General features: G+C 46.4%; 1 long non-coding RNA gene across 1 annotated transcript; it reads right to left on the bottom strand.

Annotated features, from left to right (window-relative positions):
* Positions 1–58,230: 58,230 nt before the first annotated feature.
* LOC138262247 (uncharacterized) lies at positions 58,231–143,805 on the bottom strand. The gene is made up of 4 exons (XR_011199219.1): positions 143,716–143,805; positions 72,376–72,485; positions 63,581–63,677; positions 58,231–59,878 (listed from the first exon to the last, which is right to left on the bottom strand). It is a non-coding gene; the product is annotated as an uncharacterized lncRNA (long non-coding RNA).
* Positions 143,806–144,179: the final 374 nt, after the last annotated feature.

The following is a 144,179-nucleotide window of genomic DNA, read 5'->3' as shown; positions in this document are numbered from 1 at the left end:
ACACGTGTATCTCAGACACTGAGCACCTCAGCATCCTCTGACAGAGACAGACGTACACCAAACCCACCAAAAAACCACAGCAAACCTGCCACAGATATGTGCATCCTGGACACTGAGCACTGCGGCTTCCTACATGTGTATCCCAGACACCAAAGTACTGCAGCAAACCTGGCACAAGAAAGTGTATCCCACACACCGAGCTCTGTGGCATCCTCTGACAGAGACAGACGTACACCAAACCCACCAAAGTACCACAGCAAACCTGCCACAGATATGTGTATCCCGGATACTGAGCACTGCGGCATCTTACACATGTATCTCAGACACTGAGCACTGCCGCATCCTCTGACAGAGACAGACGTACACCAAATCCACCAAAGTACCACAGCAAACCTGCCACAGATATGTGTACCCCAGACACTGAGCACTGCAGCATCCCACACGTGTATCTCAGACACTGAGCACCTCAGCATCCTCTGACATAGACAGACGTACGCCAAACCCACCAAAGTACCACAGCAAACCTGCCACAGATATGTGTATCTCAGACACTGAGCACTGCGGCATCCTACACTTGTATCTCAGACACTGAGCACTGCCGCATCCTCTGACAGAGACAGATGTACACCAAACCCACCAAAGTACCACAGCAAACCTGCCACAGATATGTGTAGCCCAGACACTGAGCACTTCGGCATCCTACACGTGTATCCCAGGCACTGACCACTGCAGCATCCTACATCTGTATCCCGGACACTGAGCACTGCAGCATCCTCTGACGGAGACCGACGGACACCAAACCCACCAAAGTACCACAGCACAACTGCCACAGACACAGAGCACTGTGGCATCCTATACGTGTATCCTAGACACTGAGCACCGCAGCATCCTCTGACAGAGACAGACGGACACCAAACCCACCAAAGTACCACAGCAAACCTGCCACAGACATGTGTATCCCAGACACTGAGCACCGCAGCATCCTCTGACAGAGACCGACGTACACCAAACCCACCAAAGTACACAGCAAACCTGCCACAGACATGTGCATCCCAGACACTGAGCACTGCGGCATTCTACACGTGTATCCCAGACACTGAGCACTGAGACATCCTACATGTGTATCCCAGACACTGAGCACCGCAGCATCGTCTGACAGAGACCGACGTACACCAAACCCACCAAAGTACAACGGCACCTTACCCGTGTATCCCAGACACTGAGCACCGCACCATTCTGTGACAGAGACCGACGTTCACCAAACCCACCAAAGTACCACAGCAAACCTGCCACAGACATGTGCATCCCAGACACTGAGCACTGCGGCATCCTACACGTGTATCCCAGACACTGAGCACCGAAAGCATCCTCTGACGGAGACCGACGTACACGAAACCCAGCAAAGTACCACAGCAAACCTGCCACAGACATGTGCATCCCAGACACTGAGCACTGCAGCATCCTACACGTGTATCCCAGACATTGAGCACCGCAGCATCCTCTGACGGAGACCGACGTACACCAAACCCACCAAAGTACCACAGCAAACCTGCCACAGACATGTGCATCCCAGACACTGAGCACTGCGGCATCCTACACGTGTATCCCAGCCACTGAGCACTGAGACATCCTACATGTGTATCCCACACACTGAGCACTGCAGCATCCTCTGACAGAGACCGACGTACACCAAACCCACTAAAGTACCACAGGAAACCTGCCACAGACATGTGCATCCCAGACACTGAGCACTGTGGCACCCTACACGTGTATCCCAGACACTGAGCACTGCACCATCCTGTGACAGAGACCGACGTACACCAAACCCACCAAAGTACCACAGCAAACCTGCCACAGACATGTGTATCCCAGACACTGAACACTGCGGCATCCTACACGTGTATCCCAGACACTGAGCACTGCAGCATCCTCTCACGGAGACCGACGTACACCAAATCCACCAAAGTACCACAGCAAACCTGCCACAGACGTGTATCCCAGACACTGAGCACCGCAGCATCCTCTGACGGAGAACGACGTACACCAATCCCACCAAAGTACCACAGCAAACCTGCCACAGAAATGTGCATCCCAGACACTGAGCACCGCAGCATCCTCTGACGGAGAACGACGTACACCAAACCCACCAAAGTACCATAGCACACCTGCCAGAGAAATGTGCATCCCAGACACTGAGCACTGCCGCATCCTACAGGTGTATAGCAGACACTGAGCACAGCAGCATCCTCTGACAGAGACCGACATACACCAAACCCACTAAAGTACCACAGCAAACCTGCCACAGACATGTGTATCGCAGACACTGAGCACTGTGGCATCCTACACGTGTATCCTAGACACTGAGCACCGCAGCATCCTGTGAAAGAGACCGACGTACACCAAACCCACCAAAGTACCACAGCAAACCTGCCACAGACATGTGTATCCCAGACACTGAGCACTGCGGCATCCTACACGTGTATCCCAGACACTGAGCACCACAGCATTCTCTGACAGAGGCCAATGTACACCAAACCCACCAAAGTACCACAGCAAACCTGTCACAGGCATGTCTATCCCAGACACTGAGCATTGCGGCACCCTACACGTGTATACCAGACACTGAGCACCGCAGCATCCTCAGAGACCAACGTACACCAAACCCACCAAAGTACCACAGCAAACCTGCCACTTAAATGTGCATCCCAGACACTGAGCACTGCATTGTACACATGTCTCCCAGACACTGAGCACCACAGTATGCTCTGACAGAGACGGACGTACACCAAACCCACCAAAGTACCACAGCAAACCTGCCACAGACGTGTATCCCAGACACTGAGCACCGCAGCATCCTCTGACGGAGAACGACGTACACCAATCCCACCAAAGTACCACAGCAAACCTGCCACAGAAATGTGTATCTCAGACACTGAGCACTGCGGCTTCCTACATGTGTATCTCAGACACCAAAGTAGCACAGCAAACCTGGCACAGACGTGTATCCCAGCCACCGAGCTCTGTGGCATCCCCTGACAGAGACAGATTTCACCAAACCCACCAAAGTACCACAACAAACCTGGCACAAGAAAGTGTATCCCACACCGAGCTCTGTGGCATCCTCTGACAGAGACAGACGTACACCAAACCCACCAAAGTACAACAGCAAACCTGCCACAGATATGTGTATCTCAGACACTGAGCACTGCGGCTTCCTACATGTGTATCTCAGACACCAAAGTAGCACAGCAAACCTGGCACAGACGTGTATCCCAGCCACCGAGCTCTGTGGCATCCCCTGACAGAGACAGATTTCACCAAACCCACCAAAGTACCACAACAAACCTGGCACAAGAAAGTGTATCCCACACCGAGCTCTGTGGCATCCTCTGACAGAGACAGACGTTCACCAAACCCACCAAAGTACCACAGAAAACCTGCCACAGAAATGTGTATCCCGGACACTGAGCACTGTGACATCCTCTGACAGACAGACGTTCACCAAACCTACCAAAGTACCACCGCAAACCTGGCACGGATATGTGTATCCCGGACACTGAGCACTGCAGCATCCTACACGTGTATCTCAGACACTGAGCACCTCAGCATCCTCTGACAGAGACAGACGTACACCAAACCCACCAAAAAACCACAGCAAACCTGCCACAGATATGTGCATCCTGGACACTGAGCACTGCGGCTTCCTACATGTGTATCCCAGACACCAAAGTACTGCAGCAAACCTGGCACAAGAAAGTGTATCCCACACACCGAGCTCTGTGGCATCCTCTGACAGAGACAGACGTACACCAAACCCACCAAAGTACCACAGCAAACCTGCCACAGATATGTGTATCCCGGATACTGAGCACTGCGGCATCTTACACATGTATCTCAGACACTGAGCACTGCCGCATCCTCTGACAGAGACAGACGTACACCAAATCCACCAAAGTACCACAGCAAACCTGCCACAGATATGTGTACCCCAGACACTGAGCACTGCAGCATCCCACACGTGTATCTCAGACACTGAGCACCTCAGCATCCTCTGACATAGACAGACGTACGCCAAACCCACCAAAGTACCACAGCAAACCTGCCACAGATATGTGTATCTCAGACACTGAGCACTGCGGCATCCTACACTTGTATCTCAGACACTGAGCACTGCCGCATCCTCTGACAGAGACAGATGTACACCAAACCCACCAAAGTACCACAGCAAACCTGCCACAGATATGTGTAGCCCAGACACTGAGCACTTCGGCATCCTACACGTGTATCCCAGGCACTGACCACTGCAGCATCCTACATCTGTATCCCGGACACTGAGCACTGCAGCATCCTCTGACGGAGACCGACGGACACCAAACCCACCAAAGTACCACAGCACAACTGCCACAGACACAGAGCACTGTGGCATCCTATACGTGTATCCTAGACACTGAGCACCGCAGCATCCTCTGACAGAGACAGACGGACACCAAACCCACCAAAGTACCACAGCAAACCTGCCACAGACATGTGTATCCCAGACACTGAGCACCGCAGCATCCTCTGACAGAGACCGACGTACACCAAACCCACCAAAGTACACAGCAAACCTGCCACAGACATGTGCATCCCAGACACTGAGCACTGCGGCATTCTACACGTGTATCCCAGACACTGAGCACTGAGACATCCTACATGTGTATCCCAGACACTGAGCACCGCAGCATCGTCTGACAGAGACCGACGTACACCAAACCCACCAAAGTACAACGGCACCTTACCCGTGTATCCCAGACACTGAGCACCGCACCATTCTGTGACAGAGACCGACGTTCACCAAACCCACCAAAGTACCACAGCAAACCTGCCACAGACATGTGCATCCCAGACACTGAGCACTGCGGCATCCTACACGTGTATCCCAGACACTGAGCACCGAAAGCATCCTCTGACGGAGACCGACGTACACGAAACCCAGCAAAGTACCACAGCAAACCTGCCACAGACATGTGCATCCCAGACACTGAGCACTGCAGCATCCTACACGTGTATCCCAGACACTGAGCACCGCAGCATCCTCTGACGGAGACCGACGTACACCAAACCCACCAAAGTACCACAGCAAACCTGCCACAGACATGTGCATCCCAGACACTGAGCACTGCGGCATCCTACACGTGTATCCCAGCCACTGAGCACTGAGACATCCTACATGTGTATCCCACACACTGAGCACTGCAGCATCCTCTGACAGAGACCGACGTACACCAAACCCACTAAAGTACCACAGGAAACCTGCCACAGACATGTGCATCCCAGACACTGAGCACTGTGGCACCCTACACGTGTATCCCAGACACTGAGCACTGCACCATCCTGTGACAGAGACCGACGTACACCAAACCCACCAAAGTACCACAGCAAACCTGCCACAGACATGTGTATCCCAGACACTGAACACTGCGGCATCCTACACGTGTATCCCAGACACTGAGCACTGCAGCATCCTCTCACGGAGACCGACGTACACCAAATCCACCAAAGTACCACAGCAAACCTGCCACAGACGTGTATCCCAGACACTGAGCACCGCAGCATCCTCTGACGGAGAACGACGTACACCAATCCCACCAAAGTACCACAGCAAACCTGCCACAGAAATGTGCATCCCAGACACTGAGCACCGCAGCATCCTCTGACGGAGAACGACGTACACCAAACCCACCAAAGTACCATAGCACACCTGCCAGAGAAATGTGCATCCCAGACACTGAGCACTGCCGCATCCTACAGGTGTATAGCAGACACTGAGCACAGCAGCATCCTCTGACAGAGACCGACATACACCAAACCCACTAAAGTACCACAGCAAACCTGCCACAGACATGTGTATCGCAGACACTGAGCACTGTGGCATCCTACACGTGTATCCTAGACACTGAGCACCGCAGCATCCTGTGAAAGAGACCGACGTACACCAAACCCACCAAAGTACCACAGCAAACCTGCCACAGACATGTGTATCCCAGACACTGAGCACTGCGGCATCCTACACGTGTATCCCAGACACTGAGCACCACAGCATTCTCTGACAGAGGCCAATGTACACCAAACCCACCAAAGTACCACAGCAAACCTGTCACAGGCATGTCTATCCCAGACACTGAGCATTGCGGCACCCTACACGTGTATACCAGACACTGAGCACCGCAGCATCCTCAGAGACCAACGTACACCAAACCCACCAAAGTACCACAGCAAACCTGCCACTTAAATGTGCATCCCAGACACTGAGCACTGCATTGTACACATGTCTCCCAGACACTGAGCACCACAGTATGCTCTGACAGAGACGGACGTACACCAAACCCACCAAAGTACCACAGCAAACCTGCCACAGACGTGTATCCCAGACACTGAGCACCGCAGCATCCTCTGACGGAGAACGACGTACACCAATCCCACCAAAGTACCACAGCAAACCTGCCACAGAAATGTGCATCCCAGACACTGAGCACTGCAGCACCCTACACGTGTATCCCAGACACTGAGCACCACAGCATCCTCTGACAGAGACCAACGTACACCAAACCCACCAAAGTACCACAGCAAACCTGCCACTTAAATGTGCATCCCAGACACTGAGCACTGCATTCTACACATGTCTCCCAAACACTGAGCACCGCAGCATCCTCTGACAGGGACCGACATACATCAAACCCACCAAAGTACCACAGCAAACCTGCCACTTAAATGTGCATCCCAGACACTGAGCACTGCCGCATCCTACAGGTGTATACCAGACACTGAGCACAGCAGCATTCTCTGACAGAGACCGACATACACCAAACCCACCAAAGTATCACAGCAAACCTGCCACAGACATGTGTATCCCAGACACTGAGCACTGCAGCACCCTACACGTGTCTCCCAGACACTGAGCACCACAGCATCCTCTGACGGAGACAGACGTACACCAAACCTGACAAAGTACCACAGCAAACCTGCCACAGACGTGTATCCCAGACACTGAGCACTGCGGCATCCTACACATGTATCCCAGACACTGAGCACCGCAGCATTCTCTGACAGAGGCCAATGTACACCGAACCCACCAAAGTACCACAGCAAACCTGCCACAGACATGTGTATCCCAGACACTGAGCACTGCGGCACCCTACACATGTATCCCAAACACTGAGCACCGCAGCATCCCCTGACAGAGACCAACGTACACCAAACCCAAAGTACCACAGCAAACCTGCCACTTAAATGTGCATCCCAGACACTGAGCACTGCATTCTACACTTGTCTCCCAGACACTGAACACCGCAGTATCCTCTGATAGAGACCGACGTACACCAAACCCACCAAAGTACCACAGCAAACCTGCCACTTAAATGTGCATCCCCGACACTGAGCACTGCCGCATCCTACATGTGTATCTCAGACAGTGAGCACAGCAGCATCCTCTGACAGAGACCGACGTACACCAAACCCAAAGTACCACAGCAAACCTGCCACAGACATGTGTATTCCAGACACTGAGCACTGCAGCATCCTACATGTGTATCCCAGACACTGAGCACCGCAGCATCCTGGGACAGAGACCGACGTACACCAAACCCACCAAAGTACCACAGCAAACCTGCCACAGACGTGTATTCCAGACACTGAGTACTGAGGCATCCTACACGTGTATTCCAGACACTAAGCACTGCAGCATCCTCAGACGGAGACCAACGTACACCAAACCCACCAAAGTACCACAGCAAACCACCAACAGACATGTGTATCCCAGACACTGAGCACTGCTGCATCCTAAACGTGTATCCCAGACACTGAGCACAGCAGCATCCTCTGACAGAGACTGACGTACACCAAATCCACCAAAGTACTACAGCAAACCTGCCACAGACATGTGTATCCCAGACACTTAGCACTGCAGGATCCTACACGATATACACCAAACCCACCAAAGTACCACAGCAAACCTGCCACAGACGTGTGTATCCCAGACACTGAGCACTGAGGCACCCTACACGCGTATCTCAGACACTGAGCACTGCAGCATCCTCTGACAGAGACAGACGTACACCAAAGTAGCACAACAAACCTGCCATAGACATGTGTATTCCGGACACTGAGCACTGCGGCATCCTACACGTGTATCCCAGACACTGAGCACCACAGAATCCTCTGACAGAGACCGACATACACCAAACCCACCAAAGTACCACAGCAAACCTGCCACAGACATGTGTATGCCAGACACTGAGCACTGCGGCACCCTACACTTGTATCCCAGACACAGTACCGCAGTATCCTCTGATAGAGACCGACGTACACCAAACCCACTAAAGTACCTCAAGTACCCGGCACAGACACGTGTCTCCCAGACACTGAGCACCACAGCATCCTCTGACGGAGACAGACGTACACCAAACCTGACAAAGTACCACAGCAAACCTGCCACAGACGTGTATCCCAGACACTGAGCACTGCGGCATCCTACACATGTATCCCAGACACTGAGCACAGCAGCATTCTCTGACAGAGGCCAATGTACACCAAACCCACCAAAGTACCACAGCAAACCTGCCACAGACATGTGTATCCCAGACACTGAGCACTGCGGCACCCTACACATGTATCCCAAACACTGAGCACCGCAGCATCCTCTGACAGAGACCAACGTACACCAAACCCAAAGTACCACAGCAAACCTGCCACTTAAATGTGCATCCCAGACACTGAGCACTGCATTCTACACTTGTCTCCCAGACACTGAGCACCGCAGTATCCTCTGATAGAGACCGACGTACACCAAACCCACCAAAGTACCACAGCAAACCTGCCACTTAAATGTGCATCCCAGACACTGAGCACTGCCGCATCCTACATGTGTATCTCAGACAGTGATCACAGCAGCATCCTCTGACAGAGACCGATGTACACCAAACCCAAAGTACCACAGCAAACCTGCCACAGACATGTGTATTCCAGACACTGAGCACTGCAGCATCCTACATGTGTATCCCAGACACTGAGCACCGCAGCATCCTGGGACAGAGACCGACGTACACCAAACCCACCAAAGTACCACAGCAAACCTGCCACAGACGTGTATCCCAGACACTGAGTACTGAGGCATCCTACACGTGTATCCCAGACACTAAGCACTGCAGCATCCTCAGACGGAGACCAAAGTACACCAAACCCACCAAAGTACCACAGCAAACCACCAACAGACATGTGTATCCCAGACACTGAGCACTGCTGCATCCTAAACGTGTATCCCAGACACTGAGCACAGCAGCATCCTCTGACAGAGACTGACGTACACCAAATCCACCAAAGTACTACAGCAAACCTGCCACAGACATGTGTATCCCAGACACTTAGCACTGCAGGATCCTACACGATATACACCAAACCCACCAAAGTACCACAGCAAACCTGCCACAGACGTGTGTATCCCAGACACTGAGCACTGAGGCACCCTACACGCGTATCTCAGACACTGAGCACTGCAGCATCCTCTGACAGAGACAGACGTACACCAAAGTAGCACAACAAACCTGCCATAGACATGTGTATTCCGGACACTGAGCACTGCGGCATCCTACACGTGTATCCCAGACACTGAGCACCACAGAATCCTCTGACAGAGACCGACATACACCAAACCCACCAAAGTACCACAGCAAACCTGCCACAGACATGTGTATGCCAGACACTGAGCACTGCGGCACCCTACACTTGTATCCCAGACACAGTACCGCAGTATCCTCTGATAGAGACCGACGTACACCAAACCCACTAAAGTACCTCAAGTACCCGGCACAGACACGTGTCTCCCAGACACTGAGCACCACAGCATCCTCTGACGGAGACAGACGTACACCAAACCTGACAAAGTACCACAGCAAACCTGCCACAGACGTGTATCCCAGACACTGAGCACTGCGGCATCCTACACATGTATCCCAGACACTGAGCACCGCAGCATTCTCTGACAGAGGCCAATGTACACCAAACCCACCAAAGTACCACAGCAAACCTGCCACAGACATGTGTATCCCAGACACTGAGCACTGCGGCACCCTACACATGTATCCCAAACACTGAGCACCGCAGCATCCTCTGACAGAGACCAACGTACACCAAACCCAAAGTACCACAGCAAACCTGCCACTTAAATGTGCATCCCAGACACTGAGCACTGCATTCTACACTTGTCTCCCAGACACTGAGCACCGCAGTATCCTCTGATAGAGACCGACGTACACCAAACCCACCAAAGTACCACAGCAAACCTGCCACTTAAATGTGCATCCCAGACACTGAGCACTGCCGCATCCTACATGTGTATCTCAGACAGTGAGCACAGCAGCATCCTCTGACAGAGACTGACGTACACCAAACCCAAAGTACGACAGCAAACCTGCCACAGACATGTGTATTCCAGACACTGAGCACTGCAGCATCCTACATGTGTATCCCAGACACTGAGCACCGCAGCATCCTGGGACAGAGACCGACGTACACCAAACCCACCAAAGTACCACAGCAAACCTGCCACAGACGTGTATCCCAGACACTGAGTACTGAGGCATCCTACACGTGTATCCCAGACACTAAGCACTGCAGCATCCTCAGACGGAGACCAACGTACACCAAACCCACCAAAGTACCACAGCAAACCACCAACAGACGTGTATCCCAGACACTGAGCACTGCTGCATCCTAAACGTGTATCTCAGACACTGAGCACAGCAGCATCCTCTGACAGAGACTGACGTACACCAAATCCACCAAAGTACTACAGCAAACCTGCCACAGACATGTGTATCCCAGACACTTAGCACTGCAGGATCCTACACGATATACACCAAACCCACCAAAGTACCACAGCAAACCTGCCACAGACACGTGTATCCCAGATAGTGAGCACCACACCATCTTCTGACATAGACAGACGTACAGCAACCCCACTGAAGTACTACAGCCAACCTGGTACAGACGTGTTTCCCAGACACTAAGCACCACAGCATCCTGTGACAGAGACAGACAAACCCCAAACTCACAGGAGTACCACAGCAAACGTCATGTGTATCCCAGACACTAAGCACTGCAGCATCTTCTGACAGAGACAGACGTATACCAAACCCACCAAAGCAACACAGCAAACCCAGTACAGTCACATGTCCCAGACACTGAGCACCGCAGCATTTTCTGACAGAGACTGACATACAGCAAACCCACCAAAGTACCACAGCAAACCTGGCATAGACATGTGTATCCCACACATTGAGCACCTCAGCGTCCTCTGACACAGACAAACACCAAACCCACCAAAGTACCAAGGCAAACCTAGCATGGACAAGTATAATTCAGACACCGAGCACTGCAACATCCTCTGACACCAATGTACACCAAACCCACCAAAGTACCACAGCAAACCCGGAACAGACATGTGTATCCCAAACACTGAGCACTGCGCCATCCTTTGACAGAGACAGATGTACAGCAAACCCACCAAAGTACCACAACAAACCCAGCACAGTCACATGAATCCCAGACACTAACCACTGCAGCATCTTCTAACAGAGACATACATACACCAAACCCACCAAAGTACCACAGCAAACCCAGCACAGTCATGTGTGTCCCAGACACTGAGCACCGCAGCATTCTCTGACAGAGATCGACGTACACCAAACCCACCAAAGTACTGCAGCAAACCTGCCACAGTAATGTGCTTCCCAGACACCGAGGACTGAGACATCCTACATGTGTATCCCAGACACTGAGCACCGCAGCATCCTCTGACAGAGACCAATGTACACAAACCCACCAAAGTGCCACAGCAAACCTGCCAGAGAAATGTGCATCCCAGACACTGAGCACTGCTGCATCCTACAGGTGTATAGCAGACACTGAGCACAGCAGCATCCTCTGACAGAGACCGACATACACCAAACCCACTAAAGTACCACAGCAAACCTGCCACTTAAATGTGCATCCCAGACACTGAGCACTGCATTCTACACTTGTCTCCCAAACACTGAGCACCGCAGCATCCTCTGACAGAGACCGACATACATCAAACCCACCAAAGTACCACAGCAAACCTGCCACTTAAATGTGCATCCCAGACACTGAGCACTGCCGCATCCTACATGTGTATCTCAGACAGTGAGCACAGCAGCATCCTCTGACAGAGACCGACGTACACCAAAACCAAAGTACCACAGCAAACCTGCCACAGACATGTGTATCCCAGACACTGAGTACTGAGGCATCCTACACGTGTATCCCAGACACTGAGCACTGCAGCATCCTCAGACGGAGACGAACGTACACCAAACCCACCAAAGTACCACAGCAAACCACCAACAGACATGTGTATCCCAGACACTGAGCACTGCGGCATCCTAAACGTGTATCCCAGACACTGAGCACAGCAGCATCCTCTGACAGAGACTGACGTACACCAAATCCACCAAAGTACTACAGCAAACCTGCCACAGACATGTGTATCCCAGACACTTAGCACTGCAGGATCCTACACAATATACACCAAACCCACCAAAGTACCACAGCAAACCTGCCACAGACGTGTGTATCCCAGACACTGAGCACAGCGGCATCCTACATGTGTATCCCAGACACTGAGCACCACAGCATCCTCTGACAGAGGCTGATGTACACCAAACCCACCAAATTACTACAGCAAACCTGCCACAGACATGTGTATCCCAGACACTGAGCACTGCGGCACCCTTCACGTGTATCCCAGACACTGAGCACCGCAGCATCCTCTGACAGAGACCAACGTACACCAAACCCACCAAAGTACCACAGCAAACCTGCCACTTAAATGTGCATCCCAGACACTGAGCACTGCATTCTACACATGTCTCCCAGACACTGAGCACGGTAGCATCCTCTGACAGAGACCGACGTACACCAATCCCACCAAAGTACCACAGCAAACCTGCCACTTAAATGTGCATCCGACACTGTGCACTGCAGCATCCTCTGACAGAGACCTACGTACACCAAACCCCACCAAAGTACCACAGCAAAACTGCCACAGACATGTGTATCCTGGACACTGAGCACTGCCGCATCCTACACGTGTATCCCAGACACTGAGCACCGCCGCATCCTCTGACAGAGACCGACGTACACCAAACCCCACCAAAGTACCACAGCAAAACTGCCACAGACATGTGTATCCTGGACACTGAGCACTGCCGCATCCTACACGTGTATCCCAGACACTGAGCACCGCCGCATCCTCTGACAGAGACCGACGTACACCAAACCCACCAAAGTACCACAGCAAACCTGCCACAGACATGTGTATCCCAGAAACTGAGCACTGCGGCATCCTACACGAAGTACACCAAACCCACCAAGGTACCACAGCAAACCTGCCACAGAAATGTGTATCCCAGACACTGAGCACCGCACCAACCTCTGACAGAGACAGATGTACAGCAAACCCACCAAGGTAACTCAGCAAACCTCGTACAGACACGTGTATCCCAGACACTAAGCACCACCACATCCTATGACAGAGACAGATGTAAAGCAAACCCACCAAAGTACCACAGCAAACCTGGCACAGACACGTGTATCCCAGACACTGAGCACTGCGACATACTTTGACAGAGACATACATACACCAAACCCACCAAAGTACCACAGCAAACCCAGCACAGTCATGTGTGTCCTAGACACTGAGCACCGCAGCATTCTCTGACAGAGATCGACGTACACCAAACCCACCAAAGTACTGCAGCAAACCTGTCACAGAAATGTGCATCCCAGACACCGAGCACTGAGACATCCTACACCTGTATCCCAGACACTGAGCACCGCAGCATCCTCTGACAGAGACCGACGTACACCAAACCCACCAAAGTACCAAAGCAAACCTGCCACAGACATGTGTATCCCAGAAACTGAGCACTGCAACACCCTGCACGTGTATCCCAGACACTGAGCACCGCAGCATTCTCTGACAGAGATCAACATACAGCAAACCCATAAAAGTACCACTGCAAACCTGGCACAGACATGTGTATCCCACACACTAAGCACTGCAGCATCCTCTGACACAGACGAAAACCAAACCCACCAAAGTACCACAGCAAACCTGGCACAGACAGGATATCCCAGACACCTGAGCACCGCAACAGCCTCTGACACAGACGTGCATCAAACCCACCAAAGTACCACAGCAAACCCAGTACAGTCAGTGTATCCCAGACACTGAGCACTGCGGCATCTTCTGACACAGGCGTACATCTAACCGACCAAAGTACCACAGCAAACCCAGCACAGTTATGTGTATACCAGACACTGAGCACAGCAACATCTGACAGAGACAGGTGCACACCAAACACCCCAAAGCACCACAGCCAACCAGGTACAGTTGCATGTATAAAGGGGAGAGCCCTTGGGGAGGGGTATATACCTGGTGGAATATGGACATGAGAAGGAAGATAAAAGTAGATAAAGAATAGTCACATGTATCCAGACACTGACCGCTGAAGCATCCTCTGATAGAGACAGACGTACACCAAACCCATCAAAGTACCACAGCAAACCTGGCACAGTCACGTGTATCCCAGACACTGAGCGCTGCACTATCCTTTGACAGAGTAACTTGTATCCGATGGCCACCAGGATATCAGAGCATCTCTTGACAGAGCCACTGGTAGTCTAGTGTACCACATTATCACCAACAGATACATGCAAGACTGTCCCCAGAGTTCTTCAGCATAACAGACAGAGCTACAGGTATCTCAGAACCACTGGAGTAAGCACTACCTGGTAGAGCCATGTGTTGTCCAGTCTCCAACAACACTGCAGCATTCCCAACAGTAATGTGGATCTGTGAACTACCAATCATCACACCATCCACCAGCAGAGTCACACGTATTCCAGGCGCTGAGCACCACAGCATCCTTGACAGCGACACGTGTCCCAGACTGACTAGACTACTCGTGCATGTCAGGCAGTCACCCTTGGAGTCTAGAGTACCACAGTATTCCGCTGCAGTCACATGTATCCAAGATCGTCAGGGTACCCTAGCATCTTTGACAGACACACATATAAAGCAGGCTCCCACAGTATCAAAGCAACACTAAAGAGCAACATGTATCACAGAATCACCAGCATACCACAGTAGTCCCTAGCAAAGCCTTGTGTAGCCCAGGCACGCAGAGCACTGCAGCATCCCCCGAGAGAGCCACATGTTCCTCAGAAGCACTAGACTATCCCAGCATCCACAGTAGAGTTGTGTACCACAAACAACACATAGCACCACAACATTCCTCCCCCACTGCCAAATATATCCTAGCACCTCCACAGAACCATATAAACTACAACAGAGGCACAATTATTTGAGCCATGTCAGAGAATTACTTCGTCCCCTGACAGAACCATATGTATCTCAGAGCCATCAGACTACCAGGGCACCTCCCACATGGGTACTAGTTTCCTAGAGTACTACAGCATTTCCAGCAGAGCCACATGAATGACAAATTCCCTAGCTATCGTAACGGAAAGTTTCAATTCTATTAAGGACACGGAGGCGAGGATTAGGCATTTCAATCTTCTTTATTTGACTTCAACAGCCATTAAAAGAACACTACAACAAACATTCCTTATGAAGCATAGGGAAAGAAAACGTCATCCAGTCCACCAATCCCAGCACTTCCATCCAGATAAACTCCTGCGAGGACGCTCTATCCCCCTCTTTCTTCCTGCGACACAGGTTCTGAACCTTCATGCATTGTCCTGTTTACTTGAATTTGACCCTAGGAAATAGAAAGATCCCATAAACACTGGACAACCATTATCTTTCAACACAACTGACTTAATGACTAAATGCGAACAAAATACATTTTGCAAGAATACCTTAAATAGCTTTGGAAACCAATTACTTACATTAGATACGCAGATCCCCTGGGTGGGAAGTAAACTTTAGTTAAGGGAGGGCTAATCCTCGCCTCTGTGTCCTTAATAGAATTGAAGCTTTCCGTTACGATAGCTAGGACATGTTTCATTCTATGTCAGGACCGGAGGCGAGGATTAGGCAAGTTTAAAGCTTGTCAACAACCACTGAAGCCAGATTAGAAAATGGCTTGAAGTAGAACATTTTGAAGGTGGAGTCTGAGGACCAATCTGCTGCATTCAAAATATCTTCCAAGACAAACGCTTTGGAAGCCATAGCTCCCCGCACAGAATGAGCAACATAGCAAGATGTGTTGATTCCAGCTTGTTGCATGGCCCAACGTATCTAGGGTGCAATAGCTGGGGAAGAAACCGCCCTCTGAGGCTTTGTAAGAGCAATAAGCAACTGTCTTTCCCTATGATGGCAAATCTCCTCAGTCATTGACTCATAGGCCTTAGCGTTTTTACTACATATAATTTAGCACATCGTTAAAGGAAGGATATGATACTAACCTTGAATTGGCCTTTGTCCTCCTGGATATATGGGGAGTAACCCCTTCAGGGGTGTATATTCTACCTGTTACATCCAATGCTCTCACATCCGATACCCTTTGACATGATATCAAGCAAAGTAGAGTAGTCAATTTGGCAGATAACTGTTTCCTGGAGAGATATTTGTTGGACGGTCAGGATTTAAACAATACCAACACCTTATTCACATCCCATAAAGAAGAGTAGCGAGGCTCAGGAGGAAAGGACAGACAAATGTCCCTTGACAGTTTGCACACCAGAGGACGCTCACACATTGGGTGTTCCTCTACTGGTAAATGGCCTGCCAAAATTGCAGATCTGAATGTATTAATAGTTCTGTAAGCTAAACCTTCTGAGGCCAGAGAAGCTAAGAAATTCAAGGCGTGAATAAATCCTGCCCCCATCGGATCAATCCTCTGTTGAGGGTACCAACTGCCCTATCTTGACCATGCAGACCGGTATCTTCTCTCTCCCCAGGCCCTGGATAGTAACGAGGCAGCTTCTGCTGAAATCCCTTGGACCTGTCATCGTTAACTGTAATCCGCCACGCTATGAGATGGAGAGAGCCCAGCAGAATCATGGGATGGCAATTTCCTATGGGACCCAGAAGTAGATCCTGAGATGGGGTAGACGGATTGGAAAATCTTAAAAAAGTTCCATCAGAACTGGAAACTAGACTTGAGACCTCCATATCGGGGATACCACCACCAGGTTTGCTTGTTGTCTCCTAACTTGGGAGGATAACCATGTTATCATTGAAAGCAGAGGGAACGCAAACCCCCTCTCACACTCCAATCTTGGAGAAACGCATCCACTGCCGTTGCCCTGGGATCCAGACGCCCGCTGCAATACCTTTCCAACTGGCTGTCCAGACGGGAAGCAAAAAGATTAATTGAAAACAGACCCCAAAGGTTCTGTATCACCTGGAAGACTGATTATTGGAGTTTCCAAAGACTGTTGTCCCGCCAATGACGGGAGTGCCAATTCGCAATTTGGTTGGAATCTCCTGGGAGATGCTCTGCCGTCAGCGAAATCTGATTGCTCAGGAAATAATCCCAAAGACTGCGAGCCAAATCTGATACAATCTTTGACCTTGTGCTGCCCAAATGGTTGATGTAGCGAACCGCTGTCACATTGTTCATCTTCAGCAAGACACATCATCTGGCCTTGTCCCTGGTCCAGCTTCTTACTGCAAAGGACCCTGCCAACAACTCTAGGCCATTTATGTGCAACGCTTGTTCCTCTGAAGACCATTTTCCTCCTGTGGAGAACTCCCCGCAACGCGCCCCCCAGCCTGAACCATCTAGCATCTGACCCGATCACTATATCGGCTTCAGAGCTGAATATGGCCGATCCACCACCGGATGTCCACCTTTGCTTTGTCCGACAAAGGGATGAGTTGGGAGTACGATGGTCCTTTGTGGAGATGAATCATCTTCAAACGTTGCAGGGCTCAATAGTGAAGGGGCCCTGGAAAGATGGCCTGAATCGAGGAGGAAAGTAGACCCACTATTCTGGCCAGCTGCTGTAAAGATATCGTGGGTTTGGACAGAGAGTATCTCAGTTTCCGTTTGATCTTGGAAAGTTTGGACGCTGGAAGGCTAAACGTGGCCTTGGTTGAATCTAGCACAAAGCCGAGAAATTGAATGGTCTGGGACTGGGAGAGAAGCAATGGTTTCTTAACTGTAACTCCAGTTCTCTCGTAGGTGTATTTCCATGATAGTCATAAGCACTGAATAGTTCTGCGCGCATGCAGGGACCCCGGAGCACTGATGTGAAGTATATTCTTAAGTGCAGATACCAGCCCTTTGAAAAAGGTCTGTCAAAAAACCACTTAAGAATAACACTGTGCAGCCTATGTGAACAGCTACACAGGCCAAATTGTTGAAAAGAAAGCAGCTGCAGTGTAAATTCACGTTCAAACACCTATTTGTTGTAGAAATGTAATAAAAAATACATTCTCATACTTTATTTACACCTCTCATGAGAATAAAACAATGCAGGGCAGTGTAGCCCATAGGCTGCCACTATACAGAATGTAAATAGAGCTGTGCCTTTAAGAAAGTAAAGTCTTCCTGTATCCCATCATGCACAGCAAAAGGCAGTTGCCTCAGTTCTTTTTGAAGGCTTGCAACCTGACATGAAGGAACAAAACATTAGTTGGAGTACCAACCTCGATACTGCTATGGCAACTTTTTCTATGTCAACTCCACCGGGGAGGAGGGAGGGTTGCTTATGACTATCATGGAAATACCCCTACGAAAGAACTGGAGTTACAGGTAAGAAACCATTCCTTCTCTCGTAGGGGATTTCCATGTATAGTCATAAGCACTGAATAGACTAGCAAGCCCATCCCCATAACCGCGGTGGAGTAGACAGAATAATACTGAAAAAACATGAATCATGCAAATAAATTCCTAAGCGAGGCCTGTCCAACCTGCGCATCTGCCCTAGCGTCTGTATCAAGGCAGTAATGCTGTGTAAAGGTATGGACCGATTTCCAAGTGGCTGCCTCGCATATCTCTGCCAAAGGGATATTTCTCATTAAGGCCGCAGTAGCTGCCTTCCCTCTAGTAGAATGGGCTTTTGGCTTGCCACCAAGAGATTTGTTCGCTAACTGATAACAAAACAGTATACATGAAACAATCCACCTGGATAATGATTGCTTAGACGTGCCCAACCCTGTTCTAACTGGGCCATAGTTAATAAAGAGCTGCTGTGATTTACGCAAGCATTTTGTCCTGTCCAAGTAAAATTTCAAAACCCTCTTTACATCCAGAGAATGCAGAGTTCTCTCGGCAGGGGTAGTTGGATTTTGAAAGAAAGTTGGTAATGAAATGGTTTGGTTCACATGAAAGTCGGAAACAACTTTAGGTAAAAATTTTGGATGCGTCCTCATCACTACTTTTGCAGAATGAAAGACCGTGTAGGGTTCTTGAACACAAAGGGCCTGGATTTTGCTGACCCTACGTGCTGATGTGATTGCAACCAGAAAGGCAGTTTTCCACGTGAGATGTTGAAGTGATGCTTTATGTATTGGCTCGAACGGCGGTAGCATCAGACGCTTCAGGACAACATTCAGTTCCCATGGAGGAGATGGCCTCCTAATGGGAGGGAAAACCTTTTTTAAGCCCTCCAGGAAGTCCTTGATAATTGGGATCCTAAAAAAGGAGGTTTGAGAGGGGCTCTTTCTGTATGCCGTTAGAGCCGCCAAGTGCACTTTTATTGATGTCAATTGTAAACCCAATTTTGCCAAACTTAGCAAGTATGGCAGGATAGCTTCCTCTCCACAGGATACCGGGTCAACGTTGTTGTCCAAACACCACACACAGAATCTTTTCCACTTGCATGCATAAGCCGATCGTGTGGAAGGGCACTTTGCTTCTCTTGGGATTTCCATACAGTCCTGCGGTAGGTTCAAGTGTCCACATTGCACTAACTCAGGAGCCATGCTGCCAAACTCAACGATGAGAGGTTGGGATGAGATATCTGCCCTCTGAACTTCGTGAGAAGGTCCGGACGATGAGGCAGTCTGATGTGTGGTTTGAGTGACCGGTGAAGAAGGTCTGGAAACCACCATTGGCGTGGCCATTCTGGAGCAATTAGAATCATTTTGGATTGAGCATTGGATAGCTTCTGGAGGACTGCCGGTATCAGGGGAAGCGGTGGAAAGGCGTAAAGAAATGCTCCTGACCAGCTTATCCACAGGGCATTCCCCAGTGTCCCTGGATGGTAATATCTGGAGGCGAAGTTTTGGCATTTTTTGTTTTCTGGGGTTGCGAATAGGTCTATAGAGGGGGTACCCCATAGTGCGAAAATGGAACGAACGACGTCGTTGTGTAATACCCATTCGTGGTTCTCGTCCATTACGCGGCTGAGAGCATCCGCTTGAACATTCTGCCTGACCGGCAGGTGCGTTGCCACTAGCGACAGGTTCCTGGCTAGAAGCCAATGCCAGATTGTCTGAGCCTCTCTGGATAATATCCTGGACCTGGTGCCTCCTTGTTTGTTTACGTAATACATGGTGGCCACGTTGTCTGTCTGGAGGAGGAGAGTTTCCGTTTTCAGAGAAGGTAGGAAGGCCTTGAGCGCAAGATGGACTGTGCGATGCTCCAGCAAGTTGATATGATAGAGACTCTCCCTCTGTGACCACTTGCCTTGGACTCGAAGATGATCCATGTGCGCTCCCCATCCAAGCAGCGATGCATCTGTTACGATGGTTTGAGCCGGAGGCTGTTGATGGAAAGGAATCCCCACCAAGCGATTGTTGGGTGAACACCACCACTTGAGGGACTGTAGGGCGTGGGGGGAAAGAAGGACTCTGCTCTCCCAATCGTCCATCAGTTGACACCATTGGTCCTCCAGGCACTCCTGTAAGGGTCTCATATGGAGGCGAGCATTGGGAACGAGGTGGATACACGACGCCATTGAGCCCAGTAGAGAGGCTATTACTCTTGCAGTGGTCTGTGGTGTTCTCTCTAGTTGCTTGCATTTTTGGAGAATCGATAATTGTCGTTCCTCCGAAGGAAACACCTTTCCTTGATTGGTGTCTATAATGGCCCCTAAGTAATGCAGCCTCTGAACAGGCGTTGCTGTGGACTTGAGAAGATTGACTTGAAGACCGAGATTCTGGAGCAGTTGTTGAGCCCAGTTGAAATGTTGTTGGGCCTCTAGATAGCTGGAGGCCTTTATGAGCCAATCGTCTAGATAGGGGTAGACAAATATTCAATGCTTCCTCAAATGGGGGGCTACCACCGCCATGCATTTGGAAAAAGTTCTCTGCGCTGATTTGAGGCCGAAGGGTAGAACCGCAAATTGGTAATGACTTTTGCCGACGGTGAACCTTAGGAATTTTCGATGTTTCTTGCTCACCGGAATGTGAAAATAAGCGTCGCGAAGGTCTATCGCACAGAGCCAGTCGCCCTGATGAAGTTGCAGGTAAATTTGGTGCAAGGATAACATCCTGAATTTCTCTTTGCGAATCCACTTGTTTGCTGTCCTTAGGTCTAGAATGGGACGAAACTCTTGTTTGTCCTTCTTTGGCACTAGAAAATCCCTCGAATAAATCCCTTTCCCACGTTGGTTGATCGGGACGGGCTCTATTGTTCTTTTTTGTAATGGAATATCTACTTCTAACTGAAGAGCTTCGAGGTGGTGGCTGGCTGGTTTGGGTGGAACAGATGGAGGAGGACTGATGAATCTGAGAGCGTAACCATTTCGCACAATATTCAATACCCAGGCGTCTGATGTGATGCATAGCCACTCGTCCAGATGATTTGAGATACTTCCCCCTACCGGAGTGGGTAACGGAGGAGGGGGAAGCGAAGATTCAGGGCTTAGACGCGGGAGCCTGGTGAGTTGCCTGAGTTTGCGGCGTGGAACGACCCCTTGTCGACTTTCGCTGTGTCGAGAAGGCCCTTGGCTGCTGCTGTTGCTGCTGGGGACGTGAGGACATCCAGTGTGGTGCCTGATACCTGTGGGTGAATAGCCTTCGCTGGTAGGGACGGTATACTTTTCGTTGTTCCTTTGGGCGTTCGATGCCTACCGCTTTTAAAGTGTCTAGCTCAGACTTCATTCTTGACATTTCGTCATCGGCATGAGAGCCGAACAAGGTGGAGCCTGAGAATGGTAAATTCTGAATCCTCTGTTGTGCCTCTGGTTTGAGAGATGTCAATCGCAACCATGCGTGTCGTCTTAAAGCTACTCCATGAGCGTAGTTATGTGCCGACAGCACCGAAGAATCAGCAGCAGCGCTTATCACCTGGTTGAAAACCATGGTACCCTCACCCACGACCTCCAAGAAATCTTCCCTTTTGTCCTTGGGTAAGTGCTCAGCAAACTGCAGCATAGAGTCCCAAAGAGCACGATCATATCTTCCTAATAAAGCACTGGCACTGGCTGCTTTCATTGTGATGGCTGCGGTAGAGCATACTTTTCGGCCTGCAGCATCGATCTTTCTGCTCTCCTTATCCGGAGGCGAGGAGGAAGACGGTGATGTAGAGTGTAACTTCTTTGCCGCTACTATAACCACTGAGTCCGGCACCGGGTCCGATCTTAGGAATAGAGGGTCTTGCTCCAGTGGGCGATACTTTTTAATAAGTCTGGAAGGAGCAGATTTCGTTGTGGCCGGTGTCAGAAAAATATCCATTGCCGGTTCAAGAAGACCCGGAACCAGTGGAAGTAAAGGTCTTATCGATGTCCTCTGGTGAAAAGTCTAAAAAATCACTGAGGTCGATGAGGCGGGTACCGCCAGTGGGATATTTAGTTTGGTCGCCCCACGCACTAGGACCTCTTGGAAGGTATTCACGGCATCTATGGGGGACACTCTCGGGGACGGTGAGTCCGACAGGGTTGGAGAGTAGTCCCTTGTAGATGAAGAAGAATGTCTATGACGTGAATGCGAGGATCTCTGAAGTGACTCATGTCGTTGGTGCCGAGAGGAAGACGAACGTCTAGAGGAATGTCTGGAATGTCTTATGGATTCCGCTGGAGTCATCGGAACAGACTCTGAAGGGGGGGCCAGAAGAGGAGCCGCAGGTGTTACTGGTGTCTACGGCGACGGCGGCTGTTGAGGAGAGATCTGAGGCGAAGCCGGAAGTAGGATGAGTGAGGCCGAGGATTCTGAAGTGGTATAAACCCTTCTAGGCCTCTTTGACTGTCACCTCGACGTCGACACACTCCTCGACGTCGAAGTACGGTGACGGCGGGTGCCTCTTGACGTTGATTGCCCTCGTCACTGAGATCCTCTCGACGACGACCTTCCTCGACGTCGATGTGATGACGGCGACCGTCTTCGACGGCGAGCACTCTCCCTCGACGCCGTTCGTCCTCGACGGCGACCCGGACCAAGATCTTCTCGACGGCGAGCGTCCACGCCGTCTCGACGGCGAAACAGCTGCCGACTTCGAGCGATGCCTCTTTCTCGACGGTGAGCCGATCCTCGACGGCGAGCATGTCGGCGCCGTTCCTGGCCTCGACGTCGATGCCCTCGACATCGTCGGAGACCTACGCCATTTATGAGCAGGTCTGGCAGAAGTAGCAGAGGAAACAGGGTGAGCCCTGGTAGAAGACTGACCTCCTCGCTCTGTGGCAGATTGACCACTTCTTCTCCTGTCCTCTCTTGCCTGAAGTCGAATTTTCTCCCTGTCACAAAGGGTTCTTCTGGAGAAAGTTCTACAGATGTCACAGGAGTCAGGCTTGTGGCTGGATGGAAGGCAAATTATACAGACCTGGTGTGGGTCTGTTTTAGCCTTTTTTCTGCCACAAGAAGGACATTTATCAAAAAGTGAAGGCATTCTAAAATAGAAAAACCTTAAATTTCTGACAGAATTTGACAGAAAAGGTTAGCAAATGTTCACTCAATATTAAAAACGTCGAGTGAAATTGAAATTCAAAAGGTTTTAATTGAATTTTCTGTCAAAAAAGCTTTGTGAAGTAGAGCTCATGCTTCAGGGTCCTGTCAGAAGGAGCCGGAAAAAAGAACTGAGGCAACTGCCTTTTGCTGTGCATGATGGGATACAGGAAGACTTTACTTTCTTAAAGGCACAGCTCTATTTACCTTCTGTATAGTGGCAGCCTATGGGCTACACTGCCCTGCATTGTTTTATTCTCATGAGAGGTGTAAATAAAGTATGAGAATGTATTTTTTATTACATTTCTACAATAAATAGGTGTTTGAACGTGAATTTACACTGTAGCTGCTTTCTTTTCAACAATTTGGCCTGTGTAGCTGTTCACATAGGCTGCACAGTGTTATTCTTAAGTGGTTTTTTGACAGACCTTTTTCAAAGGGCTGGTATCTGCACTTAAGAATATACTTCACATCAGTGCTCCGGGGTCCCCGCAGGCGCGCGGAACTATTCAGTGCTTACGACTATACATGGAAATCCCCTACGAGAGAAATGACTTCTTCTTGTTGATCACAAACCCCAAGAACTCTAACAGGTTGATGGTAGTCTGCAACTGAAGGGAAAGGCGGACAGGACACTGATTTAGAATCAAAATATCGCTCAAATAGACAATCAAATAGTCCAAATGGACAATGTATCCCTAAAGCTCGCAGATGCTCTGCTACTGGTCTCATCACCCTGGTGAAACATCAAGGAGCGAAAGATAGACCAAAAGGCAAAGAGACAAACTTGAATATCCAAGACCTCCATTGAAACTGGAGAAAACGTCTGTGTGGAGGAAAAATCGGCACCATGAGATATGTATCGCTGAGGTCCAATAGGACCATCCAATCTAGGGATTGAAGCAAATCCTTGAGAAGATGTATGCCCTCCATCTTGAAGTGAAAATATACCAACTACCCGTTGAATTCCCGTAGATTGACACTGGCCTCTGACCTCCATCCCTCTACTCCACCAGGAAAATGTTGCTGAGGAAACCCCTGGGATGAATCTGCATTGAAACAATTGCTCGCTTGTGCAAAAGACTGGAGGTCTCCTTGTCTATCAAGGACAAGATCGGGGTTGAAAAGAAGAGGTTTGCGATGGGAGGGCTGTAGGGGGGACTCGTAGAACTCTATCTGGAACCCCCTGATCGTTTGAAAAACCCAGGTATTCAAGGTTAAGACCTCCCACCTTTCGAAGAAAAGGCTCTGCCTGCCCCCTATCCGAACCCCATCGGAACTCCGAACACTCACCTTGTGGGGAAGCAAAGGCAGCATTGACTCTTCCTCAAGCCCCTCGCCAACATGTATAGGTTCTTGTTTGGTAGAAGGTTCTGAATTTTGACAGTTCCTACCACTGACCCTTGCAGGGGTCATTGCCTTCGAAGTAGGTTTGGTGATAAGCACGGCTGGCTGAGGGCCCCCTGCCATGACCAGCACTGGCACAAACACGAGGCGTAAAAATGCATTTAATTGACGATTGAGCCTTGTCAAGGGAGCTAAAAGTGTTGACAAATTTGCCAAGCTCTTTTAAGAAAGGATCGCCAAAGAGATTGCCTTCTGCAATAGGGCCTGCCTCTGAGGTGGAAAGTTCTCCTAACTTCGGGTCTATCTTTATTAGGAGTGATCTACGCCGCTCTGTGGAAATTGCGCAATTTGCATTTCCCAAGAATATGATCGCCCTCTGAGCCCAGCTGGAAAGAGCATTCAGGGAGATCAGAGTGCCGAAGGCCTTGGCACCCTCAGCCATGCCAAGGATTTTTGCTAAGGGGCCAATGGTATCCAACAACTTTTGCCCTGTAAAGACCTATTAATACCCTTCTTAGGATCTCTAATAAACATTGCCAGAAAGGTTGTAATTTTTATCTCTAACTCTGGAGTGAGGGCCACCTTTCCTTCCAAGACTGGTCAGGGGCATTCCGCCTTCAGACAGTTCCGAACATGTTTATCCAAGGGTTTACGCAACCTGGATGCTATATAGGATGGCACTTTAGGGGCAGGCACCCACCCCGCTGAGCGAGGGTGTACCAGTTCATACGGGTTTAACACATCCCCATCAGAATTGTGAGGTTCAGATTCCGGGTCCATAGGCCCCGTGGAAAGATTGGCCCCTGAGGGATGCCAGGGTCTGCCTTAATCTCTGTCCCTGTCAGAGGTATGAGGGAAAAAATGGGGCGGAATCCTCCAGATCTCCAGAATTCTGGGCCTTAGGAATATTCAAGGGGTCCCCCACGTGACCAAATTCCAGAGGCATAGCGCTGGAGGCTTTGGAATCGATAAATGCCTTTTTGAAGCATGCAAACACATCCAAGTCTACCCCAGCGTCTTCCTAGCGTTTGTGTTTGGGGTCCGAGGATGAAGGGAACGGTTGCCCTGGAGGTAATGGGGCCAGAGGCCTTTGCGTTTCCTCCCTCAGCTCCCGAGGGGCTTTTTGCACTGGGCCTGAACTTGTTGGATTTTCCTCTCCAGAGGAGCAACCCCCGTGAAACCACCTTGAAAATTGACACATCCATTATTTGGCGAAATCGGTTATCAATAGGGAGGTAGGTAACTTCCTCTTCCTCACCATAACTACCCAACTTCTCAATTTTCAGATCGTATAAGCTGTATCTGGGGAATACACAAATAGGGGTGTCCCCTATATAATAATAGACCCTCAGGGGTTAATTGCTGTGACCCTCACGGTCTGAGACCACCACTCCCTGATAATCTGAGGGAACTAACACTCTCTGGGCAAGTTCCAATGTGCAAAGGAACCTACCCGTGAAAATGGTTGTCAAGCTCCAGATAGTGGCTCTCGTTGGGCAAGAAAGGTTAATTAATTAATGAAATCTGCCCCCGATTGGTGCGCGCTTCACCGAGCCTCAGGACGGGTGAATGCCGTGCCGGTAGTGCGGGGGGTACGGACCCGCTGCACGTGTAAAACTGTAGCGCGGTTCCGCGAGCGGTCGGAAGAGCCGCACCGCGCCGAGAGCCATAGTGTGGCTTTGCGGCCGCAAAGGGGCGATCGCTCCTGCGGCCACTATGCCGTCCAGAGCCCCGAATCTGGGCCTAAGCTGTGGAGGGAAAGAAGCAATGAGGGAAATGAAGACGCGGCGTAACTCTACATTGAGAGAAAAACACTGACGCGGCCACTAAGGCACAAGCGCTCCTGGGGCTGCGCTATACATGAATAAATACAATAACAGTGCAAGCGCTACGAAAGCCACACAGCAAACTGCCAAATTCTACCTTATCAAAATGAGAAAAGAGAAGGCACTCATCTCTAGCTGCTGAAGCAGCGAAGAAAGACGGGGACAGAGCGTCCTCGCAGGAGTTGATCTAGATGGAAGTGCTGGGATTGGTGGACTGGATGATGTTTTCTTACCTTATGCTTCATGGGAAATGTTGTTTGTTGTAGTGTTCTTTTAATGGCTGCTGGAGTAGAATAAAGGAGAAAGAAATGCCTAATCTTCGCCTCCGGTCCTGACCTAGAATTTAAGATCCCGGAGCATCCCAGACAGATCACATGTATCTCAGAACCATGGCTTGTAGAGCCGCGTGTAACTCAGAGCCCAGATCACTGCAACATTCACGACACAGCCACGTGTATCCTTGAACCACCAGATTATCATAGTGCCCAACGACAATGTCAGGTTGCACTAACCTTGTGTGCAGGAACAATGGAAACAATGTTCTTTTCAGTCTCTCACATTCCCCACCAATGGCCACATACACCAAATATGAGGGTCTGTGGTAGAAGCAAAGAAAGGGAAACAAGATATGAGAGAAAATAGAGACTAAGGACACCACACTCTGTCTCTGTCTGGGGCCAAGAGGACTGCAGGCTGTAGTGGAGCTCTCAACAATATCTCAGTATAACCAGCTCTCTATGGTTCAATAGGTAACTGGGAATTCCTAAAAGTTCAAGTCATGTCACTAGACACTCATTTGTGGAAAATGAATTTAATTTCTTCTTGACTCCTGTAGAGCTTGTTACAAATGTTTAAAAAATTACATGTATCAATCAATCCTGTTTCTTAACAGAAACTTTAGCAAAACCTACAACCCTAATCTTAAAAGTGCAAAATAATTGTGCAATGATAGTCCAAAGCTTGTTTTCAATCACACACAACTTCAGGATACTTTTCTGTAGTCCAAAACGTCGGTAATACAGTCCTTCAGGAAACAAAAGTTCTTAAGCCTTGAAATCCAACATCCATGTATTGAGGTTTTGGCTGCAGCAACACTGTGGCACAATTGACTAGCAAGGACACTGTGCACCCAGGCAAACATTATACCTGAAGATACAAGATGACCACTAATTCTCTAGACACACAAGAGTTCTTGGCCTGCTGGGAATTACAGTGCATTTTCTGCAGTTGAATCCACTCAGCGACAACGCTCTGCCATGAGCGCCTGAATTTCCACTGCATAAAAGGCAAACAGCGTGCGTAAGGTAATGGGCCACTACTTGTGTGGCCTGCACATTTAATGGGTCCACATTCACTTTCCACCGGGAACTAAACACCCCATTGTGGCACTTGATTCTCTCAGGGTAGCGAAGCAGAGCAGTCTGAGACCTGCTCAAGGGATGTGGTGGACCAGTAATCACCATTCGCTGACACACAATAACACTCAAAAAATGATTGTCCAGTCTGTGCTTTTTCTCTAGAAAGGTAAAAGTACACTTTTCACACACACTACTCAATACTATGCAGTTATTTACAAATATACATAAGGCTGGTGGAAATATGCGTGGCAACATTACATTTGACACTTAAAGGGTCATGACCCCAAAATTCACAATATGCCCCTGATCATATACAATATAACACATAACTATACATGGGAATATCAGCTGACATTAGGTCTTAGTTGTCACATTTCAAGAGTAGAATCAAGTTAGGGTAATACGTCATTTCATTACTGACTTTAGTAACCACAATCCCTCTGCACTGCAATCATTCATTCAATCAATCAATATTTTCTTTAGTCGGGTGTTTTATGCAACTACAAAAGACAACAGCAACTATAATAAATACTGTGTTAAAAATGATAAATGATCAAACTTATCATTACAATAAAAGCAAAAATAAATATAAAGTGCATGGTGGCATTTAAGAATTTACACATATTAAAAAATTTCCAATGTCCCGACAGCATTTGCAGATACAAAAATGCTGGTCTGACTTGTCTAAAACCAAGGCCCTTCAGCAGAGGGATAAATAAAGGGCTCTGGAAACTTGTTAAAATTTACAAAGCGTCGCAAAGTGCATAGTATCCTGAAATGACTTATTATCACATCCGCAGGATCCTAACAAATTAGAATTTCCAGGGCACAACTAGCGTAAGATGAAACAAATTTAGCCTAAAACTAGTCAACAACCCTCTGTCCCTATTATTTTTTCCAGTCATAAAGTAAGGTTCTTGCTGGCATGTAGTAGTTATAACATACTGATGAACTGTGGGCTTCAACAAATCCTCCTCCTCCCTTTTTAAGATCGATCTTTCTCTAAAAGCATCTTTGATGTGCTTTGTGTCCCCCTTTGAGGCCCCCTCTGGTTTAAAGTAAATCTCCTTTCTACCCAGGCTTGTAAACATATCTTTAAAAAACACATCGTCAGGGGATTCATAGGATATGGTCCATCTGCACATAGCCTCTCATGATCAGGCGAATTAGGGTCAACTCATCTCTAGAACATATCCTGATCTATGGCATTAATGGACGCACCGCTATGAGACTGCTTAAATACTTAACCCCCAGTTCTTCATGTACAAAATAGGTTGAAGTATTCTGGGGGACACAAAGCATCCTCCTTAGAAAAAAACTCTCCTAAATTTGAAGTTCCCCCAGTGGAAGGTATCCCCAAATGTCACCCCCATATATAGCTTTAGAGATGCAGTTGGCTTCGTGGATTTTGATTTTGATTATGGCTTTGAAGACCTACTACCCAACCTACCTGCAAAGCTAAAAAAGCCCCTATAGCCTTTCTAAACCCCAGTTTCCTAACCTCCATAAGTGACTTCCAACTCATGCTAGAATCAAACTGTACTCCCACATAAAGGAAACTCTCTACTTTAATCAGGGGGTGGCAATTCAGTGTAAAGGTCTTAGACTTTGAAGGTTTAGCTCCTTGCACCAACATGTAAGATTTTGCCAAGTTAACTGCGAGGTCCAACTCTCTCATAAAACAACCAAAAGCATTCAGTAACTTTTGGAGGCCATTTGTAGTTCTTGCTATCAGAATAGCGTCATCTGCGTAGAGTAGTACAGGCACGAAACGAGAACCTACTTTGGTATAATCAGCCTTGGTGTCCACTAGGGCCTTGTCCAGGCCATTTAGGTATAAAGTAAACAAAAATGGGGCAAGCATATATCCCTGCCTCAAGACCCGCCTCATTCTAAAGTTTTCAGAGCAAGCCAAATCTACAGCGTACCTAACCACTGCGTCAGTATCTTGATGGAGAGCCCTAAGAAATATGACAATGTTTACATCAACGCCCAAATTAGACAGAATCTGGAACAATTTGTCCCGGAACACTTTTCAATAAAGCGTTGTTCAAATCCTTAGGACAACCATCTCTGAATAAAGTATTTTCCAATACCCACCAGGTCTTTGTGTCTTCTTTAACTATCTTTAGGCCACAGAACCTACAGCCACAAACTCAGCCCATAGGGGTTGCTGCACTGCAGTTCCAGCTATAAAGCCCATGCGCCAGCTTTGGGAATGCTTGAAACCACAAGCAAAACTAAGGGTTCTCATCTTTTTGTAGACCCATCAGACTTACAGTCAGCATTTTTGTAAATTCCTTTGGGGGGCACTGCTGCACTTCTGCAGCAACCCCTCACACACTTCCTTTGGGCGTTTGTGGTGCCCCTAACCATCTTGGGTGTCACAACGTTTGTAGGATGTTGGCCTCAGAAAAGCCAGCAGGCAAAGATGGGGTTGTCCCTACTAGGACAGCTTGAATCTTACTTAGTCGGCTTCATCGCTGCCTTTTGATGTGCAGATTTTCCTGTCTTTTTCCCCATTTTTTATACCCCCCCTGCATGCTTCAACCAAGAGGGGCAGCCCAGGGAGCGGCATGCCAGCTCTGTTCTCCCCTGCCGCAGGCAGGAGGTTTGTGATGGTTGTGGCTGCCCACTCCACCCAGACACAGGCAGGAGGAGCTGGGCAGATCCACCACAAATGGGGGAGTGCAGCAGCACTTCCCATCCTTTCTTCCTCTCTCAGGGCCCAGAGTGGGGGATCCTGGGTCCCACCTCACTCTATCCATCTGGCGGGGGTGCACGATGGTGCTCCCCTATCCTTTGCAGCATCAGGGGCCCGGATTGGAGTCTCGTGCCCCCGTGTTGGAAATGGCACTTTTTGCAGGGTTATCTTCAAACTCTTTGCTTTCTTTCTCCTATTTTTTCTTATCTGTTTTTGCTGGTTGATTGTCTCTGCACACTTTACCACGACTGATCAGCGCTAAAGTGCAAATGCTCCCTTAGTAAATTGTATTGGTGATTGGTTTATCCATGATTGGCATATCGAATTTACTAGTAAGTCCCTAGTAAAGTACACTAGAGGGGCCCAGAGCCTGTGAATCAAATGCTACCAGTGGGCCTGCAGCACTGATTATGTCACCCACACGAGTAGCCCTGTGAACATGTCTTAGACCTGCCACTGCAGTGTCTGTGTGTGCAGTTTTAAACTGCTAATTTGACCTGGCAAGGGTACCCACTTGCCAGGCCCAATGTGTATGTTAAAGGTGGGACATGTACTGATGTGTTTTACATATCCTAACAGGGAAATACTGCCAAATTTGGTTTTCACTGTTGCAAGGCCTATCTCTCTCATAGGATAACATGGGGATTGCTTTTAAATATCTTTCAAGTGCATTTTCCCATTGGGAGCAGATAGAGATGTGGAGTTTGGGGTCTCTGAACTCCCAAATTAAAAATAGACCTTTTGGTAAAGTTGATATTTAGATTGTCAGTTTGAAAATGTCACTTTTAGAAAGTGGGCATTTTCTTGCTTAAAGCATTCTGTGCCTCTGCCTGCTTGTGTATTCCACGTCTGGGTCAGACTGACAGTTGGGCTGTTGTGAATTCCCCCTAGACAGTGAAACAAAGGGAGTTGGGGGTGTAGCCTGCATATCCTGGTGAGTCTCCTGGGCCAGAGTGGGGAGGGAGGAGCTGACACTTACAAATGAAAGGGCTGTGTCTGTCCTCACACAATGCAGTCTCCGACCCCCTGGAGTGTGTCTGGGGCCAGGCCTAGGCAAGGCAGGATCTTGTGAACAACATAAACGTTCCTTTGAAGTTTGTCTACTTCAAAGACAGAAAGGGGTATAAGTAGTGACCCAAAACCCCAGACTTTTAGAACACTTCTGGATCAAGAGGAACCTCTGCCATAGAGAAGAGCTGAAGAGTTGGAGCAGGAGTACTGCCCCTTTGCTGTGTGTGCTTTGCTGTATTGGCCTGCAGTTACTGCTTCTGCCTTCGAGAGGGCAAAGACTGGACTTTGCTGTGTATCCTGCTTGTGAGGTTTCTCCAAGGACTTGGAGTAGAGCTTTCCTCCTGTTGGAAGTCTCAGGGATATCAAAGACTTCAATTTCATCTGCCTACAGCACTGGGAACTGATTGTTTTGTGCTGAAAAAGAAGAAAAACTACCACAATGCCACTGCCTGCACCGTGACCTGACGATGCTGCATGGATCTGTGCCTCACATCGCACCGCAACCCTGGTCTCACCGATGTCGCTACCTGGCGCTGTCACTGAGCCGCTGCTTGCACTGTGACCTGTTGGCCCCGCACTCCGCATCACCCTGCTCACACCGCAGCCTTGATATAGACGCCGGCGCTCTACACTAACACCGACACCGCTGCCTGCACCGTGGCCTGAGGACATCGCTTGTGAGGTACACAGGGCACTGTCCCATCCCGCACCGCAGCTCCGGTCTACCGATGCCAGCGCCATCAACTCCAGTGCTGTCAACAGATGCCCCTGTCTGCACCGCGATCTGTGGGCATGGAGCCCGCCTCGCACCGCCGCCTTGGGCCTACTGACGATAGCACTTCAGCACCAATGACACTGCTGCCTGCACCGTGACCTAGAGACACCGCATGTCGCACTGCCCGGCTTCACGCCGCAGCTCTGGTCTCACCAACGCCGCAGGACGCCATCACTGAGCCGCTGCCTACACCGTGACCTGTGGGCACCGAACATCGCACAGTCCCTCTTCGCACCACAGCCCCAACGCCATCCACACCAGCACTCCTGACTTCGTCATCAGCCCGGAGTTCGATCTGCAACGCGCGTGACTTCAAGGGCCAGATGACCCCCACACTGACCTCCGGAACCGACGACCTGCGACGCCGCACTCCAGATCTCATCATGAAGATTATGACACCCTGCATTTCCAAGGTACTGCTTGCGGGTCTTCCCAATATCGTAGCTGGCCCGCGATGCTGTGGCTGGCCTGAACTGTTGGATTTGTTGGTCACAACGCTGTGATAGCCTAGACAGAGCTATTGACTTCAAGGAACTGCATTTTTAAGTAATTCTTGCAAAATTCATATCTTTACTATTGTATGTTGGATTTTTCTAGTTTTTGGTCTTGTTTTATACAGATAAATATAGGCTTTTTTTAAAACTGGTGTAGTGTACTTTTGTAGCGTCCTTTTGTAATGTTTTCACTGTATTACTGTGTGTTATGTGCCAATGCTTTACACATTGCTTCTGAGATAAGTCTGACTGCTCGTGCCAAGCTACCAAGTGGGTGAGCAGGGGTTATTTGAGCTAGGTCTCTCCCTTATTCTGAATAGACTGAGGGTCCCTACTTGGACAGGGTGCAAACCGACTGCCAACTAGAGATCCCATTTCTAACACCCCCCCAAGTGGTGGAACTGGCCTGAGGTTGGGGACCCCAGACCTGCTCAGCTCTGGGAAGGGGGTCCCACGCAGCCCTCTCGCATTATTCAAACATTCAAACGGTTTCTTGCAGGGACCCTCGGGCCCTGGTCCAATCCGGCTGTAGGAAATCTTCTGGCAGCAGAGCTCCACTTGCTCTGTGATTGCACTGTTGGTCAAAGGTCAAATCTTTTGCAATATCTCAGTCCCACTAGGCCATTATTCTCAATCTTGGGCTCATTTTCCTCTTGGTGGCGAGCCCTAGCTACCTAGAACACTTTCCTTTGGCCTCCTAGCCTCACTTTGCAGAGAGCTGGTTCCACTAGCTCCCTGCGCCAGCCTTTCTCCTCTGGTTCTTCTCTTATCCTTCGCACAGAAGCCAAGTTCTTGGCCCTTGGGGGATGTAAACGGACACGCTTCCCTGCTCCAGGGGAGACCCTTACTGGTACTGGGGGCAACTGAAGTTAGAGTCCTTAGTCCAGATAGATATCAAGGGATTTCTCTTTCAGTTGTCCATGGCTGACCTCCAGTCCCAGTGTCCTGCAGAAAAACACTACCAAGAGAGAGCTCTACCCCTTGTGCAAGGCCTTTTAGGTGGGGATGGAAAATTCGAGAAGCCAGGCACCTCTGACCTATCCTAGGCTGCCATATCACCTCTCCACCCGTCACAACCCTTTAGCACAACATGCTGGGACAGTTTAAAATGTTGTCACCCAGGAGTCACTGGTCACATCTCCTCTAGGGGGGCCTCAGCTCTGCCCGTCACTGACATCACTACCAGGGCCTTTCTGAACAAAACTTCAAAGAGGAGCACCCTTCTGTCTTGGCTCCAGAGGTCTGTGTTCCCTTTTCTTTGTTCAGTGGGCTTGGGCTGGCTGCTTCCTGGGACAGTGTGATAACTAATTGATTGATGCAGATTCTTTATCCCCACCCATTTCCTCCAATGGAGCTGAATGAAGCACTGTTAATTGCTCCCTTTGTGTGGGCCAGCCTTTGTTCCTGCTGCTGGACAGAAATGTAATAAACTTGGCACAGCAGGTTGACAAAGGGTGTGTGGTCTGATCCTGAGCTGAGCCAGAGGAATATGACAATCCTGGATGACCCATAAGTTGTACAGCTATCGTCTTGGAACTCTCAGATTTGGTGGACATATTTTCCCCCATTTCGATATGTCACTGGATGCCAAAGGGAGGAGAAACTGAATGCCAAGTCAACCTTCCCCCATGTGTATGATGGAGTTTCACTTCAGACAAGGCAGTAAACCCCACTGCCTTTCACTATGAGTCTATACTAACATTATGAGGCCTACCCCAGGTCAATATCCAATCCTACAGCATTCCCTCTGCGCCAGGTTACCTGTGTGCAGTTATCAGACTGCGCACAACAGGAGTCTCCGATGTGCAGCCCTCACACGTGTGCACACACATGGGCACACATATAACCAGCCAAGTGCCCCTAGCCGCATCACAGCAGTGTTATCTTAAAAGATGGACACTGGCAGTAAACATGCGCAGTCTATTTAACGTAGGTTTACTGTGGGTGAGTCAACATTTGTGAGGTTCGCCCACAGTAAAAAGGTAAAAAACTAAGGTGGTCATTACAACTCTGGCGGTCGGTGTTAAAGCGGCGGTAGGACCGCCAACAGGCCGGCGATAAAAAATTTGGAATCACGACCGTGGCGGAAACTGCCAACAAAGACAGCCACTTTAACACTCTGGCCGCCACGGCGGTACAAACAAACAGCGCGGCGTCACCGTCAACAGACAGGCGGGAGACAATGTACCGCCCACACTATTATGACAGGCCAATCCGCCACCTTTTCCGGGGCGGATTTACCGCGGATAAAAACATGGCAGAAACAGGAATCCCGAAGGGAAAACGACACCTCTACACACTCCACGAGGATGCCATGGAACCAGAGCTTCACATTTTCCCAGCCTTTATCTTTCTGCTCCTCTACCAGGAGCACGAACGCCGGCGGCGAAGACCACGGTGAGTACTGCACCTACGACACAGGGGAGGGGGAGGGGGAGGGAAAAAACAGTAACACACACACGCAACACCCCCACCCTCACCCACTACAACACACACACTAATGCGTATAAATACATCACAGTTACACCCCCCAACCCCCCTGGAAGAATGCAAAGACAATAGAAAATGAGTGTAACCATTGTAACATATTAAAATCAAGTAGGCAGAAATAGATATATACACCATGTACATAATATATACCAAGCATAGTAGTCCAGGTAGTGTTCTAAGAAAGTCTGTGGAACACTGGGACCACACGGTATGGGCGAGGCCCACACAAGATCCCCGACCATGACTGAGAGAACACTGCAGGAGCATCAGACAGCAACTAAACAGGCACCTCATGGGGAGGGAAAGGGGGGGCACCTCAGCCGCTTGAGTGCACGACGACAAATCCACGAGGGGGCCACATGTGTGGGTGAGCGTGTACCCCAATGCTTGCATTCCTGTGTGGGAGCTTGTGTGATGGTGGTTTAGGGGGTTGTATGGGTATGTGCAGTGGGCATGCTTTAGTGATGGGTGTCCATGCTCTGTTGTTGCATGCAGGGCTTGGTGTTGGGATGGGTGGTTTGTGATGTAGGGACATATATGAGGAGTTGGGGTGCTGGGGGTGAGGGTGGGGGTATGTGATAGTATGCAGGTAGGGTGGATGATGTAATAGTTAATATTTGACTTACCAGAGTCCATTCCTCCGACTACTCCTGCGAGGCCCTCAGGATGCAGAATCGCCAAGACCTGCTCCTCCCATATTGTTAGTTGTGGGTGAGGAGGTGGGGGTCCGCCGCCAGTCCGCTGAACCGCCTGGTGGTGTCTTGAGACCACGGAATGCACCTTCCCCCGTAGGTCGTTCCACCTCTTCCTGATGTCCTCCCGATTTCTTTGGTCCTGTCCTACTGCGTTGACCCTGTTCACTATTCTGCGCCATAGCTCCATCTTCCTTGCAATGGAGGTGTGCTGCACCGGTGATCCGAATAGCCGTGGCTCTACCCGGACGATTTCCTCCACCATGACCCTGAGCTCCTCCTCCAAGAACCTGGGGTGTCTTTGCCGTGCCATGGGGGGTGTAGGTGATGTGTGGGGTGGATTGTGTGGTGATCAGTGTGCTGCTATGTAGTGGTGTGTTGTGTGAGGTGCGTGGAAGTTGTGTGGGTGATAGTATTGTGTGCCTGTGGATGCTGTTGTTCTTGCTGGTGGTGTCTCTCTCTGGCCTTCTTTCTGGATTTTTTGTCGTAGGGGTTTGTGGGTGATGTGGGTGTGTGTTTTATATTGTAATGGGTGTGTGGGAGTGGTCTGTATATGTGTATCAGGTGTGTGTATTTGGAATTGTCCAATGTGGTAGTGTTTTGTAAAGGTGTGTGTATTTTGAGCGCGGTGGTGTGTACTGCCAATGGAATACCGCGGTTGAAAGACCGCCGCGTGGATTCGTGTGTCGAGATAGCGTGGGTGTATTTCTGTTGGCGTGCCGGTGTCGGTTTTGTTTTCGCCAGTTTATCACTGACCTTTGGTGTGGCGAACTTGTATGGGTGTCTGAATTTTGGCGGATTCCGAAATGTGGGTCATAATAGCTGTGGCGGTTTTCCGCGGCCGCGGTGGTGTGTTGGCGGTCTTCTGCACGGCGGTAAGCGGCTTTTACCGCCAATGTTGTAATGAGGGCCTAAGAGATCAAAAAGAGAAAAATACAGGTGGATTAGATGGGCAGAACCCATCACCTTACAGTGCTCTGTGAAACCGAGGCACCCAGAGCGCTACAGTATCCCTAACAGAACCATATGTGTCGCAGAATCACCAGTGTACCACAGCGAAGTGATGTGTACCCAAGACACCAAACAGCATGCCAGCATTCCTCCACTAGGGTTAAATACTTGCCCGGCCTCCTAGTGCACCACGGCATCCCAACAGAGTCACCTGTGTTTAAAAGCAAAGAAAAAACAACAGCATCCTCTGGCAGAGTCAGCTGTACACCAACACCAGGCTATTAGGACATCTTCTACCAGAGGCACTGGTAGGTTAGGGAACAGCAGCATTGCTAACAGAGAACTGTAGCATTACCAACAGAACCACACGTATTACAGAACCACCAGATACCACCAAATTACCACAGCCTCCTCTGGCAGAGTCAGCTATATCACACAACTCACAGCGCTAGAGCATTCCTCCTTCACAGCCAAACAGATCTGAGCCCCTCCAGAGGACTGGAACATTAATTAGACAGAAGATGTACATCAGAAGCACCAGAGCATGACAGCTCCTCAACAGAGCAATCTGCATGGCAGAGCCACTACAGTGTCTCAGGACCACTAAACCACCAGAGCACCCCCTGGCAGAGACAGATGTTTCTCACTACCACCAAAGCACCGCAGTACCCCCCGCAGAGCCACTTGTATGGCAGAACCACCACAGCACCCTCTGGTAGAGCCACATGCATCCCAGGACCAACAAAGAACTGCAGCACCATTGGCAGAGCCATGTGTGTCTCAGAACCACGAGAGCACCTCTGCCCTACCCCCCACCCGAGCCACATGCATCTTACAGCCACCAAAGCACCACAATACCCCCTGCAGAGCCCCATGTATCTCAGGACCACCAGAGAACCGCTGCACTCTTGCCAGAGCCAAATGTATCTGAGAACCACAGAGCACAGCAGCCCTCCCGGCAGAGCTACATGTATCTCAGAACCATTGGAGAACCACAGCACCCACTGGCAAAACCACATGTATGAAAGAACTACTAGAGCACTGCAGCACCCCTGGCAGAGCCACATGTATCCTAGAACCACTGCACCCGCGGCAGAGCAACATCTATCTGAGAATCACCAGAGCACTTCAGTACACCTGACAGAGCCACGTGTATCTCAGAATTTACTAGAGCACCACAGCACTCCTGGCAGAGGCATGTGTATCCTAGAACGACCAGAGAACTGCAGCACCCCTAGCACCACCACATTGATCTCAGAACTACTAGAGCACTGCAACCCCCTCTGGTATAGCCACATGTATCCTAGAACCACCAGATTTCTGCACCACCCATAGCAGAGCAACATATATCTCATAATCACTACAGCACCGCAGCACCCCCTAACAGAGCACCATGTATCCTAGAACCACCAGACAACCACAGCATCCCTAGCAAAGCCACATGTGCCTGTTTATTGTAGGCTCCCTGTGTTTCAGCCATCTTGGTCTTTTTCAAACTGCTGTTTTTAACCCATGACTGCTTGAAATTTCCTTCCTAGTTTGTGGCAAAAGACTGCATAAAGCCAACCACCATCCCCCTCCCCCTTCTTTAAAAAAAGGCTACATACACCTCAGTGGCTAACCAGGGTGTGTTTAGGAAACTGCTTAATATACTTCTGTGATTTAAACTGTGCTTAGAAAGTGACTTCCCCACTTGTTTTAGCCTTGAAAAAGCTAAATATATGGGTGCACGACACGCAGTATTTCAGTGCTTTTCAATCTGTCCCTTACCTAGAAAGTAGACTCTGCTAGCTTGGATGTGTGGACTCTGCCTGTCTGCATCCAAAGAGATTCTGAAAAGAGCAGCACTTCCCTCCTCCTTTTCACAGGGGCTTGGGCTTAAGTTCACTTGGTCCTTACATAAGCTTCTATTGGTTGTTGCATATGTTGTTGTGATTGGTTGCTGGGACTAGCATTTCTATTGGCCTAAGGATTAGGGTTTGCGTTCTGATTAGTACTAGGGTTGGGATTCCTATTGGACTGAGGTTTTAGGGTTACTGTTGTGATTGGTAGTCAGGAATAGGGGTGTGCTTGGTTAATAGGGCTAGGTCTCCCATTGACTCTAGATTTTAGGGTTACAAATCTGATTCGTTAGGGTTAGGTGTAGGTTTCTATTGACAATAGAGCTATTTAAGCCTAGGGCTCAGGGTGTCTCAGTCCAGGCGTCGAGGGTAAGGGCAGAGAGGACAAGGGCAGTTACCTGTTTGGGCCGGGTCGGGCGTAGGACCACAAATGCTCAATGCCGATTTCCCATTTACAAGAAAGGACCTTATTCCTTCCACATCCTCCAACATTCAAACACAATATCAGCAAAGGCATTCAACTCATGCACCACAAACAAACTTCATACAGATTTGAGTGTCTCAACAACAACCACAAAACCCCACAAACCACACCTATACATCTTCATTCTCACACCAAACGCAGCTCTGTCTATTACCACTAACACATGCTGCCATTGCCCACACAACACAAAATCACTTTATACATTACTCTCAGACATCCAGACACACACTCCCTTTTCATACAAACCATCAGCACTATTGCTCCTGCTAGACCCCCTTTTATCATGACAATACCAAAACCCAGCCTTCCATCACACCAGTCACAAGCACCCTCCCTCTCGCTTCCCCAACTAAACACAACCATACAATCCTTACACTCCACTCCATTACACATATTACCTCTTCCAGTGATCAAACCTAACACAAACACCCCTAACTCTTGTCCATCCCCTCTTACACACCTCATACACTCTTCTCCAAAACACATCAACACCCCTGTAATATTCTAATACCATTCACTAGCACTAACTCACAAACAAACCCTTCACAGAAACCACTACATCAATATATCCTCTCACTATTCCACAAAAAAAAAAAAAAAACCACACACATCATCACATCAAAATAACACAAACTTTCATACTTTCAGTCACACCCACTTCCACCTTTATGACTACACAAATAATACCAATCCTGACCAATTTTTACTCCTACATTCTCCCTCTTCACAAACACTACCACAAGCCCCCCAGCACAGCAACATTCATTCACCCGCCTGTCATCCATTGCACAATTTACAGCCTTACATTATGATCCACATGCTCCTCCACCACCGCTAACCCATACTCCTTCCACACTAAACAGACACAAACAAAATAAACAACACGCCACTCTTGACAACTTCGCATCCACTTGTCTATTACACAATAAGGCTACTCTACAAAATAAATTATACTCACCATGTCACTATCAGCCACCAAATCAAACACCAACACACACACCCAACAAAATGCCTCCTAAGCCTGCTGGACAAGGAACAATATATAGAAAAACAGGACTATTGTGACCCTTGTACACTTATGACAACTAACAACACACATGCTACAAGCTCAAAATATACTGCCCACCCTCTCCAAAACAAAATGACACTGCCACAAACAAACATTTTCTAAACTGCCTGCTCATAAATGCTCGATCACTCTCAAAAAGCAAGAACCACATCTACGACCTGCTCACTGACACACAACCGGACTTACTATTCGTAATGGAATCATGGTTGGAAGATGACATGGCCCCAGTGTTGCACAAAGCCGTTCCTTCAGGCTATCAAACCATCACATAAAACCGTATAGGCAAAAGAGGAGGTGGACTAGCTATTATATTCAAACAAGCAATAAATCTCAGTAAAACAGACAACATTTCCATACGAGGTTGTGAGGCCCTCCTCACTAGATGCAACCCTACACCAACTTCCTCCTCCCTTACAGACCTCCACCTAACAATTCAACATTCCAGACACTTTTCTAGACTAAGGCCCTCATTTGGAACATGGCAGGATATCCCGCCACCGACCATGCTGACAGTCGACAGAAGACCGCCAGTGGGGGCGGCAGGCATCCCGCCATATTCTGACACATGGGCCTCACCGCCATTGATGGCGGTGAGGCCCGCCATGTGCCATGCTGGAGGTCGGTGGCGGATGCTGCTCCACCCTCACCACTACATTAGTCCATACCCCGCCATGCCTATAATGATGCAGTTATAGGCGTGGCGGTGTATGGAGATGCGGCAATGCCGACGGAGCAGCATCCAAGGAGACCATTCCTTCCCGGAGCAGTGCAACGGAACAGGTAAGTGCTGCCGAGAGGGAAGGGGGGATGGGGATGTGTGTGTGAGTGCATGGGGGTGTGCATGAGTGTTTGTGACGGGGGATGTGTGTCTGTGTGTATGAATGTGTGTGTGCATGTAGGTGTGTGGGTGCATGAGGATGTAGGGAGTTGGGATTTGGGGGGACCTGTATGTAGGAGGGGTGGATGGAGGATGGTGAAGGGTGAGCTGGGAGGCCTACATGGTGATTTGGGGGAGGAGGGTTGGGAGGTTTAAAGGGTTCAGGGGGTGGGGGCAGGTCTAGGGGTTTGGGGGGGTTGGGTCAGGGTAGTGGCAAGGGGGGGTTGGCGTTTCACATACAGGTGACAGGAATGAGAATTCCTGTCACCCGTCTGCTTTCCGCCAGGGATTACCTGCCGGGGTATCACACCAGGAAATCCCTGGTGGAAATGGGATCATAATCCCACCGCCGGTCCGGCCTCCACTGCCAGGTCGAATATGCCTACCGGCAGCCCAGCAGTCGATTCGGGCCTGCAGTGGGTGGTAGTGAACTGGCTGCAAAGCAGCCAGTTCACTACTGTGCTCAGAATATGGCGGTCTGGACCACCATGCTGTTGGCGGTAATGACCGCCACCTGCCGGCGTGGCGGTCATTACTGCTATGTTCATAATGACCACCTTAGTCTCAAACCTTATAACAGTATACTCAAACCTATGCATTCTTGGACACCTAAACATTTGGTTTGACAAACCCAATATGCCCCATCCAAAAGCTATTACCACTGGCCTAGTCACATTGAACCTACATCAGATTGTACACAATCCCACACACATCGCTGAACACATCCTAGATGTAATTTTTGCAAACCCTGATCTAGTTACCATTCAAAGCATCAGGCCAATCACATGGTTTGTCCACCATTTGGTAACTTTCCAACATAAAACATCACAAATCAACACACCCCATAGCACCTTACATACACAGGCCTCGAAAAATCATAAAAATGTTACTAGACCTGTAGGTTAAGTAGCTTGAATAATCTATTTGACCTAACTGTAATGTACTTGACCCGGAAACAGGTCTCAAATTGTGTGATCCTAGGGAAACATTGTATTTTTCAGTTGCCTTTTTCTTCATTCTCACATATGAGTGCACCTTCAAATATGTGAGTTCAGGATTTCACCTGTAAAAAAATCCTCTTTTGTTTGATTAAATGCACCAAACGTTTGCTCCATGTATAATAAATCTATCCCACATATATCAATTTTGAACATCTAGAAACACAACTAACAGCCAACACAGATGTAGACACAATAAATTCTGTTCCAAAACTTTATGAGAGGCCACAGAAAGCTTTCGATATCTTAACACCTCTCAAAAGCACTAAACAGGACAAAAGAAAACCAACACCCTGGAGAAACACAGAACTTAAAAAGATAAAGCAAAAAATCAGAAGGCTGCAACGGACCTGGCACAAAACAAACAACATTCAAGACAAACTTCAGTTACACAAATTTAACAGAATATACAAATCATCTGTCAATAAAGCTAAAAAAGGTACTACCCAGACAGAATTCAAAATGCAAAATCTGCAACTAAAGATTTCTATAACATTCTAAATGAATTTCGAAAACCTAAATGCATGGAAGGAAGTCATCACACTACTCAAGATTTCACAAACAAACTGGCGATTCATTACACAACCAAGGCAGATACATTGGACTCCTATTTAATACAGAAGAAAACCATCCTATTTAATACAGAAGAAAACCATCAGCACCAACCCATTTCTTAAAATACCCTCCATGAGCAAACCAACCCAGCCTCTGCTCTCTTTCAAATAAATATCACAAGGTGAATTTATGTATCTGCTCAAAACAAGCAGGCCTTCCGGCTGCCCTTCTGACCCTTGTCCACCACACATCTTCAAAATATTATTTTATCTACTTCTGCTGCCACACCTTTAGGAACAATCATCTATAACTCTTTAACTACAGGACCTTTTCCTGAGGACCTGAAAAAGGCATACACACGTCCGTTATTTAAGAAACAAACCTAGACCTGCATGACCCCAACAACTACAGACCAATTACAAATGGACCTTTCCTGGGTAAACTGATAGAAAGAACAGCATTTGCCCAGATGTCACAATTCATTGAAGACAACTCCATACTTTCAGACTACCAAATTGGATTCCACCCAGGAAGAGGCACTGAATCGACATGCATTGCAATCTGGGATGATCTTAAAAAACAGTTGACCGCAATCGAGTTGCTGCACTACTTCTCTTGGACCTCTCAGCTGCCTTTGATACTGTTGACCATGACACCCTAATTCAAAGACTCCACAAAGCAGGCATAGAAGGGACTGCTCTCGACTGGATTACATCCTGCCTTCAAAACAGAACTAATATCATCTATTCTCCTCCCTTCTCGTCCAAACCCTACCTCACAAAAGCAAGGATCCCCCAAGGATCAATCATCTCACCTATGCTTTTCAACATCTATATGATGTTATTACCAGAACTGATCATGATTTTCAACTCACCTTCTACAACTATGCAGATGACACACAAATACTACTAAAATTCGAATGCCCCAAAGACTTTGGAAACTCACAAAACTTCAGTTGCCTCAGAGCCGATGATCAGTGAATGACTTGGAACCATCTCAAACTGAATGCTTCCAAAACGGAAAAACTCACATGTGGCGACTGTAAACATTATGACCCACTGTGCGCCTGGCCTGACGATCTGCGACCACCTCCTCAAGTAACCAAGGAAGTTAAAAACCTTGGAATTACAATAGACTCCAAGTTAACAATGAATGCCCAAGTGGACAAATAATTACAATCAAGCTTCATCACCTTGAAGGCTCTGCGACACATCTTCCCCCACCTCACATTTCCACACAAGGTGCAGGCTACTATCTTTTATTTTATCTACTTCTGCTGCCACACCTTTAGGAACAATCATCTATAACTCTTTAACTACAGGACCTTTTCCTGAGGACCTGAAAAAGGCATACACACGTCCATTATTTAAGAAACAAACCTAGACCTGCATGACCCCAACAACTACAGACCAATTACAAATGGACCTTTCCTGGGTAAACTGATAGAAAGAACAGCATTTGCCCAGATGTCACAATTCATTGAAGACAACTCCATACTTTCAGACTACCAAATTGGATTCCACCCAGGAAGAGGCACTGAATCGACATGCATAGCAATCTGGGATGATCTTAAAAAACAGTTGACCGCAATCGAGTTGCTGCACTACTTCTCTTGGACCTCTCAGCTGCCTTTGATACTGTTGACCATGACACCCTAATTCAAAGACTCCACAAAGCAGGCATAGAAGGGACTGCTCTCGACTGGATTACATCCTGCCTTCAAAACAGAACTAATATCATCTATTCTCCTCCCTTCTCGTCCAAACCTTATCTCACAAAAGCAAGGATCCCCCAAGGATCAATCATCTCACCTATGCTTTTCAACATCTATATGATGTTATTACCAGAACTGATCATGATTTTCAACTCACCTTCTACAACTATGCAGATGACACACAAATACTACTAAAATTCGAATGCCCCAAAGACTTTGGAAACTCACAAAACTTCAGTTGCCTCAGAGCCGATGATCAGTGAATGACTTGGAACCATCTCAAACTGAATGCTTCCAAAACGGAAAAACTCACATGTGGCGACTGTAAACATTATGACCCACTGTGCGCCTGGCCTGACGATCTGCGACCACCTCCTCAAGTAACCAAGGAAGTTAAAAACCTTGGAATTACAATAGACTCCAAGTTAACAATGAATGCCCAAGTGGACAAATAATTACAATCAAGCTTCATCACCTTGAAGGCTCTGCGACACATCTTCCCCCACCTCACATTTCCACACAAGGTGCAGGCTACTATCTTTTGTACTATCTAAACTGGATTATGTCAATGGCCTCTACCCTGGATCATCTCTATCTATTATGAAAAAACTACAACCTATTCAGAACTCAGCTGTCAGGCTACTATTACATGTAAAGCCACAAGCCCACATCTCACTTGCCTTGATACCACTACACTGGTTACCGGTTGCCAGAAGATCCACCTTCAAGCTGATTTGTATCACCCACAAAGCTATACATGGAACAGGGCCGCTTTTTATCAGAAACAAAATAACCAAATACATTCAACAAAGAAACCGCTGCTCAAGATTGGCACCCGCCTTAAAACACCACCAAACAAGAAAAAGACAATAGTTGGTACATCCTTCTCTGTTCAAGCAGCCAAACTATGGAATTCATTACCCCCAAATATAAGATCCACAGATAACTATCTTGTCTTCAGAAGACTACTCAAGAGTTGGCCTTTCCTTCATAACCTCCATATCCAAACAGCAATGGACTGGATAGGCCTGTGTTGATATATATTTATAATCTGATTAGGTGTAAATTCTAGATATGTATAGTTCTTTAAGAAATACTTATAGTTACTATTTCATATTTATAAATTCTACACAAGCTCTTTCTGTTTAACAAATGTATATTTACTCACGGTTAAATATATATATGTGTGTGTGCATGTGTGTATATGTATATGTGTGTGTATATACATATACATGTGCATATTATTCTTGGCTTTGCATGTTCTTAGGTCACTGTGTAGCTCCTAGATAAGTTGTTATATTAGATACTTATGAATCCCTGCTTTCTTTTCTATATCACAATGAGCAAATGTTAGCTTAACTATTTAACAGCAAGCATTTCACTATTGAAAATTGAGGAAAGATAAATCAATGTTAGAAAAGTACACTTATTAATTAACATCAAATATTACAAACCTTGAAAGTCTGTGTTTATACAATACTTTTCTTCTCATATTATTATACCCATTTTTATATTCCTCGCACATATATTCCCTTACTATGTATTTATATATCTATTTATGTATTACTCTAGACCTACTGCACTAGAGAAAAAAGAAATACAAAAAAATTTAATTAAATAAAAATAAATTTCCCAAAATAAATAGATAAAAAAATAAAATAAACTCTACTCTCTCCTAAGCTTCACTCTGTCTCCACATCACACTGGGTCTCTATCAATCTATCCTCCATCCCCAATCTGACTCATCACAAACCCATTCTACTACTTTGATCTCCAAAATAACCCTGCCTAAGCTCTTCCGTCCTCTACCGCTCCTGGCTCATCCCACACCTCAATTTACTACTATGATCTCCCAAACAACCCTACTAAATTCTCCCTCATTTATCTCACCTTTGAGTCATACAAGCCCCCTTCTGCTACTATGATCTCCCTAACCCCTTTCCACAGACTCCCCCCTCCTCCAGCTCTTCTTTAATCATCCCAAGCCTCATCCTATTACTATAAATTTCCAAATAAGGCATCTAGATTCTTACCTTCTGTATCCCTCCATTACTCTAGTCAATCCAACTGACAAACTCACATATCCTTCACTCAATTTAACTCATACTAATACTGAACTCATAATTCCCTAATCCACCACTAGTTCCTCTCGGGGTCCGGAATAGCGTGCACCTCTCCGAAAAGCGCTTTGATGCCTTGTCAGGGGTAGTAAGCACTATATAAATGCAATTACAATTACATTTAACTTATAACCACTAGAGCACCGCAGCACCCCTGGCAGAGCCACAGGTATCATAGAACCGCCAGAGAACCATAGCACCCCCGGCAGAGCCACGTGTATCTCATAACCGCAAGAGCACTGCAGCATTCCCGACAGAGCCACATGTATCTAGAAAAAACAGAGAATCATAGCACCCCTGGCAGAGCCACATGTATCTCATAGCCGCAAGAGCACTGCAGCACCCCCTGCCTGAGCCATATGTATCCTAGAACCATCAGAGAACCAAATCACCACCGTGGCAGTGCCATATGTATCCTAGCACGCTAAAGCACTGCAGCACCCCGTGGCAGAGCCACGTGCATCTTAGAACCACCTAAGTATCACAGCACCCCTGGCAGAGCCAGGTGTGTCTCAGATCCACAAGAACACTGCAGCACTCTTGGCAGAGCCACATGTAACTCATAACCACTAGAGCACTGCAGCACCCCCTGGCAAAGCCACATGTATCGTAGAACCAACAGAGAACCATAGCAATCCTGGCAGAGCCACGTGTATTTCATAACCACTAGAGCACAGCAGCGCCCCCTGGCAGAGCCACGTGTATCTAGAGCCACCTGAGAATCATAGCACCCCTGGCAGAGCCAAATGTATTGCATAACCACTAGAGCACTGCAACACCCCCTGGCAGAGCCACATGTATCCTAGAACCACCAAAGAATCATAGCACCCCTGGCAGAGCCACATGTACCTTATAACCACTAGAGCACCGCAGCACCCTGGGCAGAGCCAAATGTATCTAGAACCACCAGAGAATTTTATAGCACCCCTGGCAGAGCCACATGTATCTTATAACCACTAGAGCACTGCAGCACCCCCTGGCAGAGCCACATGTTCGTAGAACCACCAGAGAGTCATAGCACCCCTGGCAGAGCCACATGTATCTTATAACCACTAGAACACTGCAGCACCCCCTGGCAGAGTCACATGTATCCTAGAACCACCAGAGAATCATAGCACCCCTGGCAGAGCCACATGTATCTTATAACCACTAGAGCACTGCAGCACCCCTGGCAGAGCCACACGTATCGTAGAACCGTCAGAGAACCATAGCATCCCTGGCAGAGCCACATGTATCTCATAAACGCATGAGCACTGCAGCACCCCCTGGCTGAGCCACATGTATCTAGAACCACCAGAGAATCATAGCACCCCTGGCAGAGCCACATGTATCGCATAACCACTAGAGCACTGCAGCACCCCCTGACAGAGCCACATGTATCGTCCTGAGGTTTCCCTTCTGCTGAAGGGAGTCTTTGTGCTGGTTGTCTTGAGAATGTTGCTGCTGTAGTTGGCCTACAGGATTGCGTTTTTGTACTGGGCACGAAATCCCTGCTGAGGATACGGCTAAAATTGCTGCTGAATCTGCTGCCTGGATGTGTACTGGCCTCTACTCTAGCCTCAAAAAGGCTGGAACCTTCTCTGTTGCAAGTTCGCCAGGCAATTAGTGGTGTCTGTGTCTGCTCTGATCGATTGCAATGCCTTGTCTACACTTTTTCCTAAGAGGGCCGTTGACCAGCATGTCGAAAATCTTGCTTGCATCTCTGGATGGAATCTCGTGACTTTTAGCCCACCTTGGCGTCTTAGTACCATGGCACCAGCTATTTGTCTAAAAGCCGTGGAAGGATCTGTCTTGCCTCTTTTTTCTTACCCTCCAGAAGGAATTCAAGCAGCGAAGAGATGTCTGACCACATCTGTTGGTCATATCTCCCCAAGATTGCCAAGGCATTAGAGGCTCTGATGGAAGTGGCAACCATTCCGGGGAACCTCTGACCTATGTTGTCTAGCTGGTGGCCTTCTTTAGCAGGAGAAGCTGTGCATGGTGACGCTGGATTCTTTGCCCTTGAGCAGCCTACACGATGACTGAGTCCGACCCTAAATGACCGTTGAGACAGGTAGGTTAAGTTCCAGGCAGCTTATATTTTTAATCTAATTTTGTCACGATTCACCCTGGGCTTTCTGTCGATACTGGAGAGGGATGGTGAGCGGCCCCGGTTCCTGCAAGTCCTGCTCTGACCGAGGTAGGGGTGACCCCTTCCGGTAGCCACAGTGCTGTTGACAATAGTAAGCCACCACAGTCCGTGCCCTCCAGAAGGAGTCCCAGAGGAAAAACCCCAAGGGGGAAAAAAACTCCAACAGGAACTCCATGAAACAGAAGGAGGACACAAGGATTAGAACTCAGGATACTGGAAATCTGGAAGACTGAAGACAGAACAAGAACGACTGGCGTCCCAAACGAAGACCAGCCGGAGCGTGACCACCACCGCTGAGGTGTTGCAACGCAATGAGAAGAAGAAATGATTCCCCTTATATACCTCTAGACAGGAAGTGATAAACAGGAAGAAGTAACACCACCATCTTGGCTTGGGAAGGAGCTATAGCTAGAGATAGAAAATATACCCTTTTACAAAAGGAACAGATGCATGCAGGGAAGAAGGGAAGTGCACGGCACGCTCTGATGGAAAAGGCATGCTTTAAAACCATGCATGTGGAAGAGGAAGGCCCTGAAGGGGTGTGGCAGGTGAGTAATGCTAGGGGGGAGGGCCCAGACACCCCACAACAATGTCTGCGTCGCGCGCTGTGTGCTGCGAGGACCGTGACCCAATTCTGGGTCTCCGGCCCCGCCGCGTCCTAATGACAGCGCGCGGCCAGAGAAAAGGGCCACTGCGGGCGCCGCAACCCTTGACACGGACTGCGGCTCCCCCCGCGGGCCGCCACGGCTCCCCCCTGCGGTTTGACCGGGAGGTGCGCAGCGGCCCGCGGCACAACAAATTTTGGAATGACAGCTAGACCCAACACTGGTGGTTTTATTAATGTCAAACCTTCCTGTCAGATAAAATCTGCAACAGGAATTGATCTGGTAGCACATTGTGTTCCTGATTTAAAATCATAAAGGAAACAGTCAGTTTGCTTCATAGGCACTGGGAGGTCGAAGTGTTTTGATGCCCTGTCCAGCAAGTCATGAAAACTGCCGATATCAATTGGTGGCAAATCTGCTGCAGGCGTAGTAAGAGAATCTGGCGCTGGTGCGACATAGTCATCCCATTTGTCATTATCAGTGGCATCTAACAATACTTCTCCTGCTTGTTGATCATCACTGTATTGTAGACTGATGGTGATTTTATTGACGATGGTATAGGCTATTCGTTTTAAAGTACAGGTTGCTATTCTGAGGAGAAGGTGCAGGAGATGCTTCCTGTCTCACTAGATATTGTTGAGCTTGGTTGGCATCAGGAAATATTTCATAATAGTCATTAAGCATGAGAAGCAAGTCTGTAACCACTGTTATGGGTATGTTGATAGATGGTTCCTGAGCCTGGTGTTGTTCTTCCTCATAAGGATAATGCTCTTGAAACGTACCCACATGATGCGAATAATGCTCTATATCAGTGAAGGAATAGTGCCCTTCTAAATATGATTGGTTATCCTCATTATCTTCCTCTTCCCCAGACATGCCCTCATCTTCTGATTACTGGTATTCCAGAAGCCTCGCTGGAAGCAATGGTGATATTTCGGGTAAGCTTTTGGCATCTGTAGAGGCCTGGGCACCTGAAGCAAGTGTTTTCCCACTGTTGACGAGATCGTCGACGGAGGAACCAGTGATGAATTGCTGGCTGTAATCTTCGTAGATGGTGTAGTGGTGGATGTCGTCACCAAAGGGGATGTGGTCACCGAGGAAATACTAGTAGACGGGGACAGCCTGGAAGACGTCGACGATTAAGTCGTCGTCACTAACCTTGTCGATTAAGCCACTGCTGTCCTCATTTTGATCGTCGACGTGGTTGATGTGGCTGTCGACATCATCGACCATGCTTAAGGCGTTGTTGTTGCTTCCATTGACTTTGTCAACGGGGCCGTAGACGGGTAAGATTTTTCTGAAGAGTATCAGGAGCCGATGGAGGTGCTGAATCCGTACTCTGGTGGGTAATTGAAGGGCCAGCCTGGTCCTTTTTCTTTCTCTTCTACTAGCTGATCTCTCTACTGTCAGTTCTAGACATTTTAGACTCTCTGTGAGAGGAACATGTTTCTGGTAGAAAAAGCCTTATCCTCAATCTCTGAGCCTGAGTCAGAGGCAGCCTTTTTCTTCTGTAGTCACAGAAGCAACCTCCACTCTAAGTCTTTGAGGGTTTTTGCTGGAAAAGTATGACAGTACTTGCAATCATTCGGCTGATGTTTTGGATAACGGCAGTACAGGCATTCTTTGTGTTGGTCTTCTGAATATGATCTCGATTTCTCACGTCATACAGGGCCAAAAAAGCCCCTTTTTATACTTGGGCATTTTCTGGGTAGGAAAACACAGGCAATCACTCTTACAAACGTACCTCAGATTATAACATTAAGCTGTAGAGTTGATCTGGAAGCTTTAGGTCAAAAGATTTGCAGTTACTGAGCAGAGCTGAGGGAGACTCCCTGTCACACGTCGTGTGGTAACATATCTGAGGTATGGTGTCCCTGCAGGGGTGAGTGCTTCAGGGTCTGTACTCTGATTGGCTGAAGTGTGGGTGTATTATATCAATGTGAATGGGCTACTTATGTCTATTGTTTTTTCACTGGAGTTTAATACTAATGATTTAGTACTGCTTTTATAACTGTTACTGTGGGACTCCCACAATGACAACGAGGAAGGTTCAAGCATGTGAATCTATAAAAGATACAACACTGGAGAGAAAAATGCTATAAGAAAACAGGTAGTTTGTCAAGGAAACAAACAATTTAAAAATACTAGTGAAAATGTTTTGAAGTAAAGTAATACAGATGTTGTTGGAAACATGAAGCAGCATAAGTGGGGAAGTGCAGCAATCAAGCAAAAGCAACATATTGAGAGTGAAGTTGATCAAGAATGTGTTGTGAAGCGGAAACAATTTATCTTGATATTGAACAGAATGAGAACACTGGATAAAACTGTATTGTTTTATGAAGAAAAATCCCCCTTCCAAAAAAGGCTTATTAATAAAACACATTTTCGCTAGATTTTTTAGAGGTGAATGGAAGTACACATCTAATACAGAGCCTTTCTTTAATGAAGAAAGCTATTTCTAAAAGAACACATTAGTGCAGGCAATTGATACAACTGTTGGTTGTTATGAGGTTAAAGATGGTACTCCCACTGCAAAAGAGGAAATGTTTCCTAGGGATGTGGTGGAAGACATAGCTGAAGAAGTACAAGGAAGGCATAGACATGACCCTGTATATAAATGGCACTGTACCAGTATTTGTAGTGTTAGGCATCAATAATTGATATATTAAGAACTTTCCAACATGAATTTCCATGTAGAAGTGTAAAGCAGAAAATTGTAGTGTTGCAAGGATTAGATCCATGCAAAATGAGGATACTATACTAATTTACAAGGACACTCACTGGTGTGTCTATCCAAAAAAGTGTGCACATGCATGTTTCAACATTTCCGAATGTTGGCTGTTCATCACTCTAAAATGTAAATTTTTAGTTAGGAGACGTTACTTTGTAAAAAACCCTGCATTGTATTTAGGAGAGGTGAATAAAGCTCTTTTGTATGGTACACTATCAGAGTTAGAAAAAGTTTGTGAAGCTGTTCAGTTAAGTTTCTTTGGACCAGAAGAGCAGTGCAGGGAAAATGAGGAGTTGGAATTTGCAGGCGTAGAGGAACAGAATACAGATCTTAGTTCTGATAACTTCGCGCAAAACATTATACAGTTTAATGCAGTTTCTAGTGAGGAACCAAACTGTGTTTGTATTTGTTGTTGACACACTCAATACAAAAGCCAATTCAAAATGTCGATGTGTTGTCAAAAACTGAACAAGAAAACAGAGATAGTGGCTAGAATTTGCTGTGTATTTATTTTTTGATTTGACAATTATATGCAAGTATTGCTATAACATGTCGGGGGACAATAAAATGCCTGCCAGAGCTATACATAAAAACTTACAGTTTGTTTCAATTCCAGAAGAAGTCTGAGATTTAAATATATAAATCAATACTGATTCAATCTATAAACCTTTTTCAAGCAATAGTTCATATAGAACTAAAGAGTGGGAAACTACCACTGGCTGAGCTACAGAAAGGCCTTAAAGGTAGAGTTGTCTACTTAACCTTTCGGACTTTAAACAGAATATTGAAACTGTGGGTGTAGATAGAGATATAGATGAACCACTTATTATTCTAGTGCATTATGTGCCCATAAAAAAGAAAAAAATGTCAGGAACTAGGGGATGTAAGTAAGGTAAAAAGCTACAATCTACCTGAAACATAATAATGGTATTCTAAAGATGCAGATATTGTTGCAGATGGAAGTTGTATGGAGGCCAAAATGTTACCATCAAGTGGACAAATTGAAAAAGTGGATAGAACTAAATCAGAACACGTATATGAGCACGACATTATCCATCCACTGCATTCAAAAGAAGTCTGGGGAGATGCTATTGATCTGTAGCAAAAGAAACAGCCAAACGGAGCTCCAATGAGTGTGTCAGAGAAAGGTTTTGAGGCTCGCTGTTTTCCACAACTATTTCCAACTGGAGTGGGAGGGACGTATGATGACCGCCTAGTGCAAATACCAGCAGCTGAATACAGGTCAACCAGATTACATTCAGAGGACGCTCGATTTCGTCCGTCAAAGTATTCCATATATATTCCATCTATTATTTGAAAGTAATTTGTCTTGACTTTCACATGCTGTTAACCACAAACTTAAGACGTGAGTTAATATACAAAATCTGTCTGCAAAAGACTGTTGACAAAATTCATGGAAAGGATAAAAAGTAGTTGATAAATTTGATGGCATGCCTACGTGGGACCAAAGAGTACTGGTATTGTCATCATGGAAAACTAAGATGTATGGTGCGAAAGACAGGAGCACCTACTTTGTTTGTGACCCCCCAGGTGTGCAGAGTATGCATGGGATGACTTACTTGAGTTTTTGAGAGAAGCAAACTCTAACATTAAGGATATCAATTTGAAGACACCCGGAGAACTTTGCTCTTTGGATCCTGCAAATATTTGCAGATATTTTAACCACAGATTTCAAGTCATGAGATCCTTTAGCTGCAACAAAAAAATCCACTTCTTAGAGAAGTTACTGGTTTATTTTGGCGTAAAGAGTACCAAGCAAGAGGTGCTCCTCATATTCATATCCTTTTATGTGTAAAATATGCACAAGATTTTGGAAAAGACGCAGATGAGTGTGTACTTTCTTTCATAGAACAGTATGCGACGTGATATCCCAAAAGACTGATGAAAATTACTTGAAACATCAAGTTATTTGCTTTCAAACACACAAATGTGGGAAATACTGGGTGCGGAAATACAGAGATAAAGGAAAATTTTACAAAAAGTGTTGTTTTGGATTTCCAAGACCTGTAATTTACAAAGGAACAGTGAAATGTTTTTTTTTCTGCAGTAAGAAATATACTTACCTGAAAAACACAGAAAACACTTATTAACGACTACACTCCAGTAATTGTCAAAATGTGGAATGCCAATATGGATATTCAATTTGTTGCAGATAACTCCATTGCTGTTGCACGTTATGTGACTACATACATAACAAAAGCAGAGAAGATCGAGCTGAAGGACATGTGGGAGGAGATTTTTGCTGAAAAGTCTCTAACCAAGAAATTGTATAGGTTCCAGTAGCCTTCACTTTGCCTGTCAGTCGGGATCCCAGATCTGAAAGAACGGGAAGACCTTGGTGTCAGGGTGGACTTGATCAATGATGTTTCCATCTGTTCGATCTTGATGTCTCTTTATTGGACCTTTTGAGTAATTTGATGTTGCTGTCTTGGATCAACGCGGTAGTGAGACTGATCACTTTTTAAGTGCAATGGAAGAACGTTTATGATGTAGTAGAAAAGAGGCTGCCCGTAAAGAAGCCACGTCAAAACCTGCCTGACCGGCAACCACCCCACTCAGCAAGTATTCAACTTATTGTCTTAAGCCTTGAAAAAGTCACCAGTGTGACGAAACACGTGTTGGCTGTGTTTTGAGTGATGCTCTCTTTTTACTGAATGTAACTTCACCTACAATAAAGAGATCATATTTCAAGAAAAGGTGTGAACGCTGACGTGCCTGTTCTCTTTATCTATCCGACAGAAACCATACATTACGGACTGTAAAGACTTGTGTTGTACTGTTGTTTACTGTGTGCTGTGGTCTGTTTTTGCTTATCAAGAAATTGTATAGCTTCAGTTTGAGTATGCTTTCACACACAGAAATCAGATCCTTTAAGTGCTACCGCTGATTAAGCTCAGCTAGCTTATACTCAAAGGCAAGAGGAATTGTCTGGGTAAGTCTCGTCGTGGCACACATGCGAAATAGAAGTCTTTTCCAGAAATTCAGAGCCTAGCAGAGTTTGACCCAGAAAGTACAGATATGGTCAAAACAATTATGTTAAACACTTACTATCCTGAAACGAGTCCACCTCTTGAAAATGTTAGTCCTTATGAAGTACTTCTACACTAAAGACAGAGAAACAATGCGACAGAAATTGTAGATTAAGGTAAATTTGCAGTATCTGGTTGCGATGGTTGTTTGGTACGGCACACAAAAGGCAGTCTAATTCAAAACCAACGAAAACGTATTTGCCAAACTGCTAAAAAAAAAAAAGAGATATTTTTATTTAAAAATACTTTTTCTATTTGGCAATTCTACAACTGTTTAAGTCTTGGCATTCTGAATCAGAAGTACTCAGAGACTTTGACTGCTACGAGAACTGCTTCAATGCTGTAAAGGATACCATTGAGTGTTCAGTATTTCCTAACTATTTGAAAATGTTAAATGATAAGACTGAATAGGAAGAAACAACCACAGCAGAGATAGCTAAAGACAGTTCACAAAGCAGGCAAAGTTCAGATCCTCTAAGTCAATATCCCCTTGGACAGCCAATCACTGAAAATGAAGCAGCCATTGCAATGAATGAAGTGGAGACTGCAATGCAACAAGCAAGACAGGAAAGTGTTGATTTGGAAGAGTTAGTTGGACAGCTAAATGACAAGCAAAAATAAATATGTATGGAGGTGAAAGACAGAGGTGACCATGGATTCCATCATGAGAAGTAAAGTGTGCATGTGCATCATTTAAGCCAATACTGTTGTATGTCGGCGGTCAAGCTGGCACTGATAAAAGCTTTTTAATACAAGTTCTCACTGCTTTTCAACAGAAGGCTACAGAGTGCAATTTGTTGCGTGTAGTAACAGCACCCACTGGATTAGTTGCACACAACATTAGAGTAATTACTTTACATCAACTTCTCATGCTGCCTGAGAAACATGACCACAAACTGATATACCAAAAGTTATTTGGTGAAGCTTGTCATGAAGTCTGTAGAGCACTGAAAAAGTTAACAGTTGTAATCATTGATGAGGTGAGCATGGTCTCAAACATAATGCTTGCCTTTGTACAGTTAAGAATGCAAAAGATTCAGACTACAATGTGCTATTTGGAAGAAAACACTTGATTGTGTTCAGTGATCTAGTACACCTTACATCGGTCATAGGATGGCTTGTGTTCAAAACACTGATCCATGATGAGACTCGAAATTCCTTGGGAAGTACTGGAAACGTAAATATTTGGTTAAACTTCAAATACAAAGAACTACTTACGAATATGCAACAATCATCTGATATTGACTATGCAAATACTCTCGAAGATATTAAAGTATATATTCTCTCAAAATAGGGGAAATGTCACTTAGTAAGGCTACTTATTAAGAAAGTGTTTCCTATGAAGAAGACAGCAACAGAGCTAATATTCACTTTTATTCAAGAAGGAAAATTAATTGCATACCTAATGCCTACACTTGAGGAGTGTGCCTGTTTCAATGAAGAACTGCTAAAATTTGAGAAAGAAGGAATTGTGCTACTTATAGCAATAGACAAAATGAAACACCGGGGGTAACAGTATTCCTAACTGAAAAACTACAAGCGAAACTAGATTAATTGGAAAAATATGTTTCCAGAACTGCAGCATTAGAGAAATGTACTTGCGGGAACATTAGAGTAATTTTGTGGCGAAATTCAAAAGTTGAGCAAGGATTATTAATGGTGCTATGTGTAAAGTGATTGATTTTGCTTGCCTTCTTAATAGGAATTAGGTCAAATACCTAGAAAAAAATTTGATCAGGTTGATGGCGTAATGCAGACTGGAAGGTCCATTGTACTTTTTTTTGCATGTTAAAGGCTTGTTGGTTTGGCTGAAGCAGTTTCTCTAGCATACGCTATGAGTATTCATAAATCTCAAGGTTTAAGTGTAGATGCAGCATTATTAATACTGGTAGTACTGTGTTTATGGATGGTATGACTTATGTAGCCTTATCTCGAGTGAGATAATTGTCTGGTTTGTATTGTATTGAATTTGATGACAGCAAAGTAAATACCAGTCCAAGTTGTGTGAAAGAGTTCAAGTATTGTAGTGATGCTATTGAAAAGAAGGACAAGAAAGAGAACAAGGAAGTTGTTGAGAAAAGAAAATTGACATTGTGGGATGTTGGTTTCTAGTTGTCAAACCCCTCTGGTGTCAACTGCTATGCCAATGTGGTTCTCAATGTGGTCTTTACATTACCTCAAGCTGTTCATACAATTGAACATAAAAAAACAGAAGATGTTGTGTTCTGCACTGTCGGTTTGTTGCAACGGCTGTCCAGTGCTATAACTAAAACATATTGTGCATCACACATTCGAGACCTTGTGGATGTCTGCAGTGCATCTGTACAGCTTAGACGAAACATTCAAGAAGATGCACAGGAATTTCTAATGGTGATGTTTGGTATTTTAGAAGAAGAGTAAGTACCTATTTGGAGTTATTTGGACTTAGTTATTCATGGAACCATGAGTGTGAAGATTGTACATTGACATCAAGTACAGAAATAGATTCAGAGCTATTTATTTACTTAAGCTACATGAGTGCAACGCTGAAATTTTTGACAGATTGTTTAAAGAAGCTACACAAAACAATACCTGCACAAACTGTCGATCAGATCTTATGTCAACTTTAAGTATACAAAGAAGTGGCAAGTAACGTATCATTATGCTACAGTGATGCAGTTCAGATGGCACAAAATCGGAAACAAATTATAAACATTAAGAAGGGACAAATCTATTTCTGGAAAAACATATACTACTTTCACTTTTAGATTTCATGAAGGAGTACTGTTACATCTGGACGCTTTACTGTGTTGGGCTGGGTGTGTCATTGTCTGCATTAGTATGTGCCTGGGTGTGTCAGTGTGTTCCTGGGTGTGCTATTGGATGCATTAGTGTTTGGCTGGATATCTCAATGTCTTCATTGGTGTATGCCTGTGTGTCACTGTATGTATCAGTGTGTGCCTGGGTATGTCAGTGGATGCATTGGTGTTTGACTGCCTGTCTCAGTGTCGGCATTGATGTGTGTCTGATACTGCCTTTAGTGGTGTGTGCATGGGTGTGTCAGTTTCTGTATCTGTGTCTGCCTGGGTGTGTGATTGGTTGTATGAGTGTATGCCTGGGTGTTTCAGCATATGCATGAGTGAGTGGCTCAGTGTGGTATTGGATGCATTATTGTTTGACTGACATACCCAGCCAAACACTAATACAGCTACTTAAACACCCAGGCACATACCGATGGAGATACTGACATACCCAGTCAAACACTAATGCTGCTACTAACACACCCAGGCATACACTGATGAAGACACTGGCACAGCCAGCCATACACTAATTGACTAATGCTTGCAATAAGACACCCAGGCACACACTGATGCAGACACTAACACACCCAGGCAATAACATATTGATAGAGACAATAACACAGTCAGCGAAACACTGAGACAGCCTCACACACCGATAAACATCTAAGGGAACTGTCAAGCATTTAAACACATGCGTGGGTGGGTGTGAATAATATATATATATATATATAAAATATCTATATATCTATTTAAATATAGCCAGTTTAAAACTTTTTGGGCTTTTTTTTTTAGAACAGAAAAGCAAGGTACAAACCAATACAAGGTGAATAATAAAAGGCAACAGGCTCCAAAACCGGAAAACATGAATTAGAAATTTGGATGCAATTTTTTTTTATTACCAATGGCTATGAAAAGCATCAAGGTATTGAGCCACCGAATTAGTGTTCAAACCCATTGGCATGCTGCAATTCAAACAGTGGGTAGACATATGTGCCAAATTATTACAGACAGCTTAAATTGTAATAGTGTCTGAGGCGGAGGGCACAGGCAAAGGTGCAGATGATATAGATGGTCCGGCGCCAGCAGACTCCTCACAAACCATCATGTTCTATTTTCTCTCATCGATCATTTCGTGTGCTTCCATATGGTGCAAATATTTTTTGCTGGTGCTTTGGGACAGCTGTTTGCCACAGATGGTGCTCTGCACAAATCGCGTTGTACCTTTTTTTCCCCCGATGGGACTGTAAAATTCCTCCAAACCTCACTTTCTATTTTTGGAAAGAGGCAAACCCTGTTATTCTTCCTCCACAATCACTGGATCCTCACACTCCCTGGATGTCATTTCAGCTGCCATCATTAGAGCAAATTCCTCTTCAGCACAGTAGAAAAAGGAGAGATGGAGCTTTCTGTCTTCTTCTCTGCATAGGAATAAAGAAACAGAATGTGGGTATAGGTTATTTAAAATCTTGGTGTGCTCCTAAGGTGGCCAATCAGAAGGAATGATTTCAGTGTGTCATTGCGCAAATTCGCGGATCTAGGTCCAGATGTATCAAAGGGTTTTACCCATTCTGTGTCTATGAAAAAATGTGTTCGTACACATAGCCCCTAGTCCGTAGATGTGCAGATTCTAAAAAAACGTAAATTACCAACAAAATCATATATATGGTTCCATATACATACTTATAAATATGTTCACACTGATGTCAATGAATTTAGAAGCATGGGTATGCTTAATTTTTTTTTAACATTTTTGATGAATCTGCAAATCCTAATTTGCAGATTCGTTCTGATCACGTGATCGGAATGAGAAACCATAGAGTTGTTGAAGTCCTGACTTACTTTTCGGATCTGCAGAGTATCCAGGGTTAAAAAAAAATTTACAAAAATAAAAAAATGTTTTATCGTTTTACAAAAAGATTACATATTTTTCTTAGAAAATATTTGAGATTGAAAATGTTTTAAATGTATAAAAAATATATTTATTTGATAAAATATTTTACAACTTAAAAAATAAACCAAAAATTACATTAACATTCACAATGAAACAGTACTACACTTGTACTATAAATTACCTTCAGACATTTTCTAGAAAAAAACATACATTTGACGGAAATAAAACAGTAAAAAATAAATCAATAAAAATTCACTGAATAAACCAAAGGCTATAGACAAGCTATATTTAGTTAAAAAAAAATTAAAAAAAAAAAAAAACTAGAAATTCACTGAAAACAATAAAGGATACAGGGATGGTAGAGTTAGGAAACAGAATTAAAAAAAAACCTTAGAAATGCACTGAAAAACCAAAGGTTTTGGTGATATTGTAGTTAGGCTCCCATTTTAAATGTACAAACCATAGAAATTCATGAGTTTGAGTTACCTCACCTAACTATAACTTATGCCCCCTCAATGCACTGTTCTGTGACCTCACATATTACATCACTCATGACATGGTCAGTGACATCATTGATGACACCACTGATAACATCTCAAATGACACTGATAACACATGCACAGAACCAATCATACACCCACATGCCCATTCACATACCTAGCCATACACCCATGCAACTACTCAAAAACACACAACCACTCTCACCCACTTACATACCCATACAACTACTCACATACCCATCAAACACTCACTCACACATTCACAAACTCAGACACCCACTCAAACACCAACACATCCACTTAAAAACCCACTTGCAAACATATACAACCACTCTCACACCGAGTCACACACTCATCCAATCACTCACACACCCAGTTACACACCCATACAGAATCACACACCCACTACCATACCCACATATCCACTCACACACTCAGTCACATACTATACTGGCTCTCAAAGTCTCACTCACACATTGACACAGCTGCTTCAGCATCCCCTCACACACCAATATACAACTCACACACCCATTCACACATCCATATAAACTCTACCACAGCCAAAAAGCAGACCACAAATACACACACACAATCATACAACCACTCAAACAGCAAATGACAAACCTAAAAAAACAACACTAAAACACCCATTCACCCACCTATACAGGCACTGACATACCCACTGACAAACCTACAAAGCCACTCACAAAACCACTTACACAAGCATACACCCGCTCACAAATCCAGTCACACACCCATATAGCCACTCACACATTCATACAGCCACTCAGATTACATAGGTAAGAATTAGTATCACGTAGTGGTATAGAACAAGTAGTAATTTAACTTTTGCAGTAGCTTATTGTATATCTGTAAGTCTCACATAGTTTTACTCACAGGACGATGTCATCAGTGATGTCATTTGAGATATCAGAGATGTCACTGACCATGTCATGAGTGATGCAATATGCGAGCTCATAAACAGTGCACAGTGAGGGGTGTAAGTTATAGTGAGGTGAGGTAACTATAACTGCTGAATTTCTATGGTTTTGTACATTTAAAATGTGGGCCTAACTATAACGTCCCTGTATCCTCTGTTTTTTTCTAACATTCTTTAATTCTAATTCCTAACTATAACATAACTGTAACCTTTGTTTTTTTCAGTGATATATATATATATATACATACACAGACACACACACACACACACACACAAATAAATTGTTTAGCATAAGCTGGGCCTGAACCAACCCGACAGAGCAGCATTTTTTTCCCGGAAACTAATGCCATGTCATATTAATTCCAATTGCTCTGCTCTTATCCTACTCCCACCTGAGTCCCACTATACGACCCTCCACCCCAAATTCATTAAATGTACCACAATATTTTAGTCCTTGGCTACAGAGAAAGTGAGTGTTTGGTAAAGTATGGTCTAATAAAATGTCAAGGTTTGTGGTAGGTTTAGGTTTGGCTGTGGAGAGGTTGGGTCATTGTCATATCACCAGTAGTTGCATAGTTAATGAAAGTTAGAAAATCGGAATACTGTAGAGGAAGCCATAAGAAGAAGACATCTGTGGAAGAAATGTTTCACAGCCTGGGATGAGATTATAGGCTGGTCTGGACTGAATGGGAATGTCGGGGTATGAATGGGTGCTAGTCAACGCACAATTTTTTTCCCAATTACCCAAATACTTTCAATGGAAGAGAAGCTGAAACAGAAACATAGGAAGGTGGGTAATTTAAAAAGAATTGGTATCTGGCAAGGGCGTACCTTGGTCTGTAAGACTAGAAGAGGGGTAGGGGAAGTGGGGAGCTTTATGTTTTCCAACAATCACTCTGGCATATAATGCTACAATAAATTATAGACAAGCAGGGTGCTTGAAAAGGACTTTAGGGCAGTGAAAAGGGATAGGAATGCAGTTTGTTAGGGTAGTAAGCATTGGGAAAACACAATATGTTGTAAACTAACCAACATTTTTTAAAACTGTCAAAACAGAAAGGGAGAAAGTGTGTGCGCGTTTTTGTCTGTGTGTATGTAATAATTCCTGGTAAAGTCCAACAGACGACTCACCCTATCCGACTGAAAGCACTGGTACTAAACTACTTCCCAGAAAATATATCTATTGGGGGGTTGTAACACCCCAATCACTCCCCCCTCCATGAAGCTACACCCCTGCCTCTACAGCAGGATGGTCCTCCTTGTCCTCCTCCACAGCCTGTAGTGGTTAAGCTTCTAGTCAGACTAAAATGTCATATACTTGGATTATCAGTAGTACCAACCACAAAATCTGCACGAGTTAAAAAACAGAATGCCTAACACATGAAATTACTGCTTGTCAAAGTGTCACTTTAAAAGGTATACTTGACATTTTAAAATCAATTAGCCAACAATTCAATGGTATAAAACATATTTAAATAATGGAGGGAAATGGCTAGGAAAGGATCAGAGATACAATGGATTCAAGAGGAGAAGGGAATGCAAAGGAGCTATGTAAAGAGGGGTGAAGTAAAGGCATCTGCCACAGTAACAAAAAACAGGGGAGAAAGCTACAGGCAGGAGGACGTCACCTTTGGAAACAGAGAGAATATAAAATAAACATAAGCACACATGTACGGCTAATGGGTACTGAAGGATGCAAGGACGTGCTGGGAAAACTAGAGAATACAGAAGGCCATAATGTATACTAGGTGAGAATTGGTAACAGTAAGAAATAACAAACATGACTTACCATCACCAGCAGGTATGGATGCTGCAGCACTGGCGCCGTTGTTGTCAGGGAGCCTGGGTCCGGGCTGTGGAGGTATTCTCGTCTTCCTTAGTTTTCTCTGGTTGTGAAAGAAGGAAAGATAAAGAACACACTGACTATTAAAAAGCTCTACAAAAGGGCATTTTACAGGCCAATACATCTATTGCCTGACTAATCCTATCCCTCCCTCCACCCCCACTCTAAAAATAGCTCTTTGCCATGAACATTCTTTCCTACAAATGATATTGCTCCTTCATCTGCTTTCTACATTTTTCCCTGAAAGCTATGGGCACAGTCAGCCTCCCATCATGTACTTCACCTGTCAGAGATGGAGACTGTACTAGTGACAGAAGAGTCATGGAGGGATTCCAACATCCTTGCTTTCAACCTACCCCCCTCTTAGTCCTGATGACATTCTTTACATCAGCCTAAGTATACCTAGCCCACAGTGGAGGAGCACAACACGAGCTGCATGGTTCAGTGGTCACGAGCTATAGCTTTACTTTAGGGCATGGGCTACAGTTACTAGAGATAACTATAACTGGTGAGTATCAGTGGTTTTTGAGGTTTTTTTTTATTTAAAATGCTTCGTTATCACTAAAATGTTCACCTAACTATAATGTCACTATAACCTTTGTTTTTTTCAGTGAATTTCTAGTTTTTTTTAATGTAAAGTAATATATTATTAAAATTTCTAACTATAACATTACTTTAAACTTTGTTTTTTTCAGTGAATGTGTGTGTACACACACACACACACATCTATAGTTACTGACCACGTTGTAGACACTGACAATTTAAAAATGTTTAAATACATTATGTACAACTGAATGGATTAGCTATTAAGCTAAGCTGTACTATGAATTTTCACTTCATTTTCAATATTCATCACTTGGCAAAGAAAAACACCTCAAGTAGACACCACTTTTGCTGAGGTATTAATAAGTAAGTGAAAACAATAGTCTCTGTTATGGCTGTATGTCATACTATTGCTAACAACAATATTTGAACTTGCAAAGGGCCCCTCCACGCTCTTATCGCCGCCTACCTGCCCTCAACCACAAAACAAACGTTGCATCAGGTAAATACATGCCAACAGACCCAATTCAGACGGGAAACTCCTGATTTTCTAAGCCAAAAAGAGGTCTACTTTACCTGCCTCCCCCCTAAAATTCCCCCTGCTTCAAAACGAGTCAATGGAGAAAATCCATTCCCTGATTTTATTTTCAAAATCTCCCACTTTCCTGTTCTAAAATGCTGGCATGTATGCAAACCTGGAGACAGTCCCCCTACATTGGCCCTGCAGACCTGTCAGCCACACCTGGATTAGGTCAGTAGATATTCACTTACATTGTAGCCCCTTCCTCCAACAAATGCAATAACCTCAAGTATTACCAAGTCTGATGCTCAAAGTAGAAATAGCTCGACCAAGTAGGGTGCAAACTGACTGCCTCTGGTGCCATGAAGGACACATTTAAACAAGTAAAATGAGCATAATATGTTACAGAACCATGTCATATTGCTTGTGTGGGCCGGGCATGCAGCGCATAAGCTGAATGAGCAAATATCAACATGCAGGTATTGTCCTTTGCTGTATTTGATGGGTACATTTAGAATTGAGCCAGATCTGCAAAGAAGAGAGATGCACCTTGTTACCTTTTTGGATTTAAATCTTTTAGCTAAAAGTTGGCACATTTTGGAACTGAGAGGACACTGAAATTGTTTGCTGTGTATATGACCCCTGAATTTGAGTTTTTAAATCACCCTTCAAGAAAAAGCCTTGACTGCTTACCCGTGCCGGCCACAGAGTCAAAGATCAAAAAATCGTTTCTCGCTGTTATAGAAAGGCTGTCCGTGGTACATAAGCAATTAAGGTCCAGGGCGTATGTCAAAAGGATTGACAAGTAACAGGTCCCAGGCCCAGCTCTCCCATGCTGTACCTCTCCATCGCGCTATCCTGCTTTCTGCCTCGTTTTACTGCTTTCTCCTCCTCACCCCCGTTTTTCTGAGTACTTTCTCGTTTTTTCTGAGCACCTTCTGCTTTTTACCTCATTTTTACTGCTTTCTTCTCTCTTCCCTGTTTTTGAGTGCTTTATCTTTCTGTTTCCCTCGTTTTTACTGCTTTCTCCTTCTTTTCCCATGTTTTTCTGAGTGCTTTATCCTTCTTTCTGCCTCGTTTTTACAGCTTTCTCCTTTCTTTTCGTTGAACTGAGCATTTTCTCCTGCTTTTGCCTCGCTTTTTTCACTGTTTATTCTTTTTCCCCATTGCCACTCCCGCCTTCCTCCCAATTTCCTGCCTCTGCCTCCCGCCTAGCCCTACCCACTGCCTCCCAGCACCCCTCTGTAGGAGGATGGCCCTCTATGTAATGTAGAAAACTAAACTAGGCACACTCTGTAGGGGGTCCAGGCAACCACACATTGGTTTCCAGAGGCAAAAACTATATCACCTAATGCTCTAATTTTTGAGATAGCTTGGTCGAGCAATTAGGCTAACCTTGGAGAAGTGTTTCTCCTTCCTTGCTTGGAGCATTTGTTTTACTCACAGTATCAATCATACATCTCACACATTCGAAGGAATAACTCAAGACCAATTTATAAAAATACTTTGATTTTTATATGAATTTTAACACCAAGATTATCAAGGTTGGTTAAGTACTTTAGAGTTATGAATTTTTGAAGTTTTAATAAATGCAGTCTTTCTGTGCGTAATTACGCACCACAGAAATCAATAGGCAGTCACTTTAAAAATGCATATAAAATCATACGGTTGTGTCACCAGGTTTCACTTTAGCAGGTTGGTCGAGGTCATCAGTGGGCACACTCTGCCAGCTGGAGATGTCAGGTCCTGGATGCAACAGGCAGGGTTTGGGGCCTTTTTCTTGATGCAGCAGGTCCACAGTTCTCTTGCTTTACATCTTCTTTGGTGCTGGTCTTCTTTGTCCTTTCAAATCTAATCTCTTGATCCATGAATGACCAATAAATTCTGAACTTAGTGGGCATTTTGGGGGGAACCTGGTAGTGTCCAATGGGACACTTACCTTTGGGTGGCTACACCCACTACAGTGACCACTTCCTGTGAGAAGGATCACTGCCCTAAAACTAATTGGCTATTTTCCTTCCATTCAAGATGGAGGAAAATTAACTATGGGGTCCACCTCAGAGGCAACACATTAGGGGTGCTGAATGCAAGGTGAGGCCGCTGCTTCTACCCTTTGTTAGGTTTCCCGCCTTTGCTCCTGCCAAACATGGGGGTTTGAAAAGAGGGATGACAGCTGCTGCTAGCAGCAGGCTTGGGGTCGAGTTTCAAGGGTGATATGCCTTTTGAAGCTCACCACCAGGATAGTGCACATTCTGGAGGGAGGGGGTGTTAGCTTCTCCACCCAGGAAGGGCATTGTCTTACAAACCGGAGAGGCAGGGCTCTTCCCCAAGGTTTGAATATTGGCTGTCTAGAGGTGGCAGCTGGATAATACCAGTCAACAACCATGCCAGGATAGAAAGCTTTTGCAGGGGGAACCTCCAAGGTACATTTAGGGATAAATCCAAGACTGGCACTAGTTTGGATTTATCATTCTGAGTGGATACCAAAGAACCCAGGGTTCAGAGTGGCCATCATGTAGCTGGGAAACCTGTGTTGACCAGTGCCCAGCACATGTATTAAAATGGCTGCTCTCTTCGATCACTATATCCCTTATTTAGCAAGGAAAAAGTAGGGGCAATATTGCTCATGCAATTATGCCCTCACAAATAATATGGAGCACCCTGCCTTAGGGCTGTAAGGCCCGGCAGAGGGGTGTCTTACATATATTTAATGCAGCATATGGAGAACAGGCACACAGGCAGTGTGCCATGTCGAGTTTGTGTTTTAGGTTTGCACAAGGACACTCAGCCTGCATGGCAGTGCTAGGTGTGTCTGGATGCATGGCCCTAGAGGGTGGCACACTCAGTGCCGCTGCCCTCAGGGGCCTTCCCATAGTACCCCATGCCCTGGGCACATAGGTACCCACTTACTAGGGACTTATGGTGGTAGTTAAGGGTATATCCTATTGTGCCAAAGCATCACAACAAATTTTACGGAAAGAGGCCCTTTTGCACACTACTATCCCCCCCACAAATGAAAGAGGAGTAGTCTGGTGCTTGTAGAACTGAAGCAGAGCACATATCTTCCTTCAGAGTGTCAAAGGCCTTTTGATAACTCACTGTCAGGTTATCCTTTTTCGACATTTTCTTGGAGGTGAGCTCTGTGAGGGGGCAACTATTGTGCCATAATCCTTCACAAACCTCCTGTAATACCCAGTCAAACCAAGGAATGCCCTGACTTGTGTCTCGGTTGTCGGAGCTTCCCAAGCCAGAAAAGTCTGAATCTTGGGTTGGAGGGGTTAAACTTGGCCTCCACAAACCAGGTGGCCCAAGTAAACAACTTCCCCTGCCCTATCTTGCACTTACTGGCCTTGATAATGAGGCCTGCCTTATGCAGAGCTTCAAGGACCTTTCCAAGTTGAAACAGGTGATCGTGCCAGGTGGATCTATAGACAGCTATGTTATCTAAGTAATATGCACTAAAGGTTTCCAGTCCAGCAAGGACCTGGTTCACCAACCTCTGGGAGGTGGCAGGTGCATTCTTTAGTGCAAAGAGTTTAACAGTGAACTAATAATTCCCACTAGGAGTAGAAAATGCTGACCTTGCTTTTGCTCCTGGGGCCAGACCAATCTGCCAGTACCCAGATGTTAAATCAAAGGTTCTCAGATATTTGGCTTCCCCTAATCTGTTTATGAGCTCATCAGCTCTTGGAATTGAGTGTGCATCTGTCTTTGCCACAGAGTTAAGGCCTCTGTAGTCCACACAGAGCCTCATTTCCTTTTGTCTCTCCTTTGGAGTGAGGCTTGAGGACTAAAACTACTTGGCCAGCTCAGGGAATCTCAGAGGGTTCAATGAGACCCAAATCCAGCATCTTTTTAACTTCTTCCTCTATGCTCTCTCTGACATAGTCTTACTGTCTATACATTTTGTTTTTGACAGGGAAGCTGTCACCAGTTTCCACATCATGGGCACACCAGTTTGTCTTTCCAGGGGTCAGAGAGAAGAGTTCAGCATACTGGTTGAGGGCTTGCCTGCAAGCAGTTTGCTGTTGTCCTGTGAGGGTGTCTGATAAGACCACTCCATCCACAGTACCATCTTGTTGATTGCTGGAGAGATCAGGGAGAGGCTCACTCTCATTGCCCTGTTCTTCATCTGTAACCATCAGCATGGTCACATCAGCTTTGTCATAAAAGGGATTTATGCAGTTGACATGGATGATTCTTTTGGGGATTTTGCAACTGCCAAGGTTAACTCAATAAATGACCTCCCCTTTCCTCTCAAGTATGGGATAGGACCTAGACCATTTGTCCTAGATGGCCCTTGGAGCAACTGGCTCCAAAACCCAAATTTTCTGCCCTAGTTAGAACTCAACCATAGCAGCTTTCTGGTCATACCAGGGCTTTTGGAACTCCTGGCTGGCCTGAAGATGTTTGCTGGCTTTTTCCATGTACTCAGCCATTCTGGAAGGTAGGCGAAGCACATACTCGACAATACCCTGTTTGGGCTCTTTGCGAGGCTTCTACCAGCCTTCCATAACAAGACTTAGTGGTCCCTTACAGGATGCCCAAACAAAAGTTCAAATGGAGAAAGACCTACTTGCTTTTGTGGCACTTCCCTGTAGGCAAACAGCAGCCAAGGAAGCAGGACATCCCATCTACGTCTGAGTTTTTCAGGGAGTCCTCCAATCATGCCTTTTAGGGTCTGGTTAAACCTTTCAACCAACCCATTGGTTTGTGGATGGCATGGAGTCGTGAACTTATATGTCACTCCACATTCCTGCCACATGTTTTAAGTATGCAGACATGACACTTGACCCTCTGTCTGATACTACCTCCTTAGGGAACCCTACCCTTGTGAAGATACCCAGGAGGGCTTTTACAACTGCAGGTGCAGAAATGGTTCTAAGGGGTACAGCCTCAGGATACCTAGTGGCATGGTCCACTACCACAAGCATATATCTGTCTCCTGATGCTGTTTGAGGGTAAAAGGGGCCAACAATGTCGACCCCTACCCTTTCAAACCACTGGAAGTGGATTTAAGGGGGGCTTTAAGTGCCCACCTGCTTTGCCACTAGCCTGGCAGGTGGGGCAGGACAGACTTACATTTTGGGACATTCCTGTCCAATAAAAGTGGTTAACTTTGGCCCAGACGCCCTGCTAGGGAAATATAATTGGCTAAAGTGAGGGGAATTTCTCTGAACTTATGAGGTACTACCACCCCCTCCTGGTTGCACCAAGCTTTAGGGCTCTGGTCTCAGTGTACAGGAGCCCGTCCTCTTAATAGCCCTGTGGGTACCACTGACTCTTCCTAGCTCCTCCTGTGCAGTTTGCTGCCTCAGGCCTTCAAGAGTGGGACTGGTTCTCTGCCTCTACCACAGATCTCCTCTCTAGGGTTCTCCTGGGCCCATGAACTCTGAGTGGTAAGGCCCAATTTCTTGAAGCTCAGTTCCCTCTAAGCTGGGTGACTCCTCCTCCTGAGAAGAGAGGTCCTGTTTTGTGATCTGTTTTGAAGGTGGTCAGCCAGTCTTCTTGCCTTTTCTCTAGGGAGGCTGGTCCAGTATTTCAGGATCCAGCTCTCCTTTTTCTCTCTGAAGTTTGCTCTGTGCCCTTGTCTTGACACATGCCCACTCAGGGATCCATAGCATTGCTACATGGGTCTTCAGTTCTACTTCAGCCCAGGGGCGATGCTCCAGGTCATCACCAAGCAGGCAAGCTACAGGGATGGATGAGGACACAACCACTCATTTCTGCCCTACTACTCTCCCCCCATTCAAAGGTTACCATAGCCATGGGATGGAACTTTGTCTCACTGTCAGCAGTGGCGACAGGATAAGATTCCCTAGCAGAAACTGATTTGAGTGGACCAGGTGCTGAGTTACCATGGTAATGCTAGCTCCTGTGTCCCTCAATGCTTCTATTTTTTCACCATTAATCAAAGAGTGTTGCCTGTATTTTTGCATATTACTTGGCCAGGCAGTAAAGGATAATTCTACCCCACCCTCAGTGACTAATGTTGTCTTTGTGGGGAAACTGACATGGTCATGCCACACCTCTGACCCCATCTGGATAATGGCAGCTGCATTTACTACAGGTTGACTAGAGGCACATTTTCTTGTTTTTACAGTCAGAGTCTCCAGTTTGGTTCCCTTTGGATTTGCAATCTTGGCACCAAGAGTTGCTGGGGTCAAGGTGTCTCCCTTTATACCTACCCCTGGACAGCGAGAAGTCTCTGGGCCCACCCTCCTGTGCAGGTTTTTGGAGGCCTTGAGAAAATTCTTTGTTATTTTTACCCTGGCTCCCATCTTTCCCTTGGGGGGCTTTCTGGCTGCCCTCTTTCTTTTGGTCTCCCTCAGCAGTGGTAGTTTTGGTCACCCTTGTTTTGACGCAGTGGTCTGCCTTCCTCCCCAATTCTTGAGAAGAAAGTGGACCCAGGTCTACCAGATGTTGATGTAGCCCATCACTGAAACAATTACTAAGCAGATGCTCTTTCATGAACAGGTTATACAGTCCATCATAATCTTGTACCTTGTTTCCAGCTAACCAGCCACCCAGCTTCTTTACTGAATAGTCCACAAAGTCTACCCAGGACGTGCTCTGGGTTTTTCAAGCCTCCCTAAACATTATTCTGTATTCTTCAGCTGTAAATCCAAAGCCCTCAATCAGGGTACCCTTCATGAGATCACAGGAGGTCTATCCCTGTACTTTCCTGAGAATAGCTCTCACATCATTGTACCCCAATGTTACTTTTCAATTTCCTACCCAATGCAGGGTCTTTCAAAGGCAGAAAAACATTCCACTATATTATGCCCATCAGTGAAGGGATGGACAACTCCTTTCGGGAGTTTGATGGTGAAAGCTTTTTCATTCAGCACTTTTATGCTACCACCAGAGATGGGTCCTAAGCCCAACTCATTTCTTTGTTTCCCTATCTCCAAGAGCTGACTCTCTAAGGCCAGTCTCGTGGTCAGCCTGGCAATGTCCAGGTCTGTTTCTGTGGGTGCTGTAGAGCTTTTGGAGGAAGAGGAGCTATCCTCATCCCCATTTTCCACAGTATCTTCACCCACCACAGATACATCATCATCTCCTTCTGGGGAGTTATCATTTTCATATCTGGCCACCAGAAACTTAGGTTTCTCTGCACTGGGGCTCTTACCGGTGCGAATTTGGTACAGCCTGCAGAGCCTCCTTAATTGGTCATAACTATATGCCTTATAAGGTTCCCGGTCAAACTCCTGGGTCCTGGACTCTACTTCTTACATTTTTACTTTACTAAAGTTGGGACCATTTAAGAAATTTAGAATCCCCTTTTTGGATAGGCCAACTAAAGTAAGGAATGTAAAAAACTTTCTGCTACAGTTGTAGCACCTAACCAGGGCCCTTACAATTATTTTAAAAATTTGCAAAAATATTTTGTCAATTAAAAATCAAAAATAATTAACTAAAGACAATTTGGAGAGTTATCACTGTGCTCACAAAATTGACAGAGTGGTATCAGCAAATGCAAAGTCTTGATCCCACCGCAAATGTAGGAGGCTGGCCCTCTATGTAGTGTGCAAAACTAGGCACACCGTGTAGGGGTCCAGGCAACAACACAGTTTCCAGAGGAAAAATTAGATCACCAAATGCTCTAATTGTTGAGGTAGCTTGGTCGAGCAGTTAGGCTAATCTTGCAGAAGTGCAAAGCCTTTGTTGTACTCACAATATCAATCATGCATCTTGTCAGGGAGACCAGGTCCTCGGGGTCTGTGCACGTTCCCAACATGTCCACCACAAGAGAGCTCCAAAACTCTGGTAGAAAAATCACAGAGCCTAAGAGAGTCCAAATGGGGAATAGGGGATTAGGTAGGGAACAGCTGGGAAGGAGACCTGTCAATATCAGAATATAAACACATTGACTTTCATTAGACTATGGTTCTAAGCATTGTCTTACTGTAACCCTGGATTATCTACGAAGTGACTTTAACTAGATCTCAAGAGCTCTAGGTACCTGGAACAAATCAAGAATGATTAATGCAATGTTTTCATATTAACTATTCATGAAATGTCACATAATGTCTAAAAATACAAGAACTTTCTAGAATACTGTTTTAGAATCAACACTGCTTTTTCAACATGAGGACAAAAGAATCTGAAACATTCCCTGGAAAACAAATGGAATTGTACTAGGGACTTAGGGCCAGATGTAGCAAAGGTTTTTACCCATTCTGTGTCTATGGGAAAAAGTGTTCGTACATATGGCCATTAATGTGCACAAAGACCGTCACATTCTGAATTTGTCATCTTCACAGGAAACCCACTGGCTCAGGATAAATGTGTGTACTTCAACAAACATTACACATCAAAATATTTATGAACTGATCGCGCACACTGTTGCCGATCTAAACACCAAGTTTTAAATGCAGGAAATGAATCGCGCACACTGCCGATTCTAACAAGAATCTATAAATGCAATGAAATGATCACTCAAGCCTTTGCTGATCTGAATACCAAGATGTACATGCGGTAAATGAATTGCGCTCACTGCAAATTCTAAAAAGAATATCCAAATGCCAAGAAATGATCGCACAAAACCTTTGCCGATCCAAACACCAAGATTTACATCAGAGCAATGATTCGCGTACTCTGAAAGTTTCACGAGTAGGCCCAAAAACTCAAGAGTCTTTTAGAATGGGGGGCCCACCCCAGCCCGACCTCCGTCCTACCACCCTGATCAAGGATCACCAAGATAATGCGGGGCAGACCTGGAACGTCATGGTAGGCCTCCGGAACAGGAGCTCAGGAAATTGCTGCTGCTCTGCACCGGGACCTCTGAATAGTGAGCATGTGGAGCTGGGCTGGCTCCCTTATATTCAGTCTGGCCCAGTCCAAAAACCACACCCAGTCATGCTGCAGAGAAAGCTTCTAGAAGGTCCTAGAAAGGGACCACACCCTAACACACTCAGTCAGTCTGCAGCAATACCTTACAAATGAACAGTTATTGCAAACACCATAAATAGTGTTTTTCAAGGTTAAGGTCTGCAATGCAAAAGGTTAGTAAACTGCATACAAACACAATGCATGAATTATGCTCTTGCATAAAGGCTAGGTTTTTACATTTTTGTCACGTGTAGAGTGCGCACTGTCCTGATGTTAACACATCTCACACATTCGAAGGAATAACTTGAGACCAATTTATAAAAATACTTCAGATTTTTATATAAATTTTAAGACCAAGATTATCAAGGTTGGTTAAGTAGTTTTTGAGTTAAACTTTTGAAGTTTTTGTCACGACTCACGTGCTGCTTGCGCCTGGAAACCGCAGATCTAGTGGCGTGGGTTTTGAAGGTTCGGCTTTGGCCCAGAAAGGGGCGACTCTTTCTAGTAGCCACGGTGCTGTAGGCAATGGAACCGCCAAGAACAGACCGTGCCCTTTAGAAATAGTGCCAGAGGACAAAAACCCCTAAAAGGGGAAAAAACCTCCAAACAGTGGATTCCTGAAACAAGAACAAAACCAGGAATCAAAAAGAAACAAAAATGCAGGTAAACACGAATTTGACAAGATTCAGAACCGAAGGCTAAGAATCAGGAGCGAAGACACAATCAGAGCAGATAGTGTTGCAGCGCAAGGAAAGGGAGAAAACAGAGCCCTTATATACCAAGAAACAGGAAATGACCAACAGGAAGTGAAAAGACACCATCTTAGATAAGGAAGAAGTACATAGGACAGAATAGAACAGGAACCATAGAAAATAGGGAACAAGGAATGCTGGGAAGAAAAAGGTAACATGGGAAGGGGGGAAAGACATAAAGAAAGGACAAAAAAAATGCCTCAGAAAGCAAAGAAGAAAAAAGAACAGGTAAGGAGGGTCAGAGGGAAACAGGGACGCAACAGAAAGCAGAGCGAGGCCCCAAGTAAAATCTGGGGCCTCGCGCCGTACACAGAAGGCTCGGTCGCGCCGCGTCCTGGGGACGGGCTGCGCGGCGCGAGCCGAGCATTCGGCTCGCGCCGCGTGGTGCGGCGCGACAGTAGGTCCCCCCCCGAAGGTCCAGGTTTGAAGGGAAACAAACGATGAAAACGAGAAATCAGAAGAGGGGCGTGAACAGAAGATGCATCTTCCCAAGAGCATTCACTAAGAGGATATCCCTTCCAGTGAATCAAATACTGAAGACGTCGGTGAAAAAGGCGAGAGTCACAAATTTCCTGAACCTCATATTCAGGTACATCATTCACCAACACAGGAGGAGGACAAGGAAACTGACGAGAGAAAGGGTCAGGGACATAAGGTTTGAGCTGGGATACATGAAAGACCGGATGAATTTTCCAAGTATGAGGCAAGCGAAGACGAACAGTGACAGGATTGATCAACTGAAGAATACGGAAAGGCCCATAATAGCGAGGCGTGAACTTATTTAAAGAAAGGCGAGAGGGCAAAAATTTGGAAGAAAGCCAGACTTTATCTTGAGGGTGATAATCTGGAGTGGGTCCACGTTTCTTATCTGCGATCTTCTTCATATATCTCTTGGTGTTCAATAAATTAGATCTAATTAGCCTATGGAGTTGCAGGAGACGTTTGGAAAAAGATGTAATTGCAGGCAGAGGAGAGGTAGATTGAGGAGAAGTAGGAAAAGAGGTAGGATGATAGCCATAGGAACAGAAAAAAGGAGTGACCTTGGAGGCACTATGGACAGTATTGTTGTAGGAATATTCAGCAATAGGAAGATAAGTGTTCCAGTTGCTTTGGGTGGAATTACAAAAACAGCGAAGGTATTCTTCTAATCCTTGGTTCAAACGCTCGGTTTGTCCATTGGTCTGAGGATGGAAACCGGATGATAATGCTATATTGATATTTAGTGTCTTGCAAAAATATTTCCAAAACCGGGAAATATACTGAGGTCCCCTGTCAGATACAATGGTATGTGGAAGTCCATGGAGACGGAAAATATGGTCAATAAATATCTGGCTTAATTCTTGGGATGTAGGTAACTTCTTTAGGGCAGTAAAGTGAGCCATTTTAGTGAAAGAATCAACAGTGACCATGATAACCTGGTTTCCAGCTGATGGTGGAAGTGAACACATGAAGTCAGTGGAAATAGTATGCCATGGAGTTGGTGGAACCGGCAAAGGCTGTAGTAATCCTGCAGGTCTGGTACGGGGAATCTTGACTTGAGCACATATGGGACAAGCCTGAACGTATCTTTCGACATCTGATTTCCAGGTAGGCCACCAGAAAGATCGCGAAAGAAGTTCTTGTGTGGCCTTGATGCCTCTATGACCAGCAACCGGTGAATCATGGCACATCTGTAATGCCTTGTCTCGAACTCTGTTAGTAGGGAGGAATAACAGATTCTGATGATAATAGTATCCTTCTTTCTTGCATAAAAAGGTTCTTAATTTCTCTATTTCGCTATTAGACAGGCTGGAGTACTCCAGTTGTACCTCCTCCAGAAAAGATTGAGCAACTCCAATGATCTTACTAGGCTCCAGTAGAAACTGAGACGGGGAAGGAGTACAATCTGGATAACGACGAGACAGAGCATCAGCCAGAATGTTTTGAGATCCAGGAATATAGGTGATGTAAAAGTCATACTGACTGAAGAAAAAGGCCCAACGGGCCTGGCGACTATTCTGGCATACAAAATTACGTAGACATTGCAGATTACGGTGATCTGTTCTAACCTCGAAAGGTTCCTTGGAACCCATCAGAAACTGTCTCCATTCGATGCAGGCTGTCTTCAGAGCTAACAACTCTCTTTCTAGTACTGAGTAATGTTGTTCTGCTGAAGAGAGAATATGGGACAAATAGAAAACAGGATGTTCAAGACCATCGTCCTCTTGTAGTTGGAGTAAGACAGCTCCAATAGCTCTTTCGGAAGCATCGGTAACTACAATAAACTGTCTGTTGGTATCTGGGTGTCTTAAGATGGGAGCTTGAGTGAAAGCCTTCTTTAAGTCTTGAAAAGCTGTTTCAGCCGCCTTAGTCCAGACAAACCCCTGTTTTAGATTTTCCTTCTTTAAAGTATGAGTTATATGACTGGTCTGTTTAGCAAAGTCTTGAATGAACTGCCGATAAAAATTTGCTAATCCTAGGAAACATTGTGTTTCTTTAGTAGAAGAGGGAGAAGGCCAATCGAGAATTGCTTGTACCTTTTCTTGGTCCATAGCTATGCCGGTGGGACTTAAATGATAACCCAGATATTTGACTTCCGTCTTATCGAACTCACACTTTTCGGGTTTACAGGATAGTTGATGTGCTCTGAGTCTTTGAAGGACTTGTTTCACATGAGAAGAATGGAGTTCGGGATGTCTGGAAAAAATAAGGATGTCGTCTAAGTAGATTACGACTGTCTGGTTCAGGAGATCGGAAAATATTGAGTCCATAAATCTTTGAAATATTGCAGGGGCATTCGTAAGACCAAAAGGCTTGACTTTGTACTCAAAATGACCAAACGGTGTCCTGAATGCTGTTTTCCACTCGTCTCCTTCTTTTATACGTAAAAGGTGGTAAGCTCCCCGAAGATCCAACTTGGTAAAACGTTGAGCCCCTCTGACTGCCTCTAGAATATCCTTGATGAGGGGCAAAGGATAACGATCCTTTATAGTTATTTTATTTAGGCCTCGAAAATCCAGGCAAGGACGAAGATCTTTGGTCTTCTTAGGTACAAAAAAGAGAGGAGCCCCTGCCGGAGAAGACGATGGAACAATGAGACCACTCTGTACATTTTCCTCCAGATACTCCTTAAGAACTTCCTTTTCAGGTTCCGTGAGAGAATACATCCTCCCAAAGGGAACGACTGTTCCAGGTTCCAAAGGAATAGCACAATCGTACTCTCGATGTGGAGGTAATACAGGTCTGGATGGTTTTTGAAACACGTCTTGAAACTCTAAATAATGTTCAGGAACTCCTTGGACAGTATTGATGGAATATTCCGTAGTACTCTCAATAGGTGTTAATCTGTTCGGTGACCAATATTTGTCGGAAGCAAAGCAGTTCTCTTGACAAAACTGTGAGGACAAGGAAATTGTCCGGGTTACCCAGTTCACATACGGATTATGTCTTGTAAACCATGGAATTCCGAGAATAATGGTATGGTTGGGAGATGAAATGAGATCAAAGGAGATGTGTTCTTGATGATTACCAAACTGTAAATTTAACATCAAGGTCGTAGTATCGACTGGACCTGAGGATATCAAGGATCCATCCACGGTGTGCACTTGTTCAGGAATGTCTTTGGGTTGTGTGGGAATCTGTTGATTAGTGGCCCAAGTCTTATCCATGTATATACCACTAGCACCACAATCTAATAATGCCATAGTTCTTTCTTGGCGGCCATCAGGTAGTTGTAAGATGACAGGTAACACAAACAAGTATGTTGTATTGTCATTAAATGAACTGATGGAAGGTATAGCCGATGATCCCGTCCCCTCCCTTCTTACAGAGGATGGGAAGTGGCGTTTCCCGAGGGTCTTGGTGGACGTACAGGACAGGTATGAAGCATGTGACCAGCAGAACCACAGAATAGGCACAATCCTTTCTTCCGTCTGTCTTCCTTCTCACTAGTGGAGAGCGGCCCTCGAGTAGTATCCACTTGCATGGGTTCCCCTTCTATGTCTCTAGCAGGGGGACGAGATTCCTCAGAACGAGGTAGATACATCCGTGAAGTGCTTGGCTGGGAAGATCCTCTACTTCTTCTCTTCTCCATTCGTCGTTCTTGAAGACGATACTCGATGGAAAGTGCTTGATCCATCAGGCCACGAAGATCTTCAACTCTGGTGGAATGTACTAATTCATCCTTTATTTCTTCCTTAAGTCCTCTGCGAAACAAAGTTACCAGGGTACGCTCCACCCAAGTGGTCTCTGCCGCTAACTGACGGAAACGTGTAATATATTGAAGGACATCTTGGAAACCCTGCTGGATATCACATAATGCTTCCTCTGCTGAGGCTTCCAATCCTGGACGACTAAACATTTGTTTGAAGCGGGTCACGAAGGCAGAATAGTCCGACAATACCGGGTCGTTGGATGACACCATAGGGGTTGCCCAGGCCAAGGCAGGACCGGATAATGCACTGATAAGATATCCCACCTTTGTCCTGTCATGAGAGAATTGGGTAGGTCGGAAGGCGAAGTACACCGTTAATGCATCCAGGAATTCACGCAGTTTAGTTGGTTCACCAGAGAAACGAGGAGTAGAGGCGGAGATAGTCGGAACATCACCACTGCGGAAGGCCAAAGCTTGTCGTAACACAGCATTCTCATTGCGCAATTGTTGCAATTCCTGCGCTTGTTGTTGAATAGTAGTCAAAAGAGATGGATCAGGATCTGCAGCAGCCGCCACTGTATCATCCATGGTGTCAGAAGACGTCGGAATGGTTGGGCGCTGCAATCTATCACGACTCACGTGCTGCTTGCGCCTGGAAACCGCAGATCTAGTGGCGTGGGTCTTGAAGGTTCGGCTTTGGCCCAGAAAGGGGCGACTCTTTCTAGTAGCCACGGTGCAGTAGGCAATGGAAACGCCAAGAACAGACCGTGCCCTTTAGAAATAGTGCCAGAGGGAAAAAAAACCTAAAAGGGGAAAAAACCTCCAAACAGTGGATTCCTGAAACAAGAACAAAACCAGAAATCAAAAAGAAACAAAAATGCAGGTAAACACGAATTTGACAAGATTCAGAACCGAAGGCTAAGAATCAGGAGCGAAGACACAATCAGAGCAGATAGTGTTGCAGCGCAAGGAAAGGGAGAAAACAGAGCCCTTATATACCAAGAAACAGGAAATGACCAACAGGAAGTGAAAAGACACCATCTTAGATAGGGAAGAAGTACATAGGACAGAATAGAACAGGAACCATAGAAAATAGGGAACAAGGAATGCTGGGAAGAAAAAGGTAACATGGGAAGGGGGGAAGACATAAAGAAAGGACAAAAAAAATGCCTCAGAAAGCAAAGAAGAAAAAGAAGAAAAAAGAACAGGTAAGGAGGGTCAGAGGGAAACAGGGACGCAACAGAAAGCAGAGCGAGGCCCCAAGTAAAATCTGGGGCCTTGCGCCGTACACAGAAGGCTCGGGGCGCGCCGCGTCCTGGGGACGCGCTGCGCGGCACGCTGCGCGGCGCGAGCCGAGCATTCGGCTCGCGCCGCGTGGTGCGGCGCGACAGTTTTATTAAGTGCAGTCTTTCTGTACGTAGTTACGCACCATAGGATTAATAGGCAGTCACTTTTAAAATGTATATAAAATCGTATATTTGTGTTACCAGGTTCTGCTTTTCCAGGTTGGTCGAGGTCGTCGGTGGGCACACTGTGCCAGCTCGAGAGGCTCGGGCAGCTCCCGGTTCTGGCAGGAGCAGCCCTGGAACGTCTCTTGGAGAAGGTACAGGGCCACTCAGGGGAGCACTTTGAAAAAGGTGGTTCTTGCACATTTAAAGGTGGCGCCTTGGGGTCCCCCTGTGGTGTCGAGGTTGCAGGGGGTGTGGGGCCCTGGGGGCACAGCTAGTTCCTCGTTTCAGGGCGCTGCACGAGTTGTTGATCTAGGAGCTGTATGCAACGGAATCCTTTGGAGTTGGAGGTAAGTCTCTGTGAGGGGGGTTTACAGAACAACAGGAGTACTCTGGCAGGAGGCCCGGGGTGCTCCTGAAGTCCCTCGACTGGGGCTTCCTCCTGATCCTTTTTCAGCTCTTGTGGAGCTGGTTCTCTTAATGTCTGACATCAGCTGACCAATACCCAGGGTATTGGTACAGTACGGCCACCAGGGGGCATAGTACCACCAAACTTGGCACATTTGCAGGGTTTGTCCTGGCGGTTGTTGGTGTGTGGTCGGGTCTGGCTGAGACTTCCGGTTCAGGAGATGTCGGCCAGTCAGGGATCCTCACTAGCTTGTTGGTTCTTTGTTGGTTGCAGAGTGGTTCCTCCACTCAGAAGGGAGAACTTTGACGAATTGTTAAGCCTGGAGGTCCTCTGGGTCTCTTTAGGTCAGACCAGTGTCCAGCTCCTTCACAGCTGCGATTGTCAGGTCCTGGGTGCAGCAGACAGGGTTTGGCATCTTTTTCTTGATGCAGAAGGTCCACAGTTCTCTTGCTTTGGATCTTCTTTGCTGCTGGTCTTTGTCCTTTGAAATCTAATCTCTTGGTCCAAGGATGCCCACTAAATTCTGAATTTAGTGGGCATTTTAGGGGGAACCTGGTAGTGTCCAATGGGACGCTTACCTCTGGGTGGCTACACCCACTATAGTGACCACTTCCTGTGGGAAAGGTCACTGCCCCCAATTGGCTATTTTCCTTCCACTCAAGATGGAGGAAACTGAACTAGAGTGTCCACCTCACAGGCAATACCTTACGGGTGCTGCATGCCAGGTGAGGCCACTCCTACCCTTTGTTAGGTTTTCCGCCTTTGCTCCTGCCAAAAGTGGGGGTTTGCAAAGGGGGATGTCAGCTGCTGCTAGCTGCAGGCTTGGGGGTTGCGGTTCAGGGGTGGTAAGCCCTTTGAAGCTCACCGCCAGGACAGTGCACATTCCTGAGGGAAGGGATATTCCTCCAACCAGGAAGGGCATTGTCTTACAAACTGGAGAGGAAGGGCTATCCACCAAGGTTTGTATATTGGCTGTCTGGAGGTGGTAGCTGGATCGGACGAGTCAGCAAGCATGCCAGGATAGTTCGCTTTTATAGGAGGCACCTCTAAGGTGGCCCCTGGATACATTTAGGGATAAATCGAAGAATGGCACCAGTTTGGATTTATCATTCTGAGTTGTTTGATACCAAACAACCCAGGGTTTAGAGTGCCCATCATCTAGCTGGGAAACTTGTGTTGACCAGTGTCCAGCACATGTATTAAAATGGCTGCTCTGTTACTCAGTATGTCCCAGGTTTGGCAAGGACACAGTGGGGGCATATTGCTCATGTAATTATTCCCTCACATATAATGTGGAGCACCCTGACTTAGGGCTGTAAGGCCTGCCAGAGGGGTGTCCTACCCAAAGTAAGAAAATAAGTTACTTATCTGTAACTGCAGTTCTCAAGTATTGGTATCTTTCATAGACTCACATGCTTGAATCTTCCCTGTCGAAGTGGGAGTCCCACTGTAACTTAATAAAGCACTATCACTATCACTATCATAGGCCATAATGGCCATGAAAAGGTCAGTTTAATAGATAGCCTATCCATGTCCTTTTAAAAAAAAGGACCAAACTTGAACTATAACCAATCAGGCGACAAACACTCACAACAGATGCTTAGTCCCTCAGATTTTCAAGCACAAGTGGGAATAAATAATCCTGAGCTGTAAGGGGAGCCTCTCTGGGGAGGAGGGTGGGTCGCATGTAAATCTATGAAAGATACCAATACTGGAGAACTACAGTAACAGGTAAGTAACTTATTTTCTTCTGCAGTATTGGATCTTTCATAGATTCACATGATTGAATCAGAATAGCAAGCAGATACTGTATTTGTATATCTTATAGTATTAGTGCAAAGAGCAGATGGTGGGTAGAAAATATTTACTTAACATTCATATGCAATATAATAAAATAATATATATTTAAATATATCCATAAATAGACATCATACATTAACATCTGCATGAATACATAAACACATGGAACCAAAAGAGGCTCCCCTTAATGAAATAAGTGCACATTAAAACCTATCCTACTGCTGTATGCGCTGTGCCGATTACAGGCAATAATGCTGCATGAATGATATGCACACTTTTCCATGTCGCATTACAACATATCTTCTCCAGAGGTACTTACACAAACAAAGTGGTTGAAGTGGAACTGCCCCACCTGAATGCACCCTACTTTTCTCTGTGACGGGAATGCTAGTCTTTGAGTGGCAGAACTGGATTGCAGCTGAAATTGATTCAGCGATGGTTGACAATGTGACTGGAGCATCCTTATGAGTGTGACTATATGAGTCCAACAGTTGTCAGTTGACATGTGTTGTATAGTGCAATGTAAGTAGACACTTTAGATATCACTTGATACCTAGAGTACGAATAGACCTCTCAGCTGGTGATTTTGAATTCTGGAAACAAAGTTCGAAATATTATAGGATAATTGAGGCAAAATCTGAAGGAACCATGGGAATAAATCTGTGGATTGGTTCAGAGAAGTACTAAATTGCCTGTGAGACGCAAGAAGGCTCGTGAGTTGAGAAAGCCTGCATCTCCTCCACCCTACTTTTCAGGGTGAGTGCAAGTAAGAAGGCAACCTTCCATGTGAGAAATTTGAGGTGTGCTCTGTAAATGGGTTCGAATGAACTCTTCATGAGTTGAAATAGAATTATGTTTAGGATCCAGTCCAGGAAAGCAGCCCTTTCTGTTGGAGAACACTGACTAAATCTTTTATGAACTGTTTCATTATTCTGCAAGAGTAAAAAGAGAAAATGTGATGACCAGCTGTATCTTGATATTGATGTCAGCCGTACTGTTGTATAGCTATTTTAGCCATATTTTAGACGCTTTACTTTAGCAAACTAGGCCTGCCATTGTGCACTTCAGCCCAGTTACATTTTATTCAGCAGTGCTTAATTTTCTAGCAATAGCCACATTTGTGGTATGGTTGTATTTCCCTTTATCTAATTGTTCTTTCGCCTAGGAAATCATTACGTTCAGTAGGACATTTATTTCACTTTGTGCTTTCTTCAAGGCTACAGTCAGATAGAGTTGCTGGCAAACGTGGTATGCTGTGTCTCTAACATTCACCGAAACACACATGCACATACGTGGGGACCATTTCTTAGAATGTCAACTATTCTATTATAAAAATACTGCTTTGTCCCATACATGTTAGAGGGAGATTCCAGCCAGATGACCACGACTGTATGCTGATTGCCTCGCTACAGCTGCTTGCTTAGAATGCCGAACCCCTGGCCTACATAGGGATGGTGTCTTTCTAGACTACAGGCTTCCTTACTCAGGTATGAGAGATTATGTTTTCCCAGGAGGAAACCTAAAGGGCGGATTAGGCTTATTATGCTGTGCTCGACCATTGCATAGGTAACTACATATCGCTTGTAGTTAGACACACAAGAAAAGGGAGCACACTGCCCCACACTCCAGCATAAAATAGCCCCAATGCATCATGGTAAATGCTGTCATTTGATTTAGAGATAGAGACATTTTTCAAAGTCTTTCACCTTAAGTAGGTGCAGCAAGTGCCGTATCTCTGGACACGTGTTTCTGGCTTTCGGCCATCATCAGCAGAGAGAAAATATATCTGAAGGGGCCGCGTGTAGTAACAGTATGGTGGGACTGTTTTTGTGTCTCACTCTCCTCATTACATTCTTGCTTTTATTGTGTTTTATCATCCTAGTTACTATAATACTTGCCATTTTACCTAAGATGCAGTTACTTCAATAAATCCTTATTGAACTTTATTCTGCCTTTGTTTGTCTTTGTGGCCTGAATGTGTGTACCTGTGTAGTGTCTAACTGTATCACTGAGGCTCTGCTAATCAGAACATCAGTGCTTATGCTCTCTCTGTCTTTAAAATTGTCACTATAGGCTAGTGACCATTTTTACCAATTCTAATTGGCACACTGGAACACCCTTATAATTCCCTAGTATATGGTACCTAGGTACCCAGGGTATTGGGGTTCCAGGAGATCCCTATGGGCTGCAGCATTTCTTTTGCCACCCATAGGAAGCTCAGACAAATCTTACACAGGACTGCCACTGCAGCCTGAGTGAAATAACGCACATGCTATTTCACAGCCATTTTTCACTGCACTTAAGTAACTTATAAGTCACCTATATGTCTAGCCTTCACTTGCTGATGGTTAGGTGCAAAGTTACTAAGTGTGAGGGCACCCTTGCACTAGCAAAGGTGCCCCCACATAGTTCAGGGCCATTTCCCTGAACTTTGTGAGTGCGGGGACGCCATTACCCGCGTGCACTACATATAGGTCAATACCTATATGCAGCTTCACAATGGTAACTCCGAATATGGCCATGTAACATGTCTAAGATCATGGAATTGTCCCCCCCATGCCAAATATGGTATTGGGGTGCCAATCCCATGTATCCCCGTGGCTCCACTATGGACCCCAGGTACTGCCAAACCAGCTCTCTGGGGTTTTCTCTGCAGCTACCACTGCTGCCAACCCACAGACAGGGTTCTGCCCTCTGGGGGTCTGGGCAGCCCCGTCCCAGGAAGGCAGAACAAAGAATTTCCTCTGAGAGAGGGTGTTACACCCTCTCCCTTTGGAAATAGGTGTTAAGAGCTGGGGAGGAGTAGCCTCCCCCCTCCTCTGGAGATGCTTTGAAGGGCACAGAAGGTGCCCTCCTTGCATAAGCCAGTCTACACCGGTTCAGGGAGCCCCCACCCCCTGCTCTGGCACGGAACTGGACAAAGGAAAGGGGAGTGACCACTCCCCTGTTCACCACCACCCCAGGAGTGGTGCCCAGAGCTCCTCCAGTGTGTCCCAGACCTCTGCCACCTTGGATTCAGAGGTGTGAGGGCACTCTGGAGGCCTCTGAGTGGCCAGTGCCAGCAGGTGACGTCAGAGACACCCTCCTGATAGGTGCTTACCTGACGAGGTGGCCAGTCCTCCTCTGAGGGCTATTTGGGGTCTCTCCAATCGGCTTTTCCTCAGATAACGACTTGAAAGAAGTCACCAGAGTTCCTCTGCACCTCTCTCTTTGACTTCTGCCAAGGATCGACCGCTGACTGTTCCAGGACGCCTGCAAAACTGCAACAAAGTAGCAAGAAGACTACCAGTGACATTGTAGCACCTAATCCTGCCGGCTCTCTCGACTGTTTCCTGGTGGTGCATGCTTTGGGGGCTGCCTGCCTTCATCCTGCACTGGAAGCCACAAAGAAATCTCCTGTGGGTCGACGGAATCTTCCCTCTGCTCCAGCAGGCACCAAACTTCAGCGTCACCGGTACTCTGGGACCCCTCTCATCCTGACGAGCGTGGCCCCCGGAACACAGGTGGTGGACCCAGGTGTCCCAGACTGTCCAGTGGTCCAACTGCCCAAATTTGGAGGAGGTAAGTCCTTGCCTCCCCTCTCCATACTGAAATCCTGTGCACCGCGTGAACTGCAGCTGCTAGGGCTGCTGTGCACACTTCTAAGGGATCTTTTGTGCACAGCCAAGCCCAGGTCCCCAGAACTCCGTCCTGCACTGCTCAACTCCCTGAGTTGACCTCCGGCTTCGTGGGACCCTCTTTTGTAGTGTTGAGACAATTGCCGTCCTCAGTCTTCTTGAACCCGTATTCAAGGACTTCTGCGGGTGCTGCCTTCTTGTGCGTGGCATCTCCACGTTGCTGAGGATCCACTCTGTCTCCTCTCCCAAGTGGCGACATCCTGGTCCTTCCTGGGCCCGGGCAGCACCCTTTTTCTTTAACCGCGACCATTGCAGCTAGCAAGGCTTGTTTGTGGTCTTTTGCCAAAGAACCAACTCTGCATCCTCCAGCACTCCGTGGGACATCTTCTGCACGAAGGAGAAGTTCCTTAGTTGTTGCAGAATCTTCAGCTTCTTCCATCCGGAGGCAACCATTGTGCACCTTCATCCGGGGTTTAGTGGGCTCCTGCCCCCCCCGGACACTTTCACGACTCTTGGACTTGGTCCCCTTCCTTTGCAGGTCCTCAGGTCCAGGAATCCGTCTTCAGTGCGTTGCAGTCTGTTGTAGTCTTTGCAAAATCCTCTATCAAAAGTTTAGTGTGTTTCTGGGGAAATAGTAGTACTTTACTCCTACTTTCCAGGGTCTTGGGGTGGGGTATCTTGGACACCCTTAGTGTTTTCTTACACTCCCAGCAACCCTCTACACACTTCACTAGCCTACGGGTCCATTCGTGGTTCGCATTCCACTTTCAGAGTATATGGTTTGTGTTGCCCCTAGGCCTATTGCATCCTATTGTATTCTACAGTGTTTGCACTATTTTCCTAACTGTTTACTTACCTGATTTTGGTTTGTGTGTATATTTTGTGGATTTTACTTACCTCCTAAGGGAGTATATCCTCTGAAATATTTTTGGTATATCGTCACTAAAATAGAGTACCTTTATTTTTAGTAACCCTGAGTATTGTGGTTCTTATGATATAGTACCTATATCAGCGGTATAGTAGGAGCTTTGCATGTCTCTTAGTTCAGCCTAAGCTGCTCTGCTATAGCTAACTCTATCAGCATAAGCTGCTAGAACACTACTAATCTACTGATAAAGAATAACTGGACCTGGCACAAGGTGTAAGTACCATCAGGTACCCACTATAAGCCAGGCCAGCCTCCTACAGATTTCCATTAACGTTTACATGTCTTTATCATGGCCTCCTCCTTGACTTGGAGAGAATACAAGTGCTTTGAATTGATGCAATTTAGGAGCTGTGTGCATAAGAGGAGAGAAGTCAGGTCAGGATGAGGGGCCTGGCCTCAGTTCATCATCAAAGGTTTACAGAATGTTGGTAGGTGAATGTGGTTGTATTCTGATAGCAGGAGAAGATCAGCGAACCAGTGCTGAGCTAGCCACCTGGGGGCTATCAGGATAAGACAACACTGCTTTGCTTTCCTCTTGGTGAGTATCTTTGGTATTAAAGGCATTGGGGAAAAAGGTAGATATGGCTCCTGGACCATATGTTGAAAGGCATTCCTCCAAGATCCTGGATCGAAGATCCTGGATGTGGATGCCAACTTGCATAGAACTGGCATTTGCAGGTTTCGTTTGTTGCAAAGGGATGCAGAGCCGGTTTGCCCCAGAATGAGAAGATCATAGTTAGATCCAAATGATCAAACTCTCCTTCTTGGAGGTTGCTTCCAGTTTTGTTTAGCATGTCTGCTATGAGATTTGTAGTCCAGGGAATATGTTCAGCCCAAAGAGTTATCCTGTGTGTCGCTAGCCAGCTTCAGATTTCCCGGTCTTTCTTGGACAGCACCAAAAAACTTGTGCCACTTTGTTTACTCATGTATTGCATGCTGGTGGTATTGTCCTTGCGAACTAACACCGAAGACTCTGCTACTCTGGCAGGAAAGTTTGGAGACTGAACAGATGGCTTTGAGATCTAGGTGAGTGATATGTATGCTCTTCTGGAGCAGAGACCACTTTCCTCGAATCAGAGGTCCTGTGGATGACTGCCCCAGCTTTCCAGGGAACAATTTGTAGTCTGAGATCACCAGACTAGAGCTTCCAACATACCTATGTGAAATTCACCAGGCCCTCAAATTATTTGTTTGACTGAATCTATTGTTTTTGTAGCTGCTCCTGTAAGACTTTCATTTTCAGGCATACAAGGGAGATCATATTGATTGCTGAGGACCTGATGCCCAATAGCTGACAGACAGTATCTTTGATGTAGGAGTTGATTATCTCTGATAATTCACAAGGAGAGTTAGCTTGTGAAACAACTTTATACAAGCCTCTGTGGACTTCGACGCTTGAAATGCTGTTGGTGCTTTTATCAAGGAGTTGTCGAAGCTGGGGAATCACTTCCTGAAAAAAGCTGATTTGAAGCCAAATGGAAAAACTCTGATGAGTGGGTGGGAATGCAAAAAAATATAAATCCTGTGTTGAGGGGGACCACATAAAAGGATTGTTTCTGGATATACTTCTTAGTTTCTTGAGGTGTATGATGGATGGACACTCCTCTGTTTTCTGGTTTAAGAGGCAAAACCAAGAACAGAAGCCTATTCTTTGCTGAGAATGTGGGCCTTTCTCTATGGAACCTGTGATCAGTGTAGCTAGCACTTCCTTCTGAAGGAGATGGTGATGAGGTTTTGGTGGAGTAGTGGGCGGAATATGTGTGAACTGTAACATCTAGCTATATGTAACGAGATCCAGGACTTATTTGTCTGATGCTATTTTCTGGCATAGATGACAATATGTTTGGAACTGTTTTTCCCACTGGATGGTGTAATCAGCACCAGAACACTATAGGTGAGCTAGCCTAATGGCTACTGAGACGGTTGCTTAGTCAGATACTTAATGGATAAGTGTGTTTCTTAGGTCCCTCTAAAGATTGTTTGTTTCGAAATTGTAATGCCCCAAAAGATCGTGCAGTGTCAATAGTCAGCCCTGACTGCTTGCAAGGAGTCGTCAACATGCTAGCCAAACAGAGCGTCAGCATGGTATTATAAAAACATTAGATATATTTGTACCTCAAATTTTAAATGTTGTGGCCTTAAACCATAGCATCGAAGGGCCATTGACCCTGCCAGTTGTGGGAATCCTATTGAAGCTTTATCTGTATCACAATCTATGCTTTCATTTTCTGGTAAACACTTTACTTATATGGCCATGTCTGACCAAATCTGGTGGCTACACCTCCCCAGTATTGGCAGTACATTGGCAGACTATATAGTAGTATGGACCTAGATGAGAAAGTGTCCTTGCTGGTTAGACGGGATTATGAATGACAGGGTTTTCCATGATTGTATTTCCTCCTGGATATATTAGAATAGGTTTTTCAATTTTCTATTTTAAATCATAAAGAAAAAAACAAACTCATTTCTTGTTTTCCACAGGAAGCTGGAAGTGTTTGGTCGCTCGTTCCGAAGGGTATGGAAACCACCAACATTAATCTGGTGGGGGAATCTACCAGAGGCGGGTGTAATATGCTCTGAAGCTCTAGCACTAGAGCTACATGGGCCTGAACCATGCTCTATAGTTGGAGGCGTAGTGGTGTAATTGCTCCATATATTGACCCTCCATGTATTGACTTTTGAAGACATGCTCATATTAGTAACTTAGTGATTGACACTAAATTATCCTAGATTATGTGGGTTTTGTGCTTGTTGATAATTACGTGTTTTCGTCTTTCTTTTTATTGTCATCAAGTTCATCTTAGTAAAGAACTAGGCTGATGTAGACAATGTTTGTTGTTGGCGAGGCCTTTGCCATAGACGAGGCTGTCATAGAGGATGCAGTCATAGACAAGGCCGTTATTGACAAAGCATACAGAGATGAAGCCATCGTTGATGTGGTTCCGTAGACTAGGTCATAGTAGGCATGGCTGTCATAGTAGACAACCATCAGAAGAGGCTGTCGCAGACGAACATCGTAGATGAGACTGTCATAGGTGACTATCATAGATGAGGCTGAAGTAGATGACGGTCGTAAACGACCATCGTAGATGAGACTGTTGTAGACGACCATCATAGATGAGGTTGGTTGTCATAGACGACCATCATAGATGAGGACACCGCAGACGACCGTCGTAGATGATACTGCCATCATATATGAGGCTGTCGTAGACAACCATCATAGATGAGGCTGTTGTAGACAACCATCACAGACAAGGCTGTCATAGACAACCATCATTGATGAGGCTGTCATAGACAACTATCATAGATGAGTCTGTCGTGGATGACCGTTGTAGATTACCATCATAGATTAGGCTGTCGTAGACGACCATCATAGATGAGGCCATCATAGACGACCATCGTAGATGAGGCCGTCGTAAACGACCATCGTAGATAAGGCCATCGCAGATGACCATCGTAGATGAAGCCTTTGCAGACAACCATCATAGATGAGGCTGTCGTTAACGACCATCACAGATGGTCCTTCATCGACAACCACCATGGACGACCGTCGTTAACGACCATTGTAGATGACTGTCGTCAACGACCACTATAGATGACCGTCATAGACGACCATTGTAGATGACCACTGTAGATGACCGTCGACGACGACCAATGTAGATGGCTGTCATCGACAACCACTGTAGATGACTGTCGTAGATGACCACTGTAGATCATCATCGTCGATGACCACTGTAGACGAATGTCATCGACGATCACTCTAGACGGTCGTCAACGACGACCACTGTAGACGAACGTCGTCGACGACCACTGTAGACGGCCGTCAACGACGACCACGTAGATGACTATTGTAGACAACCACTGGAGATGATGGTCGTCAACGACCACTGTAGATGTCTGTCATAGACGACCATTGTAGATGACTGTCTTAGACGACCACTGTAGATGATCGTCGTAGACGGTCATAGATGTCCACGAACATGACTATCGTAGATGAGGCCACCATAGATGAGGCCCTTCGAAGATGCGACCATCAAAGACGAGGCCCTTCATAGACGAGGTAATAATAGTCGACATGGTCATCAACTACGTCATCGGAATTCTTGTTAATGACGATTTTACAGGCGGATTAAAGACGCACAACTGTAAGGTTATGAGGATCTCTCTGATGCATTTTCAGAGATGAAGAGGGAGTTGAGGGTCCTTTTTTCCAATTTTTTTTCTTTCTGTGAGAATTGCCTTATGAAGTCTTGTGGTAAGTCTTTTTATGCTTTTCTGTGTGCCTTCTGGGGAGCCTGGCGCAACGTCTTCCTCTGACCTCTCCTGTGAGGTGAAGGAATCCTCACTGTTCTCATTATTAGTGACTGATTTAAGATTCTGTAGTCCCAATAATAGCCTCATCTCTCAGACCGTGAGCGTTTTTGAGGAAAAGGTTAGACATTTATGTAGTCTTTTACCTTGTTTTCTGCCACTCTGTCATATTAGTGCCAGGGTTAGAGAAATGAAACAGGAAATATAATCTTGGATGATCCAAAAAGAAGTAAAAGCTGAAGAACTGAGCAGAGCTCAAGGAGACTCCCTTCACACGACGTGCGGTAGAAAATCTGAGGGACTCAGCCTCTGTTGGGAGTGTTCTAGAGGGTGCTGTTGCCTGATGCTATTAAACTGACCTTTTCATTGCCATTATAGGCTATGATACTGACAGATATACTGCTTTATTAAGTTACTGTGGGACTCTCACGACGGGGAATGATTGAAGCATGTGAATCTACGAAAGATCCAATATTGGAGCAATGGAAGTCCTCATCTTTGGGAACAACGCCTCGCCATGGATTGACACATAGTGGCCCTTGGAGCTCAGCACACCCGCAGCCCCAACAGACCATGCTCACAACCTCTGCATCATCCTAGATAGAAAACTAGCCATGAAGAAACAAGTCGACACAGTGTTATCTACCACCTTCCACACACTTTGCATGCTCTGCAAGATCTTCAAGTGGATCCCAGCAAACATCAGAAGTACCGTCACTCAGGACTTCATAACCAGCAGCCTCGACTAAAGAAACACGCTCTGCATAGGAATCACTGTATGCCTCCTGAACAGACTCCAGACAATACAGAACTCAGTGGCAAGACTCATACTCGACCTCCCCAGAAGGACCCACTTCACATCCCATCTCAAGAAACTACACTGGCTCCTGATTCAGAAGAGATGCCAGTTCAAAATGATGACCCACGCCTACATGGCCCTACACAATAAAGGACCAGCATACATCAACAAATGCCCGAAATTCCACCACCCAACCAGACACCTCTTATCAGGTTCCCTCTCAGATACCCAATGGATCCGTTGTGCCAACAGCAGAGGATACTCCTTCTCACAACTGGCAGCCAAGGTTTGGAACAACCTCCTCCTGCACCTCGGGACCGCACCATCACTCCAGCAATTCAGAAAAGAACTAAAGACCTGGATGATCGAATGATCATACCTCCACGCAGGCGCATACGGCTCCAGCGCCTCGTGACCCTCACAGGTTATTTGCTGTACTCTATAAATGTTTGACTGATTGATTGAAGTACCTCTAAGTTCCCCAGGTCTACTCCTCTCACAAATTGTTCCTATCTTACGAATGCTGCATGCTATCCCTTACCTAATTGTAATTATTTCTCGTCATTAAACAGGTTGTAAAAACTTCATGATTAAGACTGCTCAAGTTATCACAGGTGCACAGGAATGCATTGATCATCAAAAATACTCTTTACCGCACTCATGAGTGTTCTTTTTTTTATCCCTGTTTACTCCCTTTGTCAATGTCTTTCTAGCTCTTCCTCCTCCTTTCCTCCGTTTGTGTTTTTCCCTCTCTTGCTCTGGGTGAAAGTCTGATGAGAAAAAGTAAGAGCCGTTGTGCTTCCCAGCCCCCCCACCCTAAGCCCTAAATAAGAAAAAAAATACCCAAATTCCCCCTGCCCCTTAAAAGAAATTACCCCAAGCCCAACTCCTCCACCCCATCTCAAGCCCTTAATCCACCCCCCAACCCCTACCCCTGCACCAGCGCCACTGACGTCATAGCATACTCTCCCGATCCACTCTGGCTTTTTATGTGCCTTAACCACGCATATGCATCGTTAGCACATGTGTGGTTACGGCACCGAAAAAGCCATGCGTTGTTCCGGCAAGCATGGTTATGCTTGTGTGATAAATGTCCGCGTTGTTGTCCTCCCTGAACCAGAACACAAGAAACCTAGAAGCAGTTTTGCTCTAGTTAGGGCTCTTCAGCCAGGTATAGTGTGGTTCTGGTGGCACGGTGAGCCCAGAACCCATGCAAATACAAAAGTAACAAGGTTATGGATGAAACCCTTGCATTTATCTCAGTGACTGGCAATGGCTCAGGCCGCTTGGAACCTTGAAACCTAAAACAATGTAAAAAAAAAAAATAAGCAGGATCTAGGACGAGACCAAGCTCTGCAGCCAATCCCCAATGTGCACAGGGTTTGGCTGAATGCGAAAGGTTGGGGCAGGTCCTGCGGTCAACTCTTGCTGCGCATGCCCATCAGCTGTGTGCAGCGGGGTTGGTAGCCTGAGGTGGGATAGAAAGCCAAGCCAAGCAGCCAGAACCTGTAGCCAACTCACACAGAGAACAACCATTGGCAGACTCTGTACCACAGTTAAAGGGATGGGGAAAAGAACAACTTACTTACCTTCTGTAATGCTTTTTCTGGTGGATACAGTATCTACCTGTGGAGTCCTCACCTTTTGAATGCCCCCAATGCACCAGCATTCAACTGAAATTTTCATCTCTAGCTCTCTCCACGTCGACATCACAATGGACGACTCTGCATGCGACTCCATCTGACATCATCGGAGCTGTAAGAAGTCCTTGCTAGGGTGCTGACGTCAGTTTCACCCACTTTTTGATCGTGCCTTTTGAGGTGAACAGGGGAGAACCAACATCTCAAGCACACCATGCGCAAACTCAACTCAAAGATTTATATACATTTATATAAACATCCATTATATATATATATGTATGGTAGATCCAGACAGGCAACAGGGAGTGAGGAATCCACAGGTAGATACAGTATCCACCAGAACAAGTTTCCCGAAGGTAAGTAACTTTGTTTTCTGATGGATATATCTACCTGTGGATTCCTTATCTTTTGAATAGAGTGCCAAGCAGTCCTGCAATCATAGGTGGGTACCTGTCTATTTATACCACGAAATTCTATAGCACTGACCGGGAAAAATGGCTGTCCTGCCTCACTTCTGAATCTAAGCAGTAACGCTTTGCAAAAGTGTGGAGGGAAGTCCAAGTTGCCACTTTGCAAATGTCTACAATCGGTATACCTCTAGCCAAAGCTGATGTATCGGACTTAGCTTTAGTTGAATGAGCTCTCATACCCACAGGAGGTTCTTTCTTTGCCGAAGAATAAAACATTTTGAAGCAAAGGATGACCCACCTTGACAATGTTCTTTTGTGGACTGCCTTGCCCTTCATACAGCCGATGTAGCCGACGAACAGCTGATCGTCTGTTCTAAATGCACTGGTCCTGTCCATGCAGAAGCTCCACGCTCTCTTTGGATCCAGACAATACAGCCTTTCCTCCTCCTTAGAAGGATGGGGAGGAGGGTAAAAGGACAGAAGAGTGATGGACTGCTCCAAATGAAAAGGAGTCACACCCTTTGGCAGGAAAGCTGCCTTGGTTCTCAGAACCATCTTGTTGGCATGAAAAGTGGTAAACAGTGGTTAACACTCAGAGCCTGCACCTCACTAACACTTCTACCCGACGTGATTGCTATAAGAAAAATAGTCTTTATCGTAAGGAGCCTCAACAGGCAACTATGTAAAGTTGCCAACGGTACACCCATCAGGTGTGACAAAACAAAATTTAAATCCCACTGAGGCATGATGAACGGAGTGGGAGGATACATATTAGTCAAACCTTTAAGAAACCTTAAAACTATGGGGGACTTAAACAATGAAAGTTGATCAGGTAAACAAATAAATGCAGACAGTGCAGACACATAGCTCTTCACTGTCGCAACTGCACAACCTTGCTGTGTCAAGGAAAGAGCAATTGCAAAACATAGGATTAGTTGGCCTTTAAAGGGTCCAGGTGTCTGTCCTCACACCATTTAACAAAATGGGCCCATCTACCAGTATAGACAGTTTTGGTGGAGTGTTGCCTTACCAATAAAATAACATTTACCACTATAGGTGGGAGAGAAAGGGAATTCAGGTTGCCCTGTTCAATTTCCAGGCATGTAGGTGCAGGCTCTGCAGGTGCCTGCAGAACAGCTAGAGGAGGTCTGCCCTGTGAGGGAGACAGAGAAGAGGGCACAGTGATAGGAGAAGGAGGTCTGTTTACCACATCTTTCTTGGCTAATCCGGAGCTATCAATATGACTTGGGCCTGGTCTTGGCAAATCTTCCTCAGAACTCGAGGAACCAATGGTACTGAGGGAAACACGTAAAGCAGACGGTTGCTCTAGCTCAACTGAAACACGTCCCCCGGTGTTCTCTGCATCGGATACTGGAGGCTGCAGAACAATGGGCAGTGAGCGTTCTCGCAAGTGGCAAACAGGTCTATCTGAGGAATCCCCCATAACTGGAAGACATGAAGAACAACCTCCGGATGAAGTCGCCACACGTTGTTGGCTGAAAAGTGCCAGCTGAGACTGTCCATACGGACCTTGAGAAGCCCGGCCAAATGGCTTGCTACTATGCAAATCCAATGGTACTGAGCCCAGGACTAGAGTGTTAGACCCTCTCTGCAGAGAAGATACAACCCTACTCCTCCCTGTTTGTTGATGAACCACATTGCAGTAGTATTGTCTGTCAAGACCTGTACCGACTGACCGCAAATGGAAGGGAGGAAGGCTTTGAGAGCCAGACGTATCGCCTGCAACTCCAACAGATTGATATGAAACATCTGTTCTTCTGGGGACCAACGACCCTTGATCTCCAGATTCTCTAGATGATCTCCCCACCCTACAGTGCACGCATCCGTTAATAACTGTAGTCACCGGAGGTGGTAGGGAAAACGGCCTCCCTTGAGTTAGGTTGCCGTCCACAGACCACCAATGAAGGTCCATTGCGGTGCTTCTGGAGATCCTTAAAGACTCTTTGAGATCTCCATTGTGCTGAAACCACTGCTTGCGGAGGCACCACTGGAGGGCTCTCATGTGCCAGCGTGCATGAGTGACCAACAGAATGCAGGAAGCGAACAGACTGAGCAGACATAAGACATTTAGGACTGGAATGAGCACTTCATTCTGAAATACTGGAATCATAGCCTGAATGCCTTGAACCCTCTGTGGAGGAGGAAAGGCATGATTCACTGTGGTGTCCAGTACCATCCCTATGAACAGATGCGCTGGGAGGGCTCCAGGTGAAATTTGGGGACATTGATGAAAAACCCCAGGTCGAACAACAGATGCTTTGTTAACAGCAAGTGATGCTGCACCAACTCTGGAGATCAATCAATCAATCAGTGTATTTATAGAGCGCACTACCACCCGTGAGGGTCTCAAGGCGGTGAAAGGGGGGATGGGAGGGATGTGCTGCTACTGCTCTAATAGCCAGGTTTTGAACCGCTTCCTGAAAGTCAGCAGGTCTTCGGTCTGTCGTAGGGGCAAGGGTGTTCCAAGTCTTGGCGGTGAGGTGGGAGAAGGATCTTCCTCCGGTAGTCGGTCATCGGATGCGGGGGACGGTGGCAAGGGGGAGGTCGGCTGAGCGGAGTTAGCGGGACGGGGTGCAGAAAGTGAGTCGTCTGTTGAGGTAGGCTGGACCAGTGTTGTGGAGCACCTTGTGTGCGTGGGTGAGGAGCTTGAAGGTTATCCTTTTGTTGACGGGGAGCCAGTGTAGGTCTCTCAGAAGGGAAGTGATGTGGCGGTAGGCATCGAGGGTCAGGCGTGCGGAGGGGGAGGAGGGGGCGCACGGGACAGGACCCTGCCCCAGCAACACCGGTCTCTGCTCTCCCACACAGGCAACTGTTCCCCCTCATGGCTCCTTTCCAGCAAGTCTTTTCCGCCTGCAGGCTCCAGCGGGTACGTTTTTAACTAGGCGGGGGGGGCCTCGCCGGCACGCGCCGGTTTTCCGCGGGAGGACTCTGGCCCGCGTCGTCCTCAGTCCCCAGGGTCTCGGGAGGGACGAGGCCACCCAGCGATCGTCGTCTCGGCCAAGCCCGGCCGAGCCCGCCACGGCCCCCCGACAGCGGCACGGCACGTCTCCTTTCTTCTCTCAGGAGCAGGCGCTCAACCTCGAAAGGAGGAGCTGCGTCCAAACCCCCTAAACCTATGGAAATGTCTATAGGTTGTGGCGAGTGTCTGAAGACCTAAGGACTTAGCCGTGGTCTTGCTCTCTTTAAACCTCTCTAAGGCCGAATCTGCCTTGGCTCCAAACAACCTGGATCCATTGAGTGTAAGATTCATTAACATGGACTGCATATCAGGAGAGAAACTGATTTTCTCAGTCATGCATGCATGCCTTTTGTTGTCAACTAAAGTCCCCATGGACCTGGCAACAGAGTCCGCCGTATCCAGTCCTGATTGTATGACCTGCTTTCCTGCCCTCTGACTGTCCTGCAAGAGCTCTGTAAAATGACTCTGTACATCCAACAGCAGTTTGGGGATGACCTCTTTGGACAAATCCATCAGTGCATGGATATACCTACCCAATAGGCAAGTGGCATTGACTAACTTCAACGCCATAATTCCAGGTGAAAAGACCTTTTTCGCCGACTGCTCCATCCGCTTCAACTCCCTGTCAGCAGGCGTTGTGGGAAAGGAACCAAGTGCAGAACTCGAAGAGCATGAATTATGTACCACCAGCCTTTCAGATGTTGAATGTTGGCTCAGCAACAGAGGATCCCCTGGTGCTGCCCTGTAGTTCCTGGCAATGGAATTAGAAACTCCAGGAGTCGAAACAGGGTTCTGCCACAGATCTAGAACTCGCTCCAACAAGGTTTCATTGAATGGCAGCAGGGGTTCTGATACCGCAGAGGAAAAATGGAGAACCTCTGTGAAAATGATCAATTTTAAATTCTGTAGTTGGCAGTGGTAAGTCCAGCAGTTCTGCTGCCATCCTAATTACCTCATATGAGGTAACCTCCAGAGGGGGGTATGCCCCCACGGGATAATAATTCCCATTCAGGGGATGTGTCCAGACCACTCCCCACCTCAATGCCATCAAACTCCTGGGATGGCATTGAATCTCCCCTTCTTCGAAGTCCTGATACCACTTGTCCTCCAAATGCTGTTGCTCCTTCAAGAGCCTCAAGGCTTCCCTCCTGGATCTCAGCCTAGATTCCAGCTGCGGCGTTGAAAGAGAATACACCAGCGTCAATTAAGCTTGTTGCAGCACCGGGACCTTACTCCTGTCAGGGATAGAATGACTCGATGCTGGACAAGATCTATCCGACGTTGGAATCGGCGTCAGTGGTGCAGTCAAATTCTCCGACGGTGATGGTGTTTTTGTCTGCGCCATTACAGACCAAGGATACGGGGCCGTAGGCATGAAAGGCAGGAAAGGAGCTTGCCTATATGGTGCTACGAAACCTCTCAGGAAGAAGGCCAATGGACCCATGGGGCCCAAAAGGTGCACAAGAGGAGGGGCGTAGTTTAAAAAAAAAAAATGCTAAACATAGCATTTAAGAAGCTTGTAGGGTCCGTCCCTGGGGCCGGAAAGGACGGATATTCTTGCTCCTGCTGAGGAGGCTGAAACTGTCCTGTCGCCTGCTCCTCAATCTCCTGAGGCAGTGAAGTCACAGGAGTGAACTACACCACAGGCCAGTTGGGTGACGATGACATCTCCACCAAAGGTGGCGCCAGTAAGGCCTCTTGCGACTTCGGTTGTGGAGAAGATAGAGTGGGAATCACTTTCCAAGTCGAACGGAGCTGGGACTTCGAAGCCTTGGCTCCAAACAACCTGGATCCATTGAATGTAAGATTCATTAACATGGACTGCATATCAGGAGAGAACCTGATTTTGTCAGTCATGCATGCATGCCTTTTGTTGTCAACTAAAGTCCCCATGGCCCTGGCAACAGAGTCCGCTGTATCCAGGCCTGATTGTATGACCTGCTTTCCTGCCCTCTGACTGTCCTGCAAGAGCTCTGTAAAATGACTCTGTACATCCTACAGCAGTTTGGGGATGACCTCTTTGGACAAATCCATCAGTGCATGGATATACCTACCCAATAGGGAAGTGGCATTGACTAACTTCAACGCCATAATTCCAGGTGAAAAGATATTTTTCGCTGACTGCTCCATCCGCTTCAACTCCCTGTCAGCAGGCGTCGTGGGAAAGGAACCAAGTGCAGAACTTGAAGAGCATGAATATTGTACCACCAGGCTTTCAGATATTGAATGTTGGCTCAGCAACAGAGGATCCCCTGGTGCTGCCCTGTAGTTCCTGGCAATGGATTTTGAAACTCCAGGAGTCGAAACAGGGTTCTGCCACAGATCTAGAACTCGCTCCAACAAGGTTTCATTGAATGGCAGCAGGGGTTTTGATACCGCAGAGGAAAAATGGAGAACCTCTGTGAAAATGTTCAATTTTAAATTCTGTAGTTGGCAGTGGTAAGTCCAGCAGTTCTGCTGCCATCCTAATTACCCCATATGAGGTAACCTCCAGAGGGGGGTATGCCCCCACTGGATAATAATTCCCATTCAGGGGACGTGTCCAGCCCACTCCCCACTTCAATGCCATCAAACTCCTGGGATGGCATCGGAATCTCCCCTTCTTCGAAGTCCTGATACCACTTGTCATCCAAATGCTGTTGCTCCTTCAAGAGCCTCAAGGCTTCCCTCCTGGATCTCAGCCTTGATTCCAGCTGCGGCGTTGAAAGAGAATACACCAGCGTCAATTAAGCTTGTTGCAGCACCGGGACCTTACTCCTGTCAGGGATAGAATGACTCGATGCTGGACAAGACCTATCCCACGTTGGAATCAGCGTCAGTGGTGCTGTCAAATCCTCCGACGGTGATGGTGTTTTTGTCTGCGCCATTACAGACCAAGGATACGGGGCCGTAGGCAGGAAAGGAGCTTGCCTATGTGGTGCTACGAAACCTCTCAGGAAGAAGGCCAATGGACCCATGGGGCCCAAAAGGTGCACCAGAGGGGGGTCGTAGTTTTAAAAAACTAAATTCTAAACATAGCATTTAAGAAGCTTGTAGGGTCCATCCCTGGGGCCGGAAAGAATGGATATTCTTGCTCCTGCTGCGGAGGCTGAAACTGTCCTGTCGCATGCTCCTCAATCTCCTAAGCCAGTGAAGTCACAGGAGAGAACTACGCCACAGGCCAGTTGGGTGACGACAACATCTCCACCAAAGATGGCGCCAGTAAGGCCTCAGGCGACTTCGGTTGTGGAGAAGATAGAGTGGGAATCACTTTCCAAGTCGAACGGAGCTGGGACTTCGAAGCCGGAGACAAATATCGAGGGACAGTATCTTGGGATGAACAATGCTGTAAACTATGATGACGCCCCTTCTTGTGTGACTTTGAAGACCTGTGGGACAATGACTCCTCTTGAGGCCAAAATCTACAACGGCCCTGCTCCTGCTTTTTAACTTTTGCAAAGAGCAACTTTGCCTCCATTTCTTTTAGTGCTTAAGGGTTCATGCTCTGACATGAAGAGCATCCCCCAACGTCGTGATCCGAATTTAGGCACCAGAGGCCATTTTTGTGTGGGTCAGTCACCGGCATGTAACCACCACAATCTCGAAAGGGTTTGAAGCCCAACTTCTTCGGTGGAGACATTGTCACACAAACAAAACTTTGACAATGAAGTTTCCCCCGAAACAGTGTATCCACACAGAGAGGTAGAAAAACCGTCAGTATTGAAGGCACGGAAAAAAGGGAACGGACGTCAGCATGCAGGCGAAAACTTGTTATGGCTCTGATATCGTCAGACGGAGTCATGTGCGGAGCCGTTCCATTGTGACGTCCTCGCTGACGTGGACAGGTAGAAAGAAAAAACATTCCTTCGAATGCTGGTGCAATGGGAGTATTCAAAAAGTGAGTGATCCACAGGAAGATGTATCCATCAGAAATTGTTTCACGCCGCAACAGATCCATGTGCATTGTGATGAGCTGGCCGTAACCTAAAGGACAAGTTGTGCCCACCATATCAGGACTTGTGGACTCTGTCCTGAGCCCTGAAAAAAGAAAAAAAAATGATTTAAGGGGGCAGGATAGGGATACCCTGACCCCTAGGCCTCGTGGTGGTGGGGGGGGGGAACCAGAGAGACACCGAGGGTGATGCAGTGGACTGCAGCTTTATGGAATCCCCCTCCTCCGCCCCCCCAAATAAGGGGGGAGGGCCTTGCGGTCAACCCCAGGCTGCACAAGGCTGGAGGCCTTGCATATTGGTTGCCTTCTCGTGTGGGATCGGCTCCTGTGTGCTAAAGTAACTATAACTTGAGCCCTCACCATGAACTGCTAATTACCTCACCTAATATATCACTCATGACATGATCTGACATCACAGCTACATTTGAAATTACATCATTGATATAAGCACTGTGCATGGTGGGGGTTGAAGTTTAAGGCAGAATTATAGTTCTTTGAGATAATTATAACCACTGAATTTCAGTGTTTCTGTTAGTGAAAAAAATATATAATATTTACATATATATATATATATGTGTGTGTGTGTATATATATATATATATATATATATATTAAAATATACATGTGATTTAAAAAATGCCTTCTGAAAAGTAATAAATCTAAAATGTAAGAAATGTTTGACATTACTTACTTAGCCATGCAACTTTGATGGCAAGCAGGTCGCCCGCCCTGTCAATAAGAGCAGCCCATCAGTGCATCATCTGCTGCTGAGGGCGAGAGACCCTTGTGTGGCGGCGCATGCAACGCTGCACTCTCCGCCAAGCTGTACCCTTTTCCGAGCCTGCTGGTCACTGGCAGCATGAGGCGGAAGTGGCGTTGCGCAAGAAGAATTAGCATGACATTGTCTGCCTCTTTAAAAATGTGGCAGGGTGTTTGCCACTCGTGCCGCTTACAACCTCAGGGGTCCAGGAGGGCATGTTTTGCTACCTGTCTCTGCCATAGCTGGGGATGGGGATAACTAAAGGAATAGGAGATAACACAAAAATAAACACACGGGGGGGGCAATAAATATAACAACGCAAAGAAACAGTCTTAAAGTAACAAAAACTGAAAATAAAGTTGATAAAAGGAAGGATGTGGACAAAAATGTGGTTAATGAAGATGGATGGGCCTAGGAAACTGAGACACAGTAAGTATAGCTAGGCAGGAGCAGGCTGGAATAAACAAAATGGCTGAGCCATGTCGCCCCACTTTTTAAAAAACACAAAATGTGCCTCCAACATAATTTTTATTGCTAAGCACCCCAGATGCATTTTGCATAATATTTTGGAAATTTTGCGTAATAACGTGAACCCAAATTATGCACACAATTAGTATCAAGGGGAAACCTTCAATTTTTTAAATGTGCCCAAGAGAGTGAGTTCAGGAATAGGAGTTATTTATACAACTATTTGGGGTTACCCATACAATCAGGCGATTCAGAGGGCATTTTGCACAGTGTGTTTTTTTCTTGCACACTGGCTTACTTTAGGAAGCCACAAATGTAGAAAAATTCAACAAACATTAACAAAATTGTACTATTCTGTGTTCCCACACTTCTCCCGATAATAATGGTACTCCACTTGTGGGGCTGGGCCTCTCCCCTGATGTGCAGGAAAGCATGAAGGAACTCCCCCTGTCATGTCTTATTATCAAGTACTGTCTGCTTTGGGCAATGATGCATTTGTTATGTTTTAGTTGTATGGAACACTGATGTGTATGTTCTGGAATGGAATGAGGATGGTGGGGAAAGTTAGCCAGTAGGGTCTTTGCTGGGATGATCTGAGAGGAGGAGTACTGTGCTGCAAGGAATAAAGACAACTTTAACTACACTTCATTTTATTGGACTCATTTCAAGACCATCCTACATCTATCACTCATTATATCCAAGACTAGGAAGGTTCACCACTGGGGGACAAATACCAAACCAGAGTTATACAGCATCCTAAAAATGGAGGTAGTCTTTCATTCCCAATGAGAAGAATAATTCCCCCAGCTTAAACCTGGTCATAACTTTTGCAAAACACAGTTTGGGGTGCATGGAAATGCAAACATCAGCGTGTCTATGAAGCCAGCTGTCCAGCGTGAAGGAAACGCGCCTCTTTCTCAAATAAACATTCTGAGAAACCGCACTATGATTCAGCTGTAGTGGCAGACATGCAAGATCTCTAGATGGCTGTAGTAACTGGGCAGTAGGGCCAGGAGAACCCAGTAATGCACTCGCTAACATCTCGCGTTCGTCACACGGCCACATTGGCAGTTTCTCAACATAAGAAAGTCTCACTGGTGCGTGCGGCGTGGGCCAAAGGACACAGAAATTATGGTGGGGTGATCAGTGTCCAACTTCAGAGGCTGGGGGCAGAAGGCTGATCTTCCCGCTGTGACCACCCAAAGAACTCACGGCGCCTCAGGAACACAAGCCCACCGACACAGCTAACTGGTTACTGTGCGCAGGTCCCATCGTCTCCATCCATGCAGCTGCGGGAGGTGGAACTAACAAACAGGCAGCACCTGCAGGATGTACTTCATGCAGCCCCGTACACTGTGGAAGTAAACAAAAAAGTACCTTTGCAAGCATATGGTCAGTGGAACAACACTGACTATTAGCCAATGGCAGTGACTGGAAAAAGTACTTGGTCACGAGGTAACACGATGGCCGGACGGCAAACTAATAAGCAGCAGAGAGCAAGAAGTGAACATAGACGAGGTACTGGCCAATCAGAAGCAAGGAAATTTGAGCGACATTGGAATAAGCCAATAGTAAGTTCAGGTAAGTAAGGGGCTGGTTCTAAGCCCCTTTTAAGTTTTTTTAAAAATTCACAATAGATTTTGTAAGCAGCGCGCAAGCGCGCATGCAGGCGAAACCTAAAAATGACACATTTTCACTATGTGTGTTGCTGTGGAATTCACATACCTGAAACTTTGGCTAAAGTCACATAATTTCACATATTTCTGTGAGAGAAAGTTCCAGAATCTGTAGGGATCCCCAAAATTCCCATCATAAAGTCCTTCCACACGTCTCATGGTTAAAAATGGTACCAAACTGTCACCCCCCAATATGCTCCAAAGGGGAGGGGGCAGAACGACTGTTTAGCTCATTCTACGGTGAGGGTAAGACCTGATGCCTGAGTGGGCTGTCCTCACCTCCTCTTTTTGTCCGTTTGCCCTGAGTTTCTAGTGGGCTTTGTGTCCCCCCTTAGGGGCAAACCGGGAGCAAACTCACCAATCTCACCCCCATCAGGGGCTTAAAGACTGTTGAGACTGTGAGGCTATTGCCAGGACAGGCCCACCCTTCTTTTTAAAATGTTGCTGTCTTGTGGGCTTTATGCCCCCCAGGCAGCAGATAGGGTCAAACAACCTCCATCTGCCCCTGACAGGACAGAAAGACTGTTGTGCCCAGTGGGAGCAATGGTACAAACCCAGGGCCACTGGAATTATGTGGCAGGAGAGGGACAAATTATGCAGCACAATTGACTAAATCATGTGGCAAGAAAAGGCAAGCTATGCAGCAGATTTTCTGATAGTATTATTTCATTATTTTGTCATTTTTACACTTTTTAACACTGTCTGGGCATAGGTTGCACCTCAGCTATAACACCCAAACATAGCAATAAGCAACAGAAAGGTGAGAAGTCAACCTTCACTGCGCTGCAACACGTGTCACTGCAATTTGTGAACCATTTGAGCTAGAAACAAATTGTTTGCTCAAATCTGCAGATTATGCACCAGATGACAGATTACAAATGAGGCAGATTCATTATTATGTGACTACTGCTGTGGCTGCATGTAGGAAGCTGGCCTGGTGTGTGGTGGGAACCTAAGGTACTTACACCTTATACCAGGTTCAGGTATCCCCTATTAGTGCAGGAATGAGGAATTCCTATCGCCCGACGCCCGGGACATATTGTTTGGCGTCCAGGGCAACAAGTTTTCATATTTATTTGGTCCTTAGGACAAGTAGGCCCAACCCCCTGCAGCACAAACCCGTTGGCTGGCAGTTTGCAGAGAAGGGAACTATCTGCAGTTGAGCTAATATGTGTGTCCATATATTAATGCTGTTCAAACTTTTATTTATGGCCCATTAATGAAAAGTCTTCATTATTATGATGGGCGCTGTAAATAAACATTTTAAGGTCACACTGCCCTACTGACAGTGGTTCCAGTAAAGGAGGTCCTGGGGGAAGGGGCTACACGGAGCCTGATGATCCCTTGTAGGAGATGCAAACAAGCCTTGGTAGCTGCAAGAGACGCTGTGCACAGGAGTACTGTCCTGCGTGGGAATGCAAAGGTTTACCTCAACCAAAGTTGGACAGCTGGCAGAGAGATCCAGGAGGACTACTTCGGACCAACACCTGTGATGCAGGATCCACGCAGCTCAGGATGAGAGGAGATCAACGCAGCTGGTAGTCGTTGCAGTTGGTGCCTGCGGATGCAGGGGAGTGACTCCTTCACTCCAAAGGAGATTCCTTCTTCCTTCTCATGCAGAATGAAGACTTGCCGCCCTCAGAGGATGCACAGCCGGGGAAATGTTACAGGAGCTGGAACGAGCTGTGGAAACAATGTTGCAAGCAGAGTCTTCGTCGTGGATGCAGATTGCTGGTTCCTGGCGGGTCTATTTGCAGTTCCAATGGCTAGAAGTTGAAGTAGATGTTGCAGAGGAGTCCTTCTGGAATCTTGCAAGCCGAATTTGAGGACCCACCCAAGAGAGAGACCCTAAATAGCCCTGAAAGGGGGATTGGTCACCTAGCAAGGTGATCACCTATCAGGAGGGGGCTCTGACGTCTACTTCCTGACCTGGCCACTCAAATGCTCCCTGAGATGCCCACCAACATTGGATTCAATATGGCACTACGCAGGGACCCTCTAGAGGAGCTCTGGGCACCACCAATGGGGTGGTGATGGACCAGGGGGTGGTCGCTCCCCTTTCCATTGTCCAGTTTCAAGCCAGAGCAGGGGCTGGAGGTCCCTGAACCGGTGCAGACTGGTTTATGCACAGATGTGCCCTTAGAGGCAAACCAGCGGCTTGGGGAGGCTACCCCTCCAAAGCCTGGTAACACCTATTTCCAAGGGAGAGGGTGTTATCTCCCTCTTCCACAGGAAATCCTTTGTTCTGCCTTCCTCTGCCTGAGATGCTCAAGCAGCATGAGGGCAGAAACCTGTCTGAGGGGTGGCAGCTGCCCTGAAAACCCCAGATGACTGGTAGGAGCAATACTGGGGGTCTCTACGGAGCCCCCAAAGTGCATGGAAGAAAATAAGTTACTTACCTGTAACTATAGTTCTCCTGTATTGGAATCTTTCATAGATTCACATGCTTGAATCATTCCCCGTCGTCGAGATGGGAATCTCCGGTACATTAGAAAAGACAATGTCCCAAAGACATAACATCTATAACATAAAAATTATTTTCATTTTAGCAACCCATCCAAGTCCTTATGTAAAAAGGGCCAAACTTGAACCTCAGCCAATCAGAGAGTACCACCCTTTAGAACCTTCCTGAGAGAAGCTCCAGCACCTCAGATTTTCTAAGCACTAGCGCACCAATCAACGACTAAACAAAAGATATTAAAAGGTGAGCTTCCTCTGGGAGGCGGGTGGGTCGCATGTGAATCAATGCAAGATTCCAATACTGGAGAACTATAGTTACAGGTAAGTGACTTATTTTCTTTCTCCAGTATTGGAACTTTCATAGATTCACATGCTTGAATCAGACTATAAAGCAGTATTAAGAGCACCTTTCATTAATCGCACATCCAACCTCCTCAATCGGAGATTGTCGAGCTGTTCTTAATAGCATGAAAACATTATGCTCCGTACATATAATATCCTAAATTTTCACAGAGACTTATGTGTTATGATAAAAGGAATATATGCAAATAAAACATAGCAAACTTAAACCATGCAATGTGCGAAGTAGAAAAAAGGATGGAGGGAGGCAACGTGAGCTCACCGTTACAGGAACAGATGTCGCAGGACCGCCTGACCAACCGCTGCATCTCCCTTAGGAATGGCATCCAGACAATAGTGCCTCTTAAACGTGTGAGTCGTCGCCCAGGTGGCTGCTCTGCAAATATCCTGCAGGGGTACACCTGCAAACAGTGCCATGGACGGTGAGACAGTTCTTGTAGAATGTGCCCTTCATGAGGATTGTAAAGGCTTTCCAGCTGCTTGGTGGCAACAGTTTATAGCCGCTACTATCCATCTGGCTATACTTCTCTTAGAAAGGGCCTGTCCTTTCCTAGGGGCACTATGGGGGTGATTCTGACCCCGGCGGGCCAGGGTCGGCGGGAGCACCGCCGACAGGCCGGCGGTGCCCCGCAGGGCATTCTGACCGCGGCGGTTCAGCCGCGGCCAGAAAGGGTAAACCGGCGGTCTCCCACCGGTTTACCGCTGCCCTTAGAATCCCCCATGGCGGCGCAGCTTGCTGCGCCGCCATGGGGGATTCTGACACCCCCTACCGCCATCCTGTTCCTGGCGGTTCGCCCGCCAGGAACAGGATGGCGGTAGGGGGTGCCGCGGGGCCCCTGGGGGCCCCTGCTGTGCCCATGCCAATGGCATAGGCACGGCAGGGGCCCCCGTAAGAGGGCCCCACAAAGTATTTCAGTGTCTGCCTAGCAGACACTGAAATACGCGACGGGTGCAACTTCACCCGTCGCACCTTCCCACTCCGCCGGCTCAATTCTGAGCCGGCATCCTAGTGGGAAGGTTGATTTGCCCTGGGCTGGCGGGCGGCCTTTTGGCGGCCGCCCGCCAGCCCAGGGCAAATGTCAGAATCACCGCAGCGGTCTTTCGACCGCGGTGCGGTGTTCTGACGGCGGTACCTTGGCGGACGGCCTCCGCCGTCCGCCAAGGTTAGAATTAGGGCCTATATGTCACAAACAATTGAGTAGTCTTTCTAAAATTCTTGGTTCTTTCCAAGTAAAACTTGAGGTTCCTTTTGATGTCCAACGAATGGAGAGCTCTCTCGGCCGGAGACGTTGGATTCGGAAAGAAAGATTTCAGAACCACTGGTTGGTTAATATGAAAGTCTGATGGCACCTTTGGTACAAACTTGGGGTTCGTACAAAGTATGGCTCTATCCTGTTTAAATTGGAGGAAAGGCTCCTGAATAGTCAACGCCTGGATCTCACTGAAGTAAGGGCTAGAAGCAGAGCCACTTTCCACGATAAACGCTTCAGATCCGCTCTGTGTATCGGTTCAAATGGGTGTTTCGTAAGCTGAGAGAGAACCGTGTTGAGTTGCCAAGACGGCGGAGGAGGTCTTACTGGCGGAAAACTCGAAAGAGCCCTTTGAGAAATTGTTTGATTACTCTAGAAGACCACAGAGAGCAAAATCTGGCCCTGTGGTGAAACTTTCAGCAGAATGTGATCCGCCTCCGAGAACAGGAGGAGTTCCGAGAACCAATGTTGGCGGGCCAAAACGGAGCTATCAGGATCTGCCTGCAATGCTCCTGTTTGATCTTTGCAAGCACTCTTGAGATCAGAGGAATGGGTGGAAAAGCGTAGGCAAATATTCCGCACCATGCCATCGAAAACGCATTCCCCCAAGAGCCCAGATGGTAAACCCAACTTGCATAATAGCGGCATTTGGTGTTCTGCAGGGTTGCAAACAGATCCAGTTTGGGTTTCCCCCACCTTCTGAAGACCTGGTCGAGCACGTCCTGACTCAGCTCCCATTCGTGACAGGAGGACGTCAGTCTGCTGAAAGTGTCTGCTGTCTCGTTCTGCCTTCCTGGTAGATGTTCTGCTCGTAGACTGATGCCATTGAGAATGGCCCAATCCCAAATCGTCTGTGATTCCCGAGACAGGAGGAGAGCTTTTGTCCCCCCTTGTTTGTTTAAATAATGCATCGCTGCAGTATTTGTCGGTCCTTATGAGAACTGTTGTGTGTTCTATCCTCACTAGGAAAGCCTGTAGGGACAAGAAGATCGCTCTCAACTCTAGAAAGTTGATATGATACTTTTGGAAGAAGTTGCTCCACTTCTCACTGATTTGAAGATCTTGAAGATGTGCTCCCCACCCCTCTAGGGAAGCGTCTGAGGTGATGACCAATGGAGGCTGAGGTGGTAGGAAGGGAAGACCTCCTGTGATGTTTCGCTGGTCTTTCCACCAGTGGAGAGCCTGGACCATCTGAGGAGTTACTATGATAAGATCATCAAACGAGTTGTCTCTCGGTATGCACTGGAGATCAAGCTGAATGGAAGAACTTTGAATTGGAAATGGCTGCCGGCTACCACGAAACAGAGATATTTCCTGTGGGCAAGTGAAATTGGAATATGAAAGTATGCGTCCTGCAGATCCAGAGACGTCATATAATCTCCGTGATTCATGAGGAGAAGAATATCTTGCAATGTGACCAGGCAAAAGGTTTGGCGTTTGAGGTACTTGAATAGGCCCCTGAGATCTAGAATGGGACACCAGGATTCCCAGTTTTTGCGTACCAGGAAGAAACAGGAGTAAAAGCCTTTGCCTTTCTCCGAAGAAGGAACTCTCTCTATTGCTCCCTTTCTGGCCATGGTCACAACCTCCAGCTGGAGTTGTTTTATGTGTTTCTACAAGAAGGTATGAGGAGGACAAGAAGGCGGGTGTTGAACGAACTCTAAAGTATGGCCAAAGCGAACAATGTTTAAGACCCACTGTTCTGATGTAATTTGCTTCCACTTCTTGTAGAAGTTTGATATCCTTCCTCCAATCTTCCTCCTCTGTGGCAAGGCTGTAGCGGGAGCCTGAAACTTGTCAATGACAACTGGTTGCCTCTTTACCCTGACGCGGTCTTCCCTAGGAGGGGGTCTGGAATATGACGCCTGAGATGGTTGCCTTTTGGTATATTGAGGCTGAAACTGCTGTGTAGTATAGGAGGGGTAACAAAAACTCTGGTAACCCCCTCAATATGTCGAGACTCCCTGACCTCTGGAAGCACGAAAAAGCACTTTCTTAAACTGAAGTGTCCCTAAGGACCTTGCGGTGTCTGTATCTGTTTTTATAGCCTGCAAGGTTTCATCCACATGCTTGCCGAACAACCCTTCTCCATCAAAAGGGAGGTCCAACACCTTGTTCTGTACCTCTGGACAGAAGGAAGTTGCCCTTAGCCAGCCCTGACGCTACAGCACTGCTCCGCCAGCTAGTTGCCGAAAAGCTGTTGTTGCAGTATCCATAGCGCAGTCCAAGAGGATCTTCTTTACTTCCACCTTAGAGTCTTCCGAGACGTGATCCAGATACGGGGCAATATCAGCCCACAGCTGTCTGTCGTACCTCCCCAGGATTACCAATGAATTTGCTGCCCTCACTATTACGGCAAACATGGAAGAGAAACGTTTCCCGATGTTGTCTAGTCTTCTCCCCTCTTTGTCCGGAGGAGCTGAAAGTGGTGTTGATGGATTTTCAGAATGCCTCTGCGCTGCCTGGGTTATAACGGAGTCCGGTTTCGGGTGACTAACAAAACACGCTGGGGCATCCTCTGGGGCCTTATACTTTTTGTCCAACCTGGGCAAGACTGTAGTTACCGTAGCTGGATTTCTCATTACTTTGAGACCTTCCTCCCAGATGTATCCTACTATAGGTATGGAGCGAACACTCTTTTGATACGGCTCCTTGAAGTCGTATAAAAAACAATCCATCTGTTTGGATGGCATGGGTATCGCAAATCTCTTTGCCGCCCTCTCAAGCAAGTTATGGAAACCCCCAATATCTCCTGGGGGAGAATCCACAGGGGTAGGCGACGGAGAAGACGGTGTCGGCAATATATAATTGTCCCAATCCGAGTTGTCCTGCAATTCCCCTTCTTCTCTCTCTTCATCCGAAGAGTCAGTAACCTGTATGAAGGACCTTTGCGGGGTACTTCTAGCTGATCTAGGGGATTCTCTAGGTTGTGGCACTGGAGTGGCAGGCATCGATGGAGGAGGCGCCGTCTGAATGTCCAGTTGCGGCACTGACGGAAATCTCCTTTTGTAATCTGACAACATAGACTGCAGATTAGATATAAGGGAACTCAAACACATACCATCTCCTCTGGAACATAAGTCTGCTGTTGCTGAGGAGAATAATACTGCTGATAATATTCTTGATTATCCTCTTGGCACTTTGCATTAAGCTGTGAAGGGCTATGGGCTGCCCCGAACAGCTCATCATCATCCGAATCTTCTTCCAGAAGATGAGTCGGGATCAACAGAGTAATCTTACTTGGGGATGTAGCTCCTGCAGTGATATTTCCCCTTCTAGACGCAGACTGCATTTTCCTCTTCGTCGGCGGTGTCAACGACTGTAACGACAGCGTGGACGAAGGGATCCTCGCCGTCGACGGTGTCGTCAACGGAGTCTTCGTCGGAACCATCGTCGACGACGTTCGGATCTTCAGCGTCGGCGGACTCGATTTTGCTACCGTCCTCGTGGACATCGTAGACGAGGAAGAAGTCATCATAGCTAGACAGGTTACCGTCGTCGTCGTCACCGCTGATGCAGCTGCTGTGTACGTCTGTCTTGACAACAGAGTCGACGACGATGACCTCGTTAACGGTGGAATCGTCGACGACGGTCTATCTTCAGAAGCTGAAGAAGGCTTTCTAAACATCAACACCTTTGGATGGGGTATAGAAGGCTCTGAGGAAGATAACTTCAAATTCACTCTACATTGATTATTCCGCTAAACATGGACACTTTTGTCACACCTCAGATTCATTCCTTCAGCAAAGACATTTGCTCATCAGTTTTTGCACACTCTATGTTGTCTGTATGAGTTGTCCATAAAGGTCATCTATGATCATGGAACACAGTTACCATTAACCTTTTGCCAACAACTACCACAAAATCTTCAAGTGAACATATCCTTATTGCATTATCAACCTCAAATGGATGGTTAAACAGAATGATTAAATAAAAGTCTGGAACAATATCTTCAATGTTTTGCTCATGACCATCCTGATACTTAGTAACCATATTTACCTCTAGCCGAAGTTGCCTATAACAACTCTTTAAATTCCACATTAAGCACTTTACCTTTTCATTGTACTTATGCCTACCACCTATCAAGACACACTAGCCAGGCAATCTGAATCTAAAAGGAGCAATGATAGTTTACACACTTCATCAAACTCACTACTAGCCTCACACTAATGCTGTTTAGGCCTGACGTAGGCCTGGAGAAAAGAGAATGGGACAAAAGAGTGAAATACAGATAGAGGAGATCATACCTCTGCTTGGCTGCACAGCTCTCCGTGACATGTTTCATATCCAAAAATAAAAGTAAATCTTTAGTAAAAAAAAATATATATATACACTTGGGATAGTGGAGTTTAACTTCATACGATGTATGTATTATACAGGTTGACACACTCTGTATTTCCCACTCTGTATCATGAGTTAAAACTATATTTCTTCTGAGTTTAAATACAATTAATGTTGATTAAGTAACTATTAATCACACAGGGTTATAATAGGTTGCTTGAGATAAAAAGGAAATTAAGTTACTTACCTGTAACTACAGTTCACCAAAATTGCAATCTTTCACAGATTCACATGCTTGAATCATTCCCCATCTTCAAGATGGAAGTCACTTGCTCCCTTTCAATAGCAATGTAATGCTAAACATAATGCATTAAGGCCCTGTGGCCTTCACTTTTGTAGCATACCCTAGTCTGTTTAAAAAAAAAAAAAAAAAAAAGAGACCAAAGATAGGTTTCAGCCAAGCAGGTGACACCACCCTGAAGAACCCTCCTGACAGAAGTTCCAGTCCCTCAGATTTTCTCCCGCACATCATGCTAGGGAGTCTCCACGGAGCTCTGCTCAGTCATACCTTTTCACAGTTATTTCTAGGCATTGTTTGCTAATTTCTGTACTTTATGAGTTTTTATCTTCTACCCAGGATTGTTTGTTGCTGTTCTATCTGACTTCTTCTCATCCAGTCATGTCAGATAAGGAGAAAAAGGGTCTCTTCTGGGCCTGCAAGACCTGTGGCAAAAAGAGGCTTCACTTCAAGGATCCTCATAGTCAGTCAGTCAGTCAAAGTACTTTATTTCGATAAATAAATATCATAAAAAGGCATAAAAACAATACAATCAAAAATTACAGGCAATCAACAATTCATATTATCTACAATGTTTAAAAAGGGGGGTCAGTAGAGTAAAACATCCTAAAAACATCATTTAACGTGAAACATTAATAATCTCCCAGATTCACAGAACTTACATTTCCTATAAAAAGTTAATTAATCACTCAATTCATTACAATGAAATAGTCGGATTAGTGGCGAACTTCTTTTTCTTAACCCTAACAGCTCCCACTAAAAAACTAGCAACATGGAACATAATCCTAGGGGTCTGCAATAACTGTAAGAACAAGAGGGCTGGTTTGACCTGTATAAACCCCTCCTCCTTTAAAATTGGGAACAAATATTTATTTCTTAAGGCCGCGTAATGGTCACAGAATAACAGAAAATGCATTGTATTCTGGATCGAACAATTATCACAATTACACGGCGTTCCTTTTTCCGGAGGAGACCAGGTTTGAAAATGGCCAAGAGTTAGATGAATCAGGTTAAACCGAAAGCGTGTGAGTAGAAACCGGTGGAAAGGTTGATTTACAATAGACAAATATAATTCAGGGCCCACATAAGTACTCAAAATAATACTGGCCCGCACCGATGGTTTCTCATATTCAACTTGTTCTCTTTCTAAACATAACAGATCTTTCATCATGCTTTTAATCAGTCCAATATCTTTAACAGTTATTGATTCCGGGGAGTAAAAAAGATCCGATCTTCCTAATCTAACGAAACAATTTTTGATATAAACTAGCCACGCTATTTTATTTACTTTATCCAGCTGCAGACAATCTTTTAAAATGGAGTGGTTGAGCGGAATTTCTTGATTCAGCCAGATCTTTAGCCAGGCTAGAACGGGGACCAGTTTAATCAAGTCTGAAATGTAGCCCACACCCAATTCAGTATGGACAATGTGTGTGGAAGTAGACTGGGGAAGTGAGAGAACCGATCTTAAAAATTTATTTTCCGAGATCTGTATACTTTCCATAGAGCAATAGCCCCATATCGCACTTCCATACGTTGCTATTGCAAGACATTTTGCTTCATAAATTTTTAACAAACTAACAATTGGCCTCGCCCCGAGTTTATTCATAAAACCCCGAAGAGCAGAAGACGACTTTACAAGGGCAACATTTCTATTTTTTATCTGGGGGCCCCAGGAGCCTTTCTCATCGAAAGTGATCCCTAAGTATGGAAATATTGCTACTCTACACAATTCTTGCCTCCCACAAGTAAACATTTTGGGGAGTTTATTTTTATTACCCTTACCCATAATCATAATCTGGGACTTTTTAACATTAATCTTTAAATCCAGGGAAGTCATAAAAACCTCAAAAGCGTCCAATAATCGTTGAAGACCAACACCAGTACGAGAAAGCAGGACAGCATCATCCGCGTATAGGAGAACCGGGATACCGAGTTCTCCTATCCGTGGGGTGTCCTGGGTAACATCTTTTAGTGTGGATTCCAAGGCATTTATATAAATAGTAAAAAGGAGGGGAGCCAAAATGCACCCCTGCCTGACTCCCCTTTCTGAATTAAAATGGCTAGTGCATCACCCCGCAGTAGTAACTCTAACAGAAGCTGTTAGGTCAGTATGTAAATCTACTAGGAGGTTAACAAGAGCCTTGTCCAGTCCCATGTCAAGTAAGATTTTCCATAATTTAGATCGATTTACAAGATCAAAGGCTGACGAGAGGTCCATGAACCCCAGATACATGGAACCCTCCTTCGCCTTTGTGTATTTCTCTATTAATAAATGCAAATTCAAGCCTTGATCTATAGTACTCCTTTTAGGTCTAAAACCATACTGAACATCTGCTAGGACCCCTTTCTCTGTTAACCAATCGTTCAATTTATTTAAAATAACTCGACCTAAAATTTTCACTGAGGAATCAATCAGTGAAATCGGCCTGTAACAAGATGGGTCTTGCCTATTACCTTTTTTAAACACTGGTATAATTATAGATTTCTTCCAGGAAGACGGGATTTTATCAAATGCAAGATTATTAAAGACCTTGCATAATACCTTGGACCAAAATTTTGGAAAACTTTTAAAAACGTCCCCAGGGACCCCATCTGGGCCCGGGGCTTTGTTTTTTGTGGTTAGGTCTATAGCCCTTTCAACATCTGCGACTGCAAAAATAACTGCATCCTTGTCAGGGGAGGTTTCCCCAACTTCATCTGCTAAAATTCTACCAGGAGGACCAATATTAAAGTATATCTGACTAAAGTGTTTTATCCAGCCCTCATCAGGAATGTTTGCCTCTAAGGGAGTATTAGTTTCATCAGAAAAAAAGGGCTGATTTATTATTTTCCAGAATAAACTACTATTTTTTAGGGTATCTGGGTCCAAGAGTTGAGCCAAGGCGTTATCTTTCAAAGTTCTTTTCCTCTCTAGGACAGTTTTTTTATACACTTTCCTAGCATTTACTATTTTTGATCGATCTTTAGGAATAGTTTTTAATGCCTTTAGTAGTACACCATGTGCTTTAGTGCAATCCTTATCAAACCATCTATTGCCCTCTAGCACCTTCTGGCTAGATTTAGCCTGGAGACTACAATTAATTTCTAAGCAAATCTGATCAAATGCTACTATAACCTCCTTGGGATCTGGATTTTCCGCTAAACATATAGTGATTTCATCCTCCACTTTTGATAAGACCTCCTGAAAAAAGGTTTCAGGGACTATTTTTGTCCACTTCAACCTACGATTCTGGTCTTTGACTTTAAGGTTCAGGCCCCCACTCTCTACGGCTAATTTGAGGGAAATCAATTCAGTGTTCTTAAAAACAAGTACAACAGGATTATGATCACTAAAAACTGACACCTCAGTACAATAATTTAAAACACTATTTAACAAAAATGAAGACAAATAAATATAATCTATAATAGTACCATAACCATTGCCCTTAAACGTAGGGAAGGATAAGTTACTTACCTGTAAATCCTAGTTCTCTTCCAGGGGTATCCTCATCAAAGTCATAAACATTGAATATTCCCGCCCTTGTGCGGGGACCCCGGAGCATATATAAAATATATACACATTATACATGTGTAACAAACAGTCATGCAGGCTATCATGTTAAAAACAGGCTAAAATGCTTTATTTCTATGAAGTTTTTTTTTTTTTTTTTTTTTTTTTTTTTTAAATACTACAATAGAGCATAAATAAGTACCCAAGCTCCTAAAACTAGGCTTGGGGAAGTACGCAGTAGCAAACTCTAGTGAAAAAATTGAGAAAACTGCATTGAAAAACAATGAAGCATTCTTAGCCAATAGGCTGCATGTAGGTTAACACAGGAGAACCATAAAAACTTTGGCACTGTGCCTTTAAGACCCTGAGCACCTCCAGTATCCCACCATGCCTCAGGGGTGAAGGAAAGGTGACAGTTGGTTCACAGTTAGGTCAGTTCTTTTTACGGTGACAATTTGTATAATTGAATCAAAATACTGTCTGTCCTGCACTTCCAGTAGACGTGTGTCCGGGGAGGAGGGTGGGTTGTTTATGACTTTGATGAGGATACCCCTGGAAGAGAACTAGGATTTACAGGTAAGTAACTTATCCTTCTCTTCCAGGGGATCCTCATCAATAGTCATAAACATTGAATAGATTAGCAAGCCCATCCCTAAACCCAGCGGACTGTCCGATAGAAGTGCAGGAATAGACATGTCTTACGCAAATAAATTCCTTAGAGAGGCCTGCCCCACTTGGGCATCCGCTCTTGCATCTGAGTCTAAACAATAATGTCTTGTAAAAGTATGGACAGACTTCCATGTAGCAGCCTTACAAATCTCAGATATAGGAACATTGTTAAGGAGAGCAGCTGTAGCCGCTTTTCCCCTTGTGGAATGCGCTCTAGGCCGCGCTGGCAATTGTCTATTAGCTAGCTGGTAAGTATTAACAATACAAGAGACTATCCATCTTGATATTGTTCGCTTAGATGCTGCTTCTCCTGTCCTTAAATGACCATAGTTCACAAACAAGCGGTTAGAGTTTCTAATCGATTTTGTCTTGTCCAGATAAAATTTCAGCACTCTTTTCAAGTCTAATGAGTGCAATGCTTTCTCAGCCGGAGTTTCCGGATTGGGAAAGAACGTCGGTAAAGTTATGGTCTGATTAAAATGGAATTCTGACACCACCTTCGGAAGGAAAGATGGGTGAGTTCGCAGAACTACTCTATTGTCATGAAAAACCGTGTACGGTTCTTTTGCAGACAAGGCCTGGATCTCACTGACCCTCCTCGCTGAAGTAATGGCCACCAGAAAAGCCGTTTTCCACGTAAGGTGTTGTAAGGAGGCCTTATGGATAGGCTCGAAAGGAGGGCCCATAAGTTTTGCTAGGACTATGTTCAGTTCCCACGGAGGAGAAGGCCTCCGAATTGGCGGAAAAACTTTCTTCAAACCTTCTAAGAAATCCTTGACTACAGGTTTCGTAAAGAAGGATTCCTGAGAAGGTGACTTGCGATAGGCAGTAATAGCAGACAAATGTACCTTAATAGATGATACCTGCAGACCCTGTGAGGTTTTTCCGACAGGTTGAGGAGATCCGTGTACCAGAATTGTCGAGGCCATTGTGGCGCTATAAGAATCATTCTGGTCCTGGATCCGTAAAGTTTGCTGATCACTGCCGGAATGAGGGGAGTCGGAGGAAAAGCGTAAAGAAATGTCCCTGACCAGTCGATCAACAGGGCATTCCCTCGAGATCCTGGACGGTAGAACCTGGATGCGAAGTCTGGGCATTTCCTGTTTACATCGTCTGCGAAGAGGTCCAGTTGAGGCCGACCCCATTGCGCGAAGATGTATTCTGCGACTTCGTCGTGCAGGACCCAATCGTGAACGTCCTCCAGGTGTCTGCTTAGAAAGTCTGCTTCTACGTTCTGCTGACCTGGCAGGTGAACTGCTGTGATTGACATTCCTCTGGCCAGGAGCCAATGCCATATCGCTTGGGACTCTCGTGAAAGGGGTAGGGATCTCGTTCCCCCTTGTTTGTTCAAGTAATACATCGTGGTTGTATTGTCCGTCTGTATCAATAGAGTTTTCCCCTGAATTAGCGGTGTGAAAGACTTGAGAGCCAGATGGACCGCTCTGAGTTCTAGCAGATTGATGTGGTACTGCTTCTCCTTGTCTGACCACAGACCCTGCGCTTGAAAAGGACCCAGATGAGCCCCCCATCCCTGAAGAGACGCATCCGTTACCAGAGTGTCGGATGGAAGTACCTGGTGAAACGGAGCGCCCACTGACAGGTGAGGTCTGTGCATCCACCATCTCAATGACTGCAGTGCTACCTCCGGTAGCCGCATTGTGTCTTCCCAGCGACCTGTTCTATGGCTCCAATTGGCCTCCAATGCCTCTTGGAGGGGTCTCATGTGGAGTCTGGCATTTGGGACAATAAAGATGCACGATGCCATGGAGCCCAGTAGTGATGTCACCTGACGTGCCGTAGGTGCGCTGGCTCTCAACAGGTCCTGGCACTTCATATTTATTGAGGACAGTCGTTCCTCCGAAGGATACACTTTTTGTAGTTCTGTGTTTATGATAGCTCCTAGGTAGTGAAGACTCTGCGTTGGAGTCAAGGTTGACTTCTGGTAATTGACCTGAAGACCTAGAGCTTCGCAAACTCCTAGTACAATGTCCCGATGGCTTCTCGCCTGCTCCGGAGAAGAAGCCTTTAGTAGCCAGTCATCTAGGTATGGATATATGTATATCCTTTGTCTTCGTAGATGCGCCGCCACCACTGCCATACATTTCGAGAAAACTCTTGGAGCAGATTTCAGGCCAAAGGGTAGAACCCTGAACTGGTAATGCTGTAACGCTACTCGAAAGCGCAGGAATTTTCGATGCTTTGGAGCTATTGGGATGTGGAAATACGCATCCTGCAGGTCGATGGAGCACATCCAGTCTCCCTGATGCAGTTGAGGGAAAATTTGGTGAAGCGCTAGCATTCTGAACTTCTGCTTTCTTATGTATTTGTTCAGCAGTCTTAGATCCAGGATTGGCCTGAAAACGCCCTCTTGACCCTTCTTTGCTACTAGAAAGTAACGGGAGTAGACCCCCTTTCCTCTGTGGGCAGGTGGAACCCTTTCTATGGCATTCTTTCTTAGGAGGGCGAGAGCCTCCTTGCGTAGCAAGGTGAGATGAGCCGGATTGTGTTTGGTTGGTGGCAAGTGTGGTGGAGGCTGCTTGAAAAGGAGAGAATAGCCATGTTCGACAATATTGAGCACCCATTTGTCTCTTGTGATAGAGTGCCACTCGTGAAGATGAGTAATAATACTTCCCCCCACCGGAGTGGTGTACAGTGTCGAGGGAAGCGAGACTTCATTGCTTAGTGGGTGCTTTTGGAGTGGACTGTTGAGGTCTACTTGACCCTCGCTCCCTTGTGTTTCTTCGCTGAAACAGAGGGCGTCCCTGTCGTTGCTGAGACCTTTGCGACCAATGAGGGGTTTGAACCCTCTGTTGGAAAGGGCGTCTATCGTACGGTCTGTACCTCCGCCTGAAATCTTTCCTTCTTTCGAGGCCTACCGCCTTCATGGTATCCACCTCGGTCTTCATGCGGGCCATCTCTTCGTCTGCATGGGCACCGAATAGAGAATTCCCGGCAAATGGGAGATTCAGGATACGTTGTTGTGCCTCCTGTTTCAAGCCAGTGAGCCTCAGCCAGGAAGATCTCCTCGCACAGATACCATGTGCGTACCCATGAGCCGCCAAATCCGGTTAGATACCAGGCATCCTTCCTGTAGAATCTCTTGGAAATCTTGCCTGTCTTCTCTGGGCAGTTTTTCTGTAAATCTACTGAGGGAATCCCACAGAGAACGATCGTACCTGCCCAGGAGCGCAGACGCACTAGAGACCTTCATTGCTGAAGCCGCTGTCCCGCACATCTTTCTTCCCAGAGAGTCTAAATGCCTGCTCTCTTTATCCGGGGGTACCGTGGATGAAGATGCCACCGAGTGGGTCTTTCGGGCGGCAGCTATGATCACTGAGTCTGGTGGCGGATCCTTCCTAAGGAATAAAGGGTCTTGCTCTGGAGCCTTGTACTTTTTAAGAATCCGAGCCGGGGCAGACTTAAGCGAGGCTGGGGCCAGAAAAGTGTCCATGGTCGGCTGCAACAAACCAGGCACTAGAGGCAGCAACTTTTTCGACGCTGATCTCTGTTGTAGTGTCTCAAAGATGATTGATGAGGAGGTAGATGGTTCTGGAACCTCTATATTGAGTTTCTGTGCTCCTCTTAGCAACACCTCGTTGAAAGTGGTTATGTCATCCACTGGTGAGACTCTAGCAGGTGGTGAATCTGTAAGAGTAGGTGAGTAACGCCTGACAGAAGAACCTGATGAAGACCAAGAGGGTGATCTTCTTGAGCGCGACCTGGATCTCCGTTGAGAGCGAGATCTGCTGCGGGACGCTGTAGCCGAGCGCCTAGGCCTCGCGGTCGGCTGTCGAGGAGCTGAACGAGCCCGTTCTGCCCCGGCTGTCGGCGATGGCGTTCTTGGCGGGGAGGCAGTGGGTGAATACATTCGCGAATATTGCGAATCTGGGGAGGCTGCTGGTCTGTTGAGGCTCTCCAGCCATCTCGGAGATAGGTTGATGGGCGAGACATGCCCAGGAGATGCTCTTGACCGAGAAGAGTCGCTCGGTATGGAGACCACTGGAGACTGAGCCTTGTCTGGCGAGGGGCGATGTTCTGCTCCCTGTTGGACAGGTAAAACCTGCGTCGACGTCGATGGCTGTTTCGACGTCGAAGGACGCCCAGTCGGTTGGTCCTGCCTCGCCGTTGATTGCCTCGACGTTGAGTGCCTTGACGTCGAACGGCGTTCCTTGGACCTCGACCTGCTCGCCGTCGTGTGCCTCGACGTGGAGCGATGGGAGGTTGACGGCGGATGTTTCCCGTGCCGTCGTGGAGATCTCGACGTCGTGTGTCCTGACGTCGGGGGCGCACAGCCTTTGGCGGCGACCGGGCATGCCGGCGGTGGCTCGACGTCGATCGGCGGGCTGCCGTCGACGGAGACCTGCCCCTACTCTGATGTTCCCTCGACGCCGTTCCCTTCGACGTCGGGTGCGTCGCCGTCGACGGCGATCTATGCCGGTGTGACGGTGGTAGCGACGACGTCGACGGTGAACAAACAGGTATTTTCCTACCTGTCGACGTCGACCGGGCCATTCTCTCCTGAGAATGGCCTTCTGGATGTCTGGGGAGTGAGGAGGACGATGTTCTTTTCCTCTCCTGAAGCCCATGAAGTCGGATCTTCTCTCTGTCTTTCAGAGTCCTCCTAGACATGTTCTTACAGTACTTACAAGTGTCAGGGCAGTGACTCTGAGGCAGGCACACTATGCACAGAGAGTGGGGATCTGACTGGGCCTTCTTCTTCCCACAAGCAGGGCATTTGACAAAAAGAGAAGGCATTTTTCTGTCAGAAAAAACCTTCCTAGCTCAGACAAAGATGTTACTTGTCGAGTGAAAAGTGAAAAAACGCTTTTTTAAAGAATTTTTCTGAGGAAAACTCAGAAAAACTGAGAGCTCAATGCTCCAGGATCCTCTCAGAAGGAGCCGGAAAAAAGAACTGACCTAACTGTGAACCAACTGTCACCTTTCCTTCACCCCTGAGGCATGGTGGGATACTGGAGGTGCTCAGGGTCTTAAAGGCACAGTGCCAAAGTTTTTATGGTTCTCCTGTGTTAACCTACATGCAGCCTATTGGCTAAGAATGCTTCATTGTTTTTCAATGCAGTTTTCTCTATTTTTTCACTAGAGTTTGCTACTGCGTACTTCCCCAAGCCTAGTTTTAGGAGCTTGGGTACTTATTTATGCTCTATTGTAGTATTTAAAAAAAAAAAAAAAAACTTCATAGAAATAAAGCATTTTAGCCTGTTTTTAACATGATAGCCTGCATGACTGTTTGTTACACATGTATAATGTGTATATATTTTATATATGCTCCGGGGTCCCCGCACAAGGGCGGGAATATTCAATGTTTATGACTTTGATGAGGATCCCCTGGAAGAGAACCTACTATTCCCGTCTCCACAACCAGACTCATATAAATTCCATTTAGCAAGAAAAAGCTCAAGATAATCCCCCTGCCTAGTATGTTCTGGATGAGCAGTTGAGGAAAAGGGAGGGCCTTCCTCATCCCTCCTAATACATGGCAGGGTACATGGATGTATGTTAAAGTCCCCTAATAATATTAACTAAAAAGTATTAACATTTATACTATAGACAGACAAAAATTTATCCAAGTCATCCAGATTTTGACTGGTGCAATCATTTGCATGCGAATTATAAAAATTTATAAAAAGGATCTTACCCTTATCCTGGGTGGAAAGCTCAACAATTAGACAATTTACTGAGCCCGAGGGGCATTGAGTTAAAGTACCTTTCATATCCAGTTTGAAAAGGCTTAATAGTCCCCCCTTGGGTCTTCCTGCCACACTGTTTGTAGCTGGAATGCAAAAATGACAAAAGCCATCTAAGGAAAAGCTATTCGTTTGATCCCAGGTCTCTTGTAAGGCAATGACGTCAAAAGATTTTAGTGCCCTTTCCCATTCGGCTATCCCAGACTTGCTCTTTAAACCAGCAATGTTCCATGTAGCGATCTTAATGGACGATGCTGAAGACTGGGAAGAATTTCCCAAGACATTTGGCAGTCAATCATTTTCCTCCATAGAAGATAAGGCAGCATACCGATTGTGAAGGGGTAAAGTGTTAACGGTCTGCCTGTAAGACAGCTGATGACGACTTGTCTCCCACCTAATTTGAGACCGAGACATATTCACAAATACATTCGGGGTACAGGCATCCATACCTCTTCCATTCTCATTTGAACATTGCCCTTGCACATACAACGAACGACATTGAGTATTGGCCCCATGATTATAAAAGAAGCCAAGAGGTCTAGCAAGAACCGCATTTTCTAAAGTTGGCAAATTTGCAGCTCTCAGAAGCACTGTTGCCACGTGTTGTGGGTATTTAAAATTTATAATAATGCAGTCTCCACCTCCATTTTTAGGGCCATTACCAATCCAACTAACTCTACGAGTAAATAAAATGTCATTTGCAAGGGCACAAGGAAATCCACAGTTCTTATTCAACCAAGCAAGCGTCTTGTTTTTAAGAGCAGGATACGTTTCTACCCCAGAACCATTCAAGCACATGTCAACCTCTGGGACATTTGTTAGAACCACAGTATATGGTGCACATTCTGGCGGGAGATTAATAAAATTATGTCGCCTAGTTATACTTCTTCTATCAATGACTGTCCCTCGTATACTGTCCTGAGTACTCCTTTGTACTGATCGTGGTTGACTAGATGTATTTAGTGCACTAGCCGACCCTACTGGCAATGTAGACAAGGATGAGGCAGTCGGCACACTTACAGTCAGTGGGGCCTGAACAATAGCCCCCAAGCTCTCCGCCCTATTACTGACTATAGAGTGTGTAACTGAACCCACTGGGTGATTATCCATAGAGCCTCTTGAGTCTAAGTGGGTACTCAGTGGAACAGTGGACCGGGTCAGACAAGATTCTACAAGGCCTTCCAATCTAGTAACCCTAAGAAGCACTAATTCTACCTTGGCCACCAGGGGACTGACCAGTACTTCCAATTTAGATTCAAGAAATGTAACCAGATAATCAATTTGGCTTGAATGCAGACTAGTCCCCTCAATAATATTGGTGGGCTCAGGGACATTTCCCCTACTGATAGCTGTTGAACCAGCTTTTTTTGGCTTCCGACACCCTGCTTTCTTGACAGGCCCCTTCCTACAGGCACGTACCGCTCTCCTAAGAGGAGATTGAATAAGAGGAGACCTTGATGGTAATGTCCGATCCTGAACTTGAATAGGTTCGGAGCAACAAACCTGCTCTACCACAGAAACATCAATATTTAAATCGTTCTCATTGTTAAAAATAGTCGAGACACTCTGAGACATTGATGACATTGATGTAGGGGACACTGCCTTATGGGAGATGTTTCTGGACTAACCCTACTTAAAGATGATCTCCTATCTTTGTTAATTTTACTAACTACTTTAAAAAGATAGTTATCAAAGGTCTTTGAGTCATTATTTATAGCCATTTTAGAGGACCTCAGTTTGGACATAGTGGCAAATAGCGGAGTCGTCGATTATCTAGTGGAAGTATTCAATGAATTGACTGGTTGCCTATTTACCAAGTGCCCCCACAACAATACACGTCAACCGGTTATCTCGATTTATTACCCGTTTGAATCCACTGCGATGGTTCACAAACATAGCATTCTCTGCCTTCGTGGTGATGACTCCCAGTGACTGTCAGGAAGATTCCGCAGCACACGGGCCACGAGGCGCTACTTCTGTTCCTTTTGCCTGCCGGGCCCTCGGCTCCTTCCTCTTCCCTCTACCCAAGATAGAACAGGATAACTTCCTAGTTTTCGCTAGCGGGAGATTTCCTCTTGTGGCGGTGCACACCAGCCTACCCAGCGCCTGCACTTGTTCTACCCGGGCTCACACAGCCCCGGGGCTGCTGCTGCTCCGATAACCCCAAGGCCCTGCCCCTCTTGAAAAAGTTGTTAAGGCTCGCTCGCAGGCAGCCCGGGGCTAGGAGCGCTGACAAGTTTTCAGCAGCACACACCTCGCCGCGGTGTTACTACCGCCACTGCCGGGGAAGCGCACCTGGTCACTGGATGCAGGCCGCCTCCTCCCTGTCAAATTCCAGTACAATTGCAGGTGAAAGAGAGGGGGCCCAGCCCAGCCTCCTCCGGTCTCTGACGGGCTAAGGACGGGCCCGCCCTTGGCCCGGGCTTTGCCCGGGCGCCGCCCACGCGCGCCCCGCGACGGCGGGAGCGCGACGATAGTTTTAAAGGGCCCCTTGCCCTGTTGTGTGGCTCCTCCTTCCTGCTCTTCCAAACGCGCTACCCGCGACGGCGGGAGCGCGACGATAGTTTTAAAGGGCTCCTTGCCCTGTTGTGTGGCTCCTCCTTCCTGCTCCTCCAAACGCGCTACCCGCGACGGCGGGAGCGCGACGATAGTTTTAAAGGGCTCCTTGCCCTGTTGTGTGGCTCCTCCTTCCTGCTCCTCCAAACGCGCTACCCGCTAATCCTCATAGGGATTGCATCAACTGTCTTAATCCAGACCACTCTGTGACGCCGTGCACTACCGTGGTGTCTCTCCATCGGACCGCGGTCGGGCTGGGAGCCTGCGTTTCAAGACGCCTGCACCGCCGCAGCCCGTTTTTCTCTCTTCATTTTGCTGCGGTTTGGCCCAGGAGGCACATTTTGTGCTCTGGATCGCACCACAGTCCCTACCAGCCTTTGTCCTTTTCCTTTTCTACTTGGTCTTTTTTTCCTATTCATTTCTGTATGGTCTTTCCCAATCCAAGATGGTGTTGTACTTTCTTCCTGTTGTGTCACTTCCTGTTTTCAGGGATATAAGCACTGCAGTTTCTTTCTTCCTTGCGTTGCAAACACTTCAGCTTTGGTGGTGATCCTCGCTCCTGTTTTTCATTTTTTCTGTGTTACTGCTTCTTCCTGCAAGATTACATTCTATTCTTTTTCTTTTTTCATTGTTTTTTCCTATTTTTCAGGAGTTCCTGTGATAGAGTTTTTTTTCCCAAATTTGGGGTTTTTTCCTCTGGGACTCCTTCTGGAGGGTACGGTCTGCCTTGGCGTCTTTTCCAGTCAGCAGCACCGTCGCTACGAGAAAGGGTTGCCCCTATCTTGGCCAGTCCAGAACCAGTGAAAGACCAGGTGTTCCTTCAAGTTCTTCAGCCTACTGTGGTAAGAGACGTGCAGACCGCGACACACTCTGCAAAAGACTGCAAGGTATCTCAATCTTTTTCCAACAAGACCTTAAAAGACAGGGAGGGAAGGCTGCTGATTTGGTTCCAGGTGCTAAAACCAAGAAAAGAGCCTGTGTCTGGCTCTGAGATCAAGGACTCATCTACATCCTTAAGAAGGTCACAAGAGAGGGACAGATCCCCTCATTCCCGTACTTCCAGTGAGCAGCCCAAGAAGGCCTAAAAAAAGACCACTCATAGGTTTCTACAAAAGCCGCAGTCCTTACAGTTCTCCTCACAGACATTCACCTTCTGAAAAACAAAAGAAAAATGGACATTCTGTTGCCTCAGAAAGGCTAAAAAAAGGCTTCATCTGAACCTCCTACACCACCTCCGGACGTTCAACGCTCCTTTAAAAAAAAACCTTTGTCTGTGCCACCCTCTGACACATCATCGATGAGAATTGTACCATCGGCAACAAAGACATTTACAGCAGCATTGACAACGGCAGCTACAAGCACTGTCTCTACGCTATGCACTACCTCTTTTTTCACCACAACAACACCATCGTCAACGGCGTTCTCAACACACCATTGACATTAAAGATTTCCATATCCACACTGTGGATGACATTGATGACTACCACACCATCGACAGCAGAGAATCTAACAGCAGTTCCTCATCGAGGGAGCACACACTGTCCATGACTCCGCTTCTTGTCACTTCGTCAACGACACTGTCGAAAAACGGAAAAACATGAAAAGAGCAAGTTTTTGACACCATCTCACACCTCTCCAAGCAAAATAACACCTTTGATACCTGCACATCTGCTGCTAGAGGATGATTCTGAAGAAGAAGGACCCTTTGGTGTGGCACATATCCCACCTGAACTGCATGTTGTCAGGAGGCAAAAAAGAAGCAAGATGAGTATGATGCAGAAGTTTAGGAAAAAAACTAGGATATGCTACAAAAGTGAAGGTCGCAGGGACTTAATACATTATGTTTAGCATTACATTGCTATTGTAAGGTACTGGGGGACTCCCACTTCGACAACGGGGAATGATTTAGGCATGTAAATATATGAAAGCTCCAGTACTGGAGTAAGTGCCCTTCAGGGTGTTGATACATGCCTACAAAGCCCTTCATGAACAAGGACCGGCATACATCAACCAGTGCATACATTTTCACCAACCCTCTAGACACCTGCAATCCTCCTCCCAAACCCTCACACACACACCGCGCATCTGCCGGAGCTGCAATGGAGGATGATCCTTCTTCTACCTCGCTGCTAAGTCCTGAACTGACCTTCCCCTTCACCTCCAGACCTCCTCCCAGAATTCAGAAACAGACTCAAGACCTGTCTCTTCAACTGATACCACCCTCAGCAGCCACTTTCTAGCACCTGGATACCCTCACAGGTGATTAGTTGTGCTTTACAAATCGTAACTGAATTTAATTGTTCACTTGCTGACAAAATTGCATGCACAGTGGGCTGCCATACAGTGGAAGATTCCTTCCAATATAAATGTTGATTGACTATTTTAGGGTGTTTTAATGGTCTAGGGTATCTAATAAACACAATCTCAAAGGAGCCATAACCCACATGGATCAAAAGGGTACTGATTAATTAAGAAGGAATGTTCAATGTATCAGTGGTTTTGCTTGGTAATATATCGTTGGTATGACTGTGCAAAGTGCCTTGGCTAGTGACTGCTACAGATTATATTTAATTAACCATCTTGCAGTTTCGGGCAGCAGTTTTAGTTATCTGGTGAGAGATAATGCTGTGATACTATGTTGCACATCACGCAATACCGTAAATATTGCCATTTAATCTCCACCCAATTTGTCACAGTGCTACAACATGCACTTGATATGGTTTAAAGCAACGAGAGAGCACCATTTTCGTACAGTTTACAGCAAGGACACAACACAGATATATTGAGGTGCAACTAGCCTTGATGTTCTGGTCAGCTTGAAATGCATACTTGAACACAGAGGAGCAATCTGTGGTGAAATTTTGAGGGCCCACGATGCTGGACACAGGGCTACCATCTATTACCTTGCACTGGATGGTTCTCTCCCTCTTTTTCGGCCTGCCCTGTTCTCTGTTAGCTTTCTTCTCAGGCCCCTCTGTCATGCCATCTCCCACATTCTTCCATCTTTATTGTACTCTGCCATTCATCCTCTTTTGACCGCTTTCCTTTCTCTCAATTCCCTTTGTTTTTCTCTTTCCCTTTTGTTTTTCAAGTATTTTTCTGTTATTTTATTTGTGTTCACTCCTCTTTTCTTTATTTGTTCTGTTTCCCTGACTCATTTTGCTCTTTCACAATTTTCTCTTTTATTTCTATAATTTTCATAAATTTTTTTCATAGCCCTCATTTTATTTGTACTGTCTACAACATCTCCTTTTCGGGTCCTGTTGTCACCTTTTTCACTACTTTCCCTCTTGTGGTTCTCCTCTATTGGCCTCTCTATCTTGCATCCCTTCCTTGTTCTTTCCCTTTCTTCTCTTTTATCTTTCACTTTCTTTTCATTCCCTTTATTTTCCTCTCACATTCGTTTATACCCTGCCCTCCATTCTTCCTCAGTCTGTCTCCCTCACTGTTCCTTATTGTTCCTTTGGTTCACCCTTACCTACTTTTTCTCTTTCCATTCCACTGTCTTATTCCACTAATAGGTTGAGTTATTTGCTCTCCTGACCACTCTACCTCGTCTTCAGGTTGTACTCCTCTGCCTGTGTGCTTCCTCCCTTGTGTCTTCTGCCTAGGCCTCATCCTCCGATGGGTTTCTCTGCTCTTGGGATGATGTCAGTGGAGGATTCTACTCCATTGTGCTGCTGACGGGCTGCACTGGTCACCAAAGAGGCCCTACCCACTATGTAAGGCCTGGAAATACATGCCTGTGCAGTAAACCCACAGGCCACCTCTCTGCAGAAGCCACAACTGTTAGGCTGCATTTTTGATTTCTTAAGAGACCAGCTAGGACTGTGGGAGCCCCACAGTGTAGTTTGAAGTATACCCTCCTCCCCTCACTGTGGGGCCTTTGTTAAGTCCCATGCAGTGAGTGACCTTCTAAAAAGAAATAAGGTACCTGAATGTAATTCTGTTATTCAGCTAAAGTGTGTGAGTTAGCGGCCAACTAAGGAACTTGGTTTGAGACTGATTAGCATATGGCTGGGTCCAAACTGGAGTGGCATGGTGAGCAAAGGAACGGCGGATTAAACCCAGATCTGTGACTAGGGGTGGGTGTTTGCATTGTTCAGCACTCCATCCATCATCCTTTTGTGTTGCCAAAGTTGCCCTAAGTGCGAAGGTTATGTCCAGACGTGGTTCCCATGCTCACTGTGCCACTGGATCCAAGCTAGCCTGTCTGATGAAGGGTGATACCCTGAAACCGGTCCCAGGATGCTTGTTTCTAGTCTAGGGAGGACCTGTCCTGGTGGTTCGGGCTGGTCTGTTCCCATGGGGAACAGGGTCAAGACTGATTTGCATATGGCTGGATCCAAACTGAGGTGGCATGGTGAGCAAAATAACAATGGATTAAACCCAGATTTGTGACTTGGGGTGAGTGTTTGAAAAGTTTCAGCACTCTGTCCATCATTCTTTTGTGTTGCTAATTTGAGAGGTCCAGAATTACGACATTATCTGATTTAATGACGGTATATAGAGAACTTCGACAATGTGTACCAAAGACAAAGAGACTGGTGTTTTAGGTTCTGCTGCTGCACAGCCTCACACTCCAGTGAAAGCCATTAGTCCACAGGCTACTAATGTGATTATGGGCAAAGTGCCAACTAACAAAGATTAGATTCCTGTTGAAAGTTCACTCGATTATAATATCCAAAAACTGTTCGAGGCCTTTATTCTTTTTTTCCTCAACGGTTCAATACGATTGCATAATGAATGTGTGCCCTTGTTCGCTAAAGGTTCATTTTTCCCTATCCGAAGTGTTAATTTTAAGTTTTCGATTCTTCTTTCCGTTTTTTTCTCTTTTCACCTCTAGGGATTTTACTATCAGCCATCACCAGCACTGATCCACCCCCAGGAATCCGAGTCCCTCTGGTGTAAGTGTGCCTCCCAGTTTGGTTTGTTTTCATTTCCCATCTCATTTTCTTCCTGTCTACGCAGCTGTAATATTTCTGATTATGTCGTTCCTACTTCATTTTAGTCTCCTTGAGCTTCCCAGTCTAGATGGAGACACTCTGTCTGCTTGAAATTGTTTCTTAGAAGGTAAGCTATTCCTTCATGACCAAACGAAAAGGAAAGGTGTTAGCCTTCACCCATGAGTCCATGGCTTGTGCCAGCTGCCACGATTACATCCCGATTAGTGTTATCCATATCCTATCTCCGACCTGTCACTTCACAACAAATATTTACAAATCTGGTTTTATCTCACCCACCACTTGGCATCCTCCACACAGCTGTGTGGTCCCAGAAGTAAGTTAATATTGAAAAGAAAGGCCTTGACCTGCTTTTCACCGCGTTGCCCATATTTTGTTTTATGGCTCTCCTCACCCAGACATGCCATGAATGTCCTTACTCGTGATAGTGACAGTCCGCATCGTGAGAAAGGTCAATGTCTCTCTACCGGCCTCATCTTCTGCATTCTCGCCTGTTTTATCTCTTTTCCATTTCCTCTTGAGTGCGACCCATCACCTGGCCTCGCCTCCTGGTTGTCTCCCAAAGGTTACTCTATGGCAGTCCACGCCTTCCTCCTCCCTCTGCATCCTTGGTCTCCTGTACAGGGCACCAGCATACCTTGGTCTCTATATTGTCTTCTTCTCGCTCCTTCTTTCTTACTTTCCATTTTTTCTGCCCTCCTAACCTTGTTTCATTTTCTTTTCCAGGCTGGCTCCTGGGATCATGCCCAGTGTGAAGGAAGATCCTCCTCCATCTCAACCATGGTAAGTAAATAGAACCCTCTTCACAATTCCATTTTAGGCTGCTCAACACTAATAGATTGGAAGTGCTGTATCCTCACACTTTAGCACAGGATAAATATTGAATGTTACTATATGTGTTCCGCTAGGCATGGTACCCCCGATAAAGGACTGTACTACATGGGAAACTATACTTGCCAGTTTATATACTACTACGCATGGCACACCCTCTTCAGCGGTATTAAAACAAATGCTGAACAAGCATGGAGATGCTCCAGAGGGTAATTCGGGTATTAAGTGGGCTAGTAATTTTGAAACTGTGTGTTCAGTAGTTTTTAGACAGTAATATTTGAGAAGTAATGTTACTGGTTGTCAGCTTGCATTTGGCTGTTGTTCCCATGCAAGACTGTGAACTTGAGCTACCTACAATTATTTCCTAAGTATATACTTTGTAGGTGGAGATACCTTAGCAGATTGTGCTGCAAAACTGCAATTCAAAATAACAAATGTGGCTTTTCTGAAAGAAAAAGCACCAAAAACTATGAAAAAACAGAAAGCTAAATAGAAAACCAGGACTGGATCTCCTCCACAGCAGACAACTTGTAAAGCTGGATAAAGTTTGAGGAATCGTCAAAAAATGAAAAAGCTGTGTCTGTATCAGTATACTGATCACGGTTCTATGCAGGACTCTAGGCGGTGTAGGTGCCCTAACAAGAGCATGTAGGAAAGAAGAATACATCAGAAAAAAGGGTGAGAGAGAACAAACAAGAGATGCAGAAGTTAACATGAAGAAAGAAGAGAGAGGTTTGAAATAAAAAGCTAATTTTAAGAAGAACTAAGTGGTTGTACTGACGAAGACAAAGCATGCCTGAGAAAACTGAATACTTCTGTGGAATGGGATATGGGCAGTAGCACTCCTAGAGAGTGCAGCTGAAGCAACTTGTAGTTCACCAGACTCGCAAAGAGCATCTGGTGGTGGCTCCGACTGAAGAATACATAGAGGCTGATACACCAGATGGACATGTAAACTCTTCTGACACTTTTTATGATGTAAACGTAGGGAGAGATATACACTGCACACAATACAAGCAGCACTATGGTCACATTTATCTGATGACTATGACATCATTCTTGCTGCGGATGATTGGGCTTTACCCTTTATAAGGGATGCACCTTGTAGGAAGGAAATAATAAGGGAAGCATTGTACTGCTTAGTAAGTGAGGATCTTGGGAGAAAATATGCATGTGAGTGGGCTTTAAAGCAGACTCCGGCACTGTATGGAAACCAAGCGGGTGGGACAAATAATTTGTGACACATGTAATTCCATTACACAGTGAGTCAGAGTTGCAGGCTCAATATCCATTAAAGCCAGAAGCAAAGCATGACATAAGGGCTATCCTAGATCCATTAAGTAGGAAGCTGGCCTGGTGTGTTGTGAGCACCTATGGTGTTATCACCTTATACCAGGTCCAGGTATCCACTGTTAGGGAGGTGTAGGCAGAGTCTAGAAGACAGGGGGCCAGATGTACCAAAGGATTTTACCCATTCTGTGCCTATGGGAAAAAGCTTTTGTACATATGGCCCAGGATCTCTAGAGTTAGCTATGAATGAGCAGCCAAGACTTATCTTGGAGACATGCAAAGCTTGTGCAATACCACTGTAGTCACACAGCACTTACACACATTAAAGAGCCACACAGTTACAAAAATAAAGGTACTTTATGATGGTAACACAATCACCAAAATACTATATAGGCAATACCCCAACTGGAGGTAAGTAAACAGACTACTGTATGTACATTAGAAGTCAGGAATTAGCATAGAAAGCAATAGAAAACAGTGAAAGCAATAATAAGTACTGAATGCCCTGTGGGGGTAGGCAAACCATATACTAAGAAAGTGGAATGCGTAAATCGGATCCCCACCCAAGGAAGTGGAATCAGTACAGGGGAGCTGGAGGAACTAGGAACCCTAAAAGGTAAGTACTAGAGTGAGTGCCCACCAGCAACCAGGAGAAGAGAGGTAAGTACCTGGTTTTCCCCAAACCCACAAAAAGGACTTTAGAAGAGGATAATGCAAGACACAGACAAGACTGCAATAAACCAAAGGTGGAATCTGGTAGAGGAAGACCTGTAAAGGAAGGGGACCACGTCCAGTTCACGCTGGTGTGTCCGATGGTGGCAGGAGCCCCTACCCACCCGCTGTGGATGCAGGGTCAGGTCAATGGTGGACGAAGACAGTCAGTAGTGCAGCACTGAAGCAGGTAAAGAGTTCCTGAAGTGATGCAGTCGACTTCCCACGCTGGAAGAAGGATTGCAGTTGGTCAGCGGTGTGGAAAAAACACCAACAAGCCTTAGCACAGGCAAATGTCATGGCAGAAGAAATACGGAGCTGACTGGGACCAGCAAGGTCCAGGAGCACTCAACCCATGGAGGGGAGTCCCAGGTGATCCTCAGCAGTGAGGAGAGTCACAGGAAGAGGAGGCAGAGCCCAAAGCCCACCCATAGGCAGCAAGCACAGGAGTCAAGATGGTGACTTCAAGGTGCTATGTACACACACTAAGGTTGTGGGTGATTTTACTGCACAGATAGCTGAAATCAATATCCTCTTACTTGCTCTTCAGAAAGCTAAACTGTTAAAACCTCTGTCGACCTCAGCGTTCTGTGTACATGGTTAAAATGTTGACTTATCACATAGGCACCTAATCAGATTCAGGATTCAAGAGGTAAACTGACAAAGACTTTAGGGAAAGGTACAGGACAAGCTTCCCTTGGTCCCTGTATAATATACCATGACCATAAAAGTGATGACATTCACTCTAAAGGGAACTGTGTAGCTGATTTAGCTGTGCATACAGCTGTATATAGTGAATACAGCTGTGGATATTTCCCTTCCAAAATTCTTATGGACTCACCAGAGGCAACATTTCTATGGTTTTTATATCAGAGTATGAGGGTATACCTACATTTAATGAGCCAGCTAGATTAGACTTAATACAGGCAGCTCACCAAGGGTTGGCTTGGTTCAAGCTGGCATCTGCACTACAGTGTCAATGCTTTGGAAACTATACTGTGGACGTTTGTTTTTTTGCAGAAGAAAGCCAAGACATATGTGGAGCAGTGTAACATCTGCCTACAAAAGAACACTGGACTGCTGTTAAATCAGCAATTACTCCCCTCATGATATTCAATAAACCCTTAAGTGTTTTTTTCCTCGATCATGCTGGTGCACTGCCAGTAGGCAATCAATATCAGCATATAGTGGCTAAGCTTGATTCCTCCTTTAGAATCGTTTGGGTGTGGCCACAAAAGATTTCCACTTCTCGAGTTGTTGTAAAAGACTTGCAGTGCATAGTAGCAAATGGAGAGTTCATACTTTTCATTCAGACAATTATCTTGCTTTTGCAAGAAAGGTGTTTGTTGATGCTATGTCTGATCTGCGAGTATGACCACTATACTCATACCCTTACATTCAGAATTAGTGTGGTTGAGCAAGCCAATGGTACACTGAATCAAGCATTGACTGCTTGGGTATTGGACTCATGACTGTCATGGTTCCAAAACATGTGACGATCTCAGCAAGCACTCAATAACTTGTCTACAGGGGTATTAGTCGGTCGAATTTCCACCCAGATGGTCTCTGGTTTTGGTATGGACCTGATTTTGATCTGCCTGGAAAGATAACGGAGTCTAAATTTGATTAATGTGACCCTGTCACAAGATTTGGGCCCTCATTATGACACTGATGGGAAATCCCGCTTACCGCCACACTGATGGCCACCAACATACCGACGCGGTGGCGGATATCCGTTCACCATATTATGACACACACACACACACCAATCCGACAGAATATAGCCAAATACACAAATCCGCCAGACCAAAGGTCAGTGATAAACTGGCGGTCTCAAAACACACACCATTACGGCAACTGAACAACGCCCATCACATTATGACCCACAATTCACCACGGCAGACATTCAACGGCGGTAAACCATTGGCGGTGCATAACGCCGCGCTCACAATGGACACCCACATACAAAACACCACCACATTGGACAACAGCACACACCTGACACCCATACACACACACCGCACCCACACCACTATAAAACACACACCCACAGTACCCACAACCCCTTTACGAATACAAATCATTTCCACGAGACTGACACCAAGACCACTGCAACAACTCGACCCACACACCACTCACACTCATACACCCCTCACGCACTCCACATTACACACCCCAACATATTACCCAAAACACCCTCACCAACACACATCACATAACACCCATGGCACCACAAATGCACTCCAGTTTCACTGAGGAGGAGTTAAGAGTCATGGTGGAGGAAATCGTCGGGGTAGAGCCACAGCTATTTGGAGCATAGGTACAGCAGATATCAATAGCAAGGAAGATGGAACTATTGCGGAGAATTGGGGACAGGGTCAACTACTTGGGACAGCACCCACGAACAAGGGACGACATCAGGAAGAGGTGGAATGACCTATGGGGGAAGGTACGTTTCATAGCAGCAAGACACCAGCTCGCTATACAGAGGACTGGTGGTGGACCACCACTTCCTCCCCCACAACTCACAGCATGGGAGGAGCAAGTCTTGGCAATACTGCATCCTGAGGGCCTGGCCGGAGTTGGAGGAGGCCTGGACTCTGGCAAGTCAACTTTCAACAATTATCATCCCCCATACCTGCATGCCATCACACACCCTCACTCTCACTCCCATCACTCCACTCCATCCCACACACTCCACCATCACATCACACTAATCCCAATGCCAAGCCCTGCATGCTTTACCAATGCATGGACACCCCTCACCGCCCTGCATGGACACTCATCACTAAAGCATGCACAGCATAGGGAAACTTACAATCCCAACATACACCAACGTACACAAGTAAAAGCTGGCAGGGAAACAAACACCATAGAGGGGAAGCCAGCGATGTACAAATGTCAGACACAAGAAGCATAATACATCTTTTACATCCCCACAGTTACTCAGCCAATGTCACTGGAGAAGAGGTGCCATCACTATCTAGTCCCCCAACAGAAGAGGCCCACAGTGATTAAAGTAACTCTGGTCTTCAGGATCTGGATGATCTACCTGGCCCATCAGGGACCACTGGACAGTCGGTCACCCAAGCACAGTCACAGGCCACCACAGAGCCTCCCTCATCAGGAACCAACACCACAGCACCCAGCCAGCGTCCCCAAACCTCTGTCCCCAGGATACGTCAATCAGCAGTGTGCCCACCTCTACAGGGACACCAGTCCACACCTCCCCCCCAAGACAATCAGGGACCTGGGGTCAGTGGCAGTGGGCACACAGTTCAGGGGACGGAGGCACAGGCCAACAGGGAGACTGGGAGGACTGCTGTGCACCAGGGGGAGGATACAACCAGGGAACCGACTTTCGAGGAGGCACTAACATTCCCAGGCACTCACCAACATCCTGGGAGCATACCACCATTCCCAGGAGACGATAGGCCAGATACTGGCCAAGTTGCAGGAGACCCAGCGGCTGCTGGATGGACAGTACCTGGGGATCAGGGAGAACCAGAGAGACATCCACACCACCATGGTCACCATTGCAGGGGTGCTGGCAGACATGGCCAACACCATGAGGGAGGCAGTGGCACACCAATGGGCACCTGACACTAGCCAAACCGATAAACAGCCTTCCACCTCCGCTGATGCTAGTGGACAGGAGGCCCCGGCACAGGAACAACAGGCCATCAGCACCCCTCCCCCTGCAGAAAGAGAACCACCCCACAAACGGTCCCTGCGATCCAGGCAGAAGCCAGAGAATATTGCCAAGACCCCGCCAGGAAATAAGACTCTCCTGAATGTCATCCATTTGTGTCCCATTCTGTCACCCTGAACTGCCAATGCTCCATTTCCTATGCCCCCTTGGACAGTGCACCTGTGATACAAATAGACTGGAACTTTACCCTGGACTCTCCTCCACCACCACCTCAGCCCATTGCAATACCCCCTCCACTTATTAGCACATAAATAAACACTCTTGTAAAAAAAAAATACAAGTACGTAGTCTGTCAACTGATTGAACTATGTATTCGTTTAACAAGCTGTAAACATTGCAATTCAACTGTATAGTAACGTATACATAGGTATGACCTGTAGTTGGCTGAAGTCAACAAACTAGGAGCCAGAGTGGGGCACAGATATCTGAAAATAGACATGCCAAAGGGTACAGTAAGTGGCCATAGAAGTGGGAAAATCAGCCTGCCAGTGTCAATATCCAACACATAACTGTCAATGGAAGGTGAAGTTGCAGTGTCTTACCTTTGTGTCACACATAACTGTCAATGGAAGGTGAAGTTGCAGTGTCTTACCTTTGTGTCACTGGAAGTACTGTTGTATGATTGATGTTCTGTTGTCCTCATCCTCTGTCGCCTCTTCTTCACTGTCCACAGGATCCACTGCTGCCACACGCCCATCTCCAGCCTCATCCTCCTGCAGAAAAGGCACCTAGCGACGTAAGGCAAGGTTGTGCAACATACAACATGCCACAGTGATCTGGCACACCTTCTTGGGCGAGTAGCACAGGGAACCACCTGTTAGATGGAGGCACCGAAACCTGGCCTTCAGGAGGCCGAATGTCCTCTCTATAATCCTTCTTGTTAGCCCATGTGCCTCATTGTAACGTTCCTATGCCCTTGTCCTGGGATTCCTCACTGGGGTCAGTAGCCATGAGAGGCTGGGGTAACCAGAGTCACCCGCAAATATCGAGGGATATCTGTTAGACACACTCTAGCCCTTGGGGTCAACCCCATATCCATACTCCAACATATACTGGGTGGGAACTATGGGCTCACCTATTAGCCACACCTGGTGCCTCTGGAGTTGAGCCATCACATATGGAATGCTGCTATGCCTCAGGATATAGGCATCATGCACAAAGCCAGGATACTTTGCATTGACATGGGAGATGTACTGGTCCGCCAGGCACACTATCTGAACATTCATCGAAGGAAAGCTCTATCGATTTCTGAACACCTGTTCATTTCTCGGGGGGGGACACAAAGGCAATATGTGTACCATCAATAGCCCCAATAACGTTGGGGATATGTCCCATTGCACAGAAGTCAGCTTTCACTGTGGCTAAATCCTCCAACTGGGGGAAAACAATGTAGCTGCGCATGTGTTTCATCAGGGCAGACAACACTCTTGTTAGCACTATTGAGAACAATGGCTGTGACATTCCTGCTGCCAAGCCCTCTTTCACTTGGAAAGAACCAGTTGCCAAGAAATGGAGCACAGATAGCACCTGCACAAGAGGGGGGATCCCAGTGGGGTGACGGATAGCAGATATCAGGTCTGGCTCCAACTGGGCACACAGCTCTTGGATTGTGGCCCTGTCAAGTCTGTAAGTAAGGATAATGTGCCTGTCCTCCATTGTTGCCAAGTCCACAAGGGGTCTGTACACAGGGGAATGTCTCCATCTCCTATTCATCCGCAGCGGTTGCAATCTAGGGGGCAAAACTATGAGCATCTGGTCAGTATTCTACATTTCCAAACTGTACACTGCATTGCATGTTGTGACTGAAACAGCATGTTGCTGGATAGGCCCAAATGGTGCCTATATGTACTGTGACGCAGTTAGGTGCCATGGCCTACCCCCCACCCCGAAAAGGCATCCGCCTGTCCTGTGCGGATGGACAGGTGGAAATGAGATAATGCAGCTGACGTTGTGTGCTGTTGCGGGAGGCGGTCGAGTACTGCCGTGCAACTCGTCATTGGTTGTCTATGGGTTACAGTGGCCAATGGTGATGTACACCAGCGGTGACGGTATGCACCGCTGCGGACGTGACTGCCATTTTCTATCTGTTCTCTCACTTGCTACCTGACCTTCAGCAGGAGAGGACCTACACTGCAAGTGCTGCTGTGACTGGTGTCTGGAACCAACCATGGTTCGCGTCACTGGGGAAAGGGCTCCTGCCTTCACCGCTGCGGAGTTGGAGAGACTGGTTGTTGGGGTCCTACCCCAGTACAGAATGCTGTATGGGCCTCCAGACCAACAGGTGAGTACACTGTGAGCACGATGCATGGGGCATGAATGCCTGGAGTGCTGTGTGTGAGGGCCTCGTGTAAGGAGGGGGGCTGAAGGGTCCTGTGCAGCGTGCTGCATGTATGGTGGGCGTAAGGGGTTGTGAGGGATATGGTGGGCCATAAGTGTAGGAGGCCGGACGGTACGGCTGATACCTTTTTCTATGTTTCGTTTTTCTGCAGGTCAGCGGCCATCAGAAAAAGGGTATATGGCGTGCCATCACCAAGGACGTGCGGACCCTGGGGGTCTACAGCAGGCGGAGCATCCACTGTCGGAAACCGTGGGAGGACCCGAGACACTGGGCACGGAAGACAGCAGAGGCCTAGCTGGGGATGGCCTCCCAACGAGGAAGGGGTGCCCATCGAACCCTGACCCCCATGATGTTCCACTTGTGGTGGCAATCCGGAGCTGGATGGGTGCTTGAGGCCATCACAGCAGCCACAAGGGGGTGAATACAGTTTCCAAATCTGCAAATTGCACGTGATGGGATGGTCTACGGGTGGGGGATGAGGGCCTGTGGGAGCCCCTAGGCAAGGCAGGACATTGCATGGTAGGTCCTATGTTGGGCAGGGTTCTGATGTGAAAGTCCTTCAACCAAGCTAGTAGGCCTCTACTACTGGGCAGGGGTCTGTGGGTCTCAGGTATGCTGCTATTGGCCTTAGGTATGCCTATCCTAGGGCTGGTGACTTGCATTGTGACTTGTAGTGCATTGCATAGTGCGTAGTCCTGTTCCCTGTGTGAGTGTCCTGTGTACGCCAATGGTGGTGTTGGGGCAGCCACTGACCAAGTGTATCCTTTGTCCCCCCCCCTTTTACCCTGTCCTTGTGTGCATTAGCATCATCTGGCAGAGGAGCAGAGGCACCTCCGACGCAGGGAGCTGCATCCCACATGGCCCAGGAGGCTGAATCCACCAACGGTGAGGGCACCAGTGGGACGGAAGGCGAGGGGAGCACCACAGCGGAGAAAGGAGGGGACAGTTCTGACAGTGACACCTCCTCCAATGGTAGCTCCCTGCTGGTGGCGGACACCTCTGTGCCCACCCCAACTACAGGTACAACTGCCACCCTCCATACCAGCACTGCCCTCCCAGCAGCCCCTCAGCGAGTTTACCGTGCCCGCGCACCCAGGAGGGTGGGCATCTCCTTCACCTCAGACCCTGCACCAGTTAGCCCTGCTGCCCTGAGTGAGGAGGCTATTGACCTCCTGAGATCCATCTCTGTTGGGCAGCTAACGCATACCCACTGCCCTTAATTGTCTTCCACCCCTATATGAGTGGAGAAAGATTTCCGTAAGAACTGTGTTGGAATAACTGGATTTATTTTTCATGAAGATATCGGCATCAGTTGTAGAAAGATGGTGAGTAGAACTAGATAATCCTGTAAAGTGTTTGAAAAAAGTGTAGAGGATTTTGTCCACAAAATGTGTAGAAAAGTTAGCCTAAATCACCACGAAGCTTTAATGGCTGTTGAGGTAATTGTCAACTAAATGATCTTCATTAACAAAAGTAGAGACTAGATGACACTCGACAACAAGCTGTTGTCAACAAGGTAAAAAAGGTGACTAGTTTTGTCATCAATAAAAAGGGCGTCAGTGACTGCAAATATTGTTTTTTTTACTCAACAAGGATTTCTTTCACAGCAATGTTGTTGATGGTGCTATCAACAAGGCTAGTGGACCTCACTTTGATACAGGCATAGCTGAAGGCTGTCTTAAAATTTGGTGCTACAAGTGCTGGAGACGTACCTTCTGGCTGCAACTTAGCAGTCTGCATCTTAGCAACAGGGGGGTTAAGACCCTGGGAAAAGCAATCACTCAGTGGAGGAAGGTTTTAACTTAATTTCTTTGCTCAGAAGAGTACCTCGATGTTTCCTCATCTTAGGGCTTTTCGGTGGAGGCAGTGTAGAAGCAGTAAACACTGACTGCTCAGAAGCAAGCTGAAAGGAAAACAACTATCTACTCCATCTAGTGCTAAGGGTTTTGGAAGCGAAACAGATGTCACAGTTCTGAGGCACAGATTCAAGGTAGACCCTGTGTGCGAATCATCATCAAAAATTGTTTCACCAGAAATTATCCAAATTATGTTTTAAGAGAGATTTTTAGGAGGCGTCTCAGCCATGGTGAAGACTTTTGGTGAGTCAGCGCCCAGGAAACAGGGAAGGCATATAAACATTTCTGATTCTGGGTGTATAGAAGGTTGAAAGGCTCATAAAAAAAGCCCTGAGGGGAAGCGATGAAGTTTATTCTGTCACAGTGATAATCATAAAAATTCAAGTCTTTGGCTTGCAAGCCCTATTTCCCGGATGTCAATAAACTGTTAAAATGTGACAAGTCTATTCAAATATACTTTTTTGGAGAGTTTTATTTGTTCATACCTAAAAGGCCTGATGTCACTCTGGGAGTACTAAGTCACTCCTAATTGCGGGTCATAATGAGTTCTGCATCTCCACCTCATAGGATAGAGTTTGAGTTACACAATAGGTGAATAAGCTGTACAGACTGCAATGTTCATGTGCATTGAGCATGAAAGGGGTGTGCTGTACAGAATGTAAAATTCATTGAGCGTGAAAGGGGAGGAGAACCAGACCTCTTTACCTCATTAGCTTCCATTTGGATTATACAATAGGCAGGTAGGCTGTACTGACTTCAATGTTCATTGAAGGCAAGAGGGGTGGAGAACAAGACCTGTCCATCGTATTGGCTGATATTTGAGTTATACAATAGGTGTGTAGGCTGCACAGAATACAATGTTCATTGAGAGTTTATTTCCACAACTTGTTAACATTTACCAATGAGGATTCCCTGACAACATGGAATTAGATCCATCTAAGATGTAATACTGCAGAACCAAGTGTTGTCAGAAAACCTTTATGACCAACCCGGACAGGAATGGTTCCAACTCCTCTACCCAGCAGGACAGGTAATAGGAAGGGTGGGTGATCAGTTGTCTTTGGCATGGTCTACAATGGTCTTCATAGCTCCACCCTTTGCACCATTCCTCTATGTTCTTGTCCTAGTTCCTCAGGCAGCACAACGATATCTGGGGTGGGCCACACCATCAGTCAACTGAACTTCTTGCTAGCTTCTCATTCTGCAGAGAACCCTGCTGTGATCACCAGGCAGTTCTTCAGCAGGCAGATTAGCTGACATTCAGGTAGTTATTGTGGTTAGGAATCATCTGGACCATACAAATCTCCCATCGAGGGGTGTACCATATGTCAGTTCTGCAGGTCAAAGTTGTCTTGTTATGACAGGCCTCTGTTGTCTTCCACAGACAGGAACTCAACACCCAATCTGGTTAGTTAGCTTCTTCTCTGAGACTGGCAATAGGCTAACTGATTTCTGTTGGATGTGCCCGGTTTTGTGGGGGGTTGATCATTGAGTGAGAGAGGCCCTCAAAAGCCAGAAAATTGTATTGAAGCTTCCTTTGCAGGAAGCGGGATGCTGGGCTGGCTATTACTGGTTACAAAATAAAGATGTTGGCTGTCATGAGCCCTGCCTGGAGCTGGGAGGGATCAGGGCAGACGATTCCTCCTCTTTTCAAATGCTCGCTTGCTTTTCTCTGCTCCTCTCACACTTTACCATTTCTCTCACACACACTTTCGCTCATCTCATCAAATCCCTCCTTTCACTCTCTCCTGGATCTACTCCCCTCTCTTGCTCTGTCACCCCAGTTTACTCGTGAGTAATAAGTTCAGCTCCCTCAAACTTTGTCTCTATTGTCGCCCCTCTGTTGCTGACACTTCCTTTCCCTTGTTCTCCCTCACTCTGTCTCTCTGCCCTCACCTCCCCCAACACTTCCGGGTAGTATGAATACTGCTGTGTTGTCGAGACAAGCCAGGTAGCTGTTGCTACAGTAAATCACGGAGGACATGAACAGCAAATACACTGCATGCTGCCTCTCCAAGAGGTTTCAGTGCAGCCCTAGAGACCGCTTTAGCTGCCTCGCAGTCTAACAAGCTCAAAGAGTAATAGATCACGTTCATTGTAATAACAGATGTAGAAATGATCTGTGTCAGTCCTCCAGCAGCAGCAGGCAACGGGTCAGCACCTTTCAGCCACAGCCGGCTTTGTGTCTGTCATTCATATCTTGGCTCACACAGAAGACAGCCATTAGGTGTTCAGTCAGGCTGCGTGGATGACTGGGTTTCGCCAGTTGTTGTTACACAATTACCAACTTCGGGATTTACGCGCAAGAATAAATAGTTGTCTTTGGCGTGCAGGACTAACTTCTGTACTGCTCACCACGATGTTAGGCGCGTGTGACCATTCACAGTAGCAATAATTATTGATACATTCGAGGCATTCTTAACACGGTAGCGCCCTCTGCATCCTAATGCACCCACTCTAATGATAGTAGTAATAATTATCGAGATTGTAGACGCTCTCAGCACAACTACTCCCCCTTCTGGGGTAAAGTCTGAACTGGCTTAATGGTGGACTTTTTTTTACAATTACTGAAAAGTACTGTTGTCGTGGTCCCTAGCCTTTATGCAATATCTCACAGGCCTAATATTGGTAATTCTACTCATTTGTATAACATTATTGCAACTTCTAAGGCCTCAGCATGTACAATGCACACGTGTACCATTTCGTCAGACACGTAATCATACACTTATTCATCCTTTCAGTCTTGCACTCACTATCAATACATTTCATCATTCACTCATTCATCCCCACAAGCCCTCACTCATCCAACTACTGACTCAACCTCACCTTGACTAAGGCACATGTTCAAGAATGTATGGAGTGGTTTTAAGTACAAAACGGACAGGCTAACTTGCATTGCCAATGTGTGTGTTCCTTATATGTCTTCACACTCATCTGGTGACAACTTCCTCCCTAGTCACTCTTTCCTCTCATTCTTTCCAGTTCCCTCTCATCCTCTGGCTCTCTACCAGGCCTCTCCAATCTCTTCCTTCCATCTACATCCCTTCTCTGTCTCTTCCCAATTCCTTCACCCTAATCATTAACTCCCCAGCCCTAATTATGAGACCTTTCTCGACATACTCTGACATAACTACTGAAAACCATAGCGAAGATCAAACTCCCACACCCAAATCCAGCAACATTGCTCGAGACCTTTACACACAGCTTCCCATCTGAACTGAGTTAGAGACTCCCTCACTCAGCCAGGAAGAGATTCCTGACTGCCTCAAGAGTGGACAAGTAACCGCACTTCTCAAATAGCCTTCAGCAGACGCAAATCATTTCAAAACGTTTTGTACTGTTGCCAACCTCTATTTCCTCGCAAAAATCATCACAAGAGGTGCAGCGAGCCGACTTATCCAGCAGACCCAAGACGACAAGTTCATAGACGAATACCAATCCGCTCTCAATCAAGGTCGCAGCACCGACACAGCGCTGCTTCTGGTAGCTGATAATGCACGGTGTGTCCTGGATTCAAGTCACTCCTACCTCCTGATTCTTCTCGACCTATCAGCGGCCTTTGATACGCTCAAAAAACAGATGGGCATGGATTGCATGGTGGTCACATGGTTCGAATCACACCACATGGGCTGGTCTCAGCATAAAAAGTGATGCAGGCTTCTAAACACCATAGCCTTAGCGGAAGGTTCTGGAAGGGATCTATTCGATCTCCGACCTTAATCAACCTTGCCATCGAACCCCTGAAAAGAAACTCAGGGATCCTCTGTCACCAGTATGCTGATGAGGCCCACCTCTCCTTTCTCCAAATGACA

This window comes from Pleurodeles waltl, chromosome 10, assembly GCF_031143425.1.
Source record: "Pleurodeles waltl isolate 20211129_DDA chromosome 10, aPleWal1.hap1.20221129, whole genome shotgun sequence".
Taxonomy (NCBI): Eukaryota; Metazoa; Chordata; class Amphibia; order Caudata; family Salamandridae; genus Pleurodeles; species Pleurodeles waltl.
Note: the sequence above shows the minus strand (reverse complement) of the source record. Positions and strands in the feature narration are given on the sequence as shown.